The sequence below is a fragment of the Eleutherodactylus coqui genome, chromosome 7, assembly GCF_035609145.1.
Source record: "Eleutherodactylus coqui strain aEleCoq1 chromosome 7, aEleCoq1.hap1, whole genome shotgun sequence".
Taxonomy (NCBI): domain Eukaryota; kingdom Metazoa; phylum Chordata; class Amphibia; order Anura; family Eleutherodactylidae; genus Eleutherodactylus; species Eleutherodactylus coqui.
The window spans coordinates 25,762,258-25,906,436 of NC_089843.1; the positions used below are offsets into that span (position 1 = coordinate 25,762,258).

A 144,179-nucleotide genomic window follows, 5' to 3' on the forward strand; every position below is an offset into this window, starting at 1 on the left:
GCAGTGTGTGCCTCCGGTTCTTCCTCATCGCAGACGCACTTATAAATAGACATGAGGGTGGTGTGGCTATGAAGCGAGCGTGTGGCATGAGGGCAGCTGAAGGCTGCGCAGGGACACTTTTATGTGCTCTGTGGACGCTGGGTCGTGCGGGGGGTTGGGCAGCATGTAACCCAGGAGAAGAGGCAGCGGTGTGACCCGCAGGCAGTGATTGTTCTTGGTTGGAGGTAGTGTGGTGCTTAGCTAAGGTGTGCCTTGCTAATGAGGGTTTGTCCGAAGTAAAAATTGTTGGGGGGGGCACATTCTTGCCGCTATTATGGCTTAATAGTGATACCTGGGAGCCTGAGATGCAGCCCTGCATGCTGCCCCTGCCCTATCCGTTTCTTGTGCGTTTCCATGAATTTCGTATGTTTTCCAGATTTTCACAAGTGAAAACTTAAGCAGAGCATCGGTCATATACAAAAATGCTTGAGTCGTCCATTGACTTCAATAGGGTTTGTTACTCGCAATGAGCTCTCGAGCATCGCAGGAAGTTCGACTCGAGCAACGAGCACCCAAGTATTTTGGTGCTCGCTTATCTCTAATATTGACATTGTTTGCAAGGCCGAATGAAGTTGTGCCAGCAATGCCAGCATGTAACCCAGGAAAAGAGGCAGCGGTGTCAGTCGCAGGCAGTGATTGTCCTTGGTTGCAGGTGGTGTGGTGCTTAGCTAAGATGTGCCAGCGTGTGTTCCTTGCTAATGACGGTCTGTCCCAAGTAAATTGTTAGGGCGGTGACGCCAGACTTTTGCCCTCATTTTGGCTTAATAGTGGGACCTGGGAGCCTCCGATGCAGCCATGCATGCTGCTCTTTCCCTTCCCTATCCGTTTCAGTGGTTTCCATGTCATTTTGATGCTTTCTGGTGCTTGACAAGCCATCACCTATGCGGAGCATCGGTCCCATACAAAATTGCTCGAGTCGCGCATTAACTTCAATACAGCTCGTTATTCGAAATGAGCTCTTGAGCATTACCAAAAGTTCGATTTGAGCAATGCGCACCTAAGCATTTTGGTGCACGCTAATCTCTAAAGGTCATTCATTTAGAAGAGTATAGGCGGACTCCAGTAACATTTCTGTGGCAAGAGTATAGGCAGACCCCGGTAACATTTATGTAGCAAAAGTATAGGTGGACCCTTGTAACATGTCTGTAGCAAGAGTATAGGCAGACCCCTCAAAGCCTTTCAGTAGCAAGAGTATAGGCAGACCCCTGTAACATGTCTGTAGCAAAAGTATAGGCGGACCCCAGTAACATTTATGCAGCAAGAGCATAGGTCCACCCCAGTAACATTTATTTAGCAAGAGTATAGGTGGACCTTAGTAACATTTCTGTAGCAAGAGTATAGGCCAACCCCTAGTAATATTTCTGTAGCAAGAGTATAGATGGACCCCTGCAACATTTCCGTAGCAAGAGTATAGTTGGGCCCTAGTAACATTTCTGTAGCAAGAGTATAGGCCAACCCCTAGTAACATTTCTGTAGCAACAGTATAGACGGACCCCTGCAACATTTCCGTAGCAAGAGTATAGTTGGGCCCTAGTAACATTTCTGTAGCAAGAGTGTAGGCGAATCCCTGAAACATTGGTGAACCAAGAGTATAGGTGAATGCCTGAAAAAAATTGGTTACCAAGAGTGTAGGCGAAGGCGGGAAAAATTATTGTACCAAGAGTAATAAAATTGCTCAACTGCGAGGGCAGGTGAAACCCATAAAAAACCTTTTAAATTTACATCTCGCTTTTGCTTAATTTGTAACAGAGCCTGGAGGCAGCCCTGTGAAAAAAATTGGTTTCTGTTAAAATATAAATACTTTTGAAATTTTGAAAAATTGGAAAAAAACTTTTAAACAGAGCCTTTTGGGGCGCAGAAAAATTAGCAGTTCAGCGCGGTGACATGCTGTTTTAGAGGAGGAGTAATAATATTCGAGACAGATAGACCAAGCTACTTCTCCACTTTTTAGGGTTAGAGAGAGGATGCATTTTTATTTGTTGCAGCGAAAAAAATCATTAGGTTCCACTGCTTTCCGCTAGTGGAGAAGTCTGGGGAAATCCAGCCTTTGTTCATCTTTATGAGTGTAAGCATGTTGGCACTGCAAGTTGACTTTCGGGATCGCTTATCTATGATGATTCCCCCAGCTGCACTAAACACCCTCTCTGACAAAATGCTAGCGGCAGGGCAGGCCAGCACTTCCAGGGCATACAGCACAGGTTCGTGCCACGTGTCCAGCTTTGACACCCCTGGTGGGGTCAGTCACCTCATCGTTCAGCTGCTCTTCCTCAGACTGACTGCCCTTACTACTACCGCACTGATAGACAACTGCGTCTCATCATCATCGTCCTTCTCACCCACTGAAAGCTCTGGAGACACTAGGCGGAAGTCCACAGCCTCCTCACCCGGACCCCGGAAACTTTCCAAAGGTTGGGCATCGGTCCGAAAAACTCCTCAGGTGGTTGAGGAACCAGTTTTCTCACTCATGGCAGGGACCCAAGAATAGTTCCTGGGAGTCTGCCTGCTCAGAATATGTAATTTTCATGAAGTGAGGAGGCTGGGAGGAAAGAGAAGCAGCCAGAGGATTCAGAGTTGCAGTCTCTAGGCCGAGAGTTGGAGTCTCTACGCCGGGAGTAGTGGACTACGTAGAAGACTGGGTGGTCGATATATTGCTGGACGCGTTTTCTGCCATCCACGACAGGACCTGCTCACACTGCTCTGTTTGTAATAAAGGTATACCACGCAGACCCGCAAACTGTGATATGAAGCTGGGGAGGCCAGAAACTTGCCACTCTCCTAATCAATCAGCAGCCAGCTGTGATTCACCACGCCCAAGAACTCGGCCTGTGACCACACCCTCACTTGTACGCCCGCGTCTGCGTCCACATCCACGTCTTCAACCCTTACCCCAACTCCTTATCATGGCGGATTAAGAATAGAGCAGGGCCCAAATAAATTACCCCACTGTACAGTGCTGACAACTGTGGCTAATTCACCGCACACAGAAACTTGTAGGTAGCGGAGGCTCTATGCTGTGACTTGAAGAAATTAACCCGCTGTCTTGCACTGATACCTAGGGGTAATTTAACGCTCACAGAGACTTGAAGATAGGAAAGGCTGTATAGTGTGGGAGAAGACTCAAAAGCCAGTGGATAGTGCGGGTAACTGCGGCTATCTCAACCCCCTCCCCCCCCAAGGAAAAGGTATCATGAGGCACTCTTGACAGTGGCAGAGCTGAAATAGTTTGGTGCACTACTGCTCCCAGCCAGCCACAACTATAATGCACACGGTGAGATGTATCCTTAAGAAGGAAAGTTTGGGTTCTTGTACAGAGGATCAGGAGGACTGTAAAACTTTCCCTATATAAGTAGCTGTGTCCCTACACTCTGCCTTATGCACTACACATACAGAACGGTATAACTGAAATACTTTGCAGTAGCCTAATAAATGTTAGAGTGCAGTTTCACGGTGAAAGCTCGTTGTAAGGCAATACAGGCTTAGAACGCTATAACTGAAAGGCTGGGAACAGGCCTAGATGCGTAATACTAAAGTTGGTGCACTACTGCTCCCAGCCAGCCACAACTATAATGCACACGGCTAGATGTAGCCCTAAAAAGGAGCATTGGGGTTCTTGTATTGAGTATCAGGAGGACTGTAAAACTTTCCCTATATAAGTAGCTGTGTCCTTACACTCTGCCTTATGCACTGCACACACAGAACAGTATAGCTGAAATGGCCTGCACAGCCCTAGATGCTAAAAAAAAAAATGGTGCACTACTGCACACTAATGCACACTATGAGGAGTATCCCTAAGAAGGACCGTTGGGCTTCATGACGACAGGATCCTACTCTAACACTGTCCCTATATCAGCAGCAGCACTTTCCCTAACCTCTGCCTCATGTGTCTGAGGTGAGCCGTGGGCGGGACCATTTTAAGTACTCGGCGGTCACCTGATCGGTCCAGCCACTCACTGCTGTTGATGGACAGAGGGCTGGCACGTCTTGGCAGGAAGTTGTAATGCCTTCCCTCCATGTTTATTGGCTATAAAATGGCGCTAAACATGCAGAGAAGGGAAATGCAATTGACTCGAATACCACATGGTGTTCATCTCGAGTAACGAGCATCTCAAGTACCCTAATACTTGAGCGAGCATCAAGCTCGGACGAGTGTGCTCGCTTATCTCTAGTGACCTTAATTTATTGTAAGAGGCAGTATAAAATTATTAGCATTAAAAGGGTTGTCCAATTTGTAGAGAAAAAAGTAGGTGTTTGGATTGTTATACAAATTTAAAAAAAATCTGTACAAACACATTTGATCCCTTACCATTCCAGACACTCTGTAGTCCTTCCCACTAGGTTTTTTTCTACATGGTTTAAGTAATATGCCAATACACCTATGTGGCTACTGAAGCCAATCACTGCCCCTAACTGTTTTGTGCGATATATGTCATGGAGGACTGCAGCAGCAGTGCTGTGCAAAGAAAATAAAGTGGAGCTACTATGAGTGGTGGGACAGAGGGCGGGGAGCAAATTGTGTGAGCAGGCCATGACCTATGGTGTACTTAATTCACCACCAAGAAAATGTACCTGCTTAATCCCCCACATTTGTAGGCAGATCTTCAGGTAAGTAACATAGTATGTTAGGCTAAATTAAGACAATGTCCATTTATTTCAGCCTGTTTCAACCCCTCACTCTTTGGTCCAGAGGAAGGCAAAAAAAAAACCCCAATGAGCCAATTTAGCCCATTTGGAGGAAAAATATTCCTTCCTGACTCCATAATAGCAGCCAGAGTAATCCCTGAATCATCATTTGAGATCAACAACCCTGCTGATCACCTAATGTCTATATCCTGTAATATCATACCACTCTAGTAAGACATCTAGTGCTCTCTTAAACTCTTTTATGGATTTTGCCATCACCATGTCTTCAGGCAGAGAGTTCCATAGTCTTACTGCTCTTAGAGTAAAGAACTTCTATGTTGGTGATGAAACCTGCTTTCTTCTAAACATAGAGGATGCCCTCTTGTTACCGTCACAGTCCTGGGCATAAACAGATCATGGGAGAAATCCTTGTATTGTTCCCTTAGTGTATTTATTTATACGAGGGCGTGCTGATAAGTCTTTTGCTTTACCCAGAAAGAACTGAGATAGGAAGAAGAAACTTTACATTTATTCCACATACTCTACACTGATGTCAACACACTTCTTACATCAGTATTCCAAATTCTGTAAGCATTGCAAAAAGAAGGATTTTAGTTGTGCCTCAAACCAGTCATCTGTAGCAGTCATTGCATCAGAAAACGTGTGAAATTTGGTATCCTTGAGGTGTTTATTTAGGATTGGAAACAGATAATAGTCGGAGGGAGCTAGATCTGGTGAATACGGTGGGTGGTCAACCAGCTGGAAGCCTAGTCCCACCAGTTTTGCCGTGGTCGCTTGTGCAGTGTGAGGTGTTGTCTTGAAGAAACAAGATTCCTTTGGACAGCTTGCCGCATCGTTTGGCCTTCAGAGCTTCCTTCAACTGGTCCAAAAGTTCAATGTAATACCTTGCATTGATGGTGGAAACATTTTAAAGGTAGTCCACTAGCAGCACACCCTCCTTATCCTAGAACACAGATGCCATCACCTTAGTGGCTGATTTTTGCACCCTGAACTTCTATGGGCAAGGAGAACCACTGTGTCTCCACTCTTTTGACTGCTCCTTGGTTTCAGGGTCATGCAAATAAATCCAGGTCTCATCCATAGTGACCAGTTGATCCAGGAATTTCTTATCAGTCTGGAAACGCTGACAAATGGACCGGGAAGTTTTCACTCACATGCTTTTCTGATCTGTTGTCAAACATTTGGGGACCCACTTTGCAGATAGCTTCTTCATGTTCAAATGTTCATGGATAATGACACAAACTCATTCACGAGAAACCCCTATGATGTCTGCTATTCCTTTAGCTGAAATTTGCTGTTTCTCCAGTATAAGGTTGTGCACAGCATCGACGATCTCCGGAATGACAACCTCTCTCGGTCGTCCAGGAGATTACCATAGAGACAAAAAAAAGAACACAAAGCCAAAGACTTATCAGCAGCCCCTCATATAGGTAGAAGTCATACAGATAAACAATAATATCTTTTTTATCAATCAGCTACATCGCCACCTTAAACTGATGAAGACTTCACATGACTCCATGACATCTGTACCGTACTTTAATGAGAATAGAGAAACTGCTCACACATATAAGATAATAAACTGGATATATAAAGATATGTTATTCATATACAATGTTCATGTTGGGAACTTCACACCATTGGCTGCAGAAGGACATCAGCTACAAATCGATGTCCAAGCAATTACATGGAAGGACACAAAAGAGGTAGGGCATGTGGGTTATACTTCTTTTAGACTCTTAAGGACCAGAGTATTTTGGTTCAAAAGGATCAAACACTTTTAGCATTTTTATGTATGTGGTCGTTTTATGGCCCTATATTTTTATTGGGCTGCCAAAATTATTTGTGGTGTTTTTTGTGATAAACACTGGATATAAAAAGTCTTCACACCTGTTTAAATACCATGTTTTAGTTATGTTAAAAATATGTCAGATTAATAATTTCAGAATTATTTCCACCCTTAGGGCTCCCACCCACTAGCGTTTTTTTACTGCGAAATTCGCAGCGTTTTTTTTTCTGCAGGGGTCTTTGGGCTATGGGAGTTGTAAAGCTAAAATCGATTTTGCGCGATCGCGATTTTAGCTTTACAAGTCCCATAGACCCCCTGTAGAAAAAAAAACGTGCGAATTTCGCAGTGAAAAAAAACGCTAGTGGGTGGGAGCCCTTAATGTGATCCATTATCTGTACTACTTAATTTGAAAACAAACTGTTTTTAGGGTGTAAAAATGTAAATAAAAAACTCAAATATTAACACCCTCTTATTTTTAGGGATGTGGTTGCGCTCAAAAATTAGCCAAATATATTTAAATTCATAAAAAATAGTAGTTCTTACTCCTTTGCCATTATTTACAGTGATTCTTATTTCCCCCATATAAAGTTCAGGATTTCTAGCATTGTGCTGACATGTTCTTTGTTGGGCCATAAAGAGCTTACATTACATTAAAGGGATGTGCTTGCTGAACTGAAGCAGTCAGAAGGGTACTAAAAAAATTTCAAGTCATTATATATACCATGGAACACAGTAGATGGTCAAGATGGTCATGAATAATTGGATTAAATTTGTCACAACAGTGACATTATCAAGAACTGCAGGTCCCTCAAAAATTGATCAAAAGACCAGAAGAAAATTCGTCCATGAGGCTGCCAAGAGGCCTACAGCAACATTAAAGGAGCTTCAGGAATTTCTTGCAAGTACTTGTTGTAGAGAGCATGTTACAACCATCTCAAGTATTCTTCTTATTTCTGGGCTGTGCAGTAGTGTGGCAAGATGGAAGCCTTTTCTAACTTAGAAAGACATCCAAGCCTAGCTATACTTTGCTAAAACCTGTCAAGTTTGTGAAGTCTGCAAAAATATGTGGGAGAGCATGTTAGGATCCGATGAGAGCAGGGTTGAACCTTTTGGCCATAATTACAAAAGGTATGTTTGACTCAAAGCCAACACTGCAAATCATGAGGAGAACACATTGTCAAAATGAAGCATGGTATAGGTAGCATTATGCCTTAGGGCTGTTTTCTGCTGCTGGAACTGGGGCTTTAGTTGAGGTGGTGGGAATTTTGAACTATGCCAAATATCAGTCCATTTGGGCACAAAGCCTTCAGGCTCTAAAAAGCTGAGGATGAAGAGGAATTTCACCTTTCAGTGTGACAATGACAGAAACATATCTCCAAATCAACAAAAAAATGGCCTCCCCAGAAGAAAGTCAAAGTTTTAAAATGGTTCAGCTGGAGCCCAGACCTGAATCCCATTGAAGATCTGTGAGCTGACCTAAAGATAGCGATACATGTGAGATGCCCTCACAATCTGACAGATTTGGAGTGTTTTTGCAAGGAAGAGTGGGCACAGGTGGTCAGGTGAAGCTGTGCCATGTTGATAGACACTTACCCAAAAAGACTGAATGCTACCATAATGTCAAAGGGTACATCAACAAAATATTAGTTTTAGTGTGTGCATATGTAGGCAACCACATTATTTTAGGGTTTTTTTATTTTATTTTTTAACCCTAAAATTTCAGTTTGTTTTTCAGTGGAATTGTACAAATAATGGGTAACAATGAAGTCTGAAGTTATTCCCCTTTGTCGTATTTTATAACATGAAAAAACATGGCATTTTATATCCACCATATAGGACTATTTTTTAGGGTGTATTCATATTTTGCTGATTTGCTCCAGATTTTGGTGCAGATTTGAAGCAGATATCAATCTTTCAATTTAATTCAAAGGAAGGGGTGAAATCTGCTGCAGATCTGCACAAAAATTTGAAGCAAATCAGCCACATATGGTCACAACCTTATTGCTGTAAAAAAAGTTTTTTGCAATTTAAAGTTCTTTATTTTTAAAATGGATTGCCCATTTTGTTTTGGATGTTTTGATTGACACAGTATAGTCAAAAAGACTGACCTAGCACTATATCTCTATATTGGTGTCCTATAGTGCAATAACAATAGCATGCTTGAGTAGGAAGGTATGGCACAAAGGTCACTGGGGGCCCAGAACATGTATTTAAATATCGTGTTGTGGCCCCAAGTGAGAGTATAACCCTATTGCAAAGTTGAAGAGTAGCATGCGAGAATCAGAAATCTACTTACCTTGTCTCTAAGCGTGTTGGAACGACTGCTATGACCAAAGTAGGGAAACATAATTTCTGGTAGTACAACCTAAGCAAAAGCATACCTGAAGGAGGCCCAATGTGTATCAATACCTGGATCTCCTGCAAATGATGGTGGGTAACTTCCTGGATTATCTGCCACTATCATATTAGAAGGAGGCCCCTTCAAATACGTTTTCATATATGTCGTACTACTATAACTTACATTTCCTTACTTCAGTCATACGGGCAGTTCTATGGCATTTAGAGAGATTTGGTAAGTGGATTTCTGCTTCTCACACGCTACTCATCATACCATCGTACCCTCCTATTCAAGTACACTAGAGTTATTTTAAAATCTAACACCTGTATTGAGGTCTAGCAACAGTTCAGTCTTTTTGACTACAACCTGTATTATTTGTATAGTTTCAGATTATGGGACGAATATAGCGATGGTTTAGGTTGGCATGAATGGTGGGTTGATTTCTTTTTTTTATTTTGTAGTCTTTCTTTTTCACTAACTTTTGTAATTATGTTTTTTTAACATTTGTGTCCCACATGATGTCATATAAGACATGGGGGAAATTCTCAGTGTCATTTTTTTTATTGTACTGTAACTGGGGCATCCATAGGAACAGCATCCATTTCATTTGTGAAAATCTGGAAAACCCAAGAAAGTGATGGAAACAACACAGATATGGATAAGGCAGGCGAGGGGCAACATGCAGGGCTGCATCTCAGGTTCCCAGGTCTCACTATTAAGCCACAATAGCGGCAAGAGTGCCCCCCCCCCCCCAACAATTTTTACTTCGGACAAACCCTCATTAGCAAGGCACCCATAGCTAAGCACCACACTACCTCCAACCAAGCACAGGCACTGCCTGCGGGACACACTGCTGCCTCTTCTCCTGGGTTACATGCTGACCAACACCCCCCCGCACGACCCTGCATCTGCAGTGCACACAAAAGTGTCCCTGCGCAGCCTTCAGCTACCCTCATGCCACATGCTCGCTTCATAGCCACACCACCATCATGTCTATTTATAAGTGCGTCTGCCATGAGGAGAAACCGGAGACACACACTGCAGAGGGTTGGCAGGGCCAGGAAGCGACCCTCTTTAAAAGGGGCAGGGCGATAGCCCACAATGCTATAGAGAATCGATGAGAAATGGAAGTTCGATCTTCATTCCAATCCTGTGCCATCTCCCTCAGGAGCTGCAAACGTGGGCATGAGTTACATAGCAATGGGGAATCCATGTGCCCACACAGTATTCATTTTGTCCAGGTGTCGCATAGCTCAATCGACACTGCAAGGGGAAAGCCATCTGTACTCTGCCCCCTAGCCAAGTCAGTTAGTGTCTTTGTGCCAGACAGGTCAAACACTGCGATGGGAACTTAGTGTGCACCAACAGCATAGGTAGGTCCTAGGCAACCCAAGACATGAACAATAAATAAATCAGAGCGGACAAACATGGCAGACTTGCACCGCGCCGACGACATAGGCCTTGGCCCACAGCTTCAGCAATCGTAGGCAGGAAGCGGACTTTCACTGCACCCAGGATATAGGCCTCTGCCCAAACCCTCAGCAATTGTGGGCCTACTGCGGACTCCAATGCTAGCGTAGCTGTGAACGTCTCATTAGCGCTGTATTGCTCCTCTAGTTTGTCCCAATGCAGTGCCCCGGACAGCTGAGCTAATGTGAGATAAAGTACAGGTTGGCTTCGGCCCACACTCCATGCCCTAGTCAGTCTGGCCTTTTTTCATAGTCACAGGCAGGTACAACTCCGCTCTGGGACTTCTGTGTGCAACCACAGCATGGGTGGGTTCCAGGAAGCCACCAACCGTTCATAAATAAATCCCATTGCAGTGCCCCAGACAGCAGAGCTAACGTCAGATAGAATACAGTTGGGCTTTGACCTACACTGCATGCCCCAGTCAGACTGGGTTTTTTTATAAATAGACACAGGCAGGTACAACTCCCCTATGGGAATTCCGTGTGCACCCACAGCATGGGTGGCTTCCTGTAACCCACTGGCGGTACATAAATAGATCCCATTGCAGTACCCTGCAAAGCTGAGCTAAAATCAGATAAAATACAGCTGGGCTTCGGCCCACACTACATGCTCCAGTCAGACTCAGTTTTTTTAAATTAATAGTCGCATGCAGGTACAACTCCGCAGTGGGAATTCCGTGTGCACCCACAGCATGGGTGGGTCCCAGGAAGCCACCGACCGTTCATAAATTAATCCCATTGCAGTGCCCCGGACTGCAGAGCTAACATCAGATAGAATACAGGTGGGCTTTGACCCACACTGCATGCTCCTTTTATAAATAGACAAGACGCTAGCGGCAGGACAAGCAAGCACCTCCAGGGCATACAGCGCAAGTTCGTACCACGAGTCCAGCTTTGACACCCAGTAGTTGTACGGAGCAGAGGCGTCACAGAGGACGGTGGTACGATCGGCTACATACTCCCTCACCATCTTTTTACAGTGCTCCCTCCGACTCAGCCTGGTCTGGGGAGTGGTGACACAGTCTTGCTGGGGAGCCCTAAAGCTGGCAAAGGCCTTGGAGAGTGTTCCGCTGCCTGCGCTGAACATGCTGCCTGATCTCCGCGTCTCCCCTGCTACTTGACCCTTGGATCTGCGTCTTCTGCCACTAGCGCTGTCAGATGGGAACTTTTGCATCACTTTTTCCACCAGGGCCTGTGGTATTGCATCACTCTCGAACCCCTTTCCTCTTCGGGTAGGAGAGTGGAAAGGTTCTCTTTATACCGTGGGTCAAGCAGTGTGTACACCCAGTAATCCGTAGTGGCCAGAATGCGTCTAACGCAAGGGTCACGAGAAAGGCATCCTAACATGAAGTCAGCCATGTGCCAGGGTACCTGTACGCAACACATCGCTGTCCTCACTAGGAAGATCACTTTCTGGATCCTTCTCCTCCTCCTCCTCCTCCTCCTCCTCCACAGGCCATACATGCTGAACAGATGACAGGCAAGCAGGATGGGTACCCTCTGCAGTGGGCCCAGCTGTCTCTTCCCCCTCCTCCTCCTGAGACTCCTCCCCCTCCTCCTCCTCCAAAACGCGCTGAGATCTAGACATGAGGGTGCTCTGACTATCAAGCGACATACTGTCTACCCCCCCCCCCCCCGTCTCCTGTTCCGACCACAAAGTGTCAGCCTTTATGCTTTGCAGGGCACTTCTCAACAGGCATAGCAGAGGAATGCTGACGCTAATGATTGCAGCATCGCAGCTCACCATCTTGGTAGACTCCTCAAAGTTTCCAAGGACCTGGCAGATATCTGCCATGCAGGCCCACTCCTCTGTAAAGAATTGAGGAGGCTGACTCCCACTACGCCACCCATGTTGGAGTTGGTATTCCACTATAGCTCTACGCTGCTCATACAGCCTGGCCAACGTGTGCAGCATAGAGTTTCACCGTGTGGGCACGTCGCAAAGCAGTCGGTGCACCGGCAGATTAAAGCGATGTTGCAGGGTCCGCAGGGTGGCAGTGTCCGTGTTGGACCTGCGGAAATGTGCGCTGACCCGGCGCACCTTGCCGAGGAGGTCTGACAAGTGTGGGTAGCTTTTCAGAAACCGCTGAACCACCAAATTAAAGATGTGGGCCAGGCATGGCACGTGCGCGAGGCTGCCGAGCTGCAGAGCCGCCACCAGGTTACGACCGTTGTCACACACGACCATGCCCGGTTGGAGGCTCAGCGGTGAAAGCCAGCGGTCGGTCTGCTCTGTCAGACTATGCAACAGTTCATGGGCCGTGTGCCTCTTCTCTCCTAAGCTGATTAGTTTCAGCATGGCCTGCTGACGCTTGCCCACCACTGTGCTGCTGCGCCGCGCGACACTGACTGCTAGCGACATGCTGCTGCTGACACATCTTGATTGCGAGGTAGAGGTTGCGTTGGAGGAGGAGGAGGAAGGTTTAGTGGAGGTGGCATACACCACCGCAGATACCTGCACCAAGCTGGGGCCCACAATTTCGGGGGTGGGTAGGACGTGAGCGGTCCCAGGCTCTGACTCGGTCTCAGCCTCCACTAAATTCACCCAATGTGCCGTCAGGGAGATAAAGTAGCCCTGCCCGCCTGTGCTTGTCCACGTGTCCGTTGTTAAGTGGACCTTGCCAGTAACCACGTTGGTGAGGGCGCAAACAATGTTGCAGAGACGTGGTCGTGCAGGGCTGGGAGGGCACACCATGAAAAATAGTGGCGGCTGGGGACCAAGTAGCGCAGGGCCGCCGCCGCCATTATGTTTTTGAAAGCCTCCGTTTCCACAAGCCTATACGGCAGCATCTCCAGGCTGATCAGTTTGGCAATGTGGACATTTAAAGCTTCAGCGTGCGGGTTTGTGGCGGCGTATTTGCGCTTTTGCTCCAACGCTTGTGTTAGCGACAGCTGGACGCAGAGCTGAGAGACATTGCTGGATGGGGCCGAGGACAGCGGAGGTGAGGGTGTGGGTCTAGGCCAGGAGACGCTTGTGCCTGTGTACTGAGAGGTGGGTTGGATCTCAGTGGCAGTTGGGGGCACAGGGGGAGAGGTAGTGGTGCAACCCAGAGGCGGTGAACGGCCTTCGTCCCACCTTGTGGGGTGCTTGTCCATCATATGCCTGCGCATGCTGGTGGTGATCAGGCTGGTAGTAGTGGCTCGCTGGCTGATTTTGGCGCAACAAAGGTTGCACAACACTGTTCGTCGGTCGGGCGCACTCTCATTGAAAAACTGCCACACCTTTGAGCACCTTGGCCTCTGCACGGTGGCATGGCGCGAGGGGGTGCTTTGGGAATCTGTTGGTGGATTATTCTCTTTGGCCCTGCCTCTACCCCTGGCCACCCCACTGCCTCTTCCAATCTGTCCTGCGGCTGCACTTGCCTTCCCCTCTGAAGACCTGTCCTCAGTTGGCTTATCAAACCAGGTGGGGTTAGTCACCTCATTGTCCAGCGGCTCTTCCTCCGAATCCTCTGTGCGCTCCTCCCTCGGACTTACTGCCCTTACTACTGCCTCACTGATAGACAACTGTGTCTCATCATAATCATCGACCTCCTCACCCACCGAAAGCTCTTGAGACAGTTGCCGGAAGTCCCCAGCCTCATCACTCGGACCTCGGGAACTTTCCAAAGCTTGGGCATCAGTCACAACAAACTCCTCAGGTGGTAGAACCATTTTTTCCCAATCAGCGCTGGGGCCTGAAAACAGTTCCCGGGAGTCTGCCTGCTCATGCGAATGTGTCATTTTCATGGGGTGAGGAGGGTGGGAGGAAGGAGGAGGAGCAGCAAGAGGATTCAGAGTTGCAGCAGTGGGCGGCGTAGAAGATAGGTTGCTGGAGACATTGCTGGATGCACTTTCTGCCATCTACGACAGGACCTGCTCACACTGCTCATTTTGTAATAAAGGTCTACGACGTGGACCCAAAACTTGTGATATGAAGCTGGGGACCGCAGTAACTTTCCTCTCCTCTAATCCCGCAGCAGCCGGCTGCGATTCACCTGGAACAGGAACTCGGCCTATGCCCACACCCTCACTTGGAAATCCGCGTCTTCGCCAGCATCCACGTCCTCTAGCCCTACCCCTCAGCATGGTGGATTACAAATAAAGCAGACACAGAGCGGTGTAAAAACTTGTTGAATTATTGGCGTGCAGTTGGAGTAATACAGCGCTTATGTAACACAAACTGCAGCCAGGAAAAAAATAATTCAGAAGCCTGCAAGCACGCCTAGCTGTGCAATATGCAATACTGATACACCTGACCTCACAGCAGCCACGCAGTGAAATGCAGAGAGTCACAGCTAGCCGTAAGAAATGTTTTTATTGTTTTTTAAATTTTTGGGCTATGCAATGCAGGCTATATTGCGTCTATCTGAGTTTCCCTCTATCGGGGTCTGTCGCCATGCGTGCTGTTGACGCCAAACACACAGCGGTGTAAAAAATTTTTTTTTAAACATTAGATTTTTTTATTAATTTTAACAAACATACAAGTCATTGGTACATAGTAGCATAAGAGATTTGCACATAATCAACGAATATTTAGTATCAGATTCAGACTGTGCTATTTGTGTTAGTATTTTGATTAAGTTACTTTACTACAACAATTGGTAACATTCCACAACTTTACAATCAAAATATGTAACTGGTATGGTAACCACTCTGTACTATATAGGGTAGTACTCTATTGAGATTTTATTGCACATTCTTATATTGTGGTTATGGTATAGTCATGTACTATTTTCTATAACTTACACTTAGCGTAATCGTTGTGTTCCTCTAACAACCTGTATTCCACACATATTTTGCAACGAACATATAACATATGAACAAACTCAGTAACAAGACTTCACGCATCTGTGTGATTCAACTGTTACTTTTTTAAGGATATTCTCCAAGTCTCCCAGGTCTCATTAAATTTTTTGGTGTTCTTATTCCGGAACGCCAACCATTTTTCAAAATATATTGTTCGTCCATACGTCTTTTAAATTCTTCTATGTCTGGGGGTAATGGATTTTTCCAGTGTCTTGCTATTATGGATTTGGCGGTCATTAGGGAGTGAGCAAGTACATATCTTATCTGTTTAGGAAACGTTTCCAAGCCCATCAGCAATATATACATTTTGGCGTCTTTAGGTATGTAGCACTTCAATGTGCTTTGTAAGAACATGGTTATGTTTTCCCAATATACTTTTAGTGTTGGGCAGGACCAAAAAATATGTGATAATGTGCCTTTTTGGCCGCAGCCTCTCCAGCACAAACCATCTCCCAGGTTCGATCTATTGTATAAAAGTGATGGGTTGTAGTACCATCTTAGGTTAATTTTGGTTTGTACTTCTAGTATGTTAAGTCCCATAGTGGATTTTGTCATTAACGTATTCGAGCTGGACCATTGATCCAGAGGTATCTTTTCTTTGAGTTCTAGTTCCCAGTTCGACATGTATGTTTTTTTTGTCATTGCTTTGTTGTTGGTTAGTATGTCATAATAGTCTCTTGTCTCCGATTTACCTTCGAGAGGGTTTGTGAGAATTTTCTTAATGATTGTGGTTGGGAGTTTTACTTTGTGTAAGGGTTTCTCTCTTAAGAGAGAGCAGATTCTAAAGTATGTAAATTTTTCGCTCTGCGGGAGGCCATAGACAGTACTTATTTCTGTAAAGCTTTTAATTTCTCTCTTGGATGTTAAGTCCTCTACGTATCTGACTCCTCTAACGCTCCACGGTTTCATATCACAGTTAGGTAAAAATAGATTGAGTGTCTCGATAGGTATGCGAGGAAATTCCGTTTCATCGGATATGCTTATTTTTTTAGTGAGTTCTTTCCATGTTTGGATCGCGGCTTGTAATGTAGGGGGAATGTTTTTAAGTTGGGTGTCTATGCTTTTTGGGAATATTAAACCGTCTATTGAAGTAGCAAGCATTAGTGCCTGTCCAGGTAGATCATTTATATAGCTTTTTTCTACATTGGGCCAGCCTACTGTGTTGTTGGTCCTGATTAATTGTCTAGTTTGGTTTAGTATATTAGCTTCGTAGTATGCCATTAGATTTAGTACTCCCGCTCCTCCCTTTTTCCGGTGGAGTGCTAATATTGACAGGGCTAAACGTGGTTTCTTTCCACTCCACAAAAAGTTGTTTAGTTGTTTTTGGAGTTTAGAAATTGTAAGCTTGGAGATAATAAGTGGTAAGGTTCTAAAATGGTACAGGACTAGTGGGAAGACTTTCATTTTGTAGGATGTGATCTTGCCCATCCACAACAGTTTTAAACCTGATAAATGGTCAATTACTTTCTGGGTGGAGTTAAGCAGTTTGGGGTAATTTTCTAGTTCATTGTCTCTGGTGGATGGTGTCAACGTTATTCCCAAGTAGGGTATGCCTTTTTTTTTCCACTCAAAGGGAAATTCCGCCCGTATTGCATTTTCTAGGTTTGTAGATACCCCCAGACCTAGAATAAGGGACTTGTCTATATTCAACTTGTATAGAGATACATTACTAAATTGGTTGATTATTTTACATGCCATTCTTAAAGATTCTAGGGGGCGGGTCAGTGTCAAAATGACATCGTCAGCGAATAATCCTATTTTGTATTGTCTGTGATTTATTGGGATTCCCTTTATTTCAGAGGAGGTGCGAATTAGTTCTGCTAGTGGCTCTATAGCCAGCACGTACAAAATAGGAGACAATGGGCAACCCTGCCTTGTGCCATTCGAGATTGATAGGGGGACCGACAGGGTACCATCCACCAAAACAGTGGCTGTGGGGGCTGAATACAGGGCCCGGACGGCACTTATCGTGTTTTCTCCAAAACCAAATTTTTTCATTGTCTCAAAGATGTACTCCCAATGGACTCGGTCAAATGCCTTTTCGGCGTCCAGGGCCAGCATTATTGACGGCACCTTAGATGTTTCTATTGAATGTATTAGATTTAGAATTTTCCGTGTGCCGTCCGAGGCCTGTCTCCCCTTTACAAACCCCATTTGGTCAGAGTGTATTATGTCTGGGAGTATGTCCACCATTCTACGGGCCAACGTTTTAGCGTAGATCTTAGTATCGGTATTAAGTAATGATATAGGACGGAAGTTAGTTGGTGTATTTGGTTCCTTTCCAGGTTTTGGTAGGACTACAATTGTGGCCTGCAGCATCTCTTGTGGGAAGAAGCCTCTTTCTTTGATCTTGTTAAATGTGTTAGTGATATGGGTTGAAAGTTGAGGTAAGAAGTTTTTATAGTACTCTGCTGAATACCCGTCCGGCCCAGGGGCTTTCTGGTTCTTTAGGGATGCTATGGTGTCTATTATTTCCGAGACGGAGAACGGGGCGTCCAAGAGGTCCGTTTGTAAGGATGATAGCTTCGGTAGGTTAACCTTTTGCAAGAAAGCATTGATTGATTCCTTGTCTGGTTGTTTTGTTTGGGGATCATTTTTTAAGTTATAAAGTTTGCTGTAGAAAGAGCAAAAATTGTCTGCAATATGTTTGGGGTTCGATAGTTTTTGTTTTTTGTCCTGGAAATTCCAAATGTAGGGGATATTTGCTTTTATTGTTTTTCTTTTAATCAGATTTGCCATCCATTTGGATGGCCTATTAATTGCTGAATAGCTGTCCGCTCGTTGAGCAGTAATTTCTCTGTCAAAATCCCCTAGTAATGTTTTCCGTAGGGCCAGTCTCAATTTATGTAATTCGGTATGTGTGTTTTGGTCTGGGGAAACTTTTAAAAGGGATTCCTTCAGTTGTATTTGGGTTAGAATTTCATCTGTTTTTTTTGTTTTATCTCTTTTGTATTTGGAGCCTAGTTTTATTAAAATTCCTCTTATGTATGCCTTATGGGCGGTCCACACCATTGCTGGGTCTGTTTGTGGGATGGCATTGAATTTAAAGTATTCAGTTAATGCTTCTTGTATTTTTTCCCTGTATTTGGGAATGCTCATTAAATAAGTGTTATTCCTCCATGATTTAGTCGGTGCTCCAAGGCCCCTTACATTCAGTGTTGTTATGATTGGTGCGTGGTCGGACCAAGTAGCCGTCCCAACCTCCGCTTTTTGTATTGATGCTAAGAGTTTCCTCTCAACTAGACATAAGTCTATGCGCGAGAAGGATCTGTGTCTATTTGAATAGTGTGAGTATTCTTTTGCAGAGGCGTTGGAGCACCGGAACGTATCATAAAGCGCATTTTTGTGTAGCCATTCTCCCAGGGTGGCATTTCTTTTAAGTTTTGGGTTTGTAGTGTCGAGTTCTCTATCAGGTACTAGGTTGAAGTCACCATTTATCATTATTGGACCTTCCGCTACTTGGTTAATTTTTTTTTTGAGTTTGTTAAGAAAATTAATTTGCTTTGAATTTGTTACATATGTGTTTACTAAGGTTATTTTTGTATTCCTAAGGGAACCTACTAAGATTAAATAGCGACCCTTCGGGTCACCAATCTGTTTATCGATGGTGAACGGAGCTCTGTCTCGGAATGCCACCATCACACCCGCCTGTTTTTTTGGGGCACAAGCAAATAAGACCTGCGGAAACATTCTATGGGACATTCTGCTTTTATCTACTTCTAACAAGTGGGTCTCCTGGATACACATAATGTCAACATTTTGCATAATTGCCTCTTTCCACGCAGATCTTCTCTTGAATGGCGAGTTCAAGCCGTTGGCGTTAAGCGATAGGACTTTCACCGCCATGTGGATGGTGGGTGGCGGCAAAGTTGGAGACTTGGGAATTCCTGTGATGCGCGAATGCCTGAGGAAACAAAATAACAAAAAAAAAGAGAACCAAACAATATCCTCATTTTGTATAGGGCCAGAACACACGGATGCGTTTGGCGTGAGAGTCAGAATGTTGAGGATTAAACTGACAAATACAGGGCAAGCTAGAACTTGCATTTTTCGGTGGGGGGAAAAAAAGTTCAGCTGTCTTGAGCAGGCACTTCATGAGACGTTGTTTTGTATCTATTGGAGGTGAGGTCTTCTGAATCATTCCGGGGGTGAGGAGCTCCGGCTGGTGTGATGCTGGCGTCTGTTTTTTTCTGTGTTGGCGTTTGTATAGGATAAATTTTGCAGTGTAATTCCCCAAGAGTTTAGGGTGTCTGTCGCAGATTTAGGGTCTTGGAGGATATGGGTCCTTCCTTCTTTTGTAACTATAATTTTTGTGGGAAATCCCCATTTGTACTGGATATTGGCTTTCCTTAAGGAGGCAGTGATCGCTGCGAAGCTTCTCCTCGCTTCCAAGGTGGATTGCGATAGGTCAGCAAATATTCGCAATTCAGAGTATGGGTTTGGCAGGGGTTGGAGCTTTCTTGTTGCGTTCATTAGGGCTTCTTTTACGCCAAAATAATGAATTCGAGCTATAACGTCTCTGGGGTATTCCTCTTTAAGGAATTTTGGGCGCGGTAATCTGTGGGCCCTATCTATCTTGAATTCTTGCATTGGCGTGTTGGGAAGCATGGTCTGCATAAATCGTGTAATGTAGTTTACGATTTCCGCATTGGAGACATTTTCGGGTATCCCTCTTATTTTGACGTTGTTGCGTCGATTTCTATCCTCTAAATCGGATAGTTTGAGTTGCAGTTTGTTAACTTTTTCTTCTAGATCGTAGTGGGAGTCGATTAATGAGTTATGCGAGCCCACCACTTCCTCCAGTTTTTTATCATGTTTTTCTATTTTGTTGTTAATGTCCCGAATGGAGGAGTTTACTGTCGAGGTTAACATTGAAATGTCTGCTTGTATGGTGTTTCTCAGCGCCAACACTATTTCCTTTATATACAGCTCAGTCACCGGTTTGTTTGATGCAGTGAGGTTATCTAATTCTTTGTGGTCTCCTTTTTCATGGAGATAATCAGCTCCTGAAACACTTTCAGCATTTTGAGACATCTTCTGCCTCTGTTTTTCTGGGCTGCTTGTGGGGGTTCTTAGTGTGTGTGTAAGAGCCCCCTTGGCATTGTTTTTCCCCCCATTCACTGCTCTGTCTTTTGAGCCTCCCATTGTGGCTGTGTTATACTGTGAGCCTCCCGCAGGGTTATCTGTTTCTCTCTCCTCCGCTATCACATATAAGTGTTCAGCCTCCGGATCACTCTCAGCAGTCTGAGATATTCTCAGCTTCTGCTTTTCTGGGCTGCTTGTGGGGGTTCTCATTATGTGTGGCAACGTGGTCAGCGCCATTTTGGGTGCAGGGGGTCCCTTGGCAATGTTTTTCCCCCCATTCACTGACCTTTCTCTTGTGCCTTTCGGTATAGCTGATGTGTGCTGAGAGCCTCCGGTCGCTCCAGCAGAGCTGTCAGATGCAGTCTCCTCCGCTGTGGTTTCTAGTGCAGAGCGGCTGTCAGTCACTTGCTCCCGGTCCCTGCGGGCTGCTGGCAGGATCTCCTGTGCGGCCATTGCAGAGGGGGACCCACGTGCCACAAAGAAGGACTCCAGCTTTGTCGGCACTGGTTTTGAGCCTCTCCTTCTTGCTGACATGCTGTCCTGGTAGGTTCGTTTATCTGCTTTTGCGGTTTTCCACCTCCAACAGTGCTTTTTATGGCTAGAAGTGCCTGTTTCCAAACGGAGCCTAAAGATTTGCTGCCGTTCCGGTGCCTCTCCAAGCCACGCCCCCCGGTTTAGTGCTTTCTTAAAAACTACCCTACTTTGTCTCAGCTGCTCAGCAAGGTGCATCGCGTGTGCACACATTTCAGAAAGTTTACCACAGATGCTGCCACCCTCAGGACACTGCAACAGTGCTTCCAGCTGCCAGTTCACTGACTGTTGTGTAACGTGCCCATGCACTGGAATTTAACTTTGCACATGCTGGCCAGGCTTTACGAGCAGCGTAGAGCCATTGTTGAATACCAGCTGCCACATGCCCGTCAGAGTGGTAGTCAGCCTCTGCACTTCTTTACAAAGGAGTGGGCATGGATGTCTGACATCTGTCAGGTGTTAGGAAACTTTGAGGAGTCAACACAAATGGTGAGCGGCGATGCGGCTATTATCAGCATAACTATCCCACTGCTTTGCCTGCTGAGAAGGTTGCTGCTCAGCATTAGGGCCAATGCATTGCGGTTAGAACAGGAGATGGGGTATGACAATACGTCGCTTGATAGCCAGACCACCCTCACGTCTGTTTCTCAGCGCGTATTGGAGGAGGAGGGGGAATAGACTGCTGCCCACACTGCAGAGGGTACCCATGCTAGTTCATTCACATCTGTTCAGCGTGTGTGGGCTGAAGAGGAGGAGGAGGTGGAGACTGACTTATTCTCCTAGTGAGGACAGCAATATGTTGCATACTGGGACTCTGGCACACATGGCTGACTTCAAGTTAAGCTGCCTTTCCGTGACCCTCGTGTTAGGCGCATTCTGGCCAACACAGATTACTGGGTGTTCACCCTTCTCGACCCACGGTATGAGGAGAACCTTTCCATTCGCATTCCCGAAGAGGAAAGGAGTACAAGAGTGATGCAATACCACAAGGCCCTGGTGGAAAAGCTGATACCAAACTTCCCATCTGACTACGCTAACGGTAGAGGACGTAGTTCAGTGGGTCAGCTAGCAGGGGAGACGAGGGGAACAGGCAGCATGTCCAGCGCAGGCAGGGGAACACTCTCCAAGGCCTTTGACAGTTTTATGGCACCCCAGCCAGATTGAGTCACCACTCCCCAGTCTAGGCTAAGTACGAGGGAACAGTGTAAAAAGATGGTTAGGGAGTGCATAGCTGACCGTACCAACGTCCTCCAGGATCCCTCAGCTCTATGCAACTATTGGGGGTCAAAGCTGGACACGTGGCACGAACTTGCGCTGTACGCCTTGGAGGTGCTGGCCTGCCCTGCCGCTAGCGTTTTATCAGAGAGTGTGTTTAGTGCTGCTGGGGGAATTATCATGGATAAGCGTACCCGCCTGTCAACTGCCAGCACCGACAGGCTTACACTTATTAAGATGAACAAAGCCTGGATTTCCCCAGACTTCTCTTCTCCACCGGTGGAAAGCAGCTTAACATGAAGTATCTTTAATCTGGAACTGGAGAACCATGCACCCTCTATCACCCCAAAAAATGGTAGAAGTAGCTTGGTCTATCCTTCTCTGACCCTCCTCCTCCTAAGCCAGCATGTCAGCACGCTGAACAGCCAATTCTTCAGAGGGCCAAAAGGCTCTGTAAAACTATTTTTTTCGGAGGGCTGCCTCCAGCCTCTGTCAAAACAATTTTTTCTGAGGGCCGCCTCCAGGTTCTCGCCCCCCAATTTTGAAGTGTTTCAGTAAACGTGCTGGTTCCAGCATCATACACCCGCAGAGTCCACAAATGTATCCCAGCGCAGTGTCCAGCTATCTGACACCGAGACAGAATGAATTGTCCTTGTTTGGCCACTCTAATTTCTTCATAGTACATGCTGTCTTTCCCTTGGGTACTAGTTAAAAAGCCCCTTGGGGAGAGGCAGGGGCTGGGACAGGCGGTAGCTTGCCTATCAGTGGACCACCACCTAGATCCCATTAAGCAAGTACGAGCTCTATGTTAAACAAATCTTTCAGGGGTTCACCTGCACTCTGGGTGAACAAATATTTCAGGGGTACACCTATACTCTTGGTACACAAAGCTTTCAGGGGTTTGCCTATACTCTTGGTAAACCTCTCAGGGTTTCTCCTGCACTCTTAATAAACAAATCTTTCAAGAGTTCACCTATACTCTTGGTAAACAAATCTTTTGTTTTAGAATGAATTGTTGAATTGTGGAGATGTGTAGAAGTACTGGCATCTGAGTCCCCTTTATGTCCACGTTTGTGGCTCATGAAATTTTGTGACAGAGGTGGCATGGGATTGGAATTATGATCATATGTTAATTTATCAGCAATCCCCATCAGCAATTTCAAAGGGGGTCGGTGCCTGGCCCTGCCAACCCTCTGCAGTGTGTGTCTCTTGTTCCTCCTCATCCGATTTGCACTTATAAATTGACATGAGGGTGGTGTGGCTATCAAGCGACCTTGTGGCATGAGGACAGCTGAACGCTGGGCCGGAGGAAACATTTCAGTACGCTGTGGACTACTGTGTAGGCGAAGGAGTGCGCCTTACCCCGTCTGGGATGGGGACAGCTGGATGCTGCGCTGGGAAATATTTCAGTACTTTGTGGACACAGGCTCATGCCTGCGTCCTGGGGGGATTGGACAGCAATGTCAGCATGTAACACAGGAGAAGAGGCAGTAGTGTCACCAGCAGGCAGTGATTGGCCTTCGTTCCACCTAGTGTGGTGCTTAGCTAAGATGTGCCAGCACGTGTGCCTTGCTGATTATGGTCTGACCCAACTAAATTGTTAGGGGGCCGACCAGCAGGCTCTTGCCCACAATTTGGCTTAATAGTGCGAACTGGGAGCCTCAGATGTATCATGCGTGCTGTCCCTGCTGTTCCCTATCCTTTTCTGTCGTGTTTCCATCACTTTCTGATGTTTTCAGGTGAATCACACACCCTACCCTATGTCACCTTTGAAAAATTCTAGAGTCTCCCATTGACTTCAATGGGGTTCGTTAATCGAAATGAGCTCTCGAGCATTACAAATAGTTTGGCTCGAGTAACGAGCAGCTGAGCATGTTGGTGCTCGCTCACCTCTAATTCAGATGTCAACACAATCTGTACCTTAATATTCTTTCTATCTGTCATGGAAGAACACTGGCTTTACAACAGTTTAATATACCCAGTTGCTATACCATTTCATTTACCGAGTAATTTTGACCCTTCTTTTTCTTTTAAATTATTGAATATGAACCATAACAAATAACCTCTGCACTATGTTTCAGCAGAGCTAAGAAATACTCCTCTTGAAGTAATTTGAGACTCTTGTTTATCATGAATAGAGATGAGCAAGTATACTCGTTAAAGGCAATTGCTCGAGCGAGCATTGCCTTTAGCGAGTATCTCCCCGCTCGAGACTGCAGGTTCAGGTGCCGGCGCGGGGGAGCGGTGAGTAGCGGCAGTCAGCAGGAGGGAGCGGGGGGGAGAGAGGGAGACAGAGATCTCCCCTCCGTTCCTCCCCGCTCTCCCCCGCAGCTCCGTGCCCGCTGCCGGCACCTGAACCTGCAGTCTCGAGCGGGGCAGATACTCGCTAAAGGCAATGCTCGCTCGAGCAATTGCCTTTAGCGAGTATACTCACTCATCTATAATCATGAACTTTTCTTGATAAAATCCAAAATTTAAAATATTAAAAATATTCATAAAGAGATCAGGGATTGGAGCTCCAGGAAGATAATTTGCATGTTTCTGGTGCATTCTGGGAAGAGTGAATTGTTGTTGTGAGTGGGATGAATGCTGGGTTTAGCTGGGTCTAGCTGCTCAGAGGACATCAGCAGACAAGGATTTGTAGCTCCAGGAAGAGATTTTTTTACACTTAGTAACATCTTATAGAATTTATATCATTATGAGCATTCTTGACCTTTAGAGGTTTATAACAACAGTGTTAGTACAACATGAAATGGGAGAGTATTCACATGGTGAGCTGCAATTTATGCTATATGTTTAGAGACCTACCAAAGGAAAAGCCAAACTTCACCTGCCAGAAATGCAGGCTTGTGACTCTATTGGAGGAAAAAGTATTCAGGAGAGAATAGCTATAATGAAATTCATTAAGGAAAATGAATATTTTCTTGACAGACTAGAAATAATTCTTCAAAATCTTAAAAGAAAAAAATGTCAGTGTACCTGCAGAATCAGAGGAATAGAAGCATGTGGACCAAAGAAAGAAGGTCAGAAGTTAGTCAACACCTGTATTGCTCAGGAACCACTGTGTTAGGTATAGCAGACAGGTCTGCTTCTCTGCCCTGTCTGTTATCTGAGTTTGTATGTATTTTGCTTCAGCATCTCCAGAGTTAACAGTCCCTCACTACTCCACTCAGATGGAGACTGTCAATCACTCCACTATATAGCTTCCCCAGATTTGCTATCCAGTGTTTTCCTATCACAGCTCCACACCTGCTTACATCAACGGTTCCAATTCCTGCTTGGCTTTAGCAGGGTTATTCATCTTCCAAGTTCCTGCTCAGGGCCATCCTTATCAGGATGATTGCTCGCTTATGTTAGGCAGGGATGCCCTTTTTCTCACGAGCCCAGGGCTAGCTTGGTCCTAGTTTATGTCTCAATACCCAAGCCATGCACTGAGAAGTGAGCATCTGTCCTCTGGGTCAGTTTTTGGTCCTGACATGTGTTTTCCACATGCCAAGAGGGCCAACACAGTGATTCCACACTTACAAAGGTAAAAGTACCTGGAAGCCATGGATCCCACTCACCCAAGAAACACAGGTCTGTCTGATTTTGTTTCAGAAACTGTAACTTCAGCAGGAGACTTTTGTTTACCTTTGCAGTCTGAGTGCCTGTCTTGGCAGCACATCAGCTACTGCTGCGTCACCTCGGAATTTCAGGGCTACGGCTGCTGCTGCATAGACTCCAGCTATAGACTTCATGTCTGCTTCTGGTACTTGATTAGTGGCGCTGTCTCAATTTGAGGGGGATCCCAAACAATGTTGGGGCTTTATTATTCAGTGCTCACAACATTTCGAACCGTTGCCTCACCTTTTTGTCTTCGATTGCGCTAAAATTGCCTTTTTAATGTCTCACCTTTTTGGTCAGACTCTAGCATGGATTAATCCTCTCTGGGAGCATAATGATCCACTGATCAATAATTTGGCTCTCTTCATAGAGACCTTTTGTCAAGATTTTGATCAACCAGGATGCTTGTCCTGAGCCACCTCTGCCCTCTTGCGCCTTCATCAGGATGGTCGCAAGGTGGGTAAATTTGCCATTCAGTTTAACACCTTGGCCTCTGAATTAGGGTAGAACAATGACACTCTGGTAACCACAATCTGTGAGGGACTTACCAGCCGTATCAAAGAGGAGTTGGCAGGACAGGAGATACCCACCTCACTGGACTCCCTGATTTCATTAGCCACTAGGATTGACTTACATTTTCAGGAAAGATCTAGAGAGGCTGATCAGCAGAGGAACTCTAGTCACCCGACTCCTCAGTCCCAGCAACCATTTTCTCTGGTGCAATCTGCTACTCTGCCAGCTGAGTGAGAACCCATGCAGGTGGAGCATGAACAGAAACTCAGCAAAGGGCTGTGTCTCTATTGTGGAACCTGCAGTTACTTAGTGCATGACTGTCCCCGCAAACTGGGATGCTCCCACCTATGCACAGTTGGAGAGGCTGCCCTAGGTGAGGATTGCTCCTCTCCTTGGTTAAATCTCCCAAAGGTTTAGGTAGTTTCCGGTACTGAGATTCTAGTGGCTACCTTCCTTGACTCTGGTGCTGCTGGGAATTGTCTCCAAAAAGCCTTTGTTGACCGATACCTGATTCCATTTGTCAGCTCAAGGAGCCGCTGGTTGTTAGCACAGTCAAGGGTAGCACACTCCTCGATCCCATCCAGTTTATCACTGAGCCTATGGAGCTTAAAGTTGGCATTTTGAACTCTGAAACTATATCTCTGTTAGTGCTCCCTATGGCAACCAGTGATTTACTCTTAGGCCTGCTGCGACTCCGTGATCACAATTAGAGATGAGCGAACTTACTCGTCCGAGCTTGATATTCGTGCGAATATTAGGGTGTTTGGGATGCTCGTTACTCGAAACGAATACCACGCGGTGTTCTGGTTACTTTCAGTTTCCTCTCTGAGACGTTAGCGCGCTTTTCTGGCCAATTGAAAGACAGGGAAGGCATTACAACTTCCCCCTGTGACGTTCAAGCCCTATACCACCCCCCTGCAGTGAGTGGCTGGGAAGATCAGATGTCACCCGAGTATAAAAGTCGGCCCCTCCCGCGGCTCGCCACACATGCCTTGTGAGTTAGCTGAGGGAAAGTACTATCGTGCTGGTACTGCTGTAGGGAGAGAGTTAGGAGTCAGTGTAGGCTTCAAGAACCCCAACGGTCCTTCTCAGGGCCACATCTACCTGTGTGCAGGCTGCTGCTAGCAGTGTTTTTTTTTTTCTCAAAATCGGCAGTGCAGAGCATTGCACCCGGCATTAGGGACAGAAGTGGTGCATAGGCAGGGAGAGTGTTAGGAGTGAGTGTAGCCTTCAAGAACCTCAACGGTCCTTTCTAGGGCCAAATTTAAGCGTGTGCAGTACTGTGCTGGCTGCTGTTAGCAGTGTTGCATTTTTTTTTTTTTCTAAAAATCGTCTGTGCAGAGCATTGCACCCTCCATTGATACTACAGGGACAGAATTGTGTAGGCAGGGCCACAACACAGTTATTGTTCATTGAATATACGCAGTGGGGTCTTCCCTTTGCTAAAAAGGAAAAACATTATATTTGGCCAGCCTGTGTCAGTCCTAAGGTCTCCGTGTACGTGTGTGCTGCGTGGACAACGTACAAAAATCAGACGCAACCAGCTACGGTTTACTGCAGGCTTGCGCCATTGTCTTTCCTGACTGGCAAATACCTGCTCTGCTAGAGTTAATAACTCTGCTACACTATAGTTGTGTGACACTTTTTGAGGGCCACACCACAGATATTAAACTTCTTGTTCATTGAATATACGCAGTGGGGTCTTCCCTTTGCTAAAAAGGACAAAAAATTATATTTGGCCTGCCTGTGTCAGTCCTAAGGTCTCCGTGTACGTGTGTGCTGCGTGGACAACGTACAAAAATCAGACGCAACCAGCTACGGTTTACTGCAGGCTTGCGCCATTGTCTTTCCTGACTGGCAAATACCTGCTCTGCTAGAGTTAATAACTCTGCTACACTATAGTTGTGTGACACTTTTTCAGGGCCACACCACAGTTATTAAACGTATTGTTCATTGAATATACGCAGTGGGGCCTTCCCTTTGCAAAAAAGCGAAAAAATTATATTTGGCCTGCAGGCTTGCGCCAATTTATTTCCTGCCTGGGAAATCAAATCACTGGTAATACAGCATGCTGAGGGGTAGGGGTAGGCCTAGAGGATGTGGACGCGGCCGAGGACGCGGAGGGCCAAGTGAGGGTGTGGGCACAGGCCGAGCCAGTGCGGTGGCCAGGGGTAGAGGCAGGGCCAGACCGAATAATCCACCAACTGTTTCCCAAAGCGCCCCCTCGCGCCATGCCACCCTGCACAGGTCAAGGTGCTGTACGGTGTGGCAGTTTTTCACAGAGACGCCTGACAACCGACGAACAGTGGTGTGCAACCTTTGTCGCGCCAAGATCAGCTGGGGAGGCACCACCAACAGCATGCGCAGGCATATGATGGCCAAGCACCCCACAAGGTTGGACGATGCCCGTTCACCGCCTCCGGTTTGCACCACTGCCTCTCCCCCTGTGCCCCAACCTGCCACTGAGATCCAACCCCCCTCTGAGGACACAGGCACTACCGTCTCCTGGCCTTCACCCACACCCTCACCTCCGCTGTCCTCGGCCCCATCCAGCAATGTCTCTCAGCGCAGCGTCCAGACGTCGCTAGTGCCACAGTTTGAGCGCAAGCGCAAGTACGACGCCACGCACCCGCACGCTCAAGCGTTAAACGTGCACATTGCAAAATTGATCAGCCTAGAGATGCTGCCGTACAGGCTTGTGGAAACGGAGGCTTTCAAAAGCATGATGGTGGTGGCTGCCCTGCGCTACTCGGTTCCCAGTCGCCACTACTTTTCCCGATGTGCCGTCCCAGCCGTGCACGACCACGTCTCCCGCAACATTGTACGCGCCCTCACCAACGCGGTTACTGTCAAGGTCCACTTAACAACGGACACGTGGACAAGCACAGGCGGGCAGGGCCACTATATCTCCCTGACGGCACATTGGGTGAATTTAGTGGAGGCTGGGACAGAGTCAGAGCCTGGGACCGCTCACGTCCTACCCACCCCCAGAATTGCGGGCCACAGCTCGGTGGTGGTATCTGCGGCGGTGTATGCTTCCTCCACTAAAGCACCTTCTTCCTCCTCCTCCTGCAACGCAACCTCTGTCTCGCAATCAAGATGTGTCAGCAGCACGTCGCCAGCAGTCGGTGTCAAGCGGCGTGGCAGCACAGCGGTGGGCAAGCGTCAGCAGGCCGTGCTGAAACTACTCAGCTTAGGAGAGAAGAGGCACACGGCCCACGAACTGCTGCAGGGTCTGACAGAGCAGACCGACCGCTGGCTTGCGCCGCTGAGCCTCCAACCGGGCATGGTCGTGTGTGACAACGGCCGTAAGCTGGTGGCGGCTCTGCAGCTCGGCAGCCTCACGCACGTGCCATGCCTGGCCCATGTCTTTAATTTGGTGGTTCAGCGCTTTCTGAAAAGCTACCCCCACTTGTCATACCTGCTCGGAAAGGTGCGCCAGCTCTGCGCACATTTCCGCAAATCCCACAGGCACGCTGCCACCCTGCGGACACTGCAACATAGGTTTAATCTGCCAGTGCACCGACTGCTGTGCGACGTGCCCACACAGTGGAACTCTACGCTCCACATGTTGGCCAGACTCTATGAGCAGCGTAGAGCTATAGTCGAATACCAACTCCAACTTGCGCGGCGCAGTGGGAGTCAGCCTCCTCAATTATTTACAGAAGAGTGGCCCTGGTTGGCAGCCATCTGCCAGGTCCTTGGAAAATTTGAGGAGTCTACCCAGGTGGTGAGCGGCGATGCTGCAATCATTAGCGTCACCATTCCTCTGCTATGCATCTTGAGAAGTTCCCTGCAAAGCATAAAGGCAGACGCTTTGCGCTCGGAAACAGAGCCGGGGGAAGACAGTATGTCGCTGGATAGTCAGAGCACCCGCCTGTCTATATCTCAGCGCGTTGAGGAGGAGGAGGAGGAGCATGAGGAGGATGAGGAGGAGGGGGAAGAGACAGCTTGGCCCACTGGTGAGGGTACACATGCTGCTGGGCTGTCATCCTTTCAGCGTGTATGGCCTGAGGAGGAGGAAGAGGAGGAGGAGGAGGATCCTGAAAGTGATCTTCCTAGTGAGGACAGCCATGTGTTGCGTACAGGTACCCTGACACACATGGCTGACTTCATGTTAGGATGCCTTTCTCGTGACCCTCGCGTTACACGAATTCTGGCCACTACGGATTACTGGGTGCACACACTGCTCGATCCACGGTATAAGGAGAGCCTTTGCACTCTCATTCCCGAAGAGGAAAGGGGTTCGAGAATGATGCTATACCACAGGGCGCTGGTGGACAAACTGATGGTAAACTTCCCATCCGACAGTGCTAGTGGCAGAAGGCGCAGTTCCATAGGCCAGGTAGCAGGGGAGGCGCAGAGATCAGGCAGCATGTACAGCGCAGGCAGGGGAACATTCTCCAAGGCCTTTGCCAGCTTTATGGCTCCCCAGCAAGACTGTGTCACCGCACCCCAGTCAAGGCTGAGTCGGCGGGAGCACTGTAAAAGGATGGTGAGGGAGTACGTAGCCGATCGCACGACCGTCCTCCGTGACGCCTCTGCCCCCTACAACTACTGGGTGTCGAAGCTGGACACGTGGCCTGAACTCGCGCTGTATGCCCTGGAGGTGCTTGCTTGTCCTGCGGCTAGCGTCATGTCAGAGAGTGTGTTTAGTGTGGCTGGGGGAATCATCACAGATAAGCGTACCCACCTGTCAACCGACAGTGCCGACAGGCTTACACTCATCAAGATGAACAAAGCCTGGATTTCCCCAGACTTCTCTTCTCCACCAGCGGACAGCAGCGATACCTAAGCAATACGTAGGCTGCACCCGCGGATGGAAGCTACGTTCTCTCTCACCATCCAAAACGGGGACATTTCTGCTTCATCAATCTGTGTCTAATATTCCTCCTCCTCCTCCTGCTCCTCCTCCTGAAACCTCACGTAATCACGCTGAACGGGCAATTTTTCTTAGGGCCACAAGGCTCACTCATATAATTTTTCTAAACAATTTTTATATGTTTCAATGCTCTTAAAAGCGTTGAAACTTTAACTTGAACCAATTTTTCGTTAAACTGGGCTGCCTCCAGGCCTAGTTACCACTTAAGCCACATTAACCAAAGCGATTAATGGGTTTCACCTGCCCTCTTGGTTGGCCATGGCCAATTTTTTGGATGTACATTAGTACTGTTGATACAGCAATTTTTGTGGGCCCTCGCCTACAGTGTAATCAAATGAATTTTTAGCCCACCTGCATTACAGCTGACGTTACATCCGCTGTGTTGGGCAATGCAATGGGATATTTTTGTGTATCGCCGGTGGGTTCCAGGGAGCCACCCATGCTGTAGGTGCACACGGAGTTTAACCTACATGTGTCCACTTGTAAAGAACCCCAGTCTGACTGGGGCATGCAGTGTGGGCCGAAGCCCACCTGCATTAAGCACGACATTACTACCTCAGCTGTGTTGGGCAATGCAATGGGATATTTCTATGTACCGCCGGTGGCTTCCTGGCACCCACCCCTGCTGTGGGTCCACAGGGAATTATAAATGCATCTGTTTCCACTTGTAAAGAACCCCAGTCAGACTGGGGCATGCAGTGTGGGCCGAAGCCCACCTGCATTAAGCACGACATTACTACCTCAGCTGTGTTGGGCAATGCAATGGGATATTTCTATGTACCGCCGGTGGCTTCCTGGCACCCACCCCTGCTGTGGGTCCACAGGGAATTATAAATGCATCTGTTTCCACTTGTAAAGAACCCCAGTCAGACTGGGGCATGCAGTGTGGGCCGAAGCCCACCTGCATTAAGCACGACATTACTACCTCAGCTGTGTTGGGCAATGCAATGGGATATTTCTATGTACCGCCGGTGGCTTCCTGGCACCCACCCCTGCTGTGGGTCCACAGGGAATTATAAATGCATCTGTTTCCACTTGTAAAGAACCCCAGTCAGACTGGGGCATGCAGTGTGGGCCGAAGCCCACCTGCATTAAGCACGACATTACTACCTCAGCTGTGTTGGGCAATGCAATGGGATATTTCTATGTACCGCCGGTGGCTTCCTGGCACCCACCCCTGCTGTGGATCCACAGGGAATTATAAATGCATCTGTTTCCACTTGTAAAGAACCCCAGTCAGACTGGGGCATGCAGTGTGGGCCGAAGCCCACCTGCATTAAGCACGACATTACTACCTCAGCTGTGTTGGGCAATGCAATGGGACATTTTTATGTACCGCCGGTGGGTTCCAGGAAGCCACCCATGCTGTCGGTCGACAGGGACTTCACAATAGGGAGTTGTACCTGCCTGTGTCTATGAATTAAAAAGCCCGGTCTGACTGGGGCATGCAGAGACACCTTGACAGAATGAATAGTGTGTGACACATAGGTTCCCCATTGCTATGCCCACGTGTGCAGCTCCTGATGCCGGTGGCACAGGATTCTATTTCTCATTGCTTCTGTACAGCATTGTGGGCTATCGCCCCGCCCCTTTTAAAGAGGGTCGCTGCCTAGCCGTGCCAACCTCTGCAGTGTGTGCCTGCGGTTCCTCCTCATGGCAGACGCACTTCTAAATAGACATGAGGGTGGTGAGGCATTAGGGCAGCTGAAGGCTGCGCAGGGATACTTTGGTGTGTGCTGTGGGGGGGAGGGGGGGCGGTTGGGCAGCATGTAACACAGGAGAAGTGGCAGTGGAGTGTCATGCAGGCAGTGATTGTGCTTTGTTGGAGGTAGTGTGGTGCTTAGCTAAGGTATGCCATGCTAATGAGGGCTTTTCAGAAGTAAAAGTTTTTGGGAGGGGGGGGCACTCTTGCCGCTATTGTGGCTTAATAGTGGGACCTGTGAACTTGAGATGCAGCCCAACATGTAGCCCCTCGCCTGCCCTATCCGTTGCTGTGTCGTTCCCATCACTTTCTTGAATTGCCCAGATTTTCACACAAGGAAACCTTAGCGAGCATCGGCGAAATACAAAAATGCTCGGGTCGCCCATTGACTTCAATGGGGTTCGTTACTCGAAACGAACCCTCGAGCATCGCGAAAAGTTCGTCCTGAATAACGAGCACCCGAGCATTTTGGTGCTCGCTCATCTCTAATCACAATCCATCTTTGAACTGGAGTACTGGCAAGGTGACAAGTTAGGGTAATGGTTGCCACACTATGTGTTTGCTTCTGATTCATCCCATCTGTACAGAATCAAGAGTTTCCAAACTTCAGGGTTTACCCGAGGCTTATCAGGGATTTAGGGATATTTTTGATAAAAAGCAGGCTGAATGTCTTCCACCAAAGAGCCCATACAATTGCCCTATTGAACTAATGACCACTCCTACTGGGGAAGAGTTTATTCTCTGTCCCTTCCTGAGACCCTGGTTATTACCAAATATGTAAGGGGCAATCTTGCTAAAGGGCTTATTCAAAAGTACTCCTCCCCAGCTGGGACTGGGGTTTTTTTTGTCAAGAAGAAAGATGGATCTTTACACTCCTGCATTAACTATCGAGGGGTTAATGCGATCATGATGAAAAATAAATATTAGAGATGAGCGAGCACACTCGTCCGAGCTTGATGCTCGTTCGAGCATTAGGGTGTTCGAGATGCTCGTTACTCGAGACGAGCACCACATGGTACTGGAGTCAATTACATTTCCTTCCCTGCATGTTTAGCGCCATTTTTTAGCCAATAGACATGCAGGGAAGGCATTACCACTTCCTCCTGTGACGTGCCAGCCCTATCCCACCCCCGTGCAGTGAGTGGCTGGTGAGATCTAGTGACCGTCCAGTACTTAAAGCGGTCCTGCCCGCGGCTCGCCGCAGACACACACTGGGAGAGATCAGGGAAAGTGCTACTGCTGCTATAGGGAGAGTGTTAGTGTAGGTTCCTGTCCTCAAGAACCCCAACGGTCCTTCTTAGGGCCACATCTGACTGTGTGCATTATTGTGTGGCTGGCTGGGAGCAGTTTTGCACAATTTTTTATTTATTTTTTTAAATCTCGGGCTGTGCAGACCATTACAGCTATAGCGTTCTAAGTCTGCAGTCTGTAATACAGAGTATAGGGAAAGTGCTGCTGAGAAAGTGACAGTGGTAGTGTAGGATCCTGTCTATAAAAACCCCAACGGTCCTTCTTAGGGCTACCTCTGACCGTGTGCATTTTACAGGGTGTCTGGTGGGAGCTGTAGTGCATCACTATTGCACAGCTAGCCCTGTTTGCAGCCTTCCGTATAAATTTTTTCTGGCTGGAGTTTGCGTTACAATACTACTCTCAGCGTCAAAGTGTACGCCAATAATTCCATAATTTTTTACACCGGTCTGTGTCTGCAGTGAACTTAATGCACAGCGTACGGCCACAGCTACTGATAGAGGAAAAGTCATATACACACTATGTAGCCTGTATTCTTTTTCAAAAAGAAAAAAAAAAAGCTCCTTTGTTGGGCTATCTCTGACCGTCTGCATTTTACTGGGAGTCTGGTGGGAGTTTTAGTGCACCACTATTGCACAGCTAGGCCTGTTTGCAGTCTTCCGTATTCTTTGTTTCTGCCTGGAGTTAGCGATACAATACCACTCTCAGCATGAGAGTGTAAGCAAATAATTCCATAATTATTTACACCGCTCTGTGTCTGCTCTATTCGTAATCCACCATGCTGAGGGGTAGGGGTAGGGGTCGAGGACGTGAACGCGGGTGAGGACGCAGAGGTCCAAGTGAGGGTGTGGGCACAGGCCGAGTTCCTGGTCCAGGTGAATCACAGCCGGCTGCTGCGGAATTAGAAGAGAGGCAAGTTTATGGGGTCCTCAGCTTCATATCCCAATTTATGGGTCCACGTGGTAGACCTTTTATTACAAACAGAGCAATGTGAGCAGGTCCTGCCGTGGATGGCAGAAAATACATCCAGCAATGTATCGACCACCCAGTCTTCTACGCAGTCCACTGCTGCAACTCTGAATCCTCTGGCTGCTGCTCCTCCTTCCTCCCAGCCACCTCCCTTCAGGAAAATGACACATTCTGAGGAGCAGGCAGACTCCCAGGAACTGTTCTCGGGCCCCTGCCTTGATTGGAAAAAAATGGTTCCTCTCTCACCTGAGGAGTTTGTCGTGACCGATGCCCAACATTTGGAAAGTTCCCGGGGACCAGGTGAGGAGGCTAGGGACTTCCGTCAACTGTCTCAAGAGCTTTCAGTGGGTGAGGAGGACGATGAAGATGAGACACAGTTGTTTATCAGTGAGGTAGTAGTAAGGCCAGTAGGTCCGAGGGAGGAGCGCACAGAGGATTAGGAGGAAGAGCAGCTGGATGATGAGGTGACTGACCCCACCGTCTTCAGAGGGGGAGGCAAGTGCAGTAGCAGGACAGGTTGGAAGAGGTCGTTGTGTGGCCAGGGGGAGAGGCAGGGCCAGAGCGAAGAATCCCCCAACTGTTTCCCAAAGCACCCCCTCGTGCCAAGCCACCGTGCAGAGGCCTAGGTGTTCAAAAGTGTGGATGTTATTCAGTGAGAGCGCGGACGACCGACGAACAGTGGTGTGCCACCTGTGTCGCACCAAGATCAGCCGGGAGCCACCACTACCAGCCTCACCACCACCAGCATGCACAGGCATATGATGGCCAAAAACCCCACAAAGTGGGATGAAGGCTGTTCACCGCCTTCGGGTCACACCACTCCCTTTTCCCCTGTGCCCCAACCTGCCACTCAGATCCAAAACCCCTCTCAGTACACAGACATGAGCGGCTCCCGGCCTGCACCCACACGCTCACCTCCGCTGTCCTCCACCCCATCCAGCAATGTTTCTCAGCGCAGCGTTCAGCAGTCGCTAGCACAAGCATTGGAGCGAAAGCGCAAATACGCCGCCACGCACCCGCACGCTCAAGCCTTAAACGTGCACATTGCCAAATTAATCAGCCTGGAGATGCTGTCGTACAGGCTTATGGAAATGGAGGCTTTCAAAAACATGATGGCGGCGGCCGTCCCACGCTACTCGGTCCCCAGTCGCCACTATTTTTCCCGGTGTGCATCCCAGCCCTACACCAGCACGTGTCTCGCAACATCAATCGTGCCCTCACCAACGCGGTTACTGGGAAGGTCCACTTAACCACAAACACGTTGAAAAGTACTGGCGGGCAGGGCCACTAGATCTCCATGACGGCACATTGGGTGAATTTGGTGGAGCCTGGGACCGCACACGTCCTACCCACTCCCAGAATAGTGGCTCCTACCTCGGTGCTGGTATCTGCATCGGTCTATTCCACCTCCTCTAAACCCACCCCCTCCTCCTACGCAACCTTTACCTCTCAATAAAGAAATGTGAGCAGCACGTCGCCAGTAGGCGGTGTGGCGCGGCAGCACAGCAGTGGGCAAGCGTCAGCAGGCCGTGCTGAAACTAATCAGCCTAGGTGACAGTAGGCACAGCGCCCCCAAACTGTTGCAGGGTCTGACAGAGCAGACCAACCTCTGGCTTTTGCGCTGTCGTGTATGACAACAGCCGTAACCTGGTGGCGGCTCTGCAGCTCGGCAGCCTCACACACGTGCCATGCCTGGCCCACGTATTCAATCTGGTGGTTCAGCGGTTTCTGAAAAACTACCCGCACTTGTCTGACCTGCTCCGCAAGGTGCACCGGATCTGCGCACATTTCTGCACGTCCACCATGGACGCTGCCACCCTTAGTACCCTGCAACATCGGTTAATTCTACCAGAGCACCGACTGCTGTGCGACGTGCCCACATGGTGGAATTCTACGCTGCACATGTTGGCCTGGCTCTATGAGCAGCGGAGAGCAATAGTGGAATACCAACTCACACATGGGTGACATAGTGGTAGTCAGCCTCCCCAATTCTTTACCGAGGAGTGTGGCTGGATGGCAGACATCTGCCACGTCCTCGGAAACTTTGAGGAGTCTACCCAGATGGTGAGTGGCAACGCTGCAATCATTAGCGTAACCATCCCGCTGTTGATGAGAGGTTGAGAGGTTTGCTGCAAGGCATAAAGGCCGACGCTTTGCGGTTGGAACAGGAGATGGGGGATGACAGTATGTCGCTTGATAGCCAGACCACACTCATGTCTATAACTCAGCGCGTTTTGGAGGAGGAGGACGAGGGGGAGGAGCAGGAGGAGGAGAGGGAAGAAACAGCTGGGCACATTGCAGTTGTTGGACCCATGCTGCTTGCCTCTCATCTGTTCAGCATGTATGGCCTGTGGAGGAGGAGGAGGAGGATCCTGAAAGTCATATTGCTAGTGAGGACAGCCATGTCTTGCATACTGGCACCCTGGCACACATGGCTGACTTCATGTTAGGCTGCCTTTCTCGTGACCCTCGCATTCTGGCCAACACGGATTACTGGGTGTACACACTTCTCAACCCACGGTACAACGAGAATCTTTCCACTCTCATTCCCGAAGAGAAAAGAGTTTCGAGAGTGATGCAATACCACAGGGCCCTAGTGGACAAAGTGATGCTAAACTTCCCATCTGACAGCGTTAGCGGCAGAAGGCGCAGTTCTGAGGGCCAAGTAGCGGGGGAGGCGTGAAGAACAGGCAGCATGTTCAGCGCAGGCAAGAGAACACTCCCCAAGGCCTTTGCCAGCTTTATGGCTCCCCAGCAAGACTGCGTCACCACTCCCCTGTCAAGGCTGACTGTAAAAAGATGGTGAGGGAGTACGTAGCTGATCGTACCACCGTCCTCCGCGATGCCTCAGCTCCATACAACTATTGGGTGTCAAAGCTGGACACATGGCACAAATTTGCGCTGTATACCCTAGAGGTGCTGGCTTGCCCTGCCACTAGTGTCTTGTCAAAGAGGGTGTTTAGTGCAGCTGGGGGAATCATCACGGATAAGCGTACCCACCTGTAAACTGCCAGTGCTGACATGCTTACACTCATAAAGATGAACAAAGCCTGGATTTCCCCAGACTTCTCTTCTCCACCGGCGGAGAGCAGCGGAACCTAAAGATTCTTTTAGCTGCAACTGTAGATAAAAGCATGCTTCTCTATCACCGGAAAAAAAGGGGCATTTAGCTTTTTCAATATGTCTCTGATATTACTCCTCCTACTCCTCCTCCTGAAACATCTTATCATCACGCTGAACTGCCAATTTTTCTGCGGCCCAAAAGGCTCCAATTTTTTTTTATATTTTCAAAAGTATCGATACTTTAACATGAACCAAGTTTTTGAACACGGCTGCTTCCAGGCTGTCTTACAAATTAAGCAACATCGAGCTGTATGTTTAAAAAAATATTTAGGGGTTTCACCTGCACTCTCGGTTGAACAATTTTTCAGGGGTACATTGGTACTCTTGGTACACTAAATTTTCTGGCCCTCGTCTATACTGTTAACTAACTCATTTTTCCGGCCTTCGCCTACAGTCATGGTACCCCAATTTTCAGGCGTTCGCCTATACTCTGGCTACAGAAATGTTACAGGGGTCTGCCTATACTGCTGCTACATACATGTTACTTGGGTCTGCCTAAATTTCGGCTACATAAATTTTACAGGGGTTTGCCTATACTGCTGCTACTTAAATGTTACAGGGGTCTGCCTATACTTCTGCTACAGAAATGTTACTAGGGTCTGTCTATACTGTTACTACAGAAATGTTACAGGGGTCTGCCTATACTTCTGCTTCAGAAATGTTGCAGGGGTCTGCCTTTACGTCTGCTACAGAAATGCTACTGGGGTCTGCCTAAACTTCAGCTAAATAAGTGTTGCTGGGTTCTGTCTATACTGTTACTACAGAAATGTTACTGGTGTCTGACTATACTCGTGCTACAGAAATGTTACTGGGGTCTGTTAATACCTTTGCTACAGGAATGTTACAGGGGTCTGTCTATACTATGGGTGCACTAAGTTTTCCCATCACGGTGTTTTACCTATCTGGCACAAATAATACAGTGACTGACTAGGCCAGAATTGTGGGCCGAGACCAAGTTGCTAGGCGGGGTGAAACTCTCTCGTGGTTGGGCACTCTGATTTCTTCCTGTGTAATAGCATCTTTGTGCACCTACAGCGTAGGCGAGCCCAAGGAACTCGAAGACTTCCCCTTGCAGTGTTGAGTTATCTGTGTTGGGACACATGGATTTACCATTGCTATGTAACTCAGGGCACCTTGGGTCACACAAGGTGGAGGCTGGGACCGAGCCTGACCCTGGGCCCGCTAACGTGCTTCCCAAACAGACTATAGCGGGTCCTGGTCATGGTGTCTTGGCCTTGTAATGCCACCTTCTCCTCCTGCTTGGGGTCAGGGTATCTGCACTGGGCATCATGTATTTTCTCCCGTGTTACCACAGTTATCTGAGACACTGGTTTGGGCCAAAGAAGAGCAGCGTTTCTGCATTAATGAGACGTTCACAGCTGGACTAGCATCGGAGTCCGCTCTATGCCCCCGATTGCTGAGGGTGTGTGCAGAGGCCTATGTCCTCGGCGCAGTGCAAGTCTGTCATGTTTGGGCACTGTCATTTCTACATGTTTATTACTGTCTTTGGGTTCCTTCAGCTCGTCTATGCTGTGGGTGCACAAAGACTTCCCGTAGTGGTGTTTGACCTGTCTGCCACAAATACACTGACTGACTTGGGTAGGGTGCAGAATGCAGATGGCTTTCCCCTACACAGACACCTACACAGACGGAATAGTGTGTGGGCACATGGATTTTCCCATTGCTATGTTAGTCGCGGCACCTTGGGCCACACAAGGTGTGTGCTGGGACTGAGCCTGACCAAGGGCCCGCTCACATACATCCCACACAGGCTACAGCGGGTCCTGGTCATTGCTTCTTGGCCTTGTAAGGCCACCTCCTCCTCCTACTTGGGGTCAGGGGATCAGTACTGGGCATCATGTATTTTGTCTCGTGTTACCACCGTTATCTGAGAAACTTGTTTGCGCAAAAGGAGAGGAACATTGCTGCATTAATGAGACATTCCCAGCTGTAATAGCATCGGAGTCTGCTTCATGCTCGTGATTGCTGATGGCGTGGGCTGAGGCCTTTGTCCTGGGGGAACTGCAACTGCGCCACGTTGCGCCTGTGGAACGTCTTCCTGGTTAATGCAGTCTTTGGAGCGGTAAAATAAAATGTAACTGATTTAATGAGACCTTCACAGCTGGACTAGCATCGGAGTCCGCTTTATGCCCGCGTTTGCTGAGGGTGTGTGCAGTGGCCTATGTCCTCAGCGGAGTGAAAGTCTGCCATGTTTGAGCACTGGGATTTCTTCATGTTTAATACTGTCTTTGTGTTCCTTGGACCCGCCTATGCTGTGGGTGCACACAAACTTCCCATCACTGTGTTTTACCTGTCTGGCACAAAGACACTGACTGACTTGGGTAGGGTGCAGAGTGCAGATGGCTTTCCCCTTGCGGTGTCGATTAAGCTATTCGACACCTACACAGAATGACTAGTGTGTGGGCACATACATTTTCCCAGTGCTATGTCAGTCGCGGCACCTTGGATCCCACAAGGTGTTTGCTGTGACCGAGCCTGGCCAAGGACCCGCTCACATACTTCCCACACAGGCTACAGCGGGTCCTGGTCATGGTTTCTTGGCCTTGGAAGGCTACCTCCTCCTCCTGCTTGGGGTCAAGGGATCAGCACTGGGCAGCAAGTATTTTCTCTCGTATTACCACAGTTATCTGAGACACTGGTTTGGGCCAAAGAAGACGCGTGCCTTGCTAAAGAGGATTTGTCTGAAGTAAAAATTGTTGGGGGCGGGGGCAGACTCTTGCCCCTATTGTGGCTTAATAGTGGGATCTGGGAGCCTGAGATGCAGCCCTGCATGCTGCCCCAGCCCTGCCCTATCCTTTTCTGTGGTGTTTCCATGACTTTCAGATGTTTTCTGGTTTTTCACAAGTGAAGACCTATCCTGAGCATCGGTTATATACAAAAATGCTTGAGTCGCCCATTGACTTCAATAGGGTTCGTTACTCGAAACGAACTCTTAAGCATCGCGGAAAGTTCAACTCGAGCAACCGAGCACCTGAGCATTTTGGTGCTCGCTCATCTCTAATAAATATCCATTACCACTGTTCTCTGAGCTCTTTGATAGTCTTCAGGGTGCCTGAGTTTTTCCTAAACTCGAACTGAAGGGTGCTTGTAATTTGATGCACATTCGCGAGGGGGATGAGTGGAGGATGGCGTTTAATGCTCTTGATGGCTATTATGAATATTTGGTGATGCCATTCGGGCTAGTTAATGCTCCAGTGGTTTTTCAAGACCTTGTTAAGAATATTTTTCGGGATCTTCTTCATGCATTTGTGGTCGTGTATCTGGACGATATCCTTATATTTTCTCTAGATATACATTTCCATCGAAGGCAGTTCCATAGAGTTTTACAGCGATTGACAGTGAATCATCTGTTTTCCAAACTGGGTAAATGCTCTCTTGAGTGTGACTTACTTCCCTTTTTAGGATATATTGACACCCAGCAGGGGTTTGAGATGGATCCCGAGAAACACTCTGCTGCTCTGAATTGGCCTTGTCCCTCAGGACTCAGGGCAATCCAACAATTTTTGGGCTTCACCAATTGCTACAGACAATTTATTCTGCATTTTTCTTCCTGAATGGCACGCATTTCTGCACTCACATGGAAAAGGGCCAGATGCCAAGCATTTACCTCTAGAAGCAGAGGCTGCCTTCCCGACACTTAAGGTGGCATTTTCGTCTGCGTTGGTCCTGCACTGACCAGATGATAAGATTCAATTCTTTTTGGAAGTCGATGCGTCTTCTTCTGGCTCCAGAGCAGTTTTGTCGTAAAAGGGTGCATCTAGTGACAAGCAGACTTGCGGTTTCTTCTCCAAATGTTTCTCCTCAGCCAAGCATAATTATTCTATTGGAGATCGAGAACAGCTAGCTGTCAAGATGGCTTTAGAATTTTGGCGGTATCTGTTTGAGGAAACTTACCATCCCATTATAATTTATACTGATCATAGAAACTTGACCTGTAGACTGCTCAGCGGCTCAATCCACAACAGGCGTGGTGGTCTCTGTTTTTTGCACACTTCAACTTTGTATTGTATTTTCATCCTGCCAGTCAGAACACTAAAGCTGATGCTCTATCCAGGGCTTTCAACTGTACCGATGGTGAGGAGAGCCCACAATTGATTATCAATACTGCTAAAAAGGTAACTGTAGCCCCTGTTTGCGTGAGAGATGTACCTCGGGAAAGACCTTTGTTCCTGAGGCCAAGAGAAGAGCTGTTCTGTCCTGTATGTCACTGCTTCAAGTTGTTTGGACATTCTGGTCAATGGAAGACCAGCGAACTCATTCAGTGGCAATATTGGTTGCCATTCATGGGAAGAGATATTTGTGACTTTGTTTCTTCTTGTTCCTCCTGTGCTCAGAAAAAAAAGGTGTGAAGTGTAAACCCGCAGGTCTGCTATATTCGCTGCTGATACCTAACTCTCCATGGCAAAATATTGCTATGGATTTTTTCACAGATCTGCCATTATCCGATAGGTGTACCATCATATGGTTAGTCGTGGATTGATTTTCTAAAATGGATTATTTCATACCTCTGCCCGGTCTGCTAACTGCCAGTCAATTGAGCCCCAAAAATGTATTGATCACATTTTTTGGCTTCATGGCTCCCCTAAGCACATTGTATCAGATAGGGGAGTGCAGTTCACTTTAAAATTTTGGAGATCTCTTTGTAAGTTATTGAGCATATCTTTAGACTTCTCCTCCACCTACCATCCACAATCCAATGGACAGGTGGAACGCATTAACCAAATTTTGACTACATACCTTTGTCAGTTTATTAATGCCCATCATGACGATTGGGTCAGTCTTGCAATGGGAGGGGGTGGGGGCGGAGCTACATTCCGGAACTTAGCTTCGTCCCTCCCATTGCAAATAGTGGCGAGGGCAGAATGGGGACGGGAGCTCAGTGCACTGCTCTCGGCTCTTGCAGCCTCCTCCCTCTGCAGAGTAGGACGTCTTATATCTGCCGGGCGTGAAAACCCAGCCAATATACGGTCGTCTGAAGGCACCCTAAGTATGTTTTAAATTTTAGGCAATATTCTATCAAAGTTTGTGTGAATTTCTTATATGTATGTATGTTTTTAATTTTTTATATCCCCTTCTGTGTAGGGACCCACTACAACACAAGGAACCGTAAAGTGGTTAGTGGGCTGATGTATCTTGGCCAACATTCAACCAATGCCTTGCATTTATTATCTATCATTCACATGCAGTGGGGCATTAAGCCTCCAGGGGAAGCCCAGGGTGGCAGTACCAATGTGGTTCACTGTTGGAAATGCAGGGCAACCAGCCGAATTATCATGGCGTCATTAATAGGCTGCTGGTCTGCATGGTGAACTACATATATCAGAATGGTCTGGCACCCTGTATCCACTATGTGTGGGAGTGTACGCCAAGCAGCCACCCCCCTCATTATCAAGAGGCAGTGTGAGTGGTTGTCTTATCGGTGTCCTGCACAGGTGTTGTTTGCTCCTCCATTTAGTGGTCGGCTGCCTGCATGGTGAGAGGATGCATCTATGTGCGTTCCTCACTTAGTGGGTAATGGCTATTTTCTGTGAATGTTTTTAATTTTTTTATATACCCTTCTGTGATGCACTATATGTATATAATGTTTATTTCTACCTAATCTTTCTACTGCTATATTATGTGTAGCACTATTTTTATTAAATATAATACAATGCTTTAAATATTGTGATGCCTGACTCCCATCCTCTTCTTTGAGCGTCCCTGGTAACTAGGGACAGCAGTAGTACTTGTCAGGGAAGAGTTATGTGACTTGCGTGTTATGACGAGGTAACGTGGCTCCCCACAAGACGATTTTCATGTGACCCGCTAGCTGCGCACTCCAGATTATAACAGCATTGACTGTGGGAAATTCCAGTATGCCACACGGTGGGAGGGTGTGGCGACAGTCATATGGGCATGATGCCGGGTCAGGTGCACGGGCACATGACTCGCGCTGGTGCAACATCACCTAATTTATTGTTCATTGATTGGAGCACGCATCCATTTATTTATATATGGAGGGGAGAGGATTCAGAGAGCTTGGTACCCAAAATATGATGAATCGTATCAAGTTTTGTCAGGGGGTCTCTTGAGAAGATTAGTGAAGAAGTTTGGGCACATGCTTCTAGCTGAAAAGACCCAACTTCTTCACTGAGTAACCTGATACACAGGTGTTTCCTATGATTTGTGGTTTTAAAGTCATCCAAATGCATAAATTAATCAGAAATTTGTAAAGAATATCCTTATACAGCCTTTCTATGGGAGTCTAAAGTATCCATTATTTTTATATGTGTCTCCTCCACTGCTACTAATCTGTCACACATGTTGAATATCTTGTTGTAAGGCAGCAATATCCTTCTCATAAGAGTCTTCCAGTCTCTGGAATAGGCCATCAATCTCCCTTTTAGTGGTAATGCCCGTATGTCATCCTTCCTAGTTGGGATCATTGATGAATAAGGAACATGGTCTGGGGGATATTGGGACTTGATGGGAACCTCATTGTATCTGGAATAGGAAGCAGGGGGGATAGGTACTCATCCAAGCTGGCTCTGTTTGTGTGGGAGATAGAAGCAGGCTCACCACCCTCTGAAACTGGTTCCTCATGATGGATCCACTGGGGATTAACCAGGGTATACAGAAGTGGAGGAAGAGGAGCTGGAGTTGAAGTGCACAGCAGGCTGGATGAAGATCTGTGTTAAGAGCCGGTACTGCCTGCCTCCTGGTTAGCCGCATCAAGTTGTGGCATAGCAGTACTAGGAGAGCTATTGCCCACAGGGTCATTTAAAACTGCATTGGCATCCTCGGCGTAGGAGAAGCAGCTGTATCTCTCCGCCAGCACCATGATGAATTCGAAACTTCCGTTGGGCAGGTCTTGAAAGGGACTGTCATAAGAATAGCTCTGTCTCTCCCTTATCCATGCAAGGAGGCTGTCACGGTCTGACGGGTTCCTTTCTGCAAAGTGAGGTCTGGTTCTCGGATGTCTGGTATGCTGGTGAATAGTGGGGTTGTTGGGAGCACCACTGAAATGCTACTCACTCAGTCATCAGTGAGAAATGACCCCCTTACTTAACCCTTTCCAATACATTTATTTTTTCTCACCCATTCTCCCCAGCTCCAAATAAATTGGAGCTAGGGAGAATGGATGAGAAAAAATACATTTTCCCTGCACAACTCTGTCAGTTCAGGAGGGTGCAGGGAGGGACCTTCTTACCTGTCCGGCGTCTTCCGCATTCTCCTTCTGCCTCCCGGCTCGGCGATCGTGTGACCGCTGGGGTCAGGTGGCACCTGGCGGTCACATGATCGCCGGGCCGAGAGGCAGAAGGAGAATGCGCAAGACACCGGTCAGGTAAGCAGGTCTTCCCACGGTGCAGGCTCCCGGCTCGGCGTTCATGTGACCGCTGGGGGTCAGGTGACACCGGCAGTCACATGATCGCCGGACGGAATCTCTATGCATTACATAGCGCTAATTGAGCGCTATGTAATGTGTAAAGGAGAAGGCAGAAAGGGTTAAAAACCCTTTCTGCCTTCTCCTCGGGGGTCCTCGATGAGGACTAGTGCAGGAGTGTATCTGCACCCGATGTGTCTGATGATCGGGTGCAGATGCACTCCTGCACTGCAGTGTCGGGCCTGTCCCGACATCGGAGGCCCGACATTGGATTGGAAAGGGTTAAATGTATTAGCTACTTTTGCAATTTTAAATTTTAAGTTATTTTTTCCTTATTTCCAAAGTCTGATTCTGAGTTGATCTGTGTGCAGACAGAGCGGTCGCCCTCGGTAAAGATTACACATACATTTCCCATAATCCTACAAAGTTTCCACATCTATAGTGTCTCCTACGTCTTCTCAATCAGCACAATTAGTGACTGAATCCTCCCACATCTCTGGATCTGACTGATGATCACTGGTAACTTCACATGTGGATCTGTCTGACACAAACCTATGAAGTACTTGCACCAAATGCAAAATCTTTCTCACTTTCTCTTTTTCTTTACTAACTGATATATTTTTTGCATCTATTACCTTATTTTGCAGTTCACAACTTGCATATAAACTAAACCAGAGAGTCTCTCGATCTGATGTGTCGATGGGAACAAACTTCTACTGCAAATTACTCTTTTCAACAAATTAATGTATAATTTCCATACTTCACCATCAGAAACTGTCAGCTTCTCAGACCGTTATGTGTCATCTGGGTTCAATCCGTCTGAGTCTGCCTGGCACTAGTAGTCCTCTAGCTTCTAAGTTCACTAACTCTTGAAGCTTAAACTTCTACTTGGGATCTCAATGGGACTACTAGCGCAATTTTCGCTATTCAATATACTGTGGCTGCCATATTAGATAGGACTAATGTACAGGCCCAGAGACCCTTTAAAGGACCACACGTTTACATCATGTGCACCAAAAAGGTTCTAACTTTATTTAGGCTGGTAAAAGTTTTATATAGACTTTTTCATACACAGAAAGTTAGGTAGGTCAAGCTGTGTGCTGATAGGCCATTCTCATAGGGAGGTATTTGTGAGGTAGCTGTAAGATCATTCACCCATGAGGAGCTTCCCTTGAGCATGATGTATTCATTCTTGACTTGTTGTCCAAAGGAAATACTTCCTGTTTCACTCCAGCCAGCCATTTCCTGTGCTTTTACACAAAAACATTCCTGGATACATTTTCAACTGGTTAAAACCAGTTTGAACATTTTTTGGACACAAAGCACTGCTCCTTCAATTCTTGTGGAGGTGGGGGGCGATGTTCCCTTCCCCCAGAGGTTTAGATTAGAGACACTATATAGCATCTTCACAGCTGATAAAAATACCGAAAATATAAACAAGATGGCGAACCTCTCAGGCATCTACCAAAGGGACCTTACAAAATATTGCATGTCACTCGCATACCATGTGATGCGCATACAAGCATGATCTGATGTTTCCACTGAAATCAATGGGAAACAACTGAATTCCTTAGATGCCCGTGAAACACCTCCTTGAGAATTGCAATTTCCCAGAAGTGATGCAGGGCATTTTTGAATCAAAAGCAGATTTGGTGCATAAATTCCTGAGACCTCTCCATTTATCCAACTGTTGCATGCTCCCATAGAAACAATTCCATTTCGCTGTATGGGAGAGATGTTCATCTGCAACCTGTCCTACAGCAAGTCTCCATCATGTGAGCGCACCCTTAGACCGTCTTCTTATTGTCGTATTTGTGTGTGCAATTGCAAACACAAAATTAGCATGGACAATATGAAGTGACTAGATCCCATTAATTTCAATGTGTTGGTTCATATGTGCATATATTTTTTTTCACCATTAGTTTTCTATTGGTTTTATAGTTAGAATGTGTACAGCAGATTACAAGAATATGAAAACATTGTACATACTTGTCAGAGAGTGTGACCAAAAGAATATATCTTCTGTATGAATGTCCGGTTGATGAATCATAGTTCTTGGAGACAGTCATACGGATGGAACATTACATGCAGCAAAATGAACCTAGGTAACATCTGCAAGTAGTACATACAACAGCATAGCCTTATTTTTTAAGCATAAAAGAAGAGAGAAAGAAAAGGAAGAAAAAAGGAAGATAGGAAACATATAAGTAAACTTTTTATTGGATGGGAGGGGGGGAGAAAGTGGTTAATTAGGGAATTGTTGGAGCCATGGGTTCCACTTATTTAGGTAGGCCGTAAAACCTCAGTTCTTTTGGGCGTATAGTTTTTCATATACGTTGTGGTCTGATATCGTCTGGATTAGATCTGATATAGTGGGAGACATCACGGTCTTCCATCTTCTTGATATTAGAAGTTTAGCTGCGAGGAGGATGTGACAGGCGATCCTCCTCGATTGGGTAGGGAAGCTCTTGCTATCTAGTAGGAGAATTGCTAAACTCGGGGATTTAGTAACAGCTGTTTTAGTAATTTTCCTTAAAAGTGAATAAACATCTTCCCAAAATAACTCTAGTTTTGGGCAACTCCAAAATATGTGGTATATGTTGCCCAGGAGGCAGCACTGTCTCCAACAGGTGCTTCTTGTATTAGGGAATATTCTGGCCAAGGCATCCGGGGAATAATACCATCTGGTCAATACTTTTATGTGAACCTCAAGAACATTTGCGTTAAGGGTTGACTTGTTAGCCCATTCAAACGCTGAGATCCATTGGTTTGGTGGATTTCTCCTGCCCATGTCTCTCTCCCAGTTGAGAAGATGGGCTTTTTTTGTTTCTCTCATATTACCGGAGAGGGCATCATAGCATGTTCTCACTAGGGATCGAGACATCGAGTCGGAGTTATTAAGAATTTTTAGGATCTCGTTTGGTACTCTCTCCATCCAAAGTTGGGAGCTCTGTAGGAGGGAGCGCATCTGGAGGTATTTAAACATTTCTTTGATTGGTAGAGAGAAGCGTTTCATTAGAGTATGGAAGGGGAGGACATCATCTCCCTGTATTAAATCTGCTATGTTTTTAATGCCCCTCTCCACCCAGGAACTCAGGCGCAGGTTGGGGATAAAAAATTCAAGGGTCCCGAGGGACACCACAACGCCGCTTTTCCATGCATGGTCTCTAATTTTTTGTGCCAGCCAGTTCCATGAGTGAAGGGATGCTCGCATTGGCGGCGACAATGAGGTTAGGTGTTGGATTGGGGGAAGTGAGGGTATGAGGGAGCTAAGAAGGGAAACCAGGAGGAGGGGTTTCATAGATTTATTATTCAGAAAATGAGTTTCAATTTGGAGCCATCCTGGACCTGCGTCTCCACTCGCCCATTGTCTAATTTGGTTATTGTTGATAGCATGTAGGTAAGACCACAAGTTGGGTACTCCCAGGCCACCTTGTTTTCTGTTGAGGTACAGGATAGATGCAGCTGCTCTTGGCCGCTTTCCACCCCATATAAATTTGGAGAGTTGTTTTTGGAATTTAGAAATTTCCATCCTAGAAATCGGTAAGGTGAGTGTACGGAAAAAATAAAGTATTTTAGGCAAAATTTGCATTTTATATAGAACAACTCGACCTAACCATGAAGGTTCCTTGGACGCTGGATTATTCAATTCAGTTTGGAGTTCTTCTAATAGGGGGGAAAAATTGGCCGAGTTTACGTCTTTAATTGGGAAACACAATTTAATTCCCAAATCGGGGATAGTTTTTTCCTGCCACTGAAAGGGAAGTTCTTTTTGAATATTGTCTTTTAAAGATTTGTCTATATTGATTCCCAAGATCTGCGACTTCTCAATATTCTGTAGTATGATACTCTGCTAAGCTGCTGAATTATGTCGCCTACTTCCCTCAATGAAGCTATGGGGTCAGTAAGTAATAGCAAGACATCATTATCAGCAAACAGACTGATTTTGTGCTGCCTATGGCCTGCTGGGATCCCCTTGATTTTGCAATTCAGTCTGACGGATTCAGCAAAAGGTTCCATAATCAGCGTGAACAGTAATGGAGACAAAGGGCACCCTTGACGGGTACCATTTGTTATTTTAAAATTTCTTGAGAGAGTCCCATCCACCAAAACCGCGGAGGGTGAGCTATAGAGAGCCTGAATGGCTCTCAGGATACCACCCCGAAAACCGAATTTCTCCAGAGTGGCGAAGGCAAACCCCTAATGGAGCCTGTCAAAGGCTTTTTCTGAATCTAAAGCCAGAATTAGGGCTGGAGTACGGTTCGCCTCCGCCACTGCCAAGAGATTGAGTACTCTTCTAGTGCCGTCTGGTGCCTGCCTCCCCTTTGTGAAACCTACCTGATCACTATGAATAATTTGTGGGAGCACATTTAGCAAACGTTGAGACAGCAATTTTGAATATATTTTTATGTCGCTATTTAGCAAGGAGATGGGTCTATAGTTTGCTGTTGAACTTGCGGGGTTGCCTTGTTTAGGGATGGTTACTATGTTAGCTTTGAGCATTTCTTCTGGAAAAGTGCCACATATAATAGCTTTGTTGAATGTTTCGGAGAGGTAAGGGGCCAGGTCCAGAGCAAAATCTTTATAATATTTATTTGAGAAACCATCTGGACCTGGAGCCTTGTGGGACTTTAAAGATTTGATTGTGTTGAGAACCTCCACTGGTGTTGTGGGAATATTTAACTTTTTGAGTTGATCTTCTGTGATGCTTAGGAGATTTATTTTATCTGGAAAAGTATTGATCTGGAGGCTATCCGGTTGGGGTGTGGATGGATCATTGTTGAGATTATAAAGTTTTGCATAAAAGTGGCTAAATTCATCAGCTATGTCCTGCGGGTGTTTTATTTTTGTTCCCGATCCATCTTGTTTGATGAGATAAGGTACTTTTGATGCCGCTTGGCGTTTTTTTAAATTATTTTGGCCATCAATTTTGTGGGTTTGTTAAATTCTGTGTAGTAATTAATTTTTGTTAATCTTGACGATTTGTCAAAGTCCTCGATTAATAATCTTCGTAAATTAGGCCGTAGATTCATTAGATCTTTGTGGAGCACTATTGAGGGAGAGGATTGCAGACTTTGCTCTACCTTTGTAATTTGTGTGAGAATGTTGGTTAAGTGGAGTTGTTTTTGTTTTTTCTTCTTTTGGTATGCACTGATTTTAATTAGTATGCCCCGCATGAACGCTTTATGTGCGCACCATGTGGAGAATATGTTTGTGTCTAGATTTGCGTTAATTGAGAAATATTCGGCTAATTGTTGCTTGATCTCCTGTTTGTGTTGAGGGAGTCTCATGAGAGAGGGATTGATTCTCCAGTTTCTCGGTACTGACGTGAAATTAGTAACGTTGAGCGCGAGGTATATAGGTGAATGGTCCGACCAAGTTGTGTCTCCAATTTCAGCGTGTGATATTCCTGGGAGGGTCCACCTATCGACTAGAAGTAGATCAATCCTATTGAAGGATCTATGGCGGGGGGAATAATAAGTATATTCCCTTGATGATGCGTTGAGGCATCTGAAGGTGTCATAAAGCGCTTCTTTGTGAAGCCACGGGGCCAAGACTGGGGATATTCTGTTTGAAGAACTAGTGGAGTCTATTTGTTTATCGGGAACTATATTGAAATCCCCGCATATTATGAGTTTACCTACATGCGATTTTCTAATTCTCTTGAGAATTTTGTTTAAAAAGGTAATTTGAGAGGAATTTGGTGCACAAATATTCATCAAAGTTGTTTGGATATTATTGATGAGGCCCACTAATATTATATACCTTCCGTGGTTGTCAATAATTTGTTCCGTGAGGGAAAAATTAATAAAGTCCTTGAGTGCAATCAGAACTCCTGCTTTTTTCCTCTCCGCACAAGACAGGAAGATGTTTGGAAATTTCTTGTGGGAGAACTGGGGGTGAGATGAGCTCGTAAAATGCGTCTCTTGAAGACACAATATATCAACATTTTTTGAAGGGCGTCCTTCCAGACAATCGACCTCTTGAAAGGAGAGTTTAGGCCTTTAACATTGAGAGAGCATATTTTTACAGCCATGGCTTAGTTAAAGAAGAATTGCAGAAGCAACAAACCCTTATTATGTAACCACTTTTTGAGGGACCTGTATGGGGGGGGGGGGGGACAGGAACATTTAAAACATAAACAGTCGGCCAATAGTACCAGTCCAATTGTCCTTGTAGGGAGCTGTTTCTAAGCTCAAAGTTTGATAGCCGATAAAATGTGAGAAAACAAAGCAAGAGCAAAACTTTTCTAGCAGAGTCAGGAGCCTGCATAGTCTCTGGGGGAGAAAAGTTTGCCTGATAGTTAGGAACCTCCTTTCTGTATTGTAGGCGGAAGTAATTCAGCGGGGAGAGCGGGGGTGAGACCCCTCGCGGGGCTTTCCAGGGGGATTTTTATCCGCTTTATCTTGGAGTCTATCTGAGATGGGAATGCCCCAGGACGATAGAATCTTTTCCCCGTCTTCGGGGTTGCTAATGATGAATATTGATCCCTCTTTGTGGGGAATTAATTTCGTGGGGTAACCCCATTTATATGGAATTTTTTTCCTTCTGAGTGAGGTGGTTATGCGAATAAATGCCTTTCTGGCTTGAATGGTTGCGGCCGATAAGTCCACAAATAGCTGGATGTTTGCGAACTGGGCAAGAACGTCCGGCGTTCTGCGGGAGGCGAACATGAGGGCCTCTTTGATGTGGTAAAAATGAATCCTCGCTATAACATCTCGCGGGATACTGTCGGGGAGGAATTTTGGTTTTTGTAGACGATGAGCTCTATTAATAATGAGTTCCTGAAGAGGAGTGGAAGGCAACATTTTTTTTATTAGCTGTGTTAGGAAATCTTTCAGTTCATCCGGGCTGATTTTTTTCAGAGATACCCCTGAATTTGACGTTGTTCCGTCTGTTGTGATCTTCCAAATCAGCCATTTTAATTTTAATATGGGACACTTCCTCGAGTGAGTAGTGTGCGTCTATGCGCGTGTTGTGCGAGTTAGTTAGTTCCTCCATCTTATGCTGAATATGGGTGGTTCTTTCCTCCACATCCGATATAGAGGCACTAATACGTGATGAGACAGAATTAAGGTCCTCCCGCATAGAATTTCTTAGTGCCACCATCATTTCTTTAATAAATGCTTCCGATGTGGGCTGATTTGAAGAGGGAAGCATATCAATTAGCTCTGCGCTGCCTGATGGGGGTAGTAATGTTTGCATGGCAGTTTCTAGTCTTGGTCTTCTTTTTTCTGGGCTGGCTGAGGGGGAGGTGCCATCTCCTGAAGCTAACGCGAGGTAGGGCACCATTTTAGGTGAGTGGGAACTGATGTATGTGGTGGATGCTGCAGCATTACTCACCTCTCCCATCTCTGAAGGGGAACTGGCTTCTCCCCGAGCGATTCCTGGGCTGTCCGGTGCTGATCTTAGCCTCCGAGGAGAGTCACAGACATCGCTGGAGGGGCCGTCGGCTGAAGCGGTGGGCGTGGGAACCGGGCCTCTTCTGCTGCTGCGGGCTGTGAAGAAGTCGGCTACGCGCTGAGAAGGTTTTGCCGACTTGCGATGGGTCATGGCAGTCGGGCAGGAGTTAGGAGAGACACTTGCCGGTGAGTGGGTCCCGCTAATCCTGTTAAAAGTAGCTACGGAGGTTTATACCGGAGCAGAGCTCAGAGCAGTGCGTCCGTCTCGGTCCTCAGTCAGGCCAGGCCCCCCATATGTGCATATTTTTCATGCACATTTCGTTTGCACAAAAAACCCCACAAAAATGCAGCATGCTCTGTCTTCCTGGGCATTTGCACACCAAATGTCCCCATAGAAGTCAATAGGGATGCGCAAATGTATGTGCAATATGCTAGAAGAGTACAAATGTGCACAATAATAGAGCATGTCATTCTTTTTGTGTGCACAAACTGCATTCACAAAAAAGACCATGAGAATGAGCCCAATGATATAATTGGGTTTTACTCGCTGTGTATTGCTTGTGCAAATATTTCCTATGCATACACACCCGTGTTAGGTTACCCTAAGTCCATATGTGCACAGCCGATATTCTCACACATATTCTGCCCATGTACAACAAGGACAAATCTCACATGAAAAATTAACCCATTCTTTTTTTTTTGCTCCAACCGAATCACTGCATGTCCTATCTTCGTGTGAAGCTCACTATACAATAGGAAATGTAATGTGCAGTTTCCAGCACATCGCACAGCACACAGATGGGGGATTCGTGTGCCGTGTGATGTGAACTGCATCCGAGAGTCTCGGGCAAAAGTTCTGTAGCACATCTAAATGCACCCTAACAGAATATGTTTTGCATGTGGAGTTTTGGATTACTGAGGATGTCCTACTAACTAACTGACTGAGAACAATCTGTACAGAATGATCTTAGTTTTCTTCTGTGTTTTGCAGATCAGCTATGGCGCCTCCGACCCCTCATTATCTGATAGACTCCTCTATCCTCATGTTTTCAGAATGGTCCAAAATAACCACATCCACAATATGGCGATCACTGAACTGCTGGAGCACTTTGGCTGGACCTGGGTTGGGATTATAGTATTGGATGATGAAACTGGAGAGAATGAGATGCTTATGCTAACAAAGTACATGCGAGAGCGTGGGATCTGTGCCGCCTTCACCATAAAACTAAGAGAGGAAAATTATAATAGGATTGTACAAGCTCTAAACAATCCACAAGTCACCATCATTATAATGTGTGGGACCTTCTCTCCTTATATAGTTGATTTATTAAAATATTTCAAATTTATATTTTTGGGCAACACCCTCATCTTTTCACCATCCTGGATATCTAATACTCTCAAAGAGTTAACTGTAGAGCAATCAATATATAATGGAAGTCTAGGATTGCAGTTTTCATCACCTTTTCCTGGTCTGGAGGATTTTGAAAAAGTGCACAGGAAACTGGATGATATGAACAAAAAATCATACTACTGGAGATTGTTAGATAATATAGTCAATGCTGATGATATAGATTATTTTATATTACACTATGACATCAACAAAGAGTACAACTACACTCGCAACTATACTGAACCAAGTCTGGTGGATATCCTCTCATCGGGGGTCGCCACAAGACTATATACTGCAGTAGAAGTTCTGGCAAAAGCTCTACATGAAATGTTCTTATTTATAAAAGACAAGTATGAAGAAAACTCAATAACTGGATTTTTACACTACAGACGGAGGTTACAGCACTACATACAAAGGATGAAGTCCTCACCGGATCCAATGAGACCTTCAGATTACTTTAATGAGCAGGGAGAAGCCGTACATCCATATAAGATCATAAACTGGTTATATACAGAAGATGCCATACGTGAGGTTGAAGTAGGAAATTATACTCCGTGGGCCGTCAGTGGGGAAAAGCTTCACATAAATCGGCAGTCTATAACATGGAAACACACAAAGGAGGTGAGAAGAGTTATATTATGCAGGTGATTATGTAAATCTTGTCCGCTCTATAACATCATTATATAGTTTACATCCTCTTATTGTACATGTGTGTTTTATCTTTGTAGTAAAGGTTCTTGTCTTTTCCTACAGATCCCAGTATCCCGCTGCTCCGACCAATGTTCACCTGGAAGCAGAAAAAAGACAAGAGAGGGATTCCCTGCCTGCTGCTATGACTGCATCCCGTGTCCAGAAGGGGAGATATCAAATATAACCGGTATATTATAGTATGAGCAGTAGGTGATGATGACAGTGATGTACCAAAAGGATCTATATATGAAAGAAAAAATGTTAACCCTTTAGAATTACCTGGATTTCTGCAATCAATACTAATAAAATGTGTTGGGTCCATCACAAATATAGATGAACAGAGGAACATAGTCAAACTAAACTAATGACAAAAACATTGTACCATTCATGTATTTTATTGAACATATTAAATAATCATCCAGAATGCATGGAGAAAAAGTATGTAAACCTACAACTTTAAAGCAAACCTGGGGTGACAGGGAGCTGAGTGATATATTTTTTATACTCACTCCCTGATTCCTGCATTTCTCACCTCTGAAGTCACACAGTGAACTGAAATCTCTTTTCAGACTGACATGTGCGCGCGCTCTCCTATAGATGTCTGTGGGATACAGACAGCAATCTGAAAAGTCTGATTTTTGTGCGGTGCATGGAAGTCAGTTGCAGGAACCAGGGAGCGGATGTGTATAACAATACTACACCCAGCTCCCTGTCACATCCCCTAACAGCACCATAACTTAGTACATAGGGTTGTAGGAAGGTGGCAGGTTCCCTTAAATAGCATATAGTTCCTCCTTTAGCAGCAATCACCACTAAACATGTCCTGGAGGCACAAATCGGATTTGCACATCACTGAGCTGGAACTTTAGATCATTGCATCCCGTAGATGGATTTCAATTCATTACTATTTCTGAGATGTCCAGCATGCACAGCCCTCTCCAGGTGATGCCACATTATTTACAGGGGGTTGAAATCATGACTCTGATTTGGCAATTCCCAAACATAAATCTTATTATTTAGCACTCTTCAGCTGTTTTACTTGTATGCTTTATTTCATTGTCTTGTTACATCACCCAGCATCTCTTCAGCTGGAGGTCATGGACAGCGGCCCTTACATTGCCCGTACATTCTTCTGTAAGATGTTCTCATCTTTTATCCCTGGTACAAAGAACATTTTCCCAGAAGCATTATGGCGCATCCATGTGGTTCGGGAAAACTTGAGATGGACTGCAATGTTCTTTTGGACAGCAGTGGCTTGCTTCATGGTATCCTTCCATGAACACCATTGTTCCTCTGTCTGTCTCTAACACATGGCACATAGACAGGGGTTACTGAAGCTTACAGATCCTCCTGTAGGTATTCATAATCTTTATTTATCTAGCACCAACATATGTCACAGCACATTACAAGTTGTTTCTCACCTCTTTCAGGATTGCCTGATGTACTTTTAGAGGCATTATAACAGGACGCTCACTCCTGGGGACAGTGGCAGCAATTTTGACTTTTCTCCTGTAAAAGAAATGTAAAACCAGATAGATCAAAATGGCTCCGGCTGTGACTTTTCTTAAAGAAAACAGACAACACTTTTCTGGTTTTGATAAGAGTCTGAACTGTGGCATCCTCTTTCACTAAGTTATATACCAAAATTAAATTTATACATCTGATACATCACAAAGAAAGTGATAAATCAAGGATTTGATATGACTTTGGCATAAATGTAATTTTCTCATGTAATTGGGAATTACAAACTTGGTTAGTATAATACAATTGCTATATGTAATACTGTTAGATCTGGCAGACATGGGCATCGCTTTCTGAATCTGTGATTGCCTTTTTTCAGAACATTCATAGTTAAATTGGTTTTGCCTCTTCCACCCATCTGCAGATTGTTTGTCTGTCATTTCTTCACCACTATATAGATGCCTCAGACCTGATAGCCTGTGCTGCAGGATTATTGTAGTAGTCTTCCCATGAATGTATGTGTTGCAGTCGCTCCTGTTGTTCCTCTGTTTCCAGAAACTGCTTAGTCTGCTATTTGCTTCATACTTCCAGTTTAGATCTTAACTTGCTCGCTCACTCTCAGAATCGTCAGATGGCTTGGTGTTATCCAGTTCCTGGCTTCCTGATGACTAGTCTTGACAGGGTTAATCAGCACCTAGGTTTCCGTGTAGGGCTGCCCTTGTCAGGGTGAATTCTCTGCTGTTGATAGTCAGGGACTTTCCACCTCCTGTTACCAGCATAGGGCTAGATTCTCTAGTCACCTTTGCTTTCCAAGTCACATCTTCAGCTGTGAACATCCGGGTTTCAAGAGTTGGCTGCCAGGTCTGATCCATCTACTGGTTGGGTGACAGTGTATCCACATTATCCGTAAAATCCCTAACACAAACATTGTTAAAAGCTCAACTTTGGACATACTCATACTTTTGCTGTTGCCGGTATGCTTAGGAGATATAAGTAAAGACAACATTCTCCTATTTCCATGTTTATCTCCCAACTTTATCAACATAGCACTCAATCGCAAACTAGAGGAAAGGTCAATATGGCCTGAATTCATGGTGTCTTAAAGTCCTTAGTATTCTTAAAGGCCGCCTAATTTCACTATAATTTCCCATCTTTTTATAATCTCTGAAGCATAGGAGCTTGATCTCCTAAGATACTTGCTCTCTCTTTGCCTATATCAAAGTCTTCCCAAAAATGAACCTACATTGTGAAGTACAAGGCTGTCCATTGCAGATCACAAGATCCAGAATTCTGGATCTTTTCAGAACACCTTAACAGATAAGGCCTTTTCCTTTCCTATACTATATACCAGCTAAAGAATAGTTTTTAGTGCATACGATAAAAATGCTAATCTGAATAATAGTCCATTTATTGGAAATTTTCATTAAACAATACAGCCAAATAAATTCTTGCATATTCATATTCATACAATAATATACATGAAATCTTACATTTTCAGTCTGAAATATCAAAATTCAAAACATTTTGATTTTATAAGTGACTAGCTTACCCGTAGCGCGTTGCTGCGAGGACAGACATACATACATACATTCGTTTTTATATATCTAGTGTAGTAATGCATAAAGGAAAAACAGACAGACATACATTCATTTATATATATATATATATATATATATATATATATATATATATATATATATATATATATATATATATAGATGACATCAGGAAGTGAGAGAGTTAGATTCCGTACGTAAAATTTGGACACTAATTCTTTGGTGCTTAGAATTGAATAATCGAGTTGGGACCCTTGAACTTTTCCTATTTATGACATAATCAATGCTCGTGCCAAATTTCAAGTTTCTATGACATTGGGAAGTGAGAAAATTAGATTCCATACGTAAATTTTGGACGCTAATTCTTTGGTGCTTATAATTGAATAATCGAGTTGGGACCAATTAACTTTTCCTATTTATGACATAATCCATGCTCGTGCCAAATTTCAAGTTTCTATGACATTGGGAAGTGTAAAAATTAGATTCCGTACGTAAAATTTGGACGCTAATTCTTTGGCGCTTAGAATTGAATAATCGAGTTGGGACCCTTGAACTTTTCCTATTTATGACATAATCAATGCTCGAGCCAAATTTCAAGATTCTATGACATCAGAAAGGGAGAAAATTAGATTCCGTACGTAAAATTTGGACGCTAATTCTTTGGCGCTTAGAATTGAATAATCGAGTTGAGACCCTTAAACTTTTCCTATTTATGACATAATCAGTGCTCGTGCCAAATTTCAAGTTTCTATGACATTGGGAAGTGAGAAAATTAGATTCCGTACGTAAAATTTGCACGCTAATTCTTTGGCGCTTAGAATTGAATAATCGAGTTGGGACCCTTGAACGTTTCCTATTTATGACATAATCAATGCTCGTGCCAAATTTCAAGTTTCTATGACATTGGGAAGTGAGAAAATTAGATTCCATACGTAAATTTTGGACGCTAATTCTTTGGTGCTCAGAATTGAATAATCGAGTTGGGACCAATTAACTTTTCCTATTTATGACATAATCCATGCTCGTGCCAAATTTCAAGTTTCTATGACATTGGGAAGTGTAAAAATTAGATTCCGTACGTAAAATTTGGACGCTAATTCTTTGGCGCTTAGAATTGAATAATAGAGTTGGGACCCTTGAACTTTTCCTATTTATGACATAATCAATGCTCAAGCCAAATTTCAAGATTCTATGACATCAGAAAGGGAGAAAATTAGATTCCGTACGTAAAATTTGGACGCTAATTCTTTGGCGCTTAGAATTGAATAATCGAGTTGAGACCCTTAAACTTGTCCTATTTATGACATAATCAATGCTCGTGCCAAATTTCAAGTTTCTATGACATTGGGAAGTGAGAAAATTAGATTCCGTACGTAAAATTTGCACGCTAATTCTTTGCCGCTTAGAATTGAATAATTGATTTGGGACCTACGAACTTTTCCTATTTATGACATAATCAATGCTCGTGCCAAATTTTAAATTTCTATGACATTGGGAAGTGGGAGAATTAGATTCCGTACGTAAAATTTGGACGCTAATTCTTTGGCGCTTAGAATTGAATAAATTGGTTGGACTCATTAGCTTTTCCTATTTATGATATAATGAATGCTCGTGCCAAATTACATTGGGAAGTGAGAAAATTAGATTCCGTACGTAAAATTTGGACGCTAATTCTTTGGCGCTTAGAATTGAATAATCGAGTTGGGACCCATTAGCTTTTCCTATTTATGATATAATCCATGCTCGTGCCAAATTTCATGTTTCTACGACATTGGGAAGTGTAAAAATTAGATTCCGTACGTAAAATTTGGACGCTAATTCTTTGGCGCTTAGAATTGAATAATTGAGTTGGGACCCATTAACTTTTCCTATTTATGACATAATCAATGCTCGTGCCAAATTTCATGTTTCTACGACATTGGGAAGTGAGAGAATTAGTGGCAGTGATGGAAATCAAACGATCTACGTGGGGGGGCGTAACTGTTGACGATGCTAGCGCATGCATCCATTTATCGTAGGATAGCTGTACTATGCCTATAATCTTCCCAGGAGTGTACTCAACAACTTCCCAAAGTTTCATGGCGATCGGATGAATGATGTAGTAGCGCATAAAGGACAAACACACACAGACAGACACGCATACATTTAATTTTACATATATAGACTAGCTTACTAGAGATGAGCGAACACCAAAATGTTCGGGTGTTCGTTATTCGGAACGAACTTCCCGTGATGCTCGAGGGTTCGTTTCGAACAACGAACCCCATTGAAGTCAATGGGCGACCCGAGCATTTTTGTATTTCGCCGATGCTCGCTAAGGTTTTCATGTGTGAAAATCTGGGCAATTCAAGAAAGTGATGGGAATGACACAGAAACGGATAGGGCAGGCGAGGGGCTACGTGTTGGGCTGCATCTCAAGTTCACAGGTCCCACTATTAAGCCACAATACCGGCAAGAGTGGGCCCCCCCCCTCCCAACAACTTTTACTTCTGAAAAGCCCTCATTAGCATGGCATACCTTTGCTAAGCACCACACTACCTCCAACAAAGCACAATCACTGCCTGCATGACACTCCACTGACACTTCTCCTGGGTTACATGCTGCCCAACCGCCCCCCCTCCCCCCCCACAGCGCACACCAAAGTGTCCCTGGGCAGCCTTCAGCTGCCCTCATGCCACACCACGCTCATGTCTATTTAGAATTGCGTCTGCCATGACGAGGGACCGCAGGCACACACTGCAGAGGTTGGCACGGCTAGGCAGCGACCCTCTTTAAAAGTGGCGGAGCGATAGCCCACAATGCTGTACAGAAGCAATGAGAAATAGAATCCTGTGCCACCGCCATCAGGAGCTGCACACGTGGGCATAGCAATGGGGAACCTATGTGCCACACACTATTCATTCTGTCAAGGTGTCTGCATGCCCCAGTCAGACCGGGCTTTTTAATTCATAGACACAGGCAGGTACAACTCCCTATTGTGAAGTCCCTGTCGACCCACAGCATGGGTGGCTCCCTGGAACCCACCGGCGGTACACAGAAATATCCCATTGCATTGCCCAACACAGCTGAGGTAGTAATGTCGTGCTTAATGCAGGTGGGCTTCGGCCCACACTGCATGCCCCAGTCTGACTGGGGTTCTTTATAAGTGTACAGATGTAGTAAAAAGTCCGTGTGCACCTACAGCATGGGTGGGTGCCAGGAAGCCACCGGCGGTACATAGAAATATCCCATTGCATTGCCCAACACAGCTGAGGTAGTAATGTTGTGCTTAACCCTTTCCAATCCAATTTGTATATGGTTTTCCTAGGGGGCTTACTCTTTTTCTGCTGTTATACAACGGCGCTATATGCTGGCTAAAGCCAGTACTGCATGAGCTGACACGTAGGATAGGCTCCGACAGCAGAGAGGCTGGCAATATACAGTAAGAGAACCCCGACGGACGTCTACCAACAACGGAGCTGTACAGCCTTAAACCCTAATGTCTTCACAGGTCACACAGTGGACTGCAAAGGGTTAATGCAGGTGGGTTTCGGCCCACACTGCATGCCCCAGTCAGACTGGGTTTCTTTATAAGTGGAAACAGATGCATTTATAATTCCCTGTGGACCCACTGCCTGGGTGGGTGCCAGGAAGCCACCGGCGGTACATAGAAATATCCCATTGCATTGCCCAACACAGCTGAGGTAGTAATGTCGTGCGTAATACAGGTGGGCTTCGGCCCACACTGCATGCCCCAGTCAGACGGGTTCTTTAGAAGTGTACAGATGTATTAAAAACTCAGTGTGCACCTACAGCATGGGTGGCTCCCTGGAACCCACCGGCGGTACATAAAAATATCCCATTGCATTGCCCAACACAGCTGAGGTAGTAATGTCGTGCTTAATGCAGGTGGGCTTCGGCCCACACTGCATGCCCCAGTCTGACTGGGGTTCTTTACAAGTGGACACATGTAGGTTAAACTCCCTGTGGACCCACTGCCTGGGTGGGTGCCAGGAAGCCACCGGCGGTACATAGAAATATCCCATTGCATTGCCCAACACAGCTGAGGTAGTAATGTCGTGCGTAATACAGGTGGGCTTCGGCCCACACTGCATGGCCCAGTCAGACGGGTTCTTTAGAAGTGTACAGATGTATTAAAAACTCAGTGTGCACCTACAGCATGGGTGGCTCCCTGGAACCCACCGGCGGTACATAAAAATATCCCATTGCATTGCCCAACACAGCTGAGGTAACGTCAGCTGTAATGCAGGTGGCCTAAAAATTAATTTGATTACACTGTAGGCGAGGGCCCACAAAAATTGCTGTATCAACAGTACTAATGTACATCCCAAAAATTGGCCATGGCCAGCCAAGAGGGCAGGTGAAACCCATTAATCGCTTTGGTTAATGTGGCTTAAGTGGTAACTAGGCCTGGAGGCAGCCCAGTGTAACGAAAAATTGGTTCAAGTTAAAGTTCCAATGCTTTTAAGCGCATTGAAACTTATAAAAATTGTTCTGAAAAATTATTTGAGTGAGCCTTGTGGCCCTAAGAAAAATTGCCCGTTCAGCGTGATTACGTGAGGTTTCAGGAGGAGGAGCAGGAGGAGGAGGAGGAGGAATATTAGACACAGATTGATGAAGCAGAAATGTCCCCGTTTTGGATGGTGAGAGAGAACGTAGCTTCCATCCGCGGGTGCAGCCTACGTATTGCTTACGTATCGCTGCTGTCCGCTGGTGGAGAACAGAAGTCTGGGGAAATCCAGCCTTTGTTCATCTTGATGAGTGTTAGCCTGTCGGCACTGTCGGTTGACAAGCGGCTACGCTTATCTGTGATGATTCCCCCAGCCGCACTAAACACCCTCTCCGACAAGACGCTAGCCGCAGGACAAGCAAGCACCTCCAGGGCATACAGCGCTAGTTCAGGCCACATGTCCAGCTTCGACACCCAGTAGTTGTAGGGGGCAGAGGCGTCACCAAGGATGGTCGTGCGATCCGCTACGTACTCCCTCACCATCCTTTTACAGTGCTCCCGCCGACTCAGCCGTGACTGGGGAGCGGTGACACAGTCTTGGTGGGGAGACATAAAGCTGGCCAGGCCCTTAAAGACTGTTGCACTACCTGGGATGTACATGCTGCTCGATCTACGCACATCCCCTGCTACCTTGCCCTCGGTACTGCGCCTTCTGCCACTAGCGCTGTCGGCTGGGAATTTTACCATCAGCTTGTCCGCAAGGGTCCTGTGGTATAGCAACACTCTCGAACCCCTTTCCTCTTCGGGAATCAGAGTGGGCAGGTTCTCCTTATACCGTGGATCGAGCAGTGTGTACACCCAGTAATCCGTCGTGGCCAGAATGCGTGCAACGCGAGGGTCACGAGAAAGGCATCCTAACATGAAGTCAGCCATGTGTGCCAGGGTACCTGTACGCAACACATGGCTGTCTTCACTAGGAAGATCACTATCAGGATCCTCCTCCTCCTCCTCCTCAGGCCATACACGCTGAAAGGATGACAGGCAAGCAGCCGGTGTACCGTCAGCAGCGGCCCAAGCTGTCTCTTCCCCCTCCTCCTCATCCTCCTCATGCTCCTCCTCCTCCTCCTGTATGCGCTGAGAAATAGACAGGAGGGTGCCCTGACTATCCAGCGGCATACTGTCTTCCCCCGCCCCCGTTTCCGAGCGCAAAGCAGCTGCCTTTATGGTTTGCAGGGAATTTCTCAAGATGCATAGCAGAGGAATGGTGACGCTAATGATTGTAGCATCGCCGCTCACCACCTGGGTAGACTCCTCAAAATTACCAAGGACATGGCAGATGTCTGCCAACCAGGCCCACTCTTCTGAAAGGAATTGAGGAGGCTGACTCCCACTGCGCCGCCCATGTTGGAGTTGGTATTCGACTATAGCTCTACGTTGTTCATAGAGCCTGGCCAACATGTGGAGCGTAGAGTTCCACCGTGTGGGCACGTCGCACAGCAGTCGGTGCACTGGCAGCTTAAAGTGATGTTGCAGGGTGCGCAGGGTGGCAGCGTCCGTGTGGGACTTGCGGAAATGTGCGCAGAGCCGGCGCGCCTTTACGAGCAGGTCTGACAAGTGTGGGTAGCTTTTCAGAAAGCGCTGAACCACCAAATTAAAGACATGGGCCAGGCATGGCACGTGCGTGAGGCTGCCGAGCTGCAGAGCCGCCAGCAGGTTACGGCCGTTGTCACACACGACCATGCCCGGTTGGAGGCTCAGCGGCGCAAGCCAGCGGTCGGTCTGCTGTGTCAGACCCTGCAGCAGTTCGTGGGCCGTGTGCCTCTTATCTCCTAAGCTGAGTAGTTTCAGCACGGCCTGCTGACGCTTGCCCACCGCTGTGCTGCCACACCGCGCGACACCGACTGCTGGCGACATGCTGCTGCTAACACATCTTGATTGCGAGACAGAGGAGGAGGAGGAGGAGGAGGGTGCTTTAGTGGAGGAAGCATACACCTCCGCAGATACCAGCACCGAGCTGGGGCCCGCAATTCTGGGGGTGGGTAGGACGTGAGCGGTCCCAGGCTCTGACTCTGTCCCAGCCTCCACTAAATTCACCCAATGTGCCGTCAGGGAGATGTAGTGGCCCTGCCCGCCTGTGCTTGTCCACGTGTCCGTAGTTAAGTGGACCGTGGCAGTAACCGCGTTGGTGAGGGCGCGCACAATGTTGCGGGAGACGTGGTCGTGCAGGGCTGGGACGGCACATCGGGAAAAGTAGTGGCGACTGGGAACTGAGTAGCGCGGGGCCGCCGCCTCCATGATACTTTTGAAGGACTCAGTTTCCACAACCCTATACGGCAGCATCTCAAGGCTGATGAATTTTGCTATGCGGACGGTTAACGTTTGAGCGTGCGGGTGCGTGGCGGCGTACTTGCGCTTGCGCTCGAACACTTGCGCAAGCGACGGCTGAACGGTGCGCTGAACTACACTGCTGGATGGGGCCGAGGACAGCGGAGATGAGGGTGTGGGTGCAGGCCATGAGGCGGTAGTGCCTGTGTCCTGAGAGGGGGGTTGCATCTCAGTGGCAGGTTGGGGCACAGGGGGAGAGGCAGGGGTGCAAACCGGAGGCGGTGAACGGCCTTCGTCCCACCTTGCGGGGTGCTTGGCCATCATATGTCTGCGCATGGTGGTGGTGGTGAGGCTGTTGGTGTTGGCTCCCCGGCTGAGCTTTGCGCGACAAAGGTTGCACACCACTGTTCGTCGGTCGTCAGGCGTCTCTGTGAAAAACTGCCAGACCTTAGAGCACCTCGGCCTCCGCAGGGTGGCATGGCGCGAGGGGGCGCTTTGGGAAACACTTGGTGGATTATTCGGTCTGGCCCTGCCTCTACCCCTGGCCACTGCACTGCCTCTTGCAACCTGCCCTGCTGATGCCCTTGACTCCCCCTCTGAAGACCTGTCCTCCTGAGTAAGCGTTGCACACCAGGTGGGGTCAGTCACCTCATCGTCCTGCTGCTCTTCCTCCGAATCCTCTGTGCGCTGCTCCCTGGGACTTACTGCCCTTACTACTACCTCACTGCAAGACAACTGTGTCTGATCGTCATCGTCCTCCTCACCCACAGAGAGTTGTTGAGACAGTTGGCGGAAGTCCCCAGCCTCTTCCCCCGGACCCCGGGAACTTTCGAATGGTTGGGCATCAGTGACGATAAACTCCTCTGGTGGGAGAGGAACCGCTGCTGCCCAATCTAAGCAGGGGCCCGAGAACAGTTCCTGGGAGTGTTCCCGCTCCTGAGCAGGTGTTATTGTAGTGGAGTGAGGAGGCTGGGAGGAAGGAGGAGCAGCAGACAGAGGATTCGGATTGGCAGCAGAGTACGGCGCAGAACTGCGGGTAGACGATAGGTTGCTCGAAGCACTTTCTGCCATCCAGGACAGGACCTGCTCACACTGCTCATTTTCTAATAACCGTCTCCCGCGTGGACCCATTAATTGGGCGATGAATGTGGGGACGCCAGAAACGTGCCTCTCTCCTAATCGCGCAGCAGTCGGCTGCGACACACCGGGATCAGGAGCTCGGGCTGTGCCCACACCCTGACTTGGCCCTCCGCGTCCTCGGCCGCGTCCACGTCCTCTAGGCCTACCCCTACCCCTCAGCATGCTGTATTACCAGTGATTTGATTTCACAGGCAGGAAATAAATTGGCGCAAGACTGCAGGCCAAATATAATTTTTGCCCTTTTTGGAAAACGAAAGGCCCCACTGCCTCTAGTGAATGAATTATCTAAGTTTAATAACTGTGCTGTGTCCCTGCTTATGTGTCACAGAACGTGAGGGTAGCAGAGTTATTATAACTCTTGGAGAGCAGGTATTTTTTTCCCAATTAAGGAAAGCAAATGGCGAAGCCAGCAGTAAAGCGTAGCTGGGTGCGTCTGATTTAGCAATGTTGTTCAAGCAGCTCACACGTGTCCACCGCCCTTAGGACGGACAGAGGCTGGACAAATAGATTTGTTTTCAGTTTTTTTCCACCAAAAGGCAGCACTGCGTATATTCAATGAACATGAGAAGTTTAATAACTGTGCTGTGTCCCTGCTTATGTGTCACAGAACGTGAGGGTAGCAGAGTTATTATAACTCTTGGAGAGCAGGTATTTTTTTCCCAATTAAGGAAAGCAAATGGCGAAGCCAGCAGTAAAGCGTAGCTGGGTGCGTCTGATTTAGCAATGTTGTTCAAGCAGCTCACACGTGTCCACCGCCCTTAGGACGGACAGAGGCTGGACAAATAGATTTGTTTTCAGTTTTTTTCCACCAAAAGGCAGCACTGCGTATATTCAATGAACATGAGAAGTTTAATAACTGTGCTGTGTCCCTGCTTATGTGTCACAGAACGTGAGGGTAGCAGAGTTATTATAACTCTTGGAGAGCAGGTATTTTTTTCCCAATTAAGGAAAGCAAATGGCGAAGCCAGCAGTAAAGCGTAGCTGGGTGCGTCTGATTTAGCAATGTTGTTCACGCAGCTCACACGTGTCCACCGCCCTTAGGACGGACAGAGGCTGGACAAATAGATTTGTTTTCAGTTTTTTTCCACCAAAAGGCAGCACTGCGTATATTCTATGAATAATAACTGTGTTGTGGCCCTGCCTATACAATTCTTTCCCTGCAGTATCAATGGAGGGTGCAATGGTCTGCAGAGGCGATTTTGAGAAGCAAAAAAAAATGCAGCACAGCTAACAGCAGCCTGGACAGTACTGCACACGGATAAATATGGCCCTAGAAAGGACCGTTGAGGTTCTTGAAGGCTACACTCACTCCTAACACTCTCCCTGCCTATGCAGCACTTCTGTCCCTAATGCCAGGTGCAACAGTCTGCAGAGGCGATTTTGAGAAAAAAAAATTTGCCACTGCTAACAGCAGCCAACACACAGCTATCAGTGGCCCTAATAAGGACCTTTGGGGGGTCTTGAAGCCTACACTAACTACCAATTCTTTCCCTACAGCAGCTCCGGTACAAACAGCACTGTCCCTCATCTAACTCACACCGCATCTGAGGCGAACCGCGGGAGGGGCCGACTTTTATGTTCGGGTGACACCTGATCTCCCCAGCCACTCACAGCAGGGGGGTGGTATAGGGCTTGAACGTCACAGGGGGAAGTTGTAATGCCTTCCCTGTCTTTCAATTGGCCAGAAAAGCGCGCTAACGTCTCAGGGAAGGAAGTGAAAGTAACCAGAACACCGCATGGTGTTCGTTACGAATAACGAACATCCCGAACACCCTAATATTCGCACGAATATCAAGCTCGGACGAACGCGTTCGCTCATCTCTATAGCTTACCCGTCGCGCGTTGCTGCGAAGACAGACAGACATACGTTCGTTTTTATATATCTAGATAACAACCAATCACAGCGCAGCTTTCATGTTACCTCAGCTTTATAATATATAACACCCAATCACAGCGCAGCTTATATGTTACCTTAGCAGTATAAAATATAACAACCAATCACAGTGCAGCTTTCATGTTACGTCAGCAATAAGGGAAATAACAACCAATCACAGTAACTTTTATTCATCCTCAGCAATATAAAACATAGCAACGAATCACAGCGCAGCATTCATTTTACCTCAGCGGTATAATATATAGCAACCAATCACAGCACAGCTTTTATTTTACCTCAGCATTCTCAATATCCAGGAATTGTCTTGTGATACGTTCGGCGGATGCATCATTTTGTAGTTGAACACGCATCCCGTTGCTCGTAATGCCTTTTGCTTTTGTGCTTGAGATGGAAATCAAACGATCTTTGTCTGGGGGGGCATAACTGACGACGATGCTGACACGCGCGCACGCCACCTATCGTAGGATAGATGTACTATGCCAGTAATCTTCCCAGGAGTGTACTCAACAACTTCCCATTAACTTTTCCTATTTATGACATAATCAATGCTCGTGCCAAATTTCAAGTTTCTATTACATCGGGAAGCGAGAAAATTCGATTCCGTCGTAAAATTTGGACGCCAATTGTTTTGCGCTTAAAATTGAATAATCGAGTTGGGACCCATTAACTTTTCCTATTTATGACATAATCAATGCTCGTGTCAAATTTCAAGTTTCTGTGACATTGGGAAGCGAGAAAATTAGATTCCGTACGTAAAATTTGGACGCCAATTCTTTTGCGCCTAGAATTGAATAATTGAGTTGGGACCCATGAGCTTTTCCTATTTATGACATATTCAATGCTTGTGCCAAATTTCGAGTTTCTATGACATCGGGAAGCGAGAAAAGTAGATTCCGTACGTAAAATTTGGACACGAATTCTTTTGCGCATAGAATTGAATAATCGAGTTGGGACCCATTAGCGTTTCCTATTTGTGACATATTCAATGCCCGTGCCAAATTTCAAGTTTCTATGTGAGAAAATTACATTCTGTACGCAAAATTTGGACGCTAACTCTTTTGCACATAGAATTGAATAATCAAGTTGGGACCCATTAGCTTTTCCTATTTATGACATAATCAATGCTCGTGCCAAATTTCACGTTTCTATGACACCGGAAAGTGAGAAAATTACATTCCGTACGTAAAATTTGGACGCTAATTCTTTTGCACATAGAATTGAATAATCGAGTTGGGACCCATTAGCTTTTCCTATTTATGACATAATCAATGCTCGTGCCAAATTTCACGTTTCTATGACACCGGAAAGTGAGAAAATTACATTCCGTACGTAAAATTTGGACGCTAATTCTTTGGCGCATAGAATTGAATAATCGAGTTGGAACCGATTAGCGTTTCCTATTTATGACATAATCAATGCTTGGGGCAAATTTCAAGTTTCTATGACATTGGGAAGCGAGAAAATTAGATTCCGTACGTAAAATTTGGACGCTAATTTTTTGGCGCTTAGAATTGAATAATCGAGTTGGGACCCATTAGCGTTTCCTATTTATGACATAATCAATGCTCGTGCCAAAGTTCATGTTTCTACGACATTGGGAAGTGAGAGAATTAGTGGCAGTGATGGAAATCGAACGATCTATGTGGGGGGGCGTAACTGTTGACGACGCTCGCACGCGCGTCATTTATCGTAGGATAGTTGTACTATGCCTATAATCTTCCCAGGAGTGTACTCAACAACTTCCCAAAGTTTCATGGCGATCGGATGAATGGTGTAGTAGCGCATAAAGGACAAACACACACACAGACAGACACGCATACACACTCGCATACATTCAATTTTATATATATAGATTTCTAACAAAATTGTGGTAGCTTGTTTTAATACAGTCCTATTATGTTCATAGGAGATTTTTGTGTCTAAAAAAGGATTACTAGCAAGATTTTGAGATGCTATTTCCTTTTCTGTCCATATATGCTGCAAGTCAGGCTTAACTCGCCTGCTTGACTTAACTTCCTCCACACCTCCCAATACCATCCAGCCCAAGGGTGGATGCTGCAGAGCAAGGGAGATTACAAAAATACAGCATGAGCTGACAAACAGAGAATGAAAAGAAAAAACTAATAAAGTACAAATAAGATAGGAAGTGGGTGAGTGGGGGGATGAAAGCGTAGGGAAGGCGTCCCAAACAGACATCTTTTATTTGTTCATTGGACCGTGTGTAGTGTGTTTGCAAAGAAATACCAACAACATTATCCTATTTATCCCTGATTTGCCTTAAGGTAGAGCCTCAAAAAGTGCGTGAAGCCAATTGTGCTAGTAATCCTGGGTATCTCATGGGTTATGTGTTTGAGTATTGTTTCCAGGGTAACCGTATTTTGAGGAATGTTGAATGTGATACGTTTTTCCAACTTAGTGATTCTTCAAAGACACAAATTTGATGTTTCTTTTCCTTCCACATTAAGTATTGATGGACGGTTTGTTTGTCCCCAAGGAAAGGGGATTCGTGCTTTCGCTGCTGTAATTAAATATGAGGTTAGCCTATCTATAACAGGTTAAAGGATGCACAGGGTCTGCTGAGGATGATTTGGTCAGGAGAGAGCTGTATAATTTTCTTGAGTATTGTTCCCATTTCACTCGCAACCTCTTCCCAGGATTTTTCAATCTCAGGGCAGTTTCACCAGATATGTTGGTATAATCCTGTATGCTCTTGGCACCACCAAAATCTGTCTGTCTCCGAGAGTTTTTATGTATATAACAACTCCGGAGTTTTGTATTATCAAGTTAATACCTTGTAATGGTTCTCCTGCACACGGACACATGGGGAAATTCCACATGGGATTTTAAACATCTTTTTGACTTCAGCATCTGTTATTTTGATGCCCAAATCACTTTCCCATGAAGAGATAAAAGTTGGCCTACCTGTGGCACGAGATGAAGTGACATTTTTTGTTAAATGTGAGATCTTTCGAGAGTTTTTATTCTGGCTGCTAATTAGTTTTTCCAATTTTGTCAGTGGTCTCGAGGATAAATGTTGAGTTTTAAAATTTAATATAACAGCAGAGCGATGGGCAAGGTAAAGGCCATAAATCCTCCTGGCAGGCACAAGTGTATTATGATTAGGGGATCCTTATGTGTTACCCCTGACTATCCCTGATTGTCAGGTCTTCAAAGATATTCCATATTTTTTCTGGTGTTAAAGAGGTTGGTTGCTTATTTGTAAGAGGAAGTAAATTTAGAGGTGTAGTAGGTGAAGGTGTCAGTTAAGGACTAAGGCTGGGTTCTCACAGGATGAAAATCCTGCGGAAATCTTGCAGCTTGGCAACACCGAAAAACAGCAAGATTTCTCTGGGATAATCCTTTAGCCACGAGTTTTGGAGCGGCTTCGCCATCTGCTTTCCACTATGGCCGCTGCGGAAATGAAAAAAGAATTGACACGCTGTCTTTTTTTTTTTCATGCGGCAATTTCAGTGTGGCTTGGTCACAACGGATTGGCCACAGCATCTGGACAAGATTTTTGTAAAATCTGGTCAACTTTGCTGGCTAATCCCAGGAATAGGAGCCATGGGCGGAATTGCCATGCTGACATTCCGCACGGATATTCCACAATTCCGTCCCGTGTGAACCCAGCCTAAGGGTCCTGGCCTCACAGACACCTCTCAGCAGGATATTAAAGTCTTTGGATCTATAGGTTTTGGGACCTTCATCTCCCTGCAAAGTCTGTACTATCCTTTTCAATTTATGGTTTTTCAATGGGTACAATAAATCCAGCCATCTACTTAGTTGGATTGCTTTATAATATTCCATAGGATCTGGAAGGCCAACTCCTCCAAATTGTTTTTTCCTAGTCATCAGTGCGTAAGCTAACCGAGGTCTTTTATATTTCCACAAGTAACCCGAGAACAACAAACAGATTTTCTTGAAGAAGGACTGTGGTGTGTGAATAGGTAGCATTTATATTTTGTATAGTATCTTGGGTAGAATATATGTCTTAATAAGATTCCTCCTGCCCAACCAGGATATTATAGGTAGATTATATGTGGTTAACAAGGTCTTAATTTCTGTCAGTAGTGGCAAGAGGTTGATTTCAAACAGTTTTGAAAGGTTGCTTGTTAGCTTAATCCCTAAATAGTCAATAGATTGTTCTGCCCAGACATATGGAGTGTTAGGCCGGCTTCACACGAGCGTGACGGGCTCCGCTGCGGAATATTGCGCAGTGAAGCCCGTCACGGCGCCCCCCAGAGACCCCATACTTACCAGCGGAAGATAGCGTGAAGACGCTGCCCCGCCCACCGCCGTCGCGTCATGTGACACGCCCACCGTGTCACATGACGTGGCCGGCCGTGTCACGTGATGCGGGAGATAGCGTGAACGGACGGCTTCCATTGACTGCAATGGAAGCCGTCAGCGCGTACACCCGCGGCAAATAGAGCATGCTGCGGATGAGGACGGGAGATTTCAAGTTGCAAAATTCCGCGGTGGAATTCCGCATCGTGAGCATTGTGCTATTAGGTTCAATAGAACCTAATAGCAGGGGGCAACGCAGCGGATTTTTGCCGCGAATTTACGCGGCGTAAATCCGTTCGTGGGAAGGAGGCCTTATCCTTAATTTCTGTTACTCTATGTGGAGGAATAGTAATTAGAGATGAGCGAGCACCAATATGCTCGGGTGCTTGTTACTCGGGACGAACTTTTCGCGATGCTCGAGGGTTCGTTTCGAATAACGAACCCCATTGAAGTCAATGGGCGACCCGAGCATTTTTGTATTTCGCCGATGCTCGCTAAGGTTTTCATGTGTGAAAATCTGGGCAATTCAAGAAAGTGATGGGAACAACACAGCAACGGATAGGGCAGGCGAGGGGCTACATGTTGGGCTGCATCTCAAGTTCACAGGTCCCACTATTAAGCCACAATAGCGGCAAGAGTGGGTGCCCCTCCTCCCAACAACTTTTACTTCTGAAAAGCTCTCATTAGCATGGCATACCTTAGCTAAGCACCACACTACCTCCAACAAAGCACAATCACTGCCTGCATGACACTCCGCTGCCACTTCTCCTGTGTTACATGCTGCCCAAACCCCCCCCCCCACGACCCAGTGTCCACAGCGCACACCAAACTGTCCCTGCCCAGCCTTCAGCTGCCCTCATGCCACGCCACCCTCATGTCTATTTATAAGTGCGTCTGCCACTGGAAAAGCAGGCACACACTGCAGAGGGTTGGCATGGCTAGGCAGCGACCCCCCCCCCCCCCATAAAAGGGGCAGGCCGATAGTCCACAATTCTGTACAGAAGCAATGAGAAATCCAATCCTGTGCCACCTCCATCTGGAGCTGCACACGTGGGCATAGCAATGGGGAACCTATGTGCCACACACTATTCATTCTGTCAAGGTGTCTGCACGCCCCAGTCAGACCGCGGTTTTTTATAAATAGTTACAGGCAGGCACAACTCCGCAATGGGAATTCCGTGTGCACCCACAGCATGGGTGGCTCCCTGGAACCCACCGGCGGTACATAAAAATATCCCATTGCATTGCCCAACACAGCTGAGGTAGTAATGTCGTGCTTAATGCAGGTGGGCTTCGGCCCACACTGCATGCCCCAGTCAGACTGGGGTTCTTTAGAAGTGGACAGATGTAGGTTAAACTCCGTGTGCACCTACAGCATGGGTGGCTCCCTGGAACCCACCGGTGGTACATAAAAATATCCCATTGCATTGCCCAACACAGCTGAGGTAGTAATGTCGTGCTTAATGCAGGTGGGATTCGGCCCACACTGCATGCCCCAGTCATACTGGGGTTCTTTAGAAGTGGAAACAGATGCATTTACAACTCCCTGTGGACCCACAGCATGGGTGGGTGCCAGTAAGCCACCGGCGGTACATAAAAATATCCCATTGCAGTGCCCATCACAGCTGAGGTAGTAATGTCATGTTTAATGCAGGTGGGCTTGGGCCCACACTGCATGCCCCAGTCAGACTGGGGTTCTTTAGAAGTGGACAGATGTAGGTTAAACTCCGTGTGCACCTACAGCATGGGTGGCTCCCTGGAACCCACCGGTGGTACATAAAAATTTCCCATTGCATTGCCCAACACAGGTGAGGTAGTAATGTTGTGCTTAATGCAGATGGGCTTTGGCCCACACTGCATGCCCCAGTCAGACTGGGGTTCTTTAGAAGTGGACAGATGTAGGTTAAACTCCGTGTGCACCTACAGCATGGGTGGCTCCCTGGAACCCACCAGTGGTACATAAATATATCCCATTGCAGTGCCCTACTCAGCAGAGCTAACATCAGATACAATACAGGTGGGCTTTGGCCCGCACTGCATGCCCCAGTCAGACTGGTAATATGTACCTTAACAGTAACCTCGTTGGTGGTAATGTGGTGGTGACTGCGGACCTAGTAGCACGGTTTTATGTAGTTGGTTTTCGGAATGTGGCCATGATTAAGTGGGCCGTGGCGGGGGGATGGAGGTCGTGCTCTCTTGTAGTGTCGTTAAAGGTGAAATTCTTGGACTGCCACCAGACGGACCAATGCAAAGGTATTTGCCAAGAATGTTTTCATTGTTGGAGGAGGAGGGGGATGTTTTGGAGGCACTATGTGTCCTCTCCACGTGTCCGTGGTTATATGCACCTTAACAGTAACAGCGTTGGTGGGAAATGGCCTCGCCGCCATCATGTCTTTGTGAAGCCTCTGTTTCGACACCCCAGTGACATACCATTAGCTGCGGTATAGGCAGAGCCCCGAATTATTAACATTTCAGCGGTAGTATTAGAGACAGGCCCCACTAACATATCACTAGCAGCAGTATAGGGGGAGCGCAGTCTTAGTTCCATTTCAGTAATAGTAGCACTCAAGACAGGCCCCAGTAACAATTCTGAAGCAGCAGTATAGGAGGAGCGCAGTCTTAGTTCCATTTCAGTAATAGTAGCACTCAAGACAAGCCCCAGTAACAATTCCCATTGCAGCAGTATAGGAGGAGCGCAGTCTTAGTTCCATTTCAGTAATAGTAGCACTCAAGACAAGCCCCAGTAACAATTCCCATTGCAGCAGTTTAGGGAGATAACAGTCTCTTTCACATTTCAGTAGCTGCAGTATAGACAAGGCCCCAGTTACATTTATGTAGCAAAAGTGTAGGCCAACCCCACACACCTTTCTGTACCATGAGTGCAGGCGAAGAACATAGAAATTACAATGATTACACTGTAGGTGAGGGCCCCCAAAAATTGGTGTAGCAACAGTACTAATGTACCTCAGAAAAAATTGGCCATGCCCAACCAAGATGGCAGGTAAAACCCATTAATCGCTTTGGTTAATGTGGCTTAAGTGGTAACTAAGCCTGGAGGCATCCCAGTTTAACGAAAAATTGGTTCAAGTTAAAGTTTCATCGCTTGTAAGAGCATTGAAACGTATAAAAATTGTTTGGAAAAATTATATGAGTGAGCCTTGTGGCCCAAAGAAAAATTGCCTGTTTGGCGTGATTACGTGAGGTTTCAGGAGGAGGAGCACGAGGAGGAGGAGGAATATTATACACAGATTGATGAAGCAGAAATGTCACCGTTTTGGATGGTGATACAGAACGATGCTTCCATCCGCTGGTGCAGCCTACGTATTGCTTAGGTATCGCTGCTGTCCGCTGGTGGAGAAGAGAAGTCTGGGGAAAGCCAGGCTTTGTTCATCTTGATGAGTGTAAGCCTGTCGGCACTGTCGGTTGACAGGCGTGTACGCTTATCTGTGATGATTCCCCCAGCCGCACTAAACACCCTCTCTGACAAGACGCTAGCCGCAGGACAAGCAAGCACCTCCAGGGCATACAGCGCGAGTTCAGGCCACGTGTCCAGCTTCGACACCCAGTAGTTGTAGGGGGCAGAGGCGTCACGGAGGACGGTCGTGCGATCGGCTATGTACTCCCTCACCATCCTTTTACAGTGCTCCCGCCGACTCAGCCTTGACTGGGGAGCGGTGACACAGTCTTGGTGGGGAGCCATAAAGCTGTCCAGGGCCTTAAAGAGTGTTGCACTGCCTGTGCTGAACATGCTGCTCGATCTCCGCACCTCCCCTGCTACCTGGCCCTCGGAACTGCGCCTTCTGCCACTAGCGCTGTCGGAGGGGAATTTTACAATCAGCTTGTCCGCCAGGGTCCTGTGGTATAGCAACACTCTCGAACCCCTTTCCTCTTCGGGAATGAGAGTGGAAAGGTTCTCCTTATACCGTGGGTCGAGCAGTGTGTACACCCAGTAATCCGTAGTGGCCAGAATGCGTGCAACACGATGGTCACGAGAAAGGCATCCTAACATGAAGTCAGCCATGTGTGCCAGGTTACCTGTACGCAACACATGGCTGTCTTCACTAGGAAGATCACTTTCAGGATCCTCCTCCTCCTCCGCCTCCTCCTCCTCAGGCCATACACGCTGAAAGGATGACAGGCAAGCAGCATGGGTACCGTCAGCAGTAGGCCAAGCTGTCTCTTCCCCCTCCTCCTCATGCTCCTCCTCCTCCTCCTCAACGCGCTGAGATATAGACAGGAGGGTGCTCTGACTATCCAGCGACATACTGTCTTCCCCCGCCTCCGTTTCCGAGCGCAAAGCATTTGCCTTTATGCTTTGCAGGGAACTTCTCAAGAGGCATAGCAGAGGAATGGTGACGCTAATGATTGCAGCATCGCCGCTCAGCACCTGGGTAGACTCCTCAAACTTTCCAAGGACCTGGCAGATGTCTGCCAACCAGGCCCACTCTTCTGAAAATAATTGAGGAGGCTGACTCCCACTGCGCCGCCCATGTTGGAGTTGGTATTCCACTATAGCTCTACGCTGCTCATAGAGCCTGGCCAACATGTGGAGCGTAGAGTTCCACCGTGTGGGCATGTCGCACAGCAGTCGGTGCACTGGCAGATTAAACTGATGTTGCAGTGTCCGCAGGGTGGCAGCGTCCGTGTGGGACTTGCGGAAATGTGCGCAGAGCCGGCGCACCTTTACGAGCAGCTCTGACAAGCGTGGGTAGCTTTTCAGAAAGCGCTGAACCACCAAATTAAAGACGTGGGTCAGGCATGGCACGTGCGTGAGGCTGCCGAGCTGCAGAACCGCCACCAGGTTACGGCCGTTGTCACACACGACCATGCCCGGTTGGAGGCTCAGCGGCGCAAGCCAACGGTCGGTCTGCTCTGTTAGACCCCGCAGCAGTTCGTGGGCAGTGTGCCTCTTCTCTCCTAAGCTGAGTAGTTTCAGCACGGCCTGCTGACGCTTGCCCACCGCTGTGCTACCACGTCGCGCGACACCGACTGCTGGCGACGTCCTGCTGCTGCTGACACATCTAGATTGCGAGACAGAGGTTGAGGAGGAGGAAGAGGAGGAGGGTGCTTTAGTGGAGGAAGCATACACCGCCGAACATACCACCACCGAGCTGGGGCCCGCAATTCTGGGGGTGGGTAGGACGTGAGCGGTCCCAGGCTCTGACTCTGTCCCAGCCTCCACTAAATTCACCCAATGTGCCGTCAGGGAGATGTAGTGGCCCTGCCCGCCTGTGCTTGTCCACGTGTCCGTTGTTAAGTGGACCTTGCCGCTAACCGCATTGGTGAGGGCGCGTACAATGTTGCGGGAGACGTGGTCGTGCAGGGCTGGGATGGCACATCGGGAAAAGTAGTGGCGACTGGGAACTGAGTAGCGCGGGGCCGCCGCCATCATACTTTTGAAGGACTCCGTTTCCACAACCCTATACGGCAGCATCTCAAGGCTGATAAATTTGGCTATGTGGACGGTTAACGCTTGAGCGTGCGGGTGCGTGGCGGCGTACTTGCGCTTGCGCTCAAAGACTTGCGCTAGCGACGGCTGGACGGTGTGGTGCGAGACATTGCTGGATGGGGCCGAGGACACCGGAGGTGAGGGTGTGGGTGCAGGCCAGGAGACGGTAGTGCCTGTGTCCTGAGAGGGGGGTTGGATCTCAGTGGCAGGTTGGGGCACAGGGGGAGAGGCAGCGGTGCAAACCGGAGGCGGTGAACGGCCTTCGTCCCACCTTGTGGGGTGCTTGGCCATCATATGTCTACGCATGCTGGTGGTGGTGAGGCTGTTGACGCGACAAAGGTTGCACACCACTGTTCGTCGGTCGTTAGGCGTCTCTGTGAAAAACTGCCAGACCTTAGAGCACCTCGGCCTCTGCAGGGTGGCATGGCGCGAGGGTGCGCTTTGGGAAACAGTTGGTGGATTATTCGGTCTGGCCCTGCCTCTACCCCTGGACACCGCACTGCCTCTTGCAACCTGCCCTGCTGCTGCCCTTGCCTCCCCCTCTGAAGACCTGTCCTGAGTAGGCGTTGCACACCAGGTGGTGTCAGTCACCTCATCGTCCTGCTGCTCTTCCTCCGAATCCTCTGTGCGCTCCTCCCTCGCACTTACTGCCCTTACTACTACCTCACTGCAAGACAACTGTGTCTCATCGTCATCGTCCTCCTCACCCACTGAAAGGTCTTGAGACAGTTGCCGGAAGTCCCCAGCCTCATCCCCCGGGAACTTTCCAATGGTTGGGCATCAGTCACGATAAACTCCTCTGGTGGGAGAAGAACCACTGCTGCCCAATCTGAGCAGGGACCCGAGAACAGTTCCTGGGAGTCTTACCGCTCTTGAGCATGTGTCATTGTAGTGGAGTGAGGAGGCTGGGAGGAAGGAGGAGCAGCAGCCAGAGGATTCGGATTTGCAGCACTGGACGGCGCAGAACTGTGGGTGGATGATAGCTTGCTCGAAGCACTTTCTGCCATCCACGACAGGACCTGCTCACACTGCTCATTGTCTAATAAAGGTCTCCCGCGTGGACCCATTAATTGGGCGATGAATGTGGGGACGCCAGAAACGTGCCTCTCTCCTAATCGCGCAGCAGTCGGCTGCGATACACCTTGATCAGGAGCTCGGCCTGTGCCCACACCCTCACTTGGGCCTACGCGTCCTCGGCCGCGTCCACATCCTCTAGGCCTACCCCTACCCCTCTGCATGCTGTATTACCAGTGATTTCCCAGCCAGGAAATAAATTGGCGCAAGCCTGCAGGCCAAATAGAATGTTTCCCTTTTTTTTTTAAAGGGAAGGCCCACTGACTATATTCAATCAGATAAGATTAGCTATGGCAGTATAGCTACCTGCCTACCACTGAGGCTGGTTGCTGCCATTTTTTATTTTGTTCCTGCAACTCTATTCTGGGGGAAACTGGGCTTATTTGTCTTTACCTAGTGATAGGATCGTCTATCTCCTCCTAGTGGATGAAGGGTATCTCCCTATCGGGGACTTACCTCTTTACTTTATTTGCTGCAACTTTATTCTGGGGGAAACTGGGTTATCTGTCTTTACTTAGTGATAGGATCGTCTATCTCCTCCTATTTAAAGAAGGGTACCTCCCGTTCTTTGGGATTTACCGGTCACTTTGTAGCTGACCTATTGAATTACAACTCTCGTGGTTCCTGATGAGGCTACTTTATCCGTAGCAGAAACGTGTTGAACCCAACTAAGAACCCATTTAGCAGCCGTTTGTACTGCACGTGTTGGCCTTTGTTTGCCATAGGCTCACAAAGATTCTGTGTTGAGCCGTAATGATTGACTATTGTCAGCTCTACATCTATTTTTTCTTCGACTAGCCGTAAAAAGTGTGCCATTTTACAATCTGGATACACAGCCACGGCCTGTTGATGAAATAGACAGCTTTCATCTACAGTAGGAATGATGCACCCGCTCTGTGTTGGAGCTGGTTACTGATCACCTACATATTGAATAGCTGCAGTATTTGTTCACGGAAGTGGGAACATTACTTTTAGTTCCATTGAGCCAAACTTTAATATATTCTCAATCTCAAGTTTCGGAGACTAGTACTTGAAAATAATTGGGAACTTTGATATCCCGGTACCACTGTTACCAGACACTTTTTCAAAGGCGGCTCATTGGTTGTTCTTTCCCCATCAGTCGACAGGGGTTAGATTTTATATTTCCTTTTTTTTTTTGTTCGTGTGTCTACAAGCTAGGATTTTGAATATACAAATCCTTTTTATTCTAGACTTTGAATAAAGGTTACGTTTTAGAGATTACTTTAGAACCCTCACTGTGACGAATATGTTTGTAACACAGAATTAAACAACCTAGTTGAAATGGAAAAAATAGTCCAGCCTCTGAAAGGAGGAGTAAATCAGCGAATAAAAGGTATAGTCCCTCTTTGTAGGGTCCTTGTAGTGCCAGGTATCAACTAAGTTTAACCTTTGAATGGCTATGTGTATCCTTTTCAAGGCTGTCTGTGAGACCTGGGGACCTGCCCCTTGACTAGTCTAGTAGAGGGTCTATCTTTACATTAAAGTCTCCTCCTAATATTATATGTCTAACAGCAAACGTTTTCAACCTGCTAAGCATATCAATCAGCCATTTGGTTTGATGTGTGTTAGGGGTGTATATGTTTGCCAACGTGTAATGTATTCATTGTGTTGTGCCTCTCAGAAAAAAAAATTGACCCTTTGCATCTGTGTATTGGTGTTCACAACAAAAAGGGAAACTCTTGTGAATGGCGATAGATAAACCCTTGGATGCTGGTGTTGGATTACATCTATACCACCATTGTGGAAAGTAATTTCTAAGTGGGATAGGGATTTAGTTACTTTTAAAATGTATTTCCTGAAGGAAAGCTAACTTTTTCAAGAGCTAGATCAGATAATGTTGCTTGTTTGGTGAATTGAATCCTTTTGTGTTTAGAGTGGAAAATGTCATTCTTTCTATTCGAGTGGGCATAGGTGTGTATCGGGGGACATCCTATGTTTAGGGGAGCTGTATGGATACAAGCTATGTTTGGAATAGACTCACAAGGATTTGGAGAAGGGGATGGGTGTTTAGGAAAGAATATTGGTTTTGACCCTAGTAACAGCGAGAAACTATTTGGTTGATGGAGTCAACTGGGACCAAGAATATTTTGTCAACTATATAACCAGAAACTAGTTAAACAATCAAATGGAGAACAAGATGTACCTCTGCACCACCCCGAAACCTGTTAGCACAAGCACTTCTCACAAGAATGAACTGAACCATTAAACTACAAATTTAATGTTCTTATAGCTTACAAGAGAACCTCACCCATACATGGTGAAGCGCAGCTGATAGAGAAACTAACTGCCCCTCCAGGGGGAAGTCCCAACAGTTGAGGACTCTGATTCCCCCTAAGGAAGATGTGTTACACCATCCAATGAGTCCATTCCATTTTTCCTGACAAGAGAGGAGGGGAAGAGAGGGGAAAGCAAAACATAAGGTCATAACTGCAGTTCTATCTTCTCTCCTCTCCACAATTGTAATAGTACTCAATTCCTGCATAATTTACCATATTTTAGTTTTTGCTTAGTTTGAGCTGGGTAAACCAAATCTGGATGGGTGGTGCGTATGACAGAGGTCCCAAAGAGGCTGACTCCCATAAGCCATTGGGGGCCCTACAATGTCCGACACAATGCCCCAACAGGATCTTAATGGTTCTCGGAAAACGGCAGCGTGGGATCTGGGGAGACAGCCACAACCATAATGCCCCACCTCTGTGCATTCCAGACAATGGATCCCCGCAACTGTCCCAGAAATGAAAAAAAAAATCTGGGATTATTTTTATTAATGGGTTTAGTTAAAAAATCCTCCATCTGCTCATAGTGGTCCACCAGTCCAGTACATGCCACCCCTATCTTTGCATCAGTTATGCCCCTTGCATTTCACAGACAATTCCCAAGCCCACCCAAGAGATGACCCTGCCCATGACCGCTTCAATAAACTGAGGCCCCTAATCTCACTACTCAAAGTGTCTTTTAAAAATTTATATACGCCCGATAAAAATCTGGCCATTGATAAGTCCCTGATGAGTTTCAAGGGCTGCCTTTCCTTCCAGCATTTCCTTCCTCTAAATGTGCCCGGTATGGCGTAAAATTATACAAGTTATGCGAGAGCGCTACTGGCTACACCTGTGATTTCTTCATTTATGAAGGCAGGGACCACCAACTTAACCCCCCAAATTGCCCAGAGAGAATAGGCACAAGTGGGAAAATTGTATTGGAATCAATGTCCCCATTCCTGCACAAAAAGGGTACCATGTGTACACAGACAGTTTTTATACGAGTTTCCAATTATATAAAACCCTATATGATGCAAACACAGGGGCCTGCAGGACAATAAGGAAGAACAGAGTGGGATTGCCACAACTGCTGGTGTCCAGGTGAGTGGAAAGGGGGGCATTATACACAGTCGCGAGTGGCCCACTCCTCGCAGTGAAATGGCGCAATAAAAAGGAGGTCTACTTGCTCTCCACCGTGCACACCAACAGCTAAGTTGGGGTCAGGGAGAGGGCGGCTACCACTGGAAAAAGGAAGCCTATCTGCGTCACAAAATACAGTATATTTATGGGAGGTGTAGACCTCTCTGACCAGATGCTTCAGCCATACCTGTGAAGCATAAGACCAGGGCATGGTACAAAAAGGTAGTTATCTATCTAATTCAGATCGCAACCTATAATGCCCATGTAATGTACAAAAAATCCCAGGGAGCACTGACATTCCTGCAATTCCAGGAACAGGTTGTTTAGAGTCTTATATTTCAGAACACAGCACGCCAGGAAGCAATACAGTCTGAGGACGCTCAAAGGCTCACAGAGCGCCATTTTGTACACCCTGTCCCTCCCACTGAGGTCAATAGATACCCCCAATAAAAGTGTCGCGTTTGCAGAAAGCATGGACGGAGGAGGGATACCCATCCCATCCATGCCTCTGTAACCACCACTGCTTTGAGACATAACACACTGTTTTGCATTATTAATTTTATCTTGGGCTCATTCATATTATATTCTCCCTCCCTTCCACTTTGCTCCTCTCACCCAATCTGAAATCCTGGAACTCCGACCTGGCCATTCGACTGGCATCACCAGGCTTTGAAGAGAACCTATCGGGATCTACCGTTCACCAAATCCGACCTCCTGGAACTCCAGCCCGGCCACATGTCACCACCCGGTCCCTGGGCAAGTACCGAGCGATGCCCAGCATTGCTTGCCACTCGCCTGGGCCCACCTCCTGGTACTCCAGCCCGGCCACACATCACCACCCAGTTGGACAAGTGCCGAGAGATGCTCAGCGTCGCTTGCCACTTGCCCAGGCCCACCTCCTGGTATTTCATCCCGGCCACACGTCACCACTCGGTCCCTAGGCAAGTACCGAGTTATGCCTGCCACTTGCCCAGGCCCACCTCCTGGAACTCCATGCCGGCCACACGTCACCACCTGGTCCCAGGGCGAGTAGCGAGCAATGCCCGGCATTGCTTGCGACTCGCCCAGGCCCACCTCCTGGAACTGCAGCCTGGCCACACATCACCACCTGGTCCATAGGCGGGTACCGAGCGATGCCCAGTGTCGCTTGCCACTTGCCCAGGCCCACATCCTAGAACTCCAGCCTGGCCACCTTCCACTGCAGGAGAATTGGGAATGAGACACATTTCCAAAGTAGAGGGGACTCCTACACCCAGGCTCCTGGCACCCTCCCTCCGGTGATTTCCACGTTCAGGGCCTTAAGGCCCCCCCTCAACCATTAAGCTACATGAAGACCCCTTTTTTAATCTGATATCATAGTGAGGCAATCTTGCGCACCCAGCTGGGGCACAGCGGTGAGCAGTCTACAGAAGTTAGCCCTGTTTCCAAAAGGATGAGTAAGTCTGTAATTGAAAATTTCTAAAAATTTCTAAAAAGACATTCCCTGGAGAGTTTCCATTTTTCATGCGAGGTGGACACTCTTTTCTCTGGGGCAGAGAAAGAGATTAGCCCACCGACCTGCTCGCATCTCTGCTGGCGCATGAAGGTACGGGGACAAACAGGTACACCAACTGCACCCACCCCTTTTTTCCAGCCACCCGGGCCCTTGGGCAACAGGTTTGGGTAAGGTGAAGGCGGCGGCCGCGTGTGTGCCAAAGTGGTGGTGTCTCCAGGGAGACAGAGGCTTGGCTCGTGGGATGACTCTCAGCGGGCCACATCCTCCCTCCCCAGGACTCCACTTCCTCCAAGGGACCGCCAGCGACACAACACCTACCCACCCTTCCCCGAGAGAGAGGCATGGACGCATGATGGAATGGAGGGCCAGGGCGGTTTGGCAGGAGGGCGCACAGGTGGTAATCTCCCTTGGTCCCTAGTGACGGCGCCTGATCTTGCCAGAGAGGGCTGGCTGTAAGACTAGTCGGACCTAGAATCCTGGGGGGCCAACCCCTAGTGAGGTGGCTGAAAAAGGCAACCTCCCAGCTAACTTCCAAACCCTCGAGGCCTTCATAGCCGGCCTACAGCGTGGCTTTTGCACTTCACATCGGCATGGTGGGTGTTTACAGGGGCCATGTAGCTCCAGCGCCCGGCCTGCCCATCTGCCTTCCACCCCCGCCGTCACCAAGGGTAAGATGTTGGCAGTCAGAGCAACAAGACTTTAACCCATGCGCCCAGATGCCCCTCTACCCCCCCCCCTGGCTTCAGTTCATGTCTGTGTCCCCTGGCTCTCCCCCACGGAAGAGCCTTCCTTCAGGTGACACCTGAAGGTTATCGCGTTTGCCAGTGCGAGGCAAGGCACTGGAGAGGTCCAGCTTTAAGGGGACAAAAAGAAGCCAGGTAGGGAGAGTAAGATGACATGGAGAGAGGCCGTGTCGGCAGACAGACCCCAATGAGCATGCACACCTCCTCTTGGCGACACCTGCAGGACTCCTGGGACATAATCTAAAGCCTCGGCCTTGCCTTCTCGGTAACTGTCCTTCCTGCTGGTTCACCTACAGAAACCTTGTTATGACTTCTACTTCCTCTAGATAGTCAAGTTTGATCTTTTCAGCGCACCACCAGGGCCAAGGACGACCCCAGTAAGACCAATCCGGGCAACCTCCCGGTGACCACCTAAACCCTCGAGACCTTCACAGCTGGCCCATAGCTGGAGGGTTGTGTTGTGCACTGTACACACTGGCATTGTCTGTGTTTTACTTGGGCCCTTTAATTCCTGGCGCTCAACCTGCCCGTCCGTCTCCCACCCCCGCCGTCGCTGGGGGACAGGTGCTGGCGGGCAGGCAATGAGACTTTAAACCCTGCGACCAGATGCCCCTTTACCTTGCACCAGGAATGCCAGTGATGGCAGGCAGGCTGGCCACGGGAGAGGGCACGGCGCGGACGCCTTGGTACTGGGCAATTTCTTTGCAGCCGGGCAGACTGTGCAAACACCTCCCCCCGGCCAGCCATGGGTTCACGTCGGTGTCCCCTGGCTGTCCCTCATGGAGGAGCCTTCCTTGGGCGATGCCTGAAGGGATGAGACGTGGCACTGGAGAGGAGAAGCTTTAGGGGGACAAAAGGGAGCCGGTGGGGAGAGCAAGGCGATGTGGAGTCCTCATCGGCAACTAGACCCCACGTGCACCTCCTCTTCACCATACCTGCAGGACCCTTGTGACATATGCTGAAGCCTACCTCCGTGCCACTACCTCCCATAGTCAACAAGGGCTCCTCTGGGCTTGGGGTTCCCTGGAACCTCAGCCTCACATTCTCAGAAATTATCCTTCCCTTGGTTCACCTACGGAAACATTGTTACGACTTTCACTTCCTCTAGATAGTCAAGTTTGATCATCTTCGCGGCAGGGCCGTTGGCCATTACCAACCGCGGCAGGCCGATTCTAGGACCTCACTAAACCATCCAATTGGTAGTATTGACGGGCGTTGTGTACAAAGGGAAGGGACTTATTCAATTAGAGGCTTTTGACCCAAACTTACTGGGAATTCCTTGCTCATGAGAAATAATCGCAACTGGCGGCGCGGCTTGGAGAGGCACTGAGGCGGCTGCTGTTGTTTGAGCTCTGCTCGGTGAGGGCACTGTACAGCGTTATAAAGCTACAGCAGAGGAAGGAAAAATAGTTAAAACACCCCAGCAACATCCCAGGCAGGGAGAATGTCCAGGAGGAAAAATTCCAAATTTGACTGGAGTCGTTCTTCACAGCGCGGGACCGCTGCTGCCATTGCTGCCGATGACCTTCTACCTCCCGGCTCCCTGGAGGGAGAGCAGATCAGCAGTGCAGAACTCATGCCAGAGGAGGAGAGGAACAAAAAAGCTGCCAGCAGGAGATGGAATCAGCCGACGAGGAGAAGTTGGTGAAGGAAAGGGATACAAATGCAGGGCTCACACTCCCCAAAATAGCACCGACTATTTAGCAATCATATGCCTGCGAATGCTGGTGGTGGTCAGGCTGAAAGTGGTGGCCCCCCTGCTGATCTTGGTTCGGCACAGGTTACACATCACTGTTGAAAAACCTCCATACCTTCGAACACTTAGCCCTCTGCACGGGAGCTTGCCGCAAGGAGGTGCTGTGGGCAACAGTAAGGGGATTAGTTGCTCTGGCCCTGCCTCTCCCTCTGGCCACCCCACTGCCTCTTCCATCCTGTTCTGGTGCTGCAGTTGCCTCACCCTCAAAAGAGATGTCCTCAGTAGGCTTACCAACCCAGGTCGGGTCAGACACCTCATCATCCATTGCTTTTCTCGAGTAACTGCATTCTTGTATGAGCAGGCTTGGGAGGGTGGTGGTGGGGTAGCGTGGGGGGAGAGAGATTTCTCTCACTCTCCCCCCGCCTCCCTATTGAGCCTGCTCGGACGAAAATGTAGTTACTCGAGAAGAGCTATGCTCGCTTGAGTAACTGCCTTATCCGAATGTGCTCATTCATCTCTAGTTGTTAGGTCATGAAGCCTGAGGGAGAAGCAGACTGGGGAGTCACAGGAAGAGCTGGTGGATAATGAGGTGACTGACCCGACCTGGGTTGGTAAGCTTACTGAGGACATCGCTTCTGAGAATGAGAACACTTCCTGGGAGTCTGCCTATTCAGAATCTCTCCTGTGCCGGATTAACCAGGCTGGGAGGAAAGAGGAGCAGCCTGAGGATTCAGAGATCCAGTCCCTTGGCTAGCGTGAGTGGACTGTATGGAAGACTGGGTGTTGGATAAATCAGTGGAGGCGTTATCTGCTATCCACGTCATCACCTGCTCGCACTGTTGTGCTTTTAATAATGGTCTGCCACGCGGACCTGCAAACTTCACCTTGGCCTCTGCCCACACCCTCATTCGGACGTCCACGTTCTCGACCTCGACCCTTACCCCTAGTCATCATCATGTTGCATAATGCACTTGCTCAAAATGCTACGCAAATTGCGAGTTACTTTGCGTACGCTTATAGGCCAAAATATACACTGTAAACTGAGTATAGTGTTGTTAGCTAGTGTGGATTGATAAGACCCACACAGGGGTATATAGCATAAGCTTTGAGCACCAAAAAAACAAATTTAAGCAGTCTATAATGTTGTAAGATAGCGTGGATTGACAGGACCCACACACGGGTATATAGCGTACGCTTTGAGCCCTCCAAAAAATAATTTAAACTGTGTATACTGTAGTTAGATAGCGTGGAATTGACAGCACCCACACACGGGAATGTAGCGTATGCTTTAAGCCCCCCCACAAAAATTTTTAAACAGTGTATACTGTTGTTAGATAGCGTGAATTGACAGCACCCACACACGGGAATGTAGTGTACACCTTGCGCCCCCAAAAAAAGAAAAATGATGAGTTTTGATAATTCCTATGTAGTCTCTGTACACCACTTGCAGTATACTGCATAAAACTGGTAACAGTATGCAGTATTAAGCCGGGATGCTTGTGAATGGTTGGTGCGCACTATTGCTCCCAGTCAGCCAAACTGCTAATGCACACAATGAGAGGAGTTGTAGTCTTAGAAAGGACTGTTGGGTTCTTGGAAAAAGGATCCCTGCTAGAGATGAGCGAGCATACTCGTCCGAGCTTGATGCTCGTTCGAGTATTAGGGTGCTCGAGATGCTCGTTACTCGAGACGAGCACCATGCGGTACTCGTCTCGATTAAACGAGCACTGACCATTGAATTCAATGGAGCCGGCAATACAGCCAATCAGAGGCAGCCCTCACTCACCCATTCATGAATTCATGAATGGGTGTGAGTGAGGGATGCCTCTGATTGGTCAGGCTGTGACCAATCAGAGGCCTCTCATTCAGCAGGCAGGGATTTAAAATCCCCGGCTGCTGAATACTACTCACAGCTGTTCAGAGCAGTTCAGGAGAACTGCAGCCTGCCGCGCTGAACTCCGTCTGCCGGGACCAGGTAAGTATATATATATTTTTTATTTTTACACATTTCTGGATGAATTGCAGGGAAGGGCTTATATATTTAACCCCTTCCCGACAATTCATCCCGCGATCGCCGGCAGCCCATTGCTTTCAATGGAGTCGGCTGTATTGCCGGCTCCATTGAATTCAATGGGCTAACATCGTTCTGCCGGGACCAGGTAAGTATATATATATTTTTTATGTTTACACATTTCTGGATGAATTGTAGGGAAGGGCTTATATATTTAAGCCCTTCCCGACAATTCATCCCGCGTACGGGGTCTCACTCTTGCCGCTATTGTGGCTTAATAGTGGGACCTGGGAACTTGAGATACAGCCCAAAATGTAGCTCCTCGCCTGCCCTATTCGTTTCTGTGTCGTTTCCATCACTTTCTTGTGTTTTGCAGATTTTCACAAATGAAAACCTTAGCGAGCATCGGCGATATACAAAAATGCTCGAGTCACCCATTGACTTCAATGGGGTTCGTTACTCGAAACGAACTCTCGAGCATCACTGAAAGTTCGACTCGAGTAACAAGCACCCGAGCATTTTGGTGCTCGCTCATCTCTAATCCCTGCCTAACCGCAAACTCTAGCCAAAGCCTTCCCTGCATGTTTGTTGGCTAAAAAAGGCACAAAACATGTGGGGAGGAGAGGGTGAAATTTTCTCGAGCACCGCATGGTTCTCGGCTCGAGTAACGAGTACATCGAGCAGGCTAATACTCGAAAGAGCATCAAGCTCGGATGAGCATGCTCGCTCATCTCTAGCCTTTACTCCCAAAAGTCTTGTGTTGTTGGTACATAATGAAGGAATTACTTTCTCTGGGATTCATCAATCACTAAAGAAGTTCACCATGTTGTTTCCTCTATATTATATCACCCTTTCATATGCTGGGGAACATTACAAGAATCATACCCTGCGACAGCATTATAAATGGGCTATATTTATGGCAACAACCGTCCGTTTTCTACTATATATATATATATATATATATATATATATATATTGTGAGGGATTAGCGTTTAGGGGCAGTAGCAGCGTGGGCATCCGCGGCCAGAGACAGTGACACCGGGCAACAACGTTCTTTAGTCCAGGCTTTGCCTGGGTTTATTGCAGCAGAAACAAAACCAAAACGGAAATAAACACCTGCTCGTCTGAGCGCTCACTATACATATGCTTGTTCCTGACTACTCACTGTCAGAATGTCACATAGCCAGTCCGGTCCTCAGACCTGTGGAGGTCTCACCACACCCTCCTGGGTGTTGAGGTTAGGGGCGTCACCCTGTCAACCTCGCCTTTGGCTCACTCACAGCCCACACACTGGGCTAGCTGGGCTCCTTGCTCTGCAGAGCCCTCTCCCTGGCTCTCAGCCAGACGCTCACTCTGTGGCTCTCAGCCAGACGCTGCTCTCTGTGGCTCTCAGCCAGACGCTGCTCTCTCTGGCTCTCAGCCAGACACACTCAGCTCCTGCAGGCCCAGGCTTTATAAGGCCTGGTACCAGCCCCACCTGGTACGTGGGAGTGGTCATCCCACCCTTCACTTTGACCACTCCCGGAAAGCCGGCCCGGACTATGCGGCTTGGAGCCACTTACCAAACTACAACGTGTCAGTAACCTAGCGTTACTGACACAGAAATGCTGGCTTCCTCCACCGAGCCCAGGCCGCTCGGTGGCACGTATCCATCCTCCAGCACTTTGTCAGTCACTGTCTCACAATATATATATATATATATATATATATATATATATATATATATATATATATATATGTATATATATATCTTTATGCACAGCAACAGCATGTTGTATAAAGACATTTGATTAAGAATGTGCCCTATACCCACGAAGGATATAACTAGTTAGACCTAATAATTAACCCCTAGAGCCACCAAACCACACTGTGGGTGGAATATGAGATGGAAACTATTCCATAACAGTGTATGACCTTTGAATGGCAAGTGAGTACAGGACTGATTCATTCACATACAGAGGTCAAAAGGATTGCATGTACATCTCCCATGAGCCTAGATGTTTATGAAATTAATTTTACAACAAAAATCAGTGCAGCATAGCAAGAGCCACAAATAAGATTATAAAATTCAATGCTTTATTAACCCCTTGAGTGGCGGGTTTCTTACCACCCTGTCGTGCCCATCAGGGCAGGTTTTTTTCATTTTCCCATGGACATGGCCATGTGAGGGCTTGCTTTTTGCTGGAGAAGCTGTACTTTTTGATGGCATCATTTTTGAGTATATATAATGTATTGCATAACTTTTGTGAAAAAATTTGTAGGGAGATTAGGGGGAAAAAAGTAATACAAGTTAAATCACCCTCCTTTTGCCATATCTATAATAAAAAAATCTAAATCATAAAAGAAAAATACATATTTGGTATCGCCGCGTCCGTAAATGTCTGATCTATCAAAATAGTGCATTATTTATCCCCCACGGTGAAAAAATAAAGAACGCCAGAAATTTTCAGTCACCCTGTCTCCCCGAAAAAATGCAATAAAAAGCGATCAAAAATACGTATATATTCCAAAATGGTACCAACATTAACTACAGAACGTCCCGCAAAAAATGAGCCCTTGCTCAAGTACGTCGATAGAAAAATAAAAGTTATTGTGCGCAGGAGATGCAGCAGAAAATAATTTTAAAAAGTTAAATGTCTTTGAAAAAAAATACAAGTGCTATAGTAAAAAGAAGTATACACATTTGGCATCGTAGTAATCGTACCGACCCATAGAATAAAGTTATCAGGTCATTTTTGTTGCAGTTTGTGTGCCGTAGAAACAAAACGCACTGAAGGATGGTGGAATGTCATTTTTCTTTCATTTTACTCCACTTAGATTTTTGTAAAAGTTTTTCAGTACATTATATGGTACTTTAAATGGCACCATTGAAAAATATAACTCATTCCGCAAAAAACAAGCCCTCATACAGCGACGTTGATGGAAAAATAAAGGAGTTATGATTTTTTTAAACGGGGGAGGAAAAAAAGAAATGGGGAAAGAAGAAAAAAGGGACCGTGTCATTAAGCGGTTAAATAATGTACTAACTTCCTTCTCTGGGTCATTATGGTGCAGGGATACCACATGTGTAATTTTATTTTTACTTTTTCACAAAGTAAAGGGAGACAAGTGTTTTTAATTTTATTTATTTTATTTTTTAAATAATTTTTTACTTTATTTTTTTAACTTTTTTTTTTATTTTTGTCCCTTTAGGGGACTTCCACAGAGACCCATCAGGACTCCCTGATCACATTCTGGGGGGGGGAGGGGGGGGTCCCATGGTGGCAGCCCTTTACATGCTGAAGTCACATAGACTGCAGCCTGTAAAGGGTTAACACAGCAGAGATCGGAGGTTTTCTCTGATCTCTGCTGTAAGAGCTGGTACCTAGCTGTCCTCTGACAGCCAAGCACCAGCTCTCCCTGCAACAGAGACCATTGGTTTGCTTCTGACAAGCCGATGGTCTCTATAGCAACCTGTATACAAAGCAGGAGATTTCCGGCATATCGGCAATATCTTCCTGCTTCTCAAAGCCCTCGCTTTGTTCTCTGTGGGACTGTGCAGGCAGAGCACACTGCCACAGCTTGTGGCAGTGTGCTCTGCAGCTCCCATAGTGATACATAGCCCGGAAATCTTCCGGGCTATATCGCTATGAGCAGTGGAGCTAGTCCCGGAAAATTTCCGGGCGTGCCACTCAAGGGGTTAATCGCAAAAAAGTCATAAGAGCACAGACCTTCTTTGAAAAACGAGTGAACACCTGGCTTATGGCACACAAATCATAACAACATGATCTATAACTTTTCTTTGTACAAAGAGCAGGATGGAATCATGTACCAACCATCAAAAAGGATAGTCACGAGTCTGTGCAAAAGGGGTGAAAAAATAACAAAGTTAAAATACATATAACAGTCCCTAAATAATAAACACCTGATATACCAAAAGAAAAAAAGAAAACTGGACATTTTAAAAGCACTGCAGTGTACAACCCAGATATAAATTACTGATATGGGGTGGTATTATACTCCAAATTAGGTCCATTAAGGGATAATGCATCACGATTATTAGCTCACCACCTCTAAGGCTTTTAGGCATGTGATCAATAAACCTAAACTTTTATTTGCTTATAGAATGCCCCAAAGCCAAACAAAAGTCTAGGAAACGGGAGATCATCTTTTTATTTCCATGGTGGTTTCCCCAACGTATAGGAGATCACATAGACATGAAGTAAAATACACCACAAAGAAAGACCAACATGTATATTTACCACGGATATGGAAAACCTCCCCTGTGTAAGGATGATTACATTTGTCTCCATTGATTAAATTATTGCAGCAGGAACATTCCAAACAAGGAAAATTTCCAATCTTAAGGCTCTTTCACACCAGCGTATATCGACCTGCCATTTTCACGGATCCAATGCATCAGATTAAATGGCCGTATTCCCATGACGTGAAAGCACCCAGATGGCCAATATAGCGGTGGGCGTTTTTACGCTGGGCCCAAAAGATAGTTCTGGAACTATCTTTTGGACAGGAATATGTCGTCCGTTGCATGGGCTCCTATGGGAGACAATGACAGTGGTTGGAGGAAAGAGGTGAGAGGGAGTTTAGCAGCATGACTGCTAAACTCCCTCCCTCTTCTCTCTTCCCCTCCAGCCTATTTCCAATGGGATTGGGCAGGGTGGGGGGGGAGCTAAGTGCTGCCTGTCCCACCTCCTTCCATTGCTGGCTGCAGACGAGGGGTGGGACGGGGTCAGAGCTAAGCTCCCGCCCCCTCCCCACCCCTTGTCCGCAGCCAGCGATGGGAGGAGGTGGGGCGGCGCTTAGCTTCAACCCTTCCCACCCCCTCCTATTGCAATCAGCCGATGGGGAGGAGAGAGGGGGGGAGCCGGCGGGGAAAGGGGAAGGCTCAATGGCATGGCAGCCTTGGGGTATATGCGCCAGGCCCCATGCCTTCTGAATGGGCACATAAATGTTAGATTTATGTGCCCTTTTACGAGTTTTACTCCTCACATCATAGCGTGTATCGGCCAGCCATGAAAACGGCAGCTGATATGCGCTCGTATGAAAGAGCCCTTAGGTTGTGAGAATGTCTGCTGTCCCTGTGCCCTCAATTTTTACCAGTAACATCTAAGGATACCTGCTGCTCTTCCACTAAGTGAACTATATGTGGAGACAAACAAAATCCAGGGAGGTTTCTCTACCCTAGTCTTTGGTGTAATAAATACACACGTGCAAGAGATCATGCTCTGCCAGATGCAGTTAAAACCAGATCTGATGGTTTTTTTCTGAAATGCTTTACTAAAGTCAATATAAACTATATCTACTGAATTCATCTGATGAACCCAGTCAGTGATTTTGTCATAGAAGGAAATTAGATCTGGTATGGTTTGTTTGTTACTGCATTCTCATCCAAGTACTTGCAAACCTGCTGTTTCATAGTTTGTTCAAAGATCTTTCTTGGTATACAAGTCAGGCTCACAGGCCTGTAGTTTCCTGGGTCCGCCTCATTCCCTTTATTGAAGATACAGACAACATGTGCCCTTCTCCAATCTTCTGGGACTACTCCTGGATTCCAGGATATTTAAAAAATTACATCAAGTGGTTTAGCAACTATCGGTGCTATCTCCTTTAGTAACCTTGAATGTAATTTATCTGGACTATGAGATATGATGCTTAAACTTTGTCAGATTATAATCTGATCTGTGAGTATAGGGTAGGGAGTAATAGATATATGCCTCCTCTGATCATGTGACTGGGAGGAGTGCATTAGACGTGGTTATGTAACTTGAATAATGTGTGGATGCATTGGAGCCTCTATCTACTGTAAACGGAGTGACTAGACATGTGCATTAGCCATGACTAAATGTCAAAGGAACAACAGAGGGAGTTATCCACAACCCAGCTGTCAGGTGATAAACATTGTGGTGATGAGATTGTCTATTTCCAGATTACAGTAAATAGATGGGTTGTATATAAGGTGATTTTCTTTGCAATTAGTGAAAGCAATATGATAGGTTAATCAATGTATAAGGGACATCTATAACCCAGAGGGTATGGAGCTTTCTGTATGGTTATCCTCCAGGTTAATATTTCCAGAATAGTCATTATTTGTAAGACAGCCACTACAGAGAGGGCAGAACAGTAAAAAAAGGGAACTTAGTAAAGGGTCATTGCTTAGAGTGAAACCTCAGACACTAGGCAGACAAACCAGAGGATGAGTCTGGAGTGTAGTCAGGAGGAAGGCCAAGGTCTGAACCAATCCAGGAGTAAGGCTATAGATACCAGGAAGATGTTAAGGGCATGGTCACAAACAAGGCCAGGCTTGGACTGGCCTATTGGGAAGCTGGGGATTTCCCGTCTCGGACCTTGAGCCAGATGTACTGGCAGGTTACAATGAAGTGTGTTTAGCAAACTATAATATGCTGGACAACCGCCAGGGCTGAAGGCTTGGAGAGGGTCTAGTGTTAGTAAAATCTGCGGTTGTTTAGCAGGATGCAGGAGTGATAATGTGAAAAACTTCATTTGCTAAGTTTCCTTTCAGCCTCACGGTGTGTCATGTTGGCATCAGGACCACTGGGTAGCATTTGAGGTCACAGGCACATCCAGCCAAACAGCATTTGTACCTGTGACCTCGAATGCTACCCAGTGGTTCCAGCACCAACATGACACACAGCGAGGCTGAAGGGAAACTTACAAATGCAACTCTGCTTTTCTAACAGCCTGTCAGTTGTAGCGTGGGCCCTGCTGTGCTTCTCTCTCCTTCCATACTGCTAGCCTCACAGGTAGGATAAGGTGACAAGATTATCCCAGGGTCAAAGTGGGAAATAGGGGTGTGGTCAGAGGCAGGGCTTATCACCATGTGTGATTTTACCTCCATTGTTATAAAAAGTACAGGGACGATTCAAAAAAAGACAGGGAGGAAATTCTGCAGCATTTCTGCATCCAAAAAAACTGTTTAAAATCTGTATCGTTGGTGAAGATTTTGACTTGTGATCAGCCACGTATCCGCAGCTGTGTGGCGCTTCTTTCACCTCCTCTGAAGGCTTTCTGCTGTAAGAACTCCCCAGCTTCCGGTTCCTAGTGGTCTGTAGTGGCCTCACCTGACCAGCAGCATCACACCTGACCAGGCTGCTGGGAACTGGAAGCTGCGGAGCACTGACAGTGGGAAGCCCCTGAAAGAGGTGAGAGGGAGCACCACTGTGTATATGCAGCTGATTTCTGTACACCAATTGTACAGATTTTGACTATTTTTTTAGATGCAGAAATTTCTGCTGTGAAAATGTTGCAGCATTTCTGCCATGTGCAAACATACCCTAAGTCAGTTTGAGGTATGCTGCCATGTGCATAGTGGCTCACTAGTAATATTGTTCCCTATACCAGCACCAGCAATAATAGTGGCCGCACAGTAGCTGCAGCAATAATAGTAACAACCAACTGTAGCCCCAGCAGTAATAGTGAAACCCCACCGTAACCCCCTGCAATAATAGTGACACCCCTCTGTAGACCCAGCAATAATATTGACAACCCACATTAGCCCCAGCAGCAATAGTGTCACTCTACTGTTTCCCCAGCAATAATAGTGACACCCCATGGTAGCTCCAGCAATAATAGTGACACCCCACTGTAGCCCCAGCAATAATAGTGACACCACACAGTAGCCCCAGCAATAGTAGTTACACCCCACAGCAGCCCCAGAAATAGTAGTTACACCCCACAGCAGCCCCAGCAATAATAGTGACATCTCACTGTAGCCCCAGCAATAATATTAACACCAAACTGTGGCTGTAGCAGTAAAAGTGACAGTCCACAGTAGCCCCAGCAGTAACAGTGACCCACAACAGTAGCCCCATCAATAATAGTGATTCCCCACTGTAGCACCAGCAATAATAATGACACTGCACAATAGTCTCAGCAATAATACTAACACCCTACTATAGCACCAGGAATGATCGTCCTGCTTGCAGGCAGGAATCCTGGGGCTATTTGAGTTGTCTCGTTAGAGTAGGGACCGCAAGAGAAGTCTATCTTGCCCCTCGCGATCGGTGAGTATGTAATCTGTCTCTCTGTTCTCAGTTCTGTCTGAGTTGCAGTCTAAGTTCTGTTGGTATCTCTGCTTTTGTCTTTGTTCCGGTTTCCCAAGTTTGGGCCTGACAAAGACCTAACGTGGAGACAGGGAGGTTAAGAGTTGAATCACACAGGGAACCTCCAGCAGCCGGTAGCGAGTCCTTCCTGGCAATTCTTGCGGAGCTCCAGTGACCAAAGGGAATCCCCAGAATTCACATGAATCCTTTTCCAACATCCCCAGCACCAGGGAACACCCGGGAAACCTCCATCAGACAACGAGAGTCTCCATCAGCCGGTGGTGAGTTTCTCTTCATGGCGACACCACCCGTCATTCACTCACTACTGGCCCACTACTCTCCACCCAAAGCTCATCCATCTACAGCAGCTCACCAGCGCAGATGCCTGACAGCCAGTACCAGACACCCATATGCTCAGGGGAGCTCCCACCTTCCACCGCAAGGACCAGGCAAGCCCCAACAGCTTGTATCACCCCCACTACGACAGAGCGCCCCTGTGCTCAGGTGAGCCCCACTCCAGTAAGGCAGACAGGTGTACATGTGTCCTGAACGAGCCCATCAGAGGCTGCCACAGACCAGCACTGGATCCCTTACCCTTGAGAACACTCCTAAACCTTTGAAGGTTTCCTGTGATGACCGCCACAGCCTAGCAGCCCAGACCAACCTGGGACCTGACCATCTCCTCCCGTCCCACATCTATATAATATGCACATCTCTCTGTACATTGTGATGTGGACCATACTTGTGTTGTAGTGGGATTCCAAAACAGCAAGGAAGTTTCTTCAGGAAATATAGCTTGTTTATTTGTATTGATACACATTCAGACCAGGCTTAGTAAACGTTTTTCATACAAGCTGCTGTCTCATTTCCTAGCCCTTAAAAAGGGAATATTTTTGTGTTCAATTTTATGGCAACCACCATTTTACCTGTATTAATTCTTTGCTATGCAGATATCAGATACTATAGTATAAGATGAGGATATCTTGTATACAACAATATAGACCATGCTGATATAACCTGGATATCCCTTAAATTTAATATGTAGAGCTGGTATAAGCTATAAATCTCCCTGCATATAGTGATATGGAGCATGCTGGTATAACCTGGGTATCTCCTGTATGTCATCATCATAGGCTATCACCCGTGACCGAGCATGATTGTCTTCCAAGTATGAGGGCTTTGCGGTGGGTCTGTAGATGACTATAGAGACCCATTTTTGATCTGCAGGTTGTTTTGCAGAGGGGACATCGGTTTCCAAGTGGAAGACGGCCCCGAGAAGGATTGGTTTGATGTGCTTTCCTCTTGATATGTTTCTCCCTTTCGCTCCCTACATTTGTGCCTCTTTGAAATTTATAGTGCTGTTGGTATTGCCTGACCCCCGAATTGAATGCTTGAGGGCCAGGGCTTCCCAGTTCTTAATGTCCATGCCACAGTTTTTAAGGTTACCTTAAGCCCATCTTTAAATAACTTTTGCTGTCCACCAACATTCTGTTTTCCATTCTTGAGTTGAGAGTATACTAATTGCTTTGGGAAACCGTAATTGGGTATTCGCACAATGTGACCAGTCCAGCAAAGTTGATGGCAAAGGATCATCACTTCAATGCTGGTAGTCTTTGCTTCTTCCAGAATGCTGACATTTGTCCGCCTGTCTTCCCAAGAGCTTTGCAGGATTTTTCAAAGGCAATGCTGATTGAATCATTCCAGAAGTTGAGACTGATGTTTGTAGATGATCCTATTTTTCAGGCATATAACAGGTTTGGGAGAACAATATCTTTATGAACAAGCATATTGGTATCCCTATGGATGTCTCGATCCTCAAACATTCTTTGCTTCATTCGAAGAAAGCTGCACTCGCAGAGCTAAGACGATAATGCATTTTGGCGTCGATGTTAGCTTTTGTGGAGAGGTGGCTGCCAAGGTAGTGCAAATGGTCAACATTTTCCAGCATTACACCATTAAGCTGTATTTCTGGCATTACAGAAGCATTAGTTGGCGTCCTCTGATAAAGCACTTTGGTTGGCTGTTTGAACTTGCTTGTAGATAATTCTGAATGAACATATTGGAGTTCTGTAAGAGACGTTGTTGTGACCTTGGATTTGGCTTCTAGTTTGTTAAGGTTAAATAGTTTGCCATCTGTCCAATAGATGATTTCCACACCAGTGGGAAGCTTCCCATCAATAAAGGGCAGTATCATAGTTATGAAGATGGAAAATAAAGTTAGAACAATAAGATAACACTGTTTGACCCCTGACTCCACCCTAAATAGGTCACTTTGGCAGACACTGCTTTCCAAGACCGTTGCCATCATGAGGAGCCGCAGGATGTTTACAAATTTATTAGTGCATCTGATTTTGGAGGATGGTCCAAAGAGCATTGTGATTCACTGAGTTGAATGCCTTTGCAAGGTCAATGAAAGCCATGTACAGTGGTTGATTTTGTTTCCTGCATTTTTCTTGGAGCTGTCGTGTTGTGAAGATCATACCCACTGTTCCCCTGGAAGGGTGGAAGACATTTTGGGATTCCGGAAGGATGTCTTCTAAAATGGGTAGAAGTCGGTTTGCAAGGATTCTTGGAAGAATTTTTCAAGCAAAAGTTAGAAGGGAGATACCTCGATAGTTCCCACAGCCTGTTCTTTCACCCTTATTAAAAAGGGTGATGATAATGGCATCGTTAAAGTCTGCCGGGATTTTCTTGGTCACTCACACTTTTTCAATCAGCTGATGGAGTTATTGTGTCAGCTCAGGTCCACCCTCTTTAGAGATTTCAACAGGGATCCCATCAGGTCAGCTGGCTTTGTTATTTTTTAATTTGCTGATGGCTTTGCTGACTTTCCTCAAGCTAGGCAGTGCTGCAAGCTCATCCCTGACTTGTTGCAGGATTTGTAAGAGAGCCTCTTTAGCCACATTAGAACTGCAGTTAAGGAGGTTATGATAGTGCTCTTTCCAATGTAGTGCCTCACAGTAATAGACACATTAAAACTAGAATACTTTATTAATACTATTTAAAATCTCACGGGCCTACACAAACAAACTCACAAATATCACACACATAGAATCTCTCATAGCGTATGGATTCTTTGAAGTTAAGTGACTCCAAGGATCTTGAACAGATTTCAAGTATTATTAGGCTAGATGTATGAAATAGATTGCTCTTAGATTAAGAGCTATGTCTGTCAAGGCTATATGAGAAAGTCGATATTCCTAATTGGAACTGTCAGTATCACCGCAGAGATTAATAAGAGCTCTGCTAGATGTATTGGCCGAGGAAGATTTTCCTCAACCATCAACTGCAGAGTAATTGGGGAGATGGTATGGTGGGATGCCGTGACACTCAAAATGATGATTAATTGAAGAATCTCCCCCACAGACAAGATAAAGAGTTGCCTAATTCAAGCTCAGGAGGGACTAATTGAGAGTGCTTGACTATCCTACATCATTTTAAATGATTCTAGATTTTTTTGGAAAACTATTCATTTGGCCAATAAGTTGAACGAACATTCCCCCTTAAACTTAAGGATAAAGGATTGCCCAGTGAAAATACAGGGGAGGCCTATCCGCAGTGCTATGGTTGGTTAATCGCATCGCATAAGTGATTCTTAGTTCTGCTTCCAGTGCTATGGTTGGTTAATAGCACCTCATGAATGGTTCTTAATTTTGGTTCAACATGTTTCTATGTCTGATGTCGACATTTCATCAGGAACCTTAAAGTAGTGATGTCAATGTTAGGTCACGATATTGACAGCTCAAAACTAGGGGGATAGAGCTGAGGTGACTTTTGGTAATTACATATAAGCTAATAAGAGCAATCACCAGGACTCGATAGGTTAACTGGAGACTTATAACTGTCACCACCAGAACTGAATAAACTCATGTTAGCAGTGGCTGGGGAACCTGTATCTGACACAATCTAGGCACGTAGACCCAGAGCAGCACAGGTCCCAGTTCTGCAAAATCAGGATTGAGTAAACTGGTGTTAACAGTAACTGGGAGACCTATAACTGGCACATAATCCCAGAAAAGCACAGGTCATAGTTCTATAGGATCAAGATCTAATATCTATGTCTTGATCACTATAAGTTACTAATGACACGGCCAGATGACCGGTAACTAAGTCTATTAGCCCTAAATCAATATTCCTCCAGAGTGTTTCCAGAAATACAACAAAATAATAAACAGATAGAGTGAGAGGTAGCACTACCGGCCTGAATGATAGACTGGAGGTTAGTGAAAAGTTCCAATGTAGTGCAATTGATTTTTTTTTTTTTGTCATTTAGAAGCTTGGTTCCATCCAATGAATGCAGGGGTGGATTCCATGATTTGCTGGACCATGGGTGACCTTTGTTGTTTTAAAGAAATCCCATACATCAGGAATATTTGCAAAATGTAGGATTTCTTCAGCCTTTTTTTGTCCACCAGATGTTCTTAAGTTCTCTGGTCATATTTTGGACCTCAGCTTTTGCATGTAGTAACACAGTTGGTGTGACTTTGCCATATTTGGAAGGCTTTCCTTTTCTTATCGATTAGTTGTTGGAACTCGTTATCATTTTTGACAAAAAAGATAAAATAGGTCAGCACTACCCAATTGAAATATATCCCAATACAAATATATAGGTGCATGTTAAACCATGGCTACAACATACAGTAGAAGCAGAAACCAAAAATGGCAACAACACGCAAAATACATTTGCTATCAAAGATATACATACCTATAATCAATACCCTAACCACATTAAATAATGCAATTTTTATGTATATGATTTTTTTTTAATCAGATTTTTATTTAAGTTTTTCATTAGATACATTAGAACATGCACATCGTAATGAGAAACAGACTGACAGTGTAATGATATCACCAAATGGTGAAAAAATAGGACACACAACTAAGACTGTGGTGAACCCAGAATGAAACAGATCCCCATTCATAGAATTGAGTATGTGTATACTAAATCCTGTTGACAGAGGACTAAATTGTATTACACAGCCTGAAACAGAACTAAGGAGAAACAGTAGTGCTGAAAATAAATAATACAGAGTGGGTGAAGGGGAGAGGGTTGGAGGGAAGAGGGGAGAGGGGGACAAGGAAAGAACTGAAAAGAGAAGGAAGAGCTGAAAGAGAGGAGAAGAAAAAGGGGCGGTTGTACGCGTACACATCCGCCTAGAGGACCCCAGATAACACTGACTAGGGAGAGGGGTCTAGTGGACTTGTATGTCCCCAGAAAATCCCCAAACACTCTGGTCACATGAGCTGACTGTAGGAAAGAGAGAGCTTGAGTTGACACAAGGGATTGAAAAGCAGTCAGCGGGCTCTTATGTACTAGCAGTTGTAGGTCTTTAATAGTCCTATCTGCAAACACTGACCACAAGCTTGCTGTGCAGGTGTCCGATGCACTGCCCATGAGTTTGTAAAGCATGCGCAAAGGGGTGATCAGGGATGGTTTAGGTGCTAGGTCCTCTCTCAACCTGTCCCAGGCCTCGCAGGATTCCCTCAAAAGAGGGATAAATCCTACAGATCTATAAATGTTTTTTTTGGAAACCACAGGTCCTCAAGGAGAGTGACTCTGCATGATTTTTCAGCTAGAAGACACAGGAGCCTATCTTTCACAGGCTTGACCAGTTTCATCCAGTAGCCAAGTTGGGAGACTAAATAAAGGTCATAAACGAATGGCAGGCCTATTCCGCCCTCCAAGCCTCTCTTTATCATCAGGCTATAAGCCAACCTTGGTCTCCTATGTCTCCAAATGTATCCGGAGAAAGTCGACCTGAGAGTTTTGAAGAGACTTGTGGGGAGATATATGGGAAGCATGCGAATTGTATACAGAATTGTGGGGAGAACATAAGACTTCAGGATATTTTTCTGAAATAAAGGGTAAATCGTAACAGCGTAGGATATTCTTCACTTTTGCAATAAGTGGGGTGAAATTAGATGCGTAAAGGTCTTCAGTAGAGATGAGCGAGCACACTTGTCCGAGCTTGATGCTCGTTCGAGCATTAGGGTACTCGAGATACTTGTTATTCGAGTCGAACACTATGCGGTACTCGAGTCAATTCCATTTCCTTCCCCGCATGTTTAGCGCCATTTTCTAGCCAATAGACATGCGGGGAAGGCATTACCACTTCCTCCTGTGACGTGCCAGCCCTATCCCACCCCCAAGCAGTGAGTGGCTGGCGAGATCAAGTGACCGCCGAGTACTTAAAGCGGTCCCGCCCGCTGCTCGCCTCAGACACACACTGGGAGAGATTAGGGAAAGTGCTGCTGCTGATATAGGGAAAGTGTTAGCGTAGGTCCTGTCTTCAAGAACCACAATGGCCCTTCGTAGGGCTACATCTGACCGTGTGCATTACTATTGTGGCTGGCTGGGAGCAGTAGTGCACCATTTTTTTTTCATCTCGGGCTGTGCAGGCCATTTCTCAGTCTGCAGTGTATTATACAGAGTATAGGGAAAGTGCTGCTGCTGATATAGGGAAAATGTTAGAGTAGGATCCTGTCTTCAAAAACCCGAAAGCTCCTTCGTTGGGCGAAATCTGACCGTGTGCATTTCAGTTGGGGCCTGCTGGGAGTTGTAGTGCTTCCATTTTTGTACTACTCAGCTAGGCCTGTTTGCAGCCTTTCAGTGATACTTTTTTCTGGCTGCAGGGCCGTACAATACCACTCTCACCGTGAAAGTGCACTCAAATAATTCCTAGCCTGCTGCGAACTACTTCATTTATACCGTTCTCTGTCTGCAGTGAATTACACATAGAGCGTTGGGACACAGCCACTTCTATAGGCAATGTTATACACACTATGCAGTCCATATCATCCATGCAAAAACCCCAAAGCTCCTTCGTTGGGCAACATCTGACCGTGTGCATTTTAGTTGGGGCCTGCTGAGAGTTGTAGTGCTTCCATTTTTGTGTTACGCAGCTAGGCCTGCTTGCAACCTTTCAGTAATAGTTTTTTCAGGCTGCAGTGCCGTACAATACCGCTCTCACCGTGAAAGTGCACTCAAATAATTCCTAACCGGTGGCTAACTACCTCATTTATACCGTTCTCTGTCTGCAGTGAATTAGACAGAGGTCTCACCGCTAAACAGTACTGTAATATTACTGGGGCCACTGCAAAGTATTTCAGCTCTACCGCTGTGCACAGCGTCTCACAATACCCTTTCCTTGGTGTGGTTGAGATAGCCGCAGTTACCAGCACTATCCACTGGCTTCAGAGTCTTCTCCCACACCACACAACCTCTATTATCTACAAGTCTCTGCGAGCGGTAAATTACCCCTAAGTATCAGCGCAAGACAGAGGGTTACTTTTTTCAAGTCACAGCATAGAGCCTCCGCTATTTACAAGTCTCTGTGTGCGGTGAATTAAGCCACAGTTGTCAGTGCTGTACAGTGGAGTAATTTATTTGGGCCCTGCTCTATTCTTAATCCCCATGATGAGGAGTAGGGGTAAGGGTCAAGGACGTGGACGCGGACGTCCAAGCGAGGATGTGGGCCCAGGCCGAGTTCCTGGTCCAGGTGAATCACAGCCGGCTGCTGCGGGATTAGGAGAGAGGCAAGTTTCAGGGGTTCCGAGCTTCATATCCCAATTTATGGGTCCGCGTGGTAGACCTTTATTACAAACAGAGCAGTGTGAGCAGGTTCTGTCGTGGATGGCAGAAAATGCATCCAGCAATGTATCGACCACCCAGTCTTCTATGCCGTCCACTACTCCCGGCTTAGGGACTGCAACTCTGAATCCTCTAGCTGCTGCTCCTCCTTCCTCCCAGCTTCCTCACTCCATGAAAATGACATATTCTGAGCAGACAGACTCCCAGTAACTGCTCTCTGGTCCCTGCCATGAGTGGAAAAAAATGGTTCCTCTCCCATCTGAGGAGTTTGTCGTGACCGATGCCCAACCTTTGGAAAGTTTCCGGAGTCTGGGTGATGAGGCTGGTGACTTCCGGCAGTTGTCTCAAGAGCTTTTTGTGCGTGAGGAGGATGATGAGACACAGTTGTCTGTCAGTGAGGTAGTAGTAAGGGCAATAAGTCCGAGGGACTGACCCCACCTGGTTTGCTAAGCCTACTGAGGACAGAGCTTCAGAGGGGTAGACAAGTGTAGCAGCAGGACAGGTTGGAAGAGGCAGGGAGGTGGCCAGGGGGAGAGGCAGGGCCAGAGCGAATAATCCCCCAACTGTTTCCCAAAGGACCACCTCGCGGCAAACCTCCGTTCAGAGGACTAGGTGTTCAAAGGTGTGGATGTTTTTCAGTGAGAGCGCGGACGACCGACAAACAGTGGTGTGCAACCTGTGTCGCACCAAGATCAGCCAGGTAGCCACCACTACCAGCCTCACCACCACCAGCATGTGCAGGCATATGATGGCCAAGCACCCCACAAGGAGGGACGAAGGCCGTTCACCGCCTCCGCGTCACACCACTGCCTCTTCCCCTGTGCCCCAACCTGCTACAAAAATCCAATTCCCCTCCCAGGACACAGGCACGAGCGCTTCCCGGCCAGCACCCACACCCTTACCTCCACTGTCCTCCACACGATACAGCAATGTCTCTCAGCACAGCGGTCAGCTGTGGCTAACACAAGCGTTGGAGCGAAAGCGCAAATACGCTGCCACACACAACGCTTGCACAAGCTTTAAATGTGCAGATTGCCAAATTAATCAGCCTGGAGATGCTGCCGTACAGGCTTGTGGAAATGGAAGCTTTCAAAAACATGGGGGTTGCGTCGGTCCTGCGCTACTCGGTCCCCAGTTGCCACTATTTTTCCCAGTGTGCCGTCCCAGCCCTACACCAGCACGTCTCCCACAACATAAATCGTGCTCTCACCAACGCGATTACTGGGAAGGTCCACTTAACCATGGACACGTGGACAAGTACTAGCGGGCAGGGCCACTATATCTCCCTGACGGCACATTGGGTGAATTTAATGAAGGCTGGGACCGAGTCAGAGCCTGGGACCACTCACGTCCTACCTCGGTGCTGGTATCTGCAGTCTTTTATGCTACCTCCTCCAAACCCTCCCCCTCCTCCTCCTCCTCTGCCACCTCTACCTTTCAATTAAAAAGTGTGAGCACGTCGCCAGCAGTCGGTATCACGCGGCGAGGCAGCACAGCGGTGGGCAAGCGTCAGCAGGCCGTGCTGAAGCTACTCAGCTTAGATGACAAGAGGCACACGGCCCCTGAACTGTTACAGGGTCTGACAGAGCAGACCGACCTCTGGCTTTCGCGGCTGAGCCTCCAACCGGGCATGGTCGTGTGTGACAACGACCGTAACCTGGTGGCGGCTCTGCAGCTCGGCAGCCTCACAAATGTGCCATGCCTGGCCCACGTCTTCAATTTGGTGGTTCAGCGGTTTCTTTAAAACTACCCCAACTTGTCTGACCTGCTCGGCAAGGTGCACTGCATCTGCGTAGATTCCCGCAAGTCCACCATGGACGCTGCCACCCTGAGGACCCTGCAACATCGGTTTCAGCTGCCAGAGCACCGACCGCTGTGCGACGTGCCCACACGCTGGAATTCTACGCTGCACATGTTTGCCAGGCTGTACGAGCAGCGTAGAGCAATAGTGGAATACCAGCTGCAACATGGGCGGCGTAGTGGTAATCAGCCTCCCCAATTCTTTACTGAGGAGTGGGCCTGGATGGCAGACATCTGCCAGGTCCTCGGAAACTTTGAGGAGTCAACCCAAATGGTGAGCAGTGATGTGGCAATCATTAGAGTTACCATCCCGCTGCTTTGCCTGCTGAGAAGTTCGCTGCAAAGCATAAAGGCCAACGCTTTGCGGTTGGAACAGGAGATGGGGGATGACAGTATTTCGCTTGATAGCCAGACCACCCTCATGTCTATATCTCAGCACATTTTGGAGGAGGAAGAGGAGGAGGAAGGGGAAGAGACAGCTGGGCACACTGCAGAGGGTACCCATGCTGCATGCCTCTCATCTGTTCAGCGTGTATGGGCTGAAGAGGAGTAGGAGGAGGAGGAGGATCTTTAAAGTGATCTTCCTAGTGAGGACAGCGATGTGTTGCGTGCTGGCACCCTGGCACACATGGCTGACTTCACGTTAGGCTGCCTTTCTCGTGACCCTCGCGTTAGACGCATTCTGGCCAACACAGATTACTGGGTGTACACCCTTCTCGACCCAAGGTATAACCTTTCCACTCTCATTCCCGAAAAGGAAAGTGGTCGAAGAGTGATCTAATACCACAGGGCCCTGGTGGAAAAAGTGATTCTAAACATCCCATCTGACAGCGCTAGTGGCAGAAGAAGAAGTTCTGAGTGCCAACTAGCAGGGGAGGTGCGGGGATCAGGCAGCATGTCCAGCGCAGGCAGGGGAACCCTCTCCAAGGCCTTTGCCAGCTTTATGGCTCCCCAGCAAGACTGTGTCACCACTCCCTAGTCAAGCCTGAGTCGGAGGAAGCACTGTAAAAAAATGGTGAGGGAATACGTAGCCGATCGTACCACCGTCCTCTGTGATGTATCTGCTCCATACAACTATTGGGTTACAAAAATAAAGCAGCACGTCATCACGCTGAAGTGCCAATTTTTCTGTGGCCCAAAAGGCTCTGCTTATAATTTTTTTACAATTTTTCAAAGTTTCAAAAGTATTGATACTTTAACAGAAACCAATTTTTTTCACAGGGCTGCCTCCAGGGTCTGTTACAAATTAGGTAGCAGCGAGCTGTATCTTTAAAAAATGTTTATAGGTTTCACCTGCCCTCGCGGTGGAGTAATTTTTCAGGGGTACACTTGTACTCTTGGTACACCAATTTTTCTGGCCCTCGCCTATACTGTTATCTAACTTATCTTTTTCCAGCTTTCGCCTACACTCATGGTACACCAATGTTTCAGGGGTTCGCCTATACTCTTGCTACAGAAATGTTACAGGGGTCTGCCTATACTTTTACTATAGAAATGTTACAGGGGTCTGCCTATAAGTTTACTACAGAAATGATACAGGGGTCTGCCTATACTTTTACTACAGAAATGTTACAGGGGTCTACCTATACTTTTACTACAGAAATGTTACTGGGGTCTGCCGATACTTCTGCAACATAAATGTTATAGGGGTCTGCCCATACTTCTGCTACAGAAATGTTACAGGGGTCTACCTATACGTTTACTACAGAAATGTTACAGGGGTTTGCCTATACTTCTGCTACAGAAATGTTACAGGGGTCTGCCTATACTTCTGCTGCAGAAATGTTACAGGGATCTGCCTATACTTTTACTACATAAATGTTACTGGGGTCTTCTTATACTTTTACTACAGAAATGTTACAGGGGTCTGCCTATACTTTTACTACAGAAATGTTACTGGGGTCTGCCTATACTTCTGCAACAGAAATGCTACAGGGGTCTGCCTATACTTCTACTACAGAAATGCTACAGGGGGTCTACCTATACTTCTGCTACATAAATGTTACAGGGGTCTGCCTATACTCTGGCTACATAAATGTTACATGGGGTCTGCCTATACTTTTACCACAGAAATGTTACAGGGGTCTGCCTATACTTTTACTACAGAAATGTTACTGGGGTCTGCCTATACTTTTACTACAGAAATGTTACAGGGGTCTGCCTATACTTTTACTACAGAAATGTAACTGGGGTCTGCCTATACTACTACTACAGACATGTTACTAGGGTCTGCCTATACTTCTGCTACAGAAATGTTACTGGGGTCTGCCTATACTTTGCTACAGGAATGTTATAGGGGCCTGCCTATACTATGGGTGCAGAAAGACATCCCATTGCGGTGTTTTAACTATCTAGCACAAATACACTGACTGACTAAGGCAGAAATGTGGGCCAAGGCCAAGGTCCTTGGCGGGGTGAAACTCTCCCATTTTTGGGCACTCTGATTTCTTCCTGTGTAATACCATCTTTGTGCACTGACAGCATAGGCGAGCCCAAGGAACTCAAAGACTACCCCCTGCGGTATTGAGCTATCTGTGTGGGGACACATGGATTTCCCATTGCTATGTAACTCAGGGCATCTCGGCTCACACAAGGTGAAGGCTGGGACCAAGTCTGACCCAGGGCCCGCTCACATACTTCCCACACAGACTATAGCGGGTCCTGGTCATGATTTTTTGGCCTTAAAATGCCACCTCCTCCTCCTGCTTGGGGTCAGGGGATCAGCACTGGGCAAAATGTATTTTCTCTCGCGTTACCACAGTTATCTGAGATACTGGTTTGGGCAAAACAAGAGGAGTGTTACTGCATTAATGAGACTTTCACTGCTGTACTAGCATCGGAATCCGCTTTATGCCCACGATTGCTGAGGGCGTGTGCAGAGGCCGACGTCCTCGGCGGAATGAAATGGTGTCCAGTTGACAGTAAAATTTTTCCCTGATGTCTTTGTCAGCATCTAATGTTGGTGCATAGGCACTTATGATAGCTGCATGTTGGCTTTTGGCAAGGTTAATTTGGAGTGTCTAGTCTAGAGTCGTTCATTGATGTCGATGGGTGTTTCAGACAGACACTTCACCAGGTCGTTTTTAACTGCAAAGCCAACTCTGTGTATTCTTTGTTTTTGTTCAGGCAGACCCTCGCAAAAGAAGGTGTAGCGTCCTTTTTCTTCATTCAGCTGTCCCTCTCCTGATCTCGGGCCCCCTGAAACCTGCTATATCGATGTTAAATTACCTCTGTTCCCTTGCTACAATAGCAGTTCTGTGCTCAGGGCATTTATTGTCCACATTGTCCAATAGTGTTTGAATGTTCCATGATCCAAAGTTCACTTTTCTTATACGACCACAAGGTGGTGACCCCTCTGAATGTGGTACTCTAGTCAGGGAAGAGAGAGGCAGACTATGTTTAGGGCACCTTCACTAGCCCCCTCCCCATGTGGGGGTGAATAGAGTGGGTCTTAAATAGGGCTGCTTAGTCGTGGATACAGTTGCCGAACTGCTCAGCTGCCTTTGTTGCTGAGATAGAACAACTGAATCCATATTCACCACCCATGTGCCAGTCTGAGGCTAGGGGCTTCCAGATTTCACAGTTCTGCCCCCATTGTCACTTACTAATTGTCATCTTATAACCTGGGTATCTCCCATATATCTCCCATATATAATTATATATGCACAACTGGTATAAGTCATGCTCCTCCCTTTATACAGAGATATGGACCATGCTAGTATAACTTGGGTTTCTACACAATTAAAAACTGCATCGAAAACCTGCATGCGGTATGGTTTAAGTTCACATGCAGTTTCTAATAGTGTATGCAGTTTCTTAAAAATGTATGTAGTTTTTGAATATTGCATGCCGTTTTTTGTTGTGTTTTTTAATTGCGGTTCAAAAATGCAACAAAAAACATGAAAACAGCCTGAAGGGCTGCAAATAACTTTTTAAGCTGCTCAGGAAATGAGTCATGTTGGGAAAGCTTATGCCATATGATTAGATCATGTATTTAAATTTGTTGTGCAGCTGCACGCAGCACGGTTGAGGTAGGTATGGCTACAGGAAGAGGAGAGGGCCCGAGCTCAACTTTTGCATCTGACCCCCAGAGCCCTTAGCTACACCCAGGTATCTTGAAAATGTTGGTGCCCTTTGCTACGGCTAATCAGCTGATTGCTTTTATTCAAAGACAGACCGCTAACAGCAGAAACAAGCTCTAATAGTTTTAATGGGGTCCACTTCCTCACCAAAGACGTCACAACCCCAAAGCAGTTGTTCTCCTGTGGAATGGTAGTTTCAGCATTGTTAGGCTTTATTCACATAAGCATATATTGGCCACCATTTTCATGTTCAATTCTCCGCCAGTTAAAGTGCCCAGCCGGCAAAGATAGTGCATTTTGGCTGTTTTCAATGGGAGGGGGACTAGTTGCTAAGTTCCGTCCAGTCCTGCCCCCTCCAATTCCAAACAGCCGGCAAGGGATGGATAGGGGGCAAAAGCTTAGTACGGTAGCTCTCATCCCGTCCCGCCCCCCTCTCTAGCAGAAAGCCAGCAAGGGCGTGGAAAAGGCGATGGCAGTTTAGCTGAGCTAAACTGTCTTCCCTTGCCTGACGGCAATCCAGCTTCGACGTATGTGCACTGGTCCCGGGCCATCTGAAGGAGCGCACAAACGGCAGATCTGTGCACCCCCTCACGCATTTTTGCAGCGCCGGTGGGCGCACGTAAAAACACCTACGCCCGTGTAAAGGACCCCTTGGATTGATATGATAGATGTAACATTTAATGTGTTATAAAATATTCCTACAGATGCTGAGAACTGTAATAAATGCCAAAGTGATGAATGGACAAATGAGAAGAGAGACCGATGCCTGCCCAAAGTCCTGGAATTCATCTCTTACCAGAATGATACAATGGCTTCTGTATTTTCTGGCGTCTCAGTCTTCGGATGTCTTGTGACTGCCTTCATATTTGGAATATTTATCTCCTACCGAAATACTCCTATTGTTAAAGCTAATAACCGGAACCTGAGTTATCTCCTCCTGGTCTCCATCATCCTCAGCTTCCTCTCCATCTTTTTGTTTCTTGGTTGTCCCAGTGACTTAACGTGTGGATTACGTGAAACCAGTTTTGGGATTTTTTTCTCAGTAGCCATCTCTTCACTTCTCGCCAAGACTGTTATGGTTTGTGTTGTTTTTAAGTCCACCAAGCCTGGAAGCCCCTGGAGAAAATTGTTGAGTGTGAAACTACCCTATACCACAGTGTTGTTGTGTTCATCTATACAAGTTGTCACCTGTGTTATCTGGTTGTCTATTTCTCCCCCATTCCAGGAACTGGACACTCAGTCTTATCCTGGGAAGATCATCATTCAGTGTAATGAAGGATCAAATATCTGCTTCTACTTCATGTTGGGTTATATGGGACTCCTGGCAGTGGTGAGCTTTGTTCTGGCTTTCATGGTGAAGACATTACCGGACAGTTTTAATGAGGCCAAGTACATCACTTTCAGCATGCTGCTATTCTGCAGTGTCTGGATCTCCATGATCCTGGCTTATCTGAGCACCAGAGGGAAATATATGGTGTTGGTGGAGATATTTGCAGTAATGGCATCCAGCGCTGGACTTTTAGGTTGTGTGTTTTTCCCAAAATGTTATATTATTTTGTTCAATTCTGAAATGAATAGAAAAACTGATTTGCTGGGGAAAAGACAGTAATGACAAAATATTACCCACTGATAATAGAGTAGTACAGCGTGTACATATCTCGTCAAACCACCCACTTCCAGAAAAGTGACCGGTGCTAATCCACCTATCATATATTGCCAACCTCTCCCTCCTCTCTGTAGTAGTGCAGGTGGTCCCACCCTTAAGTACAGCTCATCAGCCCATTGCTGAAGTAGTGATGGTCCCACCCTATAATTTATCAAAATTCTCCTGACACAGCAGTTATTCATTTCCCACATTGGAGTGATACAGTGACTAGAATTTATATACGAACATCATATAATATTTCTATATGTACAAGCTGATATACCTGGCTTCGCCTGAGTTTTTTGATACAGGTGTTAATGTGTTCTTTACATGGGAAATTTTATGTATTTAGTAGGCGTCAGTCAGTCAGCGGTTGAGTCAGTCAGTCAGTCAGTGAGGGCTTTCACCCTTATTTATATATATATATATATATATATATATATATATATATATATATATATATATATATATATATATATATATATATATATATATATATATATATATATATATATATAAATTTTTTTTTTTTTTGCCTGGCTTTGGCTTTGAGTTGCATTATGTAACAAGTTCAGCATATTAGATCTGGGAATGGCAGCGCCCTTGTAAATAAATTTGCTTTAATCATTCCACGTTGTAATATGTCTTCTCTGCAACAGTCTGTTTTTTTAAAACAGTGGGGTAAGTCTATATGCTGTAAAATAACATTGACTTCATCCCCATACCATGTTATCCATATCCTTAGATGCTGTCATCCCTTTTCACCCTTTCTAGTTCAATGCTGGTTAAGGCTGCTTTCACACGAGCGGATATCGGCTGGCCGTTTTCACGGCCAGTCGATATTCGCTACGTTGGGGGCGAAAAAACTGGTGAACGGGTGCACAAATCAAACATTTGTGTGCCCATTCATATGGCCTGGTGAGGCCGGCGCAAATTTGCCGACCTCACCAGGCCATCTCCCATTTCCCCTCCCCTTCCCCGTGCAGGCTCGCCTCTCTTCCTCCCAGCTTGTTCTGTGCAATGGGAGGGGGGCGGGGTGTGGTGGGGCTAAGCGCCAGTCCGCCCCACCTCCTCCCATTGATGGTTATGGACGAGGAGAGGAGAGAGGGCAAGTGCTTAGCGGGTGCCCTGCTCCTTGTCCATAGCCATCAATGGGAGGAGGTGGTTGGATCACTGCTTAGCCCCCCCCATCAGCCCCGCCCCCTCCCATTGCACAGAACGAGCAGGGAGGAAGAGAAGCGAGCCTGCAAGGGGAAGGGGAGAAGAACAGAAGGAGGGAGTTTAGCAGCCATAGGAGCCTATGCAGCGGCCAACGTAGTCCGTCTCAAAGCATAGTTCCACAACTATGTTTTGGGTCTGACGTAAAAACGCCGGCACTATATTGGGCTGGCCGGGCGTTTTTACGTCTCACATAGAGATGAGCGAGCATACTCGTCCGAGCTTGATACTCGTTCGAGTATTAGGGCGTTTGAGATGCTCGTTACTCGAGATGAGCACCACGCGATGTTCGAGTTACTTTCACTTTCTTCTCTGAGAAATTTGTGCACTTTTCTGGTCAATAGAAAGACAGGGAAGGCATTACAACTTCCTCCTGTGACGTTCCAGCCCTATACCACCCCCCTGCAGTGAGTGGCTGGGGAGATCAGGTGACACACCAGTATTAAAATCTGCCCCGCCCGCGGCTCGCCACAGATGCATGCTGACAGAGATCAGGGAAAGTGCTATCTTGCAGTAGCTGCTATAGGGAGAGTGTTAGGTGTTATTTTAGTCTTCAAGAACCCCAACGGTCCTTCTTAGGGCCACATCTGACCGTGTGCAGTACTGTTGAGGCTGCTGGGAGCAGTGTTGCACAATTTTTTTTTTTTTTGTATATCGGGCATGCAGACCATAGTGTCCTCAGTCGGCAGTCATTTTACAGAGTATAGGGGCAGGACTGGTGAGGCAGGGACAGTGGGAAAGGTGAAAGAGGTATACTGGCTATATAGGCAGTGTGGTTGTACCCACAAAGTTAAAAAAAAAACAAGATTTGGCCTGCTTGTCAGTCTCTGCTGGGTGTAGTAGTTGGTGAATTAATACCCAGCCTTGCGCATAATTGTCTCCTGCCTCTGCAGTGCGTTACGTACGCGAAGTCAGCCTCCAACAGGGCAATCGAAATACAGTGCATATCACAGGCAGTGTGGTTGTTCCCACAAAGTTAAAAAATATACAAGATTTGGCCTGCCTGTCAGTGCCTTCCGTTTACAGCGTCTCTGCTGGGTGTAGTAGTTGGTGAATTAATACCCAGCCTTGCGCATAATTGTTTCCTGCCTCTGCAGTGCGTTACGTACGCGAAGTCAGCCTCCAACAGGGCAATCGAAATACAGTGTATGTCACAGGCAGTGTGGTTTTTCCCACAAAGTTAAAACATATACAATATTTGGCCTGTCTGTCAGTGCCTTCAGATTACAGCGTATCTGCTGTGGGTAGTAGTTGGTGAATTAATACCCAGCCTTGCGCATAATTGTTTCCTGCCTCTGCAGTGCGTTACGTACGCAAAGTCAGCCTCCAACCACAGGCCAATAAGCAACACATTTAATTACAGCGTTCTGTTTCTGCTAATCTCGTAATACACCATGCTGAGGGGTAGGGGTAGGCCTGGAGGACGTGGACGGGGGCGAGGACGGGGAGGCCCAAGTCAGGGTGTGGGCACGGGCCGAGCTGCTGATCCAGGTGTATCGCAGCCAACTGCTGCGGGATTAGGAGAGAGGCAAGTTTCTGGCGTCCCCACATTCATCTCACAATTAATGGGTCCACGCGGTAGACCTTTATTAGAAAATGAGCAGTGTGAGCAGGTCCTGTCGTGGATGGCAGAAAGTGCATCCAGCAATCTATCGACCACCCAGACTTCTATGCCGTCCACTACTGCAACTCTGAATCCTCTGGCTGCTGCTCCTCCTTCCTCCCAGCCTCCTCACTCCATTGCAATGACACATTCTGAGGAGCAGGCAGACTCCCAGGAACTGTTCTCGGGCCCCTGCCCAGAATGGGCAGCAATGGTTCTTCTCCCACCGGAGGAGTTTGTCGTGACCGATGCCCAACCTTTGGAAAGTTCCCGGGGTCCGGGGGATGGGGCTGGGGACTTCCGGCAACTGTCTCAAGAGCTTTCAGTGGGTGAGGAGGACGATGACAATGAGACACAGTTGTCTATCACTCAGGTAGTAGTAATTTCAGTAAGTCCGAGGGAGGAGCGCACAGAGGATTCGGAGAAAGAGCAGCTGGACGATGTGGTGACTGACCCCACCTGGTTTGCTAAGCCTACTGAGGACAGGTCTTCAGAGGGGGAGGCAAGTGCAGCAGCAGGGCAGGTTGGAAGAGGCAGTGCGGTGTCCAGGGGTAGAGGCCGGGCCAGACCGAATAATCCACCAACGGTTTCCCAAAGCGCCCCCTCGCGCCATGCCACCCTGCAGAGGCCAAGGTGCTCAAAGGTGTGGCAGTTTTTCACTGAGAGTGCAGACGACCGACGAACTGTGGTGTGCAAGGTTTGTCGTGCTAAGATCAGCCGTGGAGCCACCACCACCAGCCTCACCACCACCAGCATGCGCAGACATATGATGGCCAAGCACCCCACAAGGTGGGACGAAGGCCGTTCACCGCCTCCGGTTTGCACCACTGCCTCTCCCCCTGTGCCCTAACCTGCCACTGAGATCCAACACCCCTCTCAGGACACATGCACGACCGTCTCCCAGCCTGCACCCACACCCTCACCTCCGCTGTCCTCGGCCCCATCCAGCAATGTCTCTCAGTGCACCGTCCAGCCGTCGCTAGCGCAACTGTTTGAGCGCAAGCGCAAGTACGCCGCCACGCACCCGCACGCTCAAGCGTTAAACGTGCACATAGCCAAATTGATCCGCCTGGAGATGCTGCCGTATAGGCTTGTGGAAACGGAGGCTTTCAAAAACATGATGGTGGCGGTGGCCCCGCGCTACTCTGTTCCCAGTCGCCACTACTTTTCCCGATGTGCCGTCCCACCGCTGCACGACCACGTCTCCCGCAACATTGTACGCGCCCTCACCAACGCGGTTACTGCCAAGGTCCACTTAACAACGGACACGTGGACAAGCACAGGCGGGCAGGGCCACTATATCTCCCTGACGGCACATTGAGTGAATTTAGTGGAGGCTGGGACCGAGTCAGAGCCTGGGACCGCTCACGTCCTACCCACCCCCAGAATTGCGGGCCCCAGCTCGGTGCTGGTATCTGCGGCGGTATATGCTTCCTCCACTAAACCACCATCCTCCTCCTCCTCCATCTCCTACGCAACCTCTGTCTCGCAATCAAGATGTGTCAGCAGCAGCAGCACGTCGCCAGCAGTCAGTGTCGCGCGGCGTGGCAGCACAGCGGTGGGCAAGCGTCAGCAGGCCGTGCTGAAACTACTCAGCTTAGGAGAGAAGAGGCACACGGCCCACACACTATTGCAGAGTCTGACAGAGCAGACCGACCGCTGGCTTTCGCCGCTGAGCCTCCAACCAGGCATGATCGTGTGTGACAACGGCCGTAACCTGGTGGAGGCTCTGCAGCTCGGCAGCCTCACGCACGTGCCATGCCTGGCCCACGTCTTTAATTTGGTGGTTCAGCGGTTTCTGAAAAGCTACCCACGCTTGTCAGACCTGCTCGGAAAGGTGCGCCGGCTCAGTGCACATTTCCGCAAGTCCAAGACAGACGCTGCCACCCTGCCAGTGCACCGACTGCTGTGCGACATGCCCACACGGTGGAACTCCACGCTCCACATGTTGGCGAGGCTCTATGAGCAGCGTAGAGCTATAGTGGAATACCAACTCCAACATGGGCGGCGTAGTGGGAGTCAGCCTCCTCAATTCTTTACAGAAGAGTGGGCCTGGTTGGCAGACATCTGCCAGGTCCTTGGAAACTTTGAGGAGTCTACCCAGATGGTGAGCGGGGATGCTGCAATCATTAGAGTCACAATTCCTCTGCTATGCCTCTTGAGAAGTTCCCTGCAAAGCATAAAGGCAGACGCTTTGCGCTCGGAAACGGTCCACACGGAGTTGTAACTGCATGTGTCTAATTATAAGGAACCCCAGTCTGACTGGGGCATGCAGTGTGGGCCGAAGCCCACCTGCATTAAAGCTGACGTTACCTCAGCTGTGCTGGGCACTGCAATGGGATATATTTATGTACCACCGGTAGGTTCCAGGGAGCCACCCATGCTGTCGGTCCACACGGACTTCACATTAGTGAGTTGTACCTGCCTGTGTCTATGTATTAAAAACCCCGGTCTGACTGGGGAATGCAGTGTGGGCCGAAGCCCACCTGCATTTAATCTGACGTTACCTCAGCTGTGCTGGGCATTGCAATGGGATATATTTATGTACCGCCGGTGGCTTCCTGGGACCCTCCCGTGCTGTCGGTCCACATGGACTTCACAATAGGGAGTTGTACCTGCCTGTGTCTACTTATAAAAAAACCCAGTGTGACTGGGGCATGCAGTGTGGGCCGAAGCCCACCTGCATTTAATACATTTATGTACAGCCGGCGGGTTTCAGGGAGCCACCCATGCTGTCGGTGCACACGGAATTCCCATTGCGGAGTTGTACCTGCCTGTGACTATTTATAAAAAACCCCGGTCTGACTGGGGCATGCAGTGTGGGCCGAAGCCCACCTGCATTTAATCTGACGTTAGCTCTGCTGTCCAGGGCACTGCAATGGGATACATTTATGTACAGCCGGTGGGTTCCAGGGAGCCACCCATGCTGTGGGTGCACACGGAATTCCCATTGCGGAGTTGTACCTGCCTGTGACTATTTATAAAAAACCCCGGTCTGACTGGGGCATGCAGTGTGGGCCGAATACAGCCCACCTGTATTTAATCTGACGCTAGCTCTACTATCTGGGGCACTGCATTGGGACAAACTACAGGAGCAATACAGCGCTAATGAGACGTGCACAGCTACGCTAGCATAGGAGTCCGCTGTAGGCCCGCGATTGCTGAGGGTTTGTGCAGAGGCCTATGTCCTGGGTGCAGTGAAAGTCTGCTTCCTGCCTACGATTGCTGAAGCTGTGGGCCGAGGCCTATGTCGTGGGCGTGGTGCAAGTCTGCCATGTTTGGCCGCTCAGATCAATTTTTTGTTCATGTCTTGGGCTTCCTAGGACCCCCCTATGCTGTTGGTGCACACTTAGTTCCCATCGCGGTGTTTGACCTGTCTGGCACAAAGGCACTGACTGATTTGGGTAGAGGGCAGAGCGCTGACGGCTTTTCCCTTGCAGTGTGGATTGAGCTATGCAATACCTTGACAGAATGAATACTGTGTGGCACATGGATTCCCCATTGCTATGCCCACGTTTGCAGCTCCTGATGGAGGTGGCACAGGATTGGAGTTCTCATTGCTTCTGTACAGCATTGTGGGCTATCACCCCGCCCCTTTTAAAGAGGGTCGCTGCCTGGCCCTGCCAACCCTCTGCAGTGTGTGCATCCGGTTCCTCCTCATGGCAGACGCACTTATAAATAGACATGAGCGTGGTGTGGCTATGAGGCCAGCGTGTGGCATGAGGGCAGCTGAAGGCTGCGCAGGGACACTTTGGTGTGCGCTGTGGACACTGGGTCGTGCGGGGGGATTGGGCAGCATGTAACCCAGGAGAAGTGGCAGCGGAGTGTCATGCAGGCAGTGCTTGTGCTTTGTTGGAGGTAGTGTGGTGCTTAGCTAAGGTATGCCTTACTAATGAGGATTTTTCAGAAGTAAAAATTGTTGGGAGGGGGTGGGGCACTCTTGCCGCTATTGTGGCTTAATAGTGGGACCTGGGAACTTGAGATGCAGCCCAACATGTAGCCACTCGCCTGCCCTATCCGTTTCTGTGTCGTTCCCATCACTTTCTTAAATTTCCCAGATTTTCACAAATGAAAACCTTAGCGAGCATCGGCGATATACAAAAATGCTCGAGTCGCTTATTGACTTCAATGGGGTTCGTTACTCGAAATGAACCCTCGAGCATCGCGGAAAGTTCGATTCAAGTAACGAGCACCCGAGCATTTTGGTGCTCGCTCATCTCTAATTAGGATCTCTCCTATGATCTGTTTATACCAAGGACCGTGTCGGTAACAAGGGGGCATATGCTACATCCAGAATAAAGCAGGTTTCAACACCAATACAGAAGGGGGTTCTTTACTGTAATAGAAGTGAGACTGTGGAACTCTCTGCCTGAGGACATGGTGAAGGCAAAATCCATTGAGGAGTTTTAAAGGGGACTAGACTTCTTTCTAAAGAGCTATGCTATTACAGGATTTAGACATTAGGTGACCAGCGGATTGTTGTTCTGGGTCTTACATTCAGGTAGGAATTATAACAGGCTGAACTAGATGGACATTGTCTTCATTCAGCCTGATATACTATGTTACTATGTAATCAATTTGCAATCCCTTCACTTTACCTATTTACAACCTAAAGAATGGTCATGCCAAATTTCACATTTGTGCAGTACCAATGTGTGTTATTAAGTACATAGGGGGTCACTTACTTTTGCACTTAGAATTCAATAATCAAGTAGCAACCACTTTTACATTTTCTATTTAGGACCTAAACAAAGGTTGTGTCAAATTTTACGTTTCTACGACATCGGGAAGTTAGAGAACTAGATTAGGTACATAACATAGGGGCTAATATACTTTTTCACTTAGAATTGAATACTCAAGTTGTGACCCCTTCACTTTTCCTATTTACGACCTAAAGAATGGTGGTGCCAAATTTCAAATTTGTGCAGTACAAAAGGTTGTTATCAGTTACATTACAGAGGGGCAGTTAATTTTGCATTTAGAAATAAATAATCAAGTTGCAATCCTTTAACTACTCCTGTTTTGGAACTAAAGAATGGTTGTGCCAAATTTCAAGTTTGTACGACACTGAGAAGTTAGAGAATTAGATTACGTACATAACTTAGGGGGTCACTTACTTTTGTACTTAGAATTGAATGATAAGGTTGCAACCCTTGCACTTTTCCTAATTATTACCTAAAGAATATTTGTGCCAAATTTCACATTTGTATAAGACTGGAAAGTTAGAGAATTAGTGGCCAGTGAGTCAGTCAGTCAGTCAGTGAGAGCTTTATATATTTATTGTGGGAGATGGCCGATAGGTTCACTATTTTGTATGTATTTTCTGTTGTCAACTGTAAAGATACTATATTTTATCTATAATGTAAACCTCTGGGGGAAGGGAACATCGACTTCCCCCCCACCACCTCCACAAGGGGGTGCTTTCTGTCCATAAACTGGTCAAACTGGTTCTAACTGGCAAAAACCTATCTAGGAATGTCTTTTTCTTGGACAAGCAGAGAGGAGAAACAGGATGTTCTTCTCATGAGACCAAATTCAAGAATGAACTGAGCGTACTCACCGAAGTTCCTCTCAGATGGATGACATCACAAGCTATCTCACAAATACCTCCCCCTGAGAATGACCTATCAGCTCACTAAACAATGTAACTGTATCCTAAATTACCTAACTTCCTGTGTTGACACTTATTTAAGCTTTACGTGTGTTAATAAATACAGACTCTTTGGGACACATGATGGTCAGATGTGTGGTAATTGAAAGGCTCTCCAGGCCTGCACATTATTCTTATCTAATTTGGCACACACAGTATAGCGAAAATTGCGCTAACAAAATATATAGATCAATGCATAAGTTCAGCATAAATGACTACAATAAGACCCCACGTGGCTCATGCATACTGATGAAAGGGCAATTAGACATTAAAATCTGTATAACACAAGGACGGCTAACAATAGTTATTTTTATTTCTTTATCTTATCTGTAATTCTCTAATGTAAAGATGGTTCAGGGCACAATCACCGGGGAGCGGATCCCGAATGATGTGCGATGAGAGCAGGCAATGTAAAATATATCCCATCATACTGTATAAAAAGAGGGGAGATGATAGCAGTCACCATAATCTCACTGAGCCTGTGAGATCTCTGTGTCACTGCTGTTCTTGCTGCTTTGATTTATCATGTATGACTTATAACAGTATCTACTTCTTCATCAGCATCCCAGTCCATTCCTACAAGGAGATGCTTAGTCTCCTTATTATATTGGTTCTCCCATGGCTTCCTGTAACACAATCATTCTGTGATCTCAAGATAAAAGAATTTAATGATATAAAGATAAAACCTTACCAGGATGGCGATCTCATCATTGGTGGCTTATTGACATATTTTGGAAATGCTGTCCGTAAACAGCGCCCACAGGATAATTACAAGACTATAGAGTGTATCGAGTAAGTCATAGTTTCATCTACATATTGTACATGGGAAGAGGGGTGAGAATAGTGTGACTGCTGCAGACGTAACAATCAACTGATACTGGGAAAAGCATACATGAAAGCCTGTAGTGTAAGTAATGATGAGGATTATGGGGTCTAGAGCTACCAAATACTTGTAAGTTCCAAGAAAATCCATAACAATAGGGAAGTTTTCCAATGTGCATAAAAACTGATGTATCTATGAATTATTTGAAGTGCGGGGAGCTTGTGCCAGTTATTGTAATAGTCATTATTAGAGATGAGCGAACGTACTCGGTAAGGCCGATTTCGCAATCGAGCACCGCGATTTTCGAGTACTTCAGCACTCGGGTGAAAAGATTCGGGGGTCGCCAGGGGGGCGGGGCGTGGCGTGGTGGAGCGAGGGGTAGCAGCGCAGAACAGGTGGGAGCTCTCTCTCTCTCCCTCCCCCCCCCCACTCCCCTCTGCAACCCCCCGCTCACCCACAGCGCCCCCGAGTACTTTTCACCCGAGTAGTGAAGTACTCGAAAATCGCGGTGCTCGATTGCGAAATCGGCCTTACCGAGTACGTTTGCTCATCTCTAGTCATTATCATATTACAGGTCATAGTAAATGTGGCTGATGTATTCATATCACTATTCTGAACCATAGCCACATATTACTTATACTGTTTACCACTCAATGCGGTTTACCAATTTGTCCATTGAAATGTCGAGGAGTTTCTGATTTGACCAGAAGAAAAAAAAAACTTCAGTCCAACACCCTGATGGGTCCAATCTCAGAGACGGCTTAAAGAAGACAGAAGAGCTCATCTTTGGCACTGGGAATATACTAAGGATGAAAGAGTGAGATTCAGGACTCAAAGAAGCTTTATTGGTTGCCGCTCGGGTATTTCCATAGTTCCCTTGAATGCGAATAAAGCACTAGTAGCACTACATTCTGTCTCCTCCTTACTTCAGGGGTGCAGTAACCCTATAGTAAGGAGGAGGGGAGACACAGAACCCCAATCTCAAGATCTGCTGGCATCTCAGCAGCTAGACCCTGCCGATTAGCAGGTAATTCCTCAACCTGTGGATAGCGGTTAACTTGCAATTTTGGTACAACCCCTTTAACGGAAAAAGAGACAGCTATGTAGGAGGCTTTAAACTGGGTGAGGAACAACCATATTCTACTTCAAAGTTGAGGTACTCAAATGCAGTTTCATGTCACAGGCCATACACTATGGCAAGGCGTGTCTTAGGGAAAAATGGAACCAAGAGGCTATCATCAAATTCCCCCAATGCTGATGTTGAGCAACTTAGAATGAGATAGAAAGATAGACTAGTCAGGCCTGCATTTCTCTAGGCACACCCTGAAGTAATGGGGATTACAGTAGGTGATGAATGTGTCTATGTATTCATGTGGTCTTCTAAGAGTGCTTTTACTTAGTGCAAAATTGTTCTGCAAGACGCAGTTATACACAGCTAAATTCTACTACTGCAGATTTCTGTTTGATAGCCGCATATATACATGCGGGTTTTCATGCAGAATTTTCTGTGTCTTTAGGTGCCTCTTACAGAATAATTCCACATTATGTGAAATCCACCTATTCAGGAAAAGGACAGTATAGATTTGGAAGAACTGGGCTCATTCTGCTTCAAACAGATGTACTTTACATTTTTAGCTTTAAAAAGACCATCACAGTAGCAAATGACGCCATCACAGATAGAACTGGAGTTATAGCCATTTGAAGTGGGGCCAGGAATAATGAATTTACAAATGCCATGTCTGTGTGCAGAGCAGGGTGGTAGCGGGGGACAAGCAGGCAGCAGCACATAAATCTGTGATTCTTTAGTCTGTTCTCCTATCCTGGAGAGAGGTAATGTAGACTTTTCTTAATGTTAGCACTCTCCAGATTAATCAGAGAACATATTTGCTCTCTGATTGTCTTTTATTTCTCAGAAAAGGAGTGAAAAAGATTAATACATGCTTATTAGAGATGAGCGAGCGTACTCAGAAAAGCACTACTCGCTCGAGTAATGTGCTTTATCCGAGTATCGCTGTGCTCGTCCCTGAAGATTCGGGAGCCTCTGCGGCTGACAGGTGAGTCGCAGCGGGGAGCAGGGGAGAGCGGGCGGGAGAGAAGGAGAGAAAGATCTTACCTCCGTTCCTCCCCGCTCTCCCCTGCAGCTCCCCGCTCCGTGCCGGCACCCGAATCTTCAGGGACGAGCACAGCGATACTCGGATAAAGCAAATTACTCGAGCGAGTAGTGCTTTTCCGAGTACGCTCGCTCATCTCTAATGCTTATCTAATCATTACTTATGTATTTTAAACCTGCAGATGCTGCAGTCATTACTGACTGTGACATCTAAATGGTTTTACCAAAAAATAATAGTTTTTTTCCTCTCATACTATTCTTGAAATATTGAAAATTTAAAATAACAAAAATAAAAACTATATGTAATTGGTATTGCACATCTGTAAGAACCCGCGCTCACAGTGGGTCACAGATACGTAACTCCCTTCACTCCAAGCACCACACTTTTGGAAAAGTTGTCTAAAAAAAGTATCTTTGTTGACCATAGCAACCAATTACAGCGCAGCTTTCATTTCTCATACTGTTGAGATAAAATGAAAGCTGTGATTGGTTTCTATGGGCAATAAGGACAAAATTACTCTTAGGCCTCCTTCCCACGAACGGATTTCCGCCGCGTAATTCGCGGCGAAAATCCGCTGCGTTGCCCGCAGCTATTAGGTTCTATTGAACCTAATAGCACAATGCTCACGATGCGTAATTCCAGCGCGGAATTACGCACCGCGATTTCTCCCGTCCTCACCCGCAGCATGCTCTATTTTCTGCGGGTGAGGACGGGCTGTACGCACTGACGGCTTCCATTGCAGTCAATGGAAGCCGTCCGTTCACGCTATCTCCCGCTGTAACCAGCGGGAGATAGCGTGAAAAAACGCTTTCCCGCCCACTGCCGCGCGTCATCTGACGCCAAATGACGCGGCCGGCCGCGTCACGTGACACGGCCGGCCGCGTCACGTGACACGCTCGGTGACGCGGCGGTGGTGGGCGGTGACGGGCGGGGAAGCGATTTCACGCTATCTCCCGCAGGTAAGTATAGGGGCTCTGGGGGGCGCCGTGACGGGCTTCACTGCGTAATATTACGCAGCGGACCCCGTCACGCTCGTGGGAAGGAGGCCTTAGACAGCTTTTATAAGAGTGTGGTGCTGAGATTGGAGGCAGGTTACTTTCTGTGGTCCACCCTGGATTACATTATTTAACCAGCAAAAAATGCATTTTTCTATAGATTTTGCTTCTTCAAAACAGGAATAGGAAGTACTCAAAAAGTTGTATATAGCTCAAAATTATAAAGTCATCCTGCAAAAAACAAGCCCACATAGGGCTCAACTAAATGAAAAGTAAAATGGTTCTTGTCTTGGAATGTGGTGACACAAAAAGTATTTTCATAAAAACAGTATTTTTATTGTGGGAAAGTAAATAAGCATAATAAAACTTAAATAAATGTGGTGTTATATTCATAATGACCCAGACAATAACATTAAAATAATCTTTATACCACATGGAGAATGCAATAAAAATAATTCCCAAAAAAATAAATGCCAAAACTGCTCTGTGCCCCATTACCTCGCAGCAAAATAAATAAATAATGAGTTATTTAATACATGATATTAACCTAAAATTGGTTATTATAAAAATTACAATTCGTCCCGTAAAATACAAAATCTCAATCAGCTACACTGATGCAAAAATTAGAACATTTTGAGCTTACCATTTTTTAATTTTGACAACTTGATACTTAAAATGAGATCAGCATTATCATTTACTGACAGGCCACATATGTAAATAAACTGGTAGAAAAAAAGTTTCTTCTGCGCTTCACGATATTGCATCAAACAACATGTCTATATGGAAAAATAGGTATAGGGACGGCTCTTTCTGGACAGGAGGGGGGTATGATGGACAATAGCCCCTCCTAGAAATGTTGACTCCAAGACAGGGAAGAAATCACTGGTACCAGCGTGGATAGGTTCCAGTTCTTTATTCTGACAGGCAACGCATTTTGGTGCTCAGGTGCGGGCACCTTTCTTAAGCCAATGATTACCGATAATATATATTTATATATATATATATATATATATATATATATATATATATATATATATATACACACACACATGAAAAGGCACAGACATAGGAAAACTAATTTTCACTTAAAACAATACCAGACAAGATGAGCAGAGAAGAAAATATTGAATTAGTCCACTGTTAAGGAATGTGACTATTATCCTTAAACTTGTGTTAGGGGGTCACAGGACTATGTGTTAACTTTTCTTCAGACCAGCAAATAAGGAAGATCCTAAGAGGTTCAAAAGCTCGCAGTACCCTCATGTATTTTTGTTAGCCATTAACCCCTTAGTGACGGCGCTATCGTAAAACTGCGTCCTGCTGTTGCAGGACATGTATGGAGGGAGGTAGCGCCGCTATCTCCCTCCATACAGTGCGGGCGTCAGCTGTTTATTACAGCTGACACCCGCGGGCAATAGCCGCGCTCAGCTGTTCGGACGATCGCGGCTATTAACCCTTTAAATGCCGCTGTCAATTCTGACACGTCCCGCAAGCCCCCCCCCCCCCCCCGCGGTGAGATCGGGGGAGCCGTGCAGGTGTCATGGCAGCCGCGGGCCTAATGAATGGCCCCAGGGCTGCCTTAACAGACTGCCTATCAAGCCATCCACACAGGGTGGCTTGATAGGCTGCCTGTCAAAAAGCAGTATGACGTAATGCTATAGCATTACATCATACTGCAGGAGCGATCAAAGCATCACATGTTAGAGTCCCCCAGGGGGACTTCAAAGCAAAGTAAAAAAAAAAATCAATAAAGTTTTTTTAATTGTTAAAAAAAAAACAGTTATAAAAGTTTAAATCACCCCCCTTTTGCCATATCTATTATTAAAAAATCTAAATCATAAAATAAAAATATGTATTTGGTATCGCCGCATCCGTAAAAGTCCGATCTATCAAAGTAGTGCATTATTTTTTCTGCACAGTGAACGTCATCCGCAAAAAAAAATAAAGAACGCCAGAAATACACTTTTTTAGTTACCCTGTCTCCCAGAAAAAACACAATAAAAAGCAATCAAAAAGTCATATGTATTCTGAATAGGTACTTTTGGAAACTACAGGACATCCCGCAAAAATGAGCCCTTGCTCAACTACATCGACGGAAAAATAAAAAAGTTATCGTGCGCACAAAATGACCACAGAAAATAATTGAAAAAAATTAAATATCTTAAAAAAAAAATACAAGTACTACAGCAAAAGCAATACTATATAAGTTTGGTATCATAGTAATCATACTGACCCATAGAATAAAAATATCAGGTCGTTTTTGTTGCAGTTTGTGCGCCGTAGAAACAGGACGCACCAAAAGATGGTGGAATGTCGTTTTTTTTCCATTTCTTTCCGCTTAGAATTTTTAAAAAGTTTTTCAGTAAATTATATGGTACAATAAATAGTGCCATTGAAAAATACAACTCGTCCCGCAAAAAAACAAGCCCTTATACAGCGACGTCGATGGATAAATAAAGGAGCTACGATTTTTCAAAAGGGAGTAGGAAAAAACAAAAATTGAAAAAAGCAAAAAAGCTCTGTCACTAAGGGGTTAAAAGGCATCATATCTAGAAGATTACTTGGTTCTCTTACTGAGAACAATCACATTTCACTCTACTGGCTAACACCGGAGCAAACTTTTTTATCATTTGGAGAGCAGAAAACACATTTTGCCTGTTCATCATTGCCAGAAACATCTCTGGAGCACATGCAATAGCTGTTCATCATTACTGGAGCACACTCCAAAGAGCGTACTCGGAGCATCCCAGCTGTGCTCCATTCAATAGCAGGTTTGAAAGTAGAGCATCAAAATGGTGACATCACCTGCAATAAATGTGAACCACTTTATCCTGTACAGACAGTTATGCAACACTGAAATTAATGCAGAAGCAGCACAGATGTAGCGGTCAGAAACCACTTCACTACCCGATGACTATTTAGAAGCATGTACAGACTGATGGTAGTAGGATGTAGAAGGTAAAGTATTTTTTAACTTAGGAATTGAACATTAATGTTCAGCTTGTTTCTATTAATAAACAAAAAATCACAATAACTAGGTTATTAAATGAAAGAAGAAACTTCGGCAGCACGCAAGGTGCTAATCCACAAAAATGTTTTTTATTCCTCCATCACATACAAAAATGGTGACGTTTCGGCCATATTGGCCTTTCTCAAGCTCAAATACTACTGTGGGGTATTAGAGTTCTATTTTAGCTTAAAGGAGATGTCCCGCGCCGAAACGGGTTTTTTTTTTTTTAAACCCCCCCCCCCGTTCGGCGCGAGACAACCCCGATGCAGGGGTTAAAAAAACCACCCGCACAGCGCTTACCTGAATCCCGGCGGTCCGGCGTCTTCATACTCACCTTCTGAAGATGGCCGCCGGGATCCTCTGCCTCCGTGGACCGCAGCTCTTCTGTGCGGTCCACTGCCGATTCCAGCCTCCTGATTGGCTGGAATCGGCACGTGACGGGGCGGAGCTACACGGAGCCGCTCTCTGGCACGAGCGGCTCCATAGAAGACTGCTGAAGACCCGGACTGCGCAAGCGCGGCTAATTTGGCCATCGGAGGCCAAAAATTAGTCGGCTCCATGGGAACGAGGACGCTAGCAACGGAGCAGGTAAGTAAAAAACTTTTTATAACTTCTGTATGGCTCATAATTAATGCACAATGTATATTACAAAGTGCATTATTATGGCCATACAGAAGTGTATAGACCCACTTGCTGCCTCGGGACATCTCCTTTAAGAAAGGCCAATATGGCCGAAACGTCGCCATTTTTGTATGTGATGGAGGAATAAAAAACCTTTTTGTGGATTAGCACCTTGCATGCTGCCGAAGTTTCTTCTTTCATTGGATACTTTTCAGGCGTAAGGTTCGGTCTCCTGAACACTTTGGCTGTTGCATCTGTTTGCTCGACCCAGGCTTGGGTTATATTGGTGCTTTACGTTATATTATAACTTGGTTACATATGCTTCAAACTTCTGGTCACATGATGTGAGATCTGGCTGCTGGCGCTCAATATGTTCATCATTGCCTCTGCTGGAGCATGAGTGCTCTGCACTGCAACAAGTCACATGATTCACTCTATGATGATACTTATTACTCTGCAAATCAATATACCTATGATTGTGTATAATATCAGCCTTACTCATCTATACATTTATCTATTTACAGTGATGAGTTTGAGGGATTTATACAAACTCAGGTTTTTCTATATGCCATTTATAATATTAACCAGAATCCAGACATCTTACCCAATATTACACTCGGATACCATCTTTATGACACATGCTCAGAGGGACAATTGGCAATACGCTATGTTTTACATCTTCTGTCTGGGCCTGATAAGATGATACCTAATTACTCATGTACAGGCCGTGGCCAGCTGGCTGGTGTCATCGGAGATCGACACTCATCTACCACTATTCTAGCAGCACAAGTCCTTGGCCTCTATGGATATCCTCAGGTATTATATACTCTGGGCATTAGGCCACATTTATCATCTGGATTGTGTAGAATTGTGATGTCAATAAGTTACGGAAGAAGGAAAAAAACAAAATCCTCCACGCTTCTGTTGTCGGTATCTTGGTATTGGAATGAATCCCTTGGGATCTGTTTCCCAGTTTCCAAAAATTGTATTGAAAAGTCCAAATTGACAAATATAGGTAACAACAGCGTTACCATAGGTAGACAATACAATGCGTTTCGGCGTTCAAAATAACGCCCTTCTCAAACATACAATGTAATCATAATATATGTATCATAGCTCACCTTGTGGGGCTGATGACAGGACTGCATGGCGCTGGACGCTGGTCGACCATAAAATGACGTCATCAATCAGCGTCAGAACCTCCCAGCTTGCCATCCTATCGGCTGTCTTTGTGCATGCACCCAGCATAGTGGAACGCATTTGCGTGTCACCTATTCAGCGCATGAGTTCCTTGTCGTCAATCTCCACAAACAAGACAGCGGGAAATATAATTCATCTAAACATACAAATTAAAATATAGATAATATATGAGACTCTTATCTGTGTCCTTGATGAGCTTCATAGCTATTATATACCTCATATAATACCTGCTGGCAGCAAATTTCAATTAGTTTCTGTTCTATATGTTATATTAAAATAAATATCTATCTTACCTAACCTATATAGTACATTTTGCTATAAATATCAATCGCATATTTGCATAATATTCCAATCTTTAGAAAAAGGAAAAAACGATCCTTGCGCTCACGAGAAAAAGCAAAGAAAATAATCAGTTGATTAATATTACTTAATCAATTTTATTAAATACATAAATTACAACCATCAATCTGAGCTACGCGTTTCTGCGACTTGCATGCCGCCTTTTTCAAGCTTGAAAAAGGCGACATGCAAGTCGCAGAAACGCGTAGCTCAGATTGATGGTTGTAATTTATGTATTTAATAAAATTGATTAAGTAATATTAATCAACTGATTATTTTCTTTGCTTTTTCTCGTGAGCGCAAGGATCGTTTTTTCCTTTTTCTAAAGATTTGCAACGAGCTCCAATAGTTTTTGGAGTTATTCGTAACAGATACTGTGCGGCTCTCTATGGATAAGAGAAAAAAGCCTTTCTTATATATTAGCCTTCCAGGATTCTGGTGCCGGTGAGATCTATGTCCTCAGCTTAGTCTCACCTGAGCACCCGGTGAGTAACAGTTTTCTCTCACCACGTTTGCAATTGCTTGGTCTTTTTTACTTCTGCTGTGGCGCTCTCCTCTCATAATTCAATATTCCAATCTTATTCTATCAATAGATACAATATGAGATCTCTATGCATAGATACCTAAATGCAAGACTAATATCCTTATTATCAATTGAATCCATATTATGCAACGTAGGGTATCGATGGTGGAACAAAATATATATGGATGAGTTCTTAAATAAATAGTTCCCAAAACTCTAATATACTGAAATATATATACAATGGAAAGGGGTAAAAAGAAATTCAACACCTAAAGAGTAACATTTTAGTGCCACAGTGGTTTAAAATAAATTAATCTTACAATATTTAAAAATATACCTAACTATATGGAATAAATATGGGATATATGTAACTACCAATCATAAGTGATTGGATGGATAGAAACTCCAATCAATATATGCAAATGAATGTGTAAAATGATGCCAACAGGATGAATATGAACAATATATGATAAAATTACATGACCTGATGTAAAATATGCATACAATGTAATAAATCAATGATAAAAATAGTTCTTATTTGTTTCTTAATTAATGTATTTTTTCTAATACCTCATTCAAACCCGCAGGTGACAGGGTATTCAACCTATCTATCCAAAACATTTCACGAGCACGAAGTCTAGAAAAGGAACGCAAATTTATCTGTTCCAAAGGGGTGATTTTGATTTTTGTTGGATCTTTGTGGTGTGCTAGTGCAAAATGTCACGACACACTATGCTTCATATATCTGGAAGAAATGTTAAACCTATGTTGGTTTAACCGTGAATTTAGGGTATTGGTAGTACGTCCAATATATTGAAGTCCGCAGGGGCATTCTATCAAATAGACTACAAACTGTACACAACAGTTCAAAAATTGATCAATTTTGACTGTTTTATGTTCTAATGGACTAAATACCTCTTTTGTCCCTTGTGTGATAAGTAAGCAACATTTGCAATGTTCCCTCCCACAGCGATAAACTCCCATCGACGTTGTTCTACTTGAAGGTTTTTCTTGAAACTTTCTATACGGATTAGAAGGAGCAAGTGTGTTTTGCAAAGTTTTATTCCTGCGGTAAATGATTGTAGGTTTATTTTGAATTTCTTTTATTAAAATCGGATCTTTCTTAAGGGTATCCCAATTCTTTTTTAATATACTTTCAATTGAACTAAATTGGGAGTTATTTTTGGTGATAAACAGAACATTTTTTTGTACATGAATTTTTTTCCTCTCAAAATCAACCTCTGCTTTCTAGAGATGAGCGAGCATCAAAATGCTCGGGTGCTTGTTACTCGAGTCGAACTTTCCGCGATGCTCGAGAGTTCGTTTCGAGAAACGAACCCCATTGAAGTCAATGGACGACTCGAGCATTTTTGTATATGACCCATGCTCCGCTAAGGTTTTCATTTGTGAAAATCTGGAAAAGCCAAGAAAGTGATGGAAACGACACAGAAATGGATAGGGCAGGTGAGGGGCAACATGCTGGGCTGCATCTCAGGCTCCCAGGTCCCACTATTAAGCCACAATAGCGGCAAGAGTGACCCTCCCCTAACAATTTTTACTTCGGACAAACCCTCATTAGCAAGGCACACCTTAGCTAAGCACCACACTACCTCCAACCAAGCACAAGCACTGCCTGCGGGACACACCACTGCCTCTTCTCCTGGATTACATGCTGCCCCATCCCCCCCCCCCCCCCGCACGACCCTGCGTCCGCAGCACACACAAAAGTGTCCCTGTGCAGCCTTCAGCTGCCCTCATGCCACACGCTGGCTGCATAGCCACACCACCCTCATGTCTATTTATAAGTGTGACTGCCATGAGGAGGAACCAGAGGCACACACTGCAGAGGCTTGGCAGGGCCAGGTAGCGACCCTCTTTAAAAGGGACGGGGTGATAGCCCACAATGCTGTTGAGAATCAATGAGTAATCGACGTTCGATCTTCATTCCAATCCTTTGCCACCTCCGTTAGGAGCTGCAAACGTGGGCATGAGTTACATAGCTATGGGGAATCCATGTGCCCACACAGTATTCATTCTGTCTAGGTGTCGCATAGCTCAATCGACACCGCAAGGGGAAAGCCATCTGCACTCTGCCCCCTACCCAAGTCAGTCAGTGTCTTTGAGCCAGACAGGTCAAACACTGCGATGGGAACTAAGTGTGCACCAACAGCATAGGTGGGTCCTAGGCAACCCAAGACATGTACAATAAATAAATCAGAGCGGCCAAGCATGGCAGACTTGCACCGCGCCGACGACATAGACCTCGGCCCACAGCTTCAGCAATCATAGGCATGAAGCGGACTTCGATGCTAGTTCATCTGCGACGGGCTCCTTAAATCAGTTAGCTTTCTTTTCACCGCTCCAATGACTGGATTAGCAGGAAAAAGCTCCACAGCCCCAACCTGGCATACTTGCACTTCCCCCGGGACATAGGCCTCAGCCCATACCCTCAGCAAATGTGGGCATGAAGCAGACTTCAATGCTAGTTCATCTGCGACGGGCTCAGTAAATCAGTTACGTTTTCTTTCCCCCCTCCAATGACTGGATTAGCCAGGAAAAAGTTTCACAGCCCCAACCTGGCGCAGTTGCAGTTCCCCCGGGACATAGGCCTTGGCCAACAGCTTCAGCAATCGTAGGCAGGAAGCAAAATTTCACAGCACCCAGGACATAGGCCTCTGCACAAACCCTCAGCAATCGCGGGCCTAGAGCGGACTCCAATGCTAGCGTAGCTGTGAACGTCCCATTAGCGCTGTATCGCTCCTCTTGTTTGTCCCAATGCAGTGCCCCGGATAGCTGAGGTAACGTGAGATAAAATTGAGGTTGGCTTCGGCCCACACTGCATGCCCTTGTCAGGCTGGGTTTTTTTCAAAGTCACAGGCAGGTACAACTCCGCTTTGGGAAGTCTGTGTGCACCCACGGCATAAGTGGGTCCCAGAAAGCCACCGACGGTACATTAATAAATCCCATTGCAGTGCCCCGGATAGCTGAGCTAGCGTGAGATAAAATACAGGTTGGCTTCGGCCAACACTGCATGCCCTAGTCAGTCTGTTTTTTTTTCATAGTGCCAGGCAGGTACAACTCCCCTATGGGAAGTCTGTGTGGACCCACAGCATGGGTGGGTCCCAGGAAGCCACCGACGGTGCATAAAGAAATCCAGTAAAATTTCTGTAGTTACAGTATAGACAGACACCAGTAATATTTCAGATGCAGCAGTATAGGCAGAACCCAGTGACATTTCAGTAGTAACAGTATAGACAGACCCAGGTAACATTTCAGTAGCAGCAGTATAGGCATAGCCCAGAATTAGTAATATTTCAGTAGTAACAGTATAGATAGACCCCAGTAACATTTCAGTTGCAGAAGTATAGGCAGAGTCCAGTAACATTTCAGTAGCAGCAGTATAGGCAGAGCCCAGTATTAGTGACATTTCAGTAGTAACAGTATAGACAGACCCAGGTAACATTTCAGTAGCAGCAGTATAGGCATAGCCCAGAATTAGTAATATTTCAGTAGTAACAGTATAGATAGACCCCAGTAACATTTCAGTTGCAGAAGTATAGACAGACCGCAGTAACATTTCAGTTTCAGCAGTATTGGCAGAGCCCAGTAACATTTCAGTAGTAACAGTATAGACAGACCCCAGTAACATTTCAGTTGCAGCAGTATAGGCAGAGCCCAGTAACATTTCAGTAGTAACAGTATAGACAGACCCCAGTAACATTTCCATAGCAGCAGTATAGGCATTGCCCAGTATTAGTAAGATTTCAATAGTAACAGTATAGACAAACCCCAGTAACATTTCAGTTGCAGCAGTATAGGCAGAGCCCTGTAACATTTCAGTAGTAACAGTATAGACAGACCCCAGTAACATTTCAGTTGCAGCAGTATAGGCAGAGCCCAGTAACATTTCAGTAGCAGCAGTATAGGCAGAGCCCAGTATTACTAACATTTCTGTAGTAACAGTATAGACAGACCCCAGTAACATTTCAGTTGCAGCAGTATAGGCAGAGCCCTGTAACAATTCAGTAGCAGCAGTATAGGCAGAGCCCAGTATTAGTAACATTTCAGTAGTAACAGTATAGACAGACCCCAGTAACATTTCCGTAGCAGCAGTATAGGCAGAGCCCAGTATTAGTAACATTTCAGTAGAAACAGTATAGACAGACCCCAGTAACATTTCAGGAGCAGAAGTAGAGGCAGACCGAAGTAACATTTCTGTTGCAGAAGTATAGGCAGACCCCTGTAGCATTACCGTGGCAGAAGTATAAGCAGGCAGACCCGAGTTACATTTCTGTACCAAGAGTGTAGGCCAACCCCTGACACATTGGTGTACCATAAGTGTAGGCAAAGCTCAGAAAAATTACTTGGATTACAGTGTAGGCGAGGGCCCAAAAAATTAGTGTACCAACAGTACAAATGTACCCCAGAAAAATTGCTCACTTGAGAGGGCAGGTGAAACCCATTAATCTTTTAGCTTACTGTGGTTTCATTTGTAACAGAGCCTGGAGGCAGCCCTGTTGCATAAATTAGTTCATGTTGAAGTTTCAATGCTTTAGTTAGAAATATTGCTTTAAAAAAGTTATATTAGCCTTTTTGGGCCACAGAAAAATTGGCAATTCAGCGTGATGACATGATGTGTCAGGAGGAGGAGCAGGAGGAGGAGGACTAATATCATACACAGATTGACAAAGGTAAATGTCCCTTTTTTACGGTGATAGAGACCAATGCTTGCATCAGCGGTTGCAGCGAAAAGAATCTTTAGGCAAGGCTGCTCTCCGCTGGTGGAGAAGAGAAGTCTGGGGAAATCCAGGCTTTGTTCATCTTTATGAGTGTAAGCATGTCGGCACTGGCAGTTGACAGGCGGGTATGCTTATCCATGATGATTCCCCCAGCTGCACTAAACAGCCTCTCTGACAAGACGCTAGCGGCAGGGCAAGCAAGCGCCTCCAGGGCATACAGCGCGAGTTCGTGCCACGTGTCCAGCTTTGACACCCAGTAGTTATTTGGAGCAGAGGCGTCACGGAGGACGGTGGTACGTTCGGCTACATACTCCCTTACAATCTTTTTACAGTGCTCCCTCCGACTCAGCCTTGACTGGGGAGTGGTTACACAGTCTTGCTGGGGAGCCACAAAGCTGGCAAAGGCCTTGGGGAGTGTTCCCCTGCCTGCGCTGAACATGCTGCCTGATCTCCGCGCCTCCCCTGCTCCTTGGCCCTCGTAACTGAGCCTTCTGCCACTAGCGCTGTCAGATGGGTAGTTTACCATCAGTTTGTCCACCAGGGCCCTGTGGTATTGGATCACTCTCAAACCCCTTTCTTCTTCGGGAATGAGAGTCGAAAGGTTTTCCTTATACCGTGGGCCGAGCAGTGTGTACACCCAGTAATCCGTAGTGGCCAGAATGCATCTCATGCGAGGGTCACGAGAAAGGCATCCTAACATGAAGTCAGCCATGTGTGCCAGGGTACCTGTACGCAACACACCGCTGTCTTCACTAGGAAGCTCACTTTCAGGATCCTCCTCGTCCTCCACAGGCCATACACGTTGAACAGATGAGAGGCAAGCAGCATGGGTACCCTCTGCAGTGGGCCCAGCTGTCTCTTCCCCCTTCTCCTCCTCAGGCTTCTCCCCCTCCTCCTGCATAACGTGCTGAGATATAGACATGAGGGTGCTCTGACTATCCAGCGACATACTGTCTTCCCCCGCCTCCTGTTCCGACAGCAAAGCAGAGGAATGGTGACGCTAATGATTGCAGCATCGCAGCTCACCATCTGGGTACACTCCTCAAAGTTTTCAAGGACCTGGCAGATATCTGCCATCCATGCCCACTCCTCTATAAAGAATTGAGGAGGCTGCCTCCCACTACGCCACCCGTGTTGGAGTTGGTATCCTACTATAGCTCTACGCTGCTCATACAGCCTGGCCAACATGTGCAGTGTAGAGTTCCACCGTGTGGGCTCATCGCACAGCAGTCAGAGCACTGGCGAATTATACCAATGTTGCAGGGTCCGCAGGGTGGCAGCGTCCGTGTTGGACTTGCGGAAATGTGCGCTGACCCGGCGCACCTTGCCAAGGAGGTCAGACAAGTGGGGGTAGTTTTTCAGAAACCGCTGAACCACCAAATTAAAGACATAGGCCAGGCATGGCACGTGCGTGAGGCTGCCGAGCTGCAGAGCCGCCACCAAGTTATGGCCGTTGTCACACACGACCATGCCCGGTTGGAGGCTCAGCGGCAAAAGCCAGCAGTCGGTCTGCTCTGCCAGACCACGCAACAGTTTGTGGGCCATGTGCCTCTTCTCTCCTAAGCTGATTAGTTTCAGCACGGCCTGCTGACGCTTGCCCACCACTGTGCTGCCGCGCCGCACCACACCGACTGCTGGCGACGTGCTGCTAACACATCTTAATTGCGAGGTAGAGGTTGCGTAGGAGGAGGGGTAAGGTTTAGTGGAGGTGGCATACACCGCCGCAGATATCAGCACCGAGCTGGGGCCTGCTTTTCTGGGGGTGGGTAGGACGTGAGCGGTCCCAGGCTCGGACTCGGTCTCAGCCTCCAGTAAATTCACCCAATGTGCCGTCAGGGAGATATAGTGGCCCTGCCTGCCTGTGCTTGTCCACGTGTCCATTGTTAAGTGGACCTTCCCAGTAACCACGTTGGTGAGGGCGCGTACAATGTTGCGGGAGACGTGGTCGTGCACGGCTGGGATGGCACACCATGAAAAATAGTGGCGACTGGGGACCAAGTGTCGCGGGGCCGCCGCCACCATCCTGTTTTTGAAAGCCTCCGTTTCCACAAGCCTATACGGCAGCATCTCCAGGCTGATCAATTTGGCAATGTGCACGTTTAAAGCTTGAGTTTGCGGGTGCCGGGCGGCATATTTGTGCTTTCGCAAGAATGCTTGTGCTAGCGACTATCGGCTATATAGCGTGTATCTGACTTTCCCTCTATCAGGGGCTGTCGCCGTACGCTGTGCATGCAGTTGATAGCAGACACAGAGCGGTGTAAAAAATTTTTGAATTATTGGCAAGCAGTTGGAGGCAGACAGCGCTTATGTTACGCAAACTGCAGCCAGAAACAAAAATATATGGAAGAATGCAAGCAGGCCTAGCTATGCAATAGTGAGGTACTACAACTCCCAGCAGCCACTGAGTTAAATGCACACGGTCACAGATAGCCCTAAAAAGGACCATAGGGGTTCGTGTAGACAGGATTCCACACTAGCACTGTCCCTGCCTGACCAATACTGCCCTTATACTATGTAGTACAGACTGCAGCCTAAGAACGCTATAGCCTGCACGCACGATTTAAAAAAAAATGTGAAAAACTGCTACCAGGAGCCACAACAGTAATGCCGTTGGGGTTCTTGAAGACGCTAACACTATGCCTGAATGAGCAACAGCACCTTCCCTAATCTCCGCCAGTGTGTGACTGAGGCGAGCAGTGGGCTGGACTGCTTTATATACTCGGGGTTCACTTGATCTCGCCAGCCACTCACTGTAGGGGGGTGGGATAGAGCTGGAACATCACAGGAGGAAGTTGCAATGCCTTCCCTGCATTTTTATTGGCCAGAAAATGGCGCAAAACTTTCAGGGAAGGAAATGGAATTGACTCGAGTACCGCGTGGTGTTTGTCTCGAGTAATGAGCATCTTGAGTACCCTAATACTCGAACGAGCATCAAGCTCGGATGAGTATGCTCGCTCATCTCTACTCCTTTCTTTTCTATTTGGCCTGATTCATTCAATGCTTTCTTATGTGCTGATTCAATCAAACTGAGCGGATATCCTTTTTTCTTGAATCGTTCTTTTAAAATTAGAGATTGGGAATTGTACATTTCCACTGTACAGCAGTTCCTCCTGATTCTTTTAAACTGCCCGAACGGAATGTTAGTTTTCCAATTTTTCTTGTGGCAACTGGAAAAGTTAAAAAAACTATTGTAGTCTGTAGGTTTAAAATGCGTTCTTGTTTGTACAATTCCATCTATGGAATTACTAGGTCTAAAAAGACAATCTCTATTTTGCTGATGTTATTCTCGAATGTTTATATATTCTGATAACGGGCTGGTTATGGAATCTATTCCCGATGTAATAGGCCGTCCCGGCGGTTCTAAGATATTTTTGTGCACTTTGGGTAAAAAGTAAAAGAAAGGGGTTTCTGGACTTTGATTGCAGACAAATTTCTTTTCTTCTAGAGATATATAGTTGTTAATTCAAGCTTCCTCTACCATTTTGAACAATGCTATGGTTATATTTTCTATTGGTATTTCTATTGGCCGCGGCTCCATTGAAGACACTGCGTGCTTTTTTTTTTTATTACACTAAAATTCTTGTTTTTCAAAGGAGAGCTTATATTTAAAGCTCTTCCATGAAAAACAATTATGGGGGCCGGCAGACCATTTTCTTCAATGGGGCCACTGGCAGCAGCCGCAGCTCCATTGAAGACAATGCGTGCTTTCCCTGTGGTGCTTGCATGTACTATCTTTGCAGGCACACGCCTGAAAAGTACGGACATGTGCACACACCATAGGGAATGCATTGATTCTAATAGAAGCGTGTTTTTGTGCGTGCGTATGCATGCACGAAAACACTTATGTGAAGCCACCCTTAAAGAAAGAAAAATTAAATCTTTGCCCCATTTGAAGACCCATGTCTCTTACATTTTCACTAATGGAGCTATGTGAGCTAAGCTGGAGAAACCATGACTGAGGTAGGTCCTAGCCTCCACCAGGTTAACCCAGTGTGCCCTCAGGGAGATGTAGTGTCCCTGCCCGCCAGCACTTGTCCACGTGTCCGTGGTTAAGTGGACCTTCCCAGTAACCACGTTGGTGAGTGTATGGTTGATATTCCTAGACACGTGCTGGTGTAGGGCAGGGACTGCACAGCGGGAAAGATATTGGAGACTGGGGACCGAGCAGCGTGGGGCAGCCGCCACCATGAGGTTGCAGAAAGCCTCCTTCTTGACCAGCATATATGGCAGCATCTCCAGACTCAGCAGTTTGCTCAAATGCACATTAAGCGATTGTGCATGCGCGTGGGTGGCTAGATATTTGTGCTTGAGCTCTAAGGCCTCTGTTATGGGCAGCTGAACGCTGCACTGGGACACATTGGTAGCGGCAGTGGAGAACCGTACAGCTGAAGGGGTGGAAGCAGGGCGGGAGATGCTCGAGCCTATGTCCAGGGAGTGAGACTGCATCTCAGTGCCAGCATGTGAGATGAGGGTAGAGGCAGTGGTGTGACCCACAGGCTGTGAATGGCCTGTGTTTCACCTTGTCGGGTGCTTAGCAATCATATGCCTGCACATGCTGGTGGTGGTCAGGCTGGTAGTGGTGGCTCCCCTGCTGATCTTGGTTCAGCACAGGTTGCACACCACTGTTTGTCGGTCGTCCGTGTCCTCAGAAAAAAAGCCTCCAGACCTTCGAACACCTAGCTCTCTGCAAGGAGGTACTGTGGGCAACAGTAGGGGGATTACTTGCTCTGGCCCTGCCTCTCCTTCTGGCCACCCTACTGCCTCTTCCAACCTGTTCTGGTGCTGCAGTTGCCTCACGCTCAGAAGCGCTGTCCTCAGTAGGCTTACCAATCCAGGTCGGGTCATTCACCTCATCATCCACCAGCTATTCCTCTGAATCCTCAGTCTGCTCCTCCCTCAGACTTAATGACCTAACAACAACCTCACTGACAAAAAACTGTGTCTCATCATCGTCATCAACAAATACCTCTTGAGACACTACTTGGAAGTCCCCACTCTCATCACCCTGAGACTGTGAAAGGTCCAAATTTTGGGCATTGGTCATGACAAACTACTCAGGTGGCTCATGAACAATTTTTTCTGACTCAGAGCAGGGACCTGAGAACAGTTCCTGGGAGTCTGCCTGCTCAGAATCTCTCCTTTCCTGGGAGTGACCAGGCTGGGAGGAAGGAGGAGCAGCCTGAGGATTAAGAGGTCCAGTATCTTGGCTAGCGTGACTGGACTGCGTGGAAGACTGGGTGTTGGATGAATTACTGGATGCGTTATTCGCTATCCACATCATCACCTGCTCGCACTGTTGTGCTTTTAATAATGGTCTACCACACGGACCTGCAAACGGTGAGATGAAGCTAGGGAGCGTAGATGCATGGTGTTTTGCTTCTCCCCCAGTAGCAAGCACTGTTTCACCCCGCCCAGGACCTCGGCCTCTGCCCACACCCTCATTTGGATGTCCATGGCCTCGACCCTTACCTCTAGCTCTAATCATCTTGTAAAATGCACTCCGTCAAAATTCTAGGCAAACTGTGAGGTAGTTTGTGTATGCTGTAAGCCCAAAATACACCCTGTAAACTTCGTATAGACTTGTTAGATAGTATTTTTTGACACGACGCACACAGGGGTATATAGCGAATGCTGTAAGCCCCCCAAAAACAAAAGTGAACTGCGCATAGTCTTATTAGAAAGTGTTTTTTGAAAGTACGTTGACATGGGTATATAGCGTACTCTGTAAGCCCCAAAAAAACAAAAGTGAACTGCGTATAGTCTCATTAGAAAGTGTTTTTTGAAAGTACGTTCACAGGGGTATATAGCGTACGCTGTAAGTCACCAAAAAAATAAAAGTAAACTGCGTATAGTCTTGTTAGAAAGTTGTTTTTGAAAGAACGTACACAGGGGTACATAGCGTACGATGTAAGCCCCCCCACCCCCCCAAAACAAAAGTAAACTGCGTATTGTCTTGTTTAAAAGTGTTTATATAGCGTATGCTTTTAGGCCAAAATAAACACTGTAAACTGCCTACAGTTAAGTTACAGAGTATGCATCGACAGGACACACACTGTAGTATATAGCATTCGCTTTTTCCCAAAAATGCAAAAGTGAACTGTGTATACTCTTGTTAGAAAGTGTTTTTAGGACTTAGGAGAGAGACTCGTGCATATAATAACGGTTTTTCATACAATTGTCTCAAGGTACCCAATATGGATGACCTTAGACTTACTTCGTATAACGTCCGGGGCCTCAACACGCCGGCAAATCGCCACAACATTGCTCTCCTCCTCAAAAGATACGGTTCTAAGATAGTGCTTCTTCAGGAGACGCACTTCAAGGGGGACAGGTGCTTCGCGCTGTAAGGTAAGCAGTTTCCTCAGCATTTCCACAGCTCTCACCCCTCATCTGCATCCAGGGGGGTATCGACTCTCTTCCATAAAACCGTCAATTTTAACTGTGATTCGCGGTATACAGAGGGAGAAGGCAGAGTCCTTTACCTAAAGGGATCCATTAATAACACGAGGGTCACAATTGCCAACTTGTATGCACCGAACACTGACCAGGTCCCAACTGGAAATCCTAAAAAAATTTGCGGTGGGTCAGATCATCCTTGGAGGGGATCTGAACCTTACCCTTAATCCCCTAGTAGATTCCTCCACGGGCCGCTCTCAGATATCACAACCCAGACAGGAAATTAAGTAAACACCTGCAAGAGCTGGGCTTGGTAGATGCTTGGCGTCTATTATACCCAACAGAAAGAGATTACTCTTTTTTCTCGCAGGTACATCGTACCTTCCAAAGACTAGACTATCTCCTAGTATCATCTGGACTCCTCACCTCACTAAAGGGAGCTAAGATAGACTCAGCAACAGTCTCGGATCATGCACCACTCCATGTAAATTTTTGCTCTCTACAGCAGCAGCCTAGGGAATGGAGATGGAGGCTAAACTCTTCCTTATTGGACTCTAAGGAGGACACATCCTCCCTATCCACACTAATTGAGGAATACTTCCAGATTAACTCAGAGGGCGAAGTGAGTACCCCCATGGTGTGGGAAGCCCACAAAGCCTATGTCAGAGGCTTATTGATAGCTTTGGGCTCCAGGGTCAAGAGGAAAACTCAAAAAGAAATAGATGATAAACTCACACAAATAGCCCAATTGGAACAAAAAGTTAAACTTTCCCAAACCCAGTCCCTATTAGGACAATTATCCGAACTAAGAAAAGATCTTCAGCTTTGCCTCAACTTTAAATTTAACAAAAAACACCTGTATTGGAAACACTCTTTATGCCCAAGGCAACAAGGGGAGCAAGCTTACTTCCTCCCTAATTAAAAAAGCTTGGGCAAAAAATACAATCACTAAAATAAAAAACCAATCGGGGGAAAGTGGTTACCTTAACTACAGAAATTGCAAAAGAGTTCCAGCTTTACTATTCGGACCTATACAACCTCCAAACCCGTTACCCTCCCGAAGACATCTCAAACTCAAAAAAAATAATTGACACCATTCTACAATAACTACCACTACCGAAGCTAACAGACGAGAAAGCTGGTTCCCTATCGATACCTGTGTCCCAAGAAGAGGTTAAAAACTTAATAGCCACATGTCCTCTAAATAAAAGCCCTGGACCAGACGGTCTATCCTTGCCCTACTATAAAGCCTTCCAATCAATACTAATCCCCAAATTAACTACACTGTTCAACAATCTCTTATCGGGAGTCTCCCTCCCTAGACAAGCACAAGAGGCCCATATAACACTAATACACAAAGAAAACAAAGACCCGACTCTCTGTAGTAGCTACAGGCCTATATCCCTCATCAATCTTGATGTTAAGCTCTGGGCGAAACTTCTAGCACAGAGGCTAGGCAAATTCATCCCTAGGCTCATTAATGTAGAACAAGCAGGATTCGTTAAAGGGAGGGCAAAGATAACTGCCGTAGACTCCTTCATGCATCACACTACGCCCAAATCCATAATATACCCCTAGCTCTTATTGGAACGGACACCGAAAAAGCGTTTGCCTGGGTTAATTGGTGTTATATGAAGTCTGTGATACTACATTATAATATTCCATCGGAGTTTGTATTAGCTATATTTTCCCTGTACGCTGGCCCATACGCGAGACTTAAAGTGAACGACACACTATCCTCATCCTTTGAAATTAAAAACGGTACATGACAGGGCTACCCCCTTTGCCCTTCCTTATTCATCTTGGCCCTGGAGCTCCTTTTGCTACAAGTTAAACGGGATTCGGACATAGCGGGGTTGTCTATTGGAAACGATCTCCTTTGCACTGCGGCTTTCGCGGATGACATCGTTTTCCTGATTACAAATCCCGAAACAGGCCTCCCCACATTAGTAGATTTTCTGAATGCGTTTGGTAAACTTTCTAATTTCAAAATTAATTTTGATAAATCGATAGCACTAAACATCTCCATTCCCCAAGCAAAGTGCAGGTTGTGTAGTAATATCTCCCCATTTAAATGGTCAGAAACATCCCTGGACTACTTGGGGATCAAGATACCCAAGAAGATAAAAAACACATTCGCAGCCAACTTTATCCTCCTGCTAGACCAGGTTAAAAAACTTCTAGCAAACTATGACATACCTCTGATATCCTGGTTTGGCAGAAGGAATATCCTGAAATCCTACATTCTGCCAACAATCCTCTACAGAATAAGGATGCTACCAATTTATCTCCCCCCAAGCTTTTTTAAAACCCTGCGCTCGGTGTTCACAGGCTATGTATGGAGGCACAGGAGACCGAGGCTGGCCTACAGCTTAATGACAAAAAGTGGTTCGAAGGAGGCATGGACCTCAGATTACTACCGGGCCTCACAACTGGGCTATTGGATGGACTTGGTCCAACCGAAAAGGGATCCTCTCCTATCTAAACTGACCACAGCCCACGGCTATAGTGGTTCAATGGAGGACTTGTAGTATCCTGAAAAGAGCAGATACAGAGCAAGGGACAATCAAACTCTAGAACAAGAAAAATCTGTAACTTGTGTCAACAGTTTATCATACCCCATCCCTCGTCCAAACCAACCTTTATGATCACCTGGGAAAAAGAATTGGGAATATCCTTGTCACAGGGAGACATTAAGAATATCCTTGCCACTTCCTTTGGCCTCTCTCCATGTGTCCTAGCCCAGGACTCCCACTACAAACTTTTGATAAGGTCGTATAGGACCCCGCAGTGGCTCCATGCATACAAGCTGGCACCTCACAACAAATGCTGGAGATGTAACGCCGAAGTAGGTTCCTATCTCCACATTTGGTGGTCTTGCGAGAAGCTGATGCCTTTCTGGAGGGGAGTGGGTGAAGTGCTGGGGAAAATCAAACAAAATTTCACTCTCATGCCCGAGATTGTGTTCCTATGGAAAACATTTCCTGGGTTTCACCCACGAAGAGACACGCTGATAGCCTGTCTGACAGATGCTGCTAAGACTCTGATACCCCTGCACTGGCGAAGCAAGGCACCTCCTTCCTTATCTCAATGGAAGGAGAAAGTAGATATGATTTACAACCTTGAGGAGCTGGCGAGCTGGCGAAACAACTCGTACGATAAATTCTTAAAAATTTGGTATCCCTGGCGTGATTTGAGACTCATGGACGTATAACAGCAGTGAGTAGAGCCTCTCTTCTCTTCACTCCTCTAACCTCCCTGAACCTCTCCCCCCTGCACGTACTCCCCCCCCCCCTCCTTCTCTCCCGTTACTAATATTTTACCCTGAGTGATGACGCTCTAGCCTGATAAGATAAGGGCATTGACACAGCTCCCCCTGCGCCTCGCCCACCAAGCCCTTTGTTTGACCCTGTATAGCCGCACTACAACGATGATCTCGGTGCACTACATTAGACAGCAAATCTGTGTGTTCCGCCTAGCTCTGACAGAGCCTAGTCGTATGTGATTTCCTTTGTTTCCCTTTTCTTTTGTATCACAAAAATTCTTGAATAAAAATTGATTTGAGAATGATATGGAACCCCTGGCGGAGTTTGAGGCTTTTGGACATTTTTGCGAAATGAGGCGTCTCTCCGAGCAGAGCATTTCGGAGATTGCAATACTGCTGCTCTAACTCGTTCGATGTTTTGTGGTGTTGTAACACTTCTCGCAGGTCCTCTTCGTACAGATGACACATTCCCTGCTGTTCTGAATGCATTTACCCAATTTACAACTGATTGCCGTCCAGGAACACGTCCGCGTGGGGGAACAGCAAATCGCAAACGAAAAACACGTTGCATTGCAATGATCGAGTGGTTATTTGAAAAAATACGCTTCAACACAAAATGAACGCTCCTCACGTGTCCACTGCATGATGGCAACTGAAAAGCAGCTGCAGACAAACTTCCCATCAGCCACTATAAGCAACGCCCACTCTC

At 46.6% G+C, this 144,179-nt stretch overlaps 1 protein-coding gene across 1 annotated transcript; it reads left to right on the forward strand.

Annotated features, from left to right (window-relative positions):
• Positions 1–41,078: 41,078 nt before the first annotated feature.
• On the forward strand, positions 41,079–110,941 carry LOC136573448 (vomeronasal type-2 receptor 26-like). Its single transcript, XM_066574737.1, has 5 exons — positions 41,079–41,316; positions 43,036–43,067; positions 53,711–54,730; positions 54,863–54,986; positions 110,037–110,941. Exons 1-5 carry the CDS (start codon positions 41,079–41,081, stop codon positions 110,939–110,941), a joined length of 2,319 nt encoding a protein of 772 aa, XP_066430834.1.
• Positions 110,942–144,179: the final 33,238 nt, after the last annotated feature.

Excerpts from the sequence above, each read along its gene's own strand:
- LOC136573448 (XM_066574737.1), top strand. The coding sequence starts at position 41,079 with ATGGCGTTTAATGCTCTTGATGGCTATTATGAATATTTGGTGATGCCA. Across the intron at positions 41,317-43,035 it reads TCATCTGTTTTCCAAACTGG|GGACCCACTACAACACAAGG; the intron begins GTAAATGCTCTC and ends CCTTCTGTGTAG. Across the intron at positions 54,731-54,862 it reads CATGGAAACACACAAAGGAG|ATCCCAGTATCCCGCTGCTC; the intron begins GTGAGAAGAGTT and ends CTTTTCCTACAG.